The sequence below is a fragment of the Tasmannia lanceolata genome, unplaced genomic scaffold, assembly GCF_043159265.1.
Source record: "Tasmannia lanceolata isolate RefF3 unplaced genomic scaffold, GAP_Taslan_0.1 ptg000025l, whole genome shotgun sequence".
NCBI lineage: Eukaryota > Viridiplantae > Streptophyta > Magnoliopsida > Canellales > Winteraceae > Tasmannia > Tasmannia lanceolata.
The window spans coordinates 9,163,242-9,306,188 of NW_027518702.1; the positions used below are offsets into that span (position 1 = coordinate 9,163,242).

At 38.2% G+C, this 142,947-nt stretch overlaps 9 protein-coding genes and 1 long non-coding RNA gene across 14 annotated transcripts; 7 read left to right on the top strand and 3 right to left on the bottom strand.

The window, feature by feature from the left end:
* Nucleotides 1-591: 591 nt before the first annotated feature.
* On the bottom strand, nucleotides 592-2,920 carry LOC143858156 (aspartyl protease family protein At5g10770-like). The gene is made up of 3 exons (XM_077368792.1): nucleotides 2,776-2,920; nucleotides 1,476-2,387; nucleotides 592-1,166 (listed from the first exon to the last, which is right to left on the bottom strand). Exons 1-3 carry the CDS (start codon nucleotides 2,918-2,920, stop codon nucleotides 802-804), a joined length of 1,422 nt encoding a protein of 473 aa, XP_077224907.1. The 3' UTR covers nucleotides 592-801.
* Nucleotides 2,921-20,822: 17,902 nt separating this feature from the next.
* On the top strand, nucleotides 20,823-27,377 carry LOC143857531 (transcription factor bHLH47-like). Of its 4 annotated transcripts, none has more exons than XM_077367987.1 (5): nucleotides 20,823-20,901; nucleotides 24,038-24,155; nucleotides 25,085-25,182; nucleotides 25,901-26,028; nucleotides 26,498-27,377. In XM_077367987.1, the coding sequence occupies exons 2-5, from the start codon at nucleotides 24,088-24,090 to the stop codon at nucleotides 26,975-26,977; spliced, it is 774 nt and encodes a 257-aa protein (XP_077224102.1). In that variant the 5' UTR covers nucleotides 20,823-20,901; nucleotides 24,038-24,087; the 3' UTR covers nucleotides 26,978-27,377. The 4 variants fall into 4 exon arrangements, with proteins under 4 accessions (XP_077224102.1, XP_077224103.1, XP_077224101.1 ...); XM_077367988.1 differs by having other exon boundaries at nucleotides 20,866-21,005; XM_077367986.1 differs by having other exon boundaries at nucleotides 20,893-21,005; nucleotides 23,964-24,155.
* A 2,343-nt stretch (nucleotides 27,378-29,720) lies between these two features.
* On the top strand, nucleotides 29,721-38,245 carry LOC143857532 (HVA22-like protein a). The gene is made up of 6 exons (XM_077367990.1): nucleotides 29,721-29,857; nucleotides 30,491-30,517; nucleotides 30,697-30,819; nucleotides 36,625-36,868; nucleotides 37,981-38,066; nucleotides 38,171-38,245. The coding sequence occupies exons 1-5, from the start codon at nucleotides 29,802-29,804 to the stop codon at nucleotides 38,050-38,052; spliced, it is 522 nt and encodes a 173-aa protein (XP_077224105.1). The 5' UTR covers nucleotides 29,721-29,801; the 3' UTR covers nucleotides 38,053-38,066; nucleotides 38,171-38,245.
* Nucleotides 38,246-41,442: 3,197 nt separating this feature from the next.
* Nucleotides 41,443-70,727, top strand: LOC143857480 (PH, RCC1 and FYVE domains-containing protein 1-like). Its single transcript, XM_077367899.1, has 10 exons — nucleotides 41,443-41,601; nucleotides 43,894-44,022; nucleotides 49,298-49,384; nucleotides 52,979-53,068; nucleotides 55,068-55,148; nucleotides 55,336-55,530; nucleotides 55,965-58,070; nucleotides 59,879-60,025; nucleotides 66,315-66,595; nucleotides 70,222-70,727. Exons 2-10 carry the CDS (start codon nucleotides 43,975-43,977, stop codon nucleotides 70,373-70,375), a joined length of 3,189 nt encoding a protein of 1,062 aa, XP_077224014.1. The 5' UTR covers nucleotides 41,443-41,601; nucleotides 43,894-43,974; the 3' UTR covers nucleotides 70,376-70,727.
* Nucleotides 70,728-71,491: 764 nt separating this feature from the next.
* Nucleotides 71,492-73,829, top strand: LOC143857982 (uncharacterized). Its single transcript, XR_013238824.1, has 2 exons — nucleotides 71,492-71,952; nucleotides 73,672-73,829. It is a non-coding gene; the product is annotated as an uncharacterized LOC143857982 (long non-coding RNA).
* A 4,462-nt stretch (nucleotides 73,830-78,291) lies between these two features.
* LOC143857685 (protein RMD5 homolog) lies at nucleotides 78,292-93,846 on the bottom strand. 2 transcript variants are annotated; one of them, XM_077368121.1, is made up of 4 exons: nucleotides 93,687-93,841; nucleotides 80,660-80,753; nucleotides 79,131-79,938; nucleotides 78,292-78,869 (listed from the first exon to the last, which is right to left on the bottom strand). In XM_077368121.1, the coding sequence occupies exons 3-4, from the start codon at nucleotides 79,905-79,907 to the stop codon at nucleotides 78,489-78,491; spliced, it is 1,158 nt and encodes a 385-aa protein (XP_077224236.1). In that variant the 5' UTR covers nucleotides 79,908-79,938; nucleotides 80,660-80,753; nucleotides 93,687-93,841; the 3' UTR covers nucleotides 78,292-78,488. The 2 variants fall into 2 exon arrangements, with proteins under 2 accessions (XP_077224236.1, XP_077224235.1); XM_077368120.1 differs by lacking the exon at nucleotides 80,660-80,753 and having other exon boundaries at nucleotides 93,687-93,846.
* A 1,958-nt stretch (nucleotides 93,847-95,804) lies between these two features.
* LOC143858329 (Cyclophilin-like peptidyl-prolyl cis-trans isomerase family protein) lies at nucleotides 95,805-106,325 on the top strand. The gene is made up of 8 exons (XM_077368984.1): nucleotides 95,805-96,019; nucleotides 97,884-97,997; nucleotides 98,112-98,260; nucleotides 102,205-102,277; nucleotides 102,395-102,484; nucleotides 103,388-103,427; nucleotides 105,932-106,014; nucleotides 106,110-106,325. The coding sequence occupies exons 1-8, from the start codon at nucleotides 95,918-95,920 to the stop codon at nucleotides 106,128-106,130; spliced, it is 672 nt and encodes a 223-aa protein (XP_077225099.1). The 5' UTR covers nucleotides 95,805-95,917; the 3' UTR covers nucleotides 106,131-106,325.
* On the bottom strand, nucleotides 106,273-108,748 carry LOC143858328 (tubulin alpha chain). The gene is made up of 4 exons (XM_077368983.1): nucleotides 108,595-108,748; nucleotides 108,055-108,289; nucleotides 107,323-107,693; nucleotides 106,273-107,117 (listed from the first exon to the last, which is right to left on the bottom strand). The coding sequence occupies exons 1-4, from the start codon at nucleotides 108,685-108,687 to the stop codon at nucleotides 106,464-106,466; spliced, it is 1,353 nt and encodes a 450-aa protein (XP_077225098.1). The 5' UTR covers nucleotides 108,688-108,748; the 3' UTR covers nucleotides 106,273-106,463.
* A 4,025-nt stretch (nucleotides 108,749-112,773) lies between these two features.
* LOC143857726 (binding partner of ACD11 1-like) lies at nucleotides 112,774-126,908 on the top strand. Its single transcript, XM_077368184.1, has 4 exons — nucleotides 112,774-112,951; nucleotides 113,642-113,717; nucleotides 123,488-123,601; nucleotides 126,336-126,908. The coding sequence occupies exons 1-4, from the start codon at nucleotides 112,836-112,838 to the stop codon at nucleotides 126,759-126,761; spliced, it is 732 nt and encodes a 243-aa protein (XP_077224299.1). The 5' UTR covers nucleotides 112,774-112,835; the 3' UTR covers nucleotides 126,762-126,908.
* A 7,386-nt stretch (nucleotides 126,909-134,294) lies between these two features.
* LOC143857882 (homeobox-leucine zipper protein ATHB-13-like) lies at nucleotides 134,295-136,652 on the top strand. Its single transcript, XM_077368409.1, has 3 exons — nucleotides 134,295-134,534; nucleotides 134,879-135,255; nucleotides 136,006-136,652. The coding sequence occupies exons 1-3, from the start codon at nucleotides 134,411-134,413 to the stop codon at nucleotides 136,345-136,347; spliced, it is 843 nt and encodes a 280-aa protein (XP_077224524.1). The 5' UTR covers nucleotides 134,295-134,410; the 3' UTR covers nucleotides 136,348-136,652.
* The last annotated feature ends 6,295 nt before the right edge of the window (nucleotides 136,653-142,947 follow it).

A 142,947-nucleotide genomic window follows, 5' to 3' on the forward strand; every position in this document is an offset into this window, starting at 1 on the left:
GGTCGGCCCAAAGTGGGACCACATGTGCCACGTGTTTGCCAAGTGGGCCACACGTGCGGGGGAGTGTTAAAGTATAAAAGATATATAACGCCTTTCTACAACAGCTTAAGCTTTTGGAGAAGTTGGTAAGTTAACAATCTTCAATTTCGGTCCATGCCTTGCGTAAAACAAACATTCTTACACATATTCCAAACATTAGTATCACAAATGATATTAAAGATCATATTGCGTTTGGGGTCATCAAATATGACTGAGAAAGAGACCAAGCTTGAACTCTTGGGCTAACAATATTACAGTGTTAGTAGGTTTGAAATTTTCCTTGAAAACAGGGAAATTTTTTTATCTTGGGAAAAAAATTAGTTTATCAAATGCTTGAAATTCATTTTCCATTGAAAAAATGTTTATACATCCAAACAACCCATGGTAGCTTTTTTTGTTCAATGAAAAAAAAATGTTTATGCATCCAAACAATCCCGCTAGCTTCTTTTTTTGTCAGAAGGCATATAAACTAATAGGGGGGATCATAAATATATTTATTTCTTGTTACGCTTTGTTTTTCTTTTTGTCAAAACATATATACTAAGAGGGGGAATCCATAAGCATATTCATTCCTTATTACGACTCATATCTTCTCACCGAGAGGAGGGCATACATAAGAATATATTATTACATTTTACTACTCTCTTATCTTCCCCGAGAGGGGGGAATGCATAAGAATATTTAATACATATTACGACTATCGTTTTCCTTAATATTTTTTATACGCAAAAGTAATATTTCTTTCTTCCTTCCTTTCTTTCTTTAGGTGCAACCCGCAACCCCGAATCCGACCTTGTCGCTTGCCAAGTCGTAAACAACTTGGAGTGTTTGTTGCTGATGGTTCCCAAAGATGGCCAGGTCACTTGCATCGCTGTTTCCGGCAAAGGCCAGGCAGGCCTGTGATGCACTGCGAATGAAAAAAATTCCCAATAGTGGCACGTCCACGTCCACATTTCCCCCAAAATGTAACACAACCTTGGGGACAATGATTATATCTTGTTGGCTGAAGTCATAACACGTGTCAAATAGGGAGAATGCTGGAGCCATCGTGTAGTTGGACATGGATTCCCGAAAAGCTGATCGGAGGGCAACATAGGCTGACATTGGCAGCTGAGTGATGACCGTACCTGTTGAGGTATATATAAATGATTAACTAACATCAACTTATAATATAAGCTTTTCAAGGAGTAATTGGTTGTTTCACTTGGTATCAGAGCAATTGCCTCACGGCACGTCCTGTGCCGAAAACCCATGCAACAACTCCTTGATATTAAAGAGGAGCCACATGTGCCTCATATTGCTGTCAGCCCCTCAAAAAGAGGGCCACAAGTGAGGGGATAGGGGTGTTGACGTATAAATGATTAAATAACACAAACTCTTTAACAACTTAAGCTTTAATTTTGGAGGACTAGTACTAATTAGTTGTTTGGCAGTACCAGAATCGATGATGGTTCCGGGAGAGGCAAACGTGGACGGGTCGATATTCAATTGTTGTCCACGGACGCTTATTCCGAGCATCTGGAGGAAGTAGAAGGAGGGCGAGTTGGGGTCTGTCAATAGCGGTGTGAATTTCACGGAGGTGGTATCGCCGGACCCAAACTTGAGATATCCTCCGTTGGAACTGGACGTTGGGGGGAGACAGTAAGAGAAAACTCTACCATATTCTTTAGCTGTCTGAGAAATTAAAGAGAGTGCGTTTCGCCCGAGCCCCAGCAAGCCGGCTATTCTGCCGAAAAGACCTTTATTTGATTGGCCGCAACCGAATGCAAAATTTGTGAACACGTCGGAGGTTGTTAAAGCCAGGGTGTCGCGGGCAAAGTAGCCCATAGAAAAGGAGTTGTCAACGTAGATGCTGGTGTAAACACAAGTAGAGGTGGAGGCATCGCAGATGGTTGAGTGTCCAGTGGCAGAACGGAGTAGGGAGCAGTCTTGAGAGGAGCATGATATGTTGAGATAAGTAGATGATTTTGATGGGTCAAAAATGGGGTCTTGTTGAGGGTAGCATTGGCTCGCGCCCGCGCAGGGCTGGCACTGAACCCAATTGAGGTTGCTACCGGTGTCGAAGACCACGGTCAAGTCACTTTTAGGTGTGCCCAGTCCGATGGTCACCACGTAGTTGAAAGTTTCGACCAGGGTTCCTAGATGAGCGGGGAGTGTAGTGGTCTTGGTGTCCTCCACTTGGTGGAATTGTGCCTTGAATCGGGATTGGAGCGAGTTGACTCGGGATTGATCTTGGCTCAGGATTTCGCCGAGAGTGGGTGGCTTTCCATGATGGCCCAAGGGTGAGCAAGGTCCGTAACGGTGGTCTAGTTTCAGCACCCCTTTTTTATTCTCATGATGATTGGAACCTGTGATAATTAATGAACACACGAAAATTAATTAGCTTCTGTCTTATCTCTCCATATCGTATGTTGTTTCGAAAGAGGAAAAATAAAAGTTTATTGGATGATTTTAGCATGGTAAAAAAATAAAGAGAAATGATATGAGCACAGCCATGTTTTGGTATTTTCACTACTTCGTCTCGCCTTTTAGTATTTAAGGAGCCGTCAAATTGTTATTACGGTTCCAAAAAGCGAAAAATACAAGCTGGGTTTGTGCAATTATTAAAACATTATTGTGCTGATATCATTCCCAAAATAAAAGTCACTCTTTAATGTAATTAATTATTAAAGCATCAGGGAGAGTGAAGAAAAACTAAGAATAATAAAATCAAAAGTGGAGAGTGTGTATCTTAACCTTTGGGCGTGGAACAGCGAAGAGGAGGTAGCAAAAAGGTGACTTTGATGACGTGAAAATAGCTCTCAGACTCGGCTCCAAATCCAAAGGGAAAGAGAAGGTAAGTGGAGAGCAAAAAGAAGAGAAGGGGTGAATGGGTAGCCATTAGATGAGGGCCGTGATACAAACATTGCTTTCTACGTGTATTTATAGAGAGAGAGAGTGTGTGTAAATGCAATGAAATGCAATGACTAAAACAAAGTTTCGGTCCCTCTCAAGTCAAGGGCGTGTGAGTGTGACAAGGAAATTGAATACGCAAAGAAAAATATGCAGGTCGTGAACCCCACTTTCGCAGAAAGGCTCTTGTGGACTAGGGACAATCACATGACTTGGTCTTCAAAGAAGTGACTAAAAACAGGGAAAAATATGTATCCACTATCCAGTATTCTAAGAAGATAATAGAAACCAAAAACTTAGCAGGAGTTTTCCATGCATACTGCTCGGATGCTGGGAAGGCAAGGGTGCTGCGATAGTGAGAGCAATGACTAGCGATAGCGAGGGTGAGAGCAATGACTAGCAATAGCGAGGGTGAGAGCAATGACTAGCGATAGCGAGGGTGCGAGCAATGACTAGCGATAGCGAGGGTGAGAGCAATGACTAGCAATAGTGAGGGTGAGAGCAATGACTAAAAATAGGGAAAAATATGTATCCACTATCCAGTATTCTAAGAAGATAATAGAAACCAAAAACTTAGCAGGAGTTTTCCATGCATACTGCTCGGATGCTGGGAAGGCAAGGGTGCTGCGATAGTGAGAGCAATGACTAGCAATAGCAAGGGTGAGAGCAATGACCAGCGATAGCGAGGGTGAGAGCAATGACTAGCAATAGCGAGGGTGAGAACAATGACTAGCGATAGCGAGGGTGAGAGCAATGACTAGCGATAGCGAGGGTGCGAGCAATGACTAGCGATAGCGAGGGTGAGAGCAATGACTAGCAATAGCGAGGGTGAGAGCAATGACTAGGGACAGAAAACTAATTAATGTCAATTGAGTAGATGGGTGAAGGTTACCGATAGGAAGATGAGATGTTCGTTCCACAAATGGGTAGGGGATACTTACATGGGAAGGAAGAGGAGATTTATTTCGAAATGGAGATTTCGTTCAATAAAGATGGAAACCGGTAACTACTAAAAGAATATGACTATTTTGACGAGAATACCCCCACTTAACATTGATGTTGTAATGATTTTGAGGGTATTTCTGTAAGATGATTTCGGATCGTGACTGTCCGTAAGGACTTTCGCAGCATGCCTAGATCTGATCCAAAAAATTTTGGATCATATGATTGGGAATCCAAAATATGCCCATGGACCCTCTTGGTATGCTTATATCCCGTTCATTAAAGTTCAGATTCGGATGGTCCATCCGACCGTCTGGATCCATTGACACCCGTAGATAAATATAGGGTGTGCTCAAAAAATAAGCTCCATAGATCATCCTAATCCTTTGATTTGTGAAGGCAAAAAGTGGACAGATTTGTGAAGGTTTATACTCGTTCAACTTTGCCACCACAAATCGAAGGGTTGGGATGATCCTATGGAGCTGGTTTTTTTAGCACACCCTATTGATGTGATGTGAGGGCCCATCATGAATGCTTTGGATCACCCAGACAATGTGGCCCCCAAATTATTTTAAGCCCACAGACGTTGATAAGTTATCTACTTCGGGGAGTGGGAACTCTCCTCTCTCTCACCCTCTCTCACCCTCTCTCTCTCTCTCTCTCTAGTAAGAAACCCCGTGCGATGCACGGGTAAAAAAAACAGAAGCCCTAAAAACTTAAACTTAAATAGCCTGATTGCATATGTGGAAGGAAAGATAAAAAATACCATAAGAGGTAAATAGAACTGGCAGAGAGATCCAAAGAAGCGGCAAGCCTGTTGGGAAATGAAATTAAAATGTAGATGGCAATGTTTCATAACTAATATAAACAACCTTTCTAGTATGACTCCTCTCAACAGCTTATTGGTAAGACAGATGTGAGGAAAATAGAAAGACCAAGCATGAAAAGAACCTCAACCACAATATAGTACTATCAATTGAAGAGGTGGATTTTGATATGGCCATTCCTAGCACAACCTAACTGATAAACAATTTGGATAATTTAATAGGTGGGCTCCACCTTGATAAACGAAGGACCCCTACCCAAAATAACAAATGACAATTTACTATCCTTCTTTTCATTACAATGATGAATCCAAATCTTAACCCATAAAGTGGTATTAGAACACCACAAAAACAATGAATTCTACATGGAGACAATAATGAACCTCAATTCTACGATACATGGGCAAAAAAAGAAAGTTTGGCTTAAAATTGTTTTAAAGGCAGAAATATGCATTCGTTAAAAATATTAAGTTTGGAGATGCAGTTTTTGCCTCAAAACATGTGAAAAAAGAGCAATAGCTCTTATAAATTTATATTTAAAAATGGACATGAAAATGGAGGAAAGAATAACAAATTCATTTTCAAAAGAGGAAGGAATAACAAATTCAGTTTCGTAAGCATAAACATAATGAAAATCGAGCAAAATCCCAACTTCTAAGCCAACAAATCAAAGCCAGACTATCAACAGAAAGTTCAAGTGGTGAACATTGTCTCTTGTTCTTAAGTGATGAAATAAGATGAAACCTCAATTTCCCATTCTACTCCACCCAAGCAACTGTCATTCTTTGCAAGTAGACCTCTCCAACTGCAACTCACGCCCGCAAGCTCAACAACAAAATTATTCATGTGGAACCTATGAAAAAGCAACTATGGAAAGATTAGCAGATTTCCTTTCTTTATCAAAAAGTAGAAATGCTACTAAGGAAGCATTAGAAGATTTTATTTCTTTATCAAAAAGTAGAAATTTTGAATAAGTAACTCCTATGATCCAAATTTCAAAATACATACCATTTAGGACAAATGCGACAATGATCCAAAGGAAATGTTGTTTTGCTGATAATGATCCATATAGTTGGTTATTCAAGCAGAATAAAGAGATCATTAACCTTGGTATTGTGGGTTGAACAAATGAGACTCCACAAACACCCCTTGTTCGGTCTAAGCTGTACCCACTTGGAGGGTAAAGCCAGCTCCTAAAGAATGGCCAACAACACATACATTGGAGGTTCCTAATCTATCAACAGCCAAATTTAGTGCCTTTAAAGCTACATTATATCTGACAGATTTGCAAACCCTACTTGGTAAAATGTTTGGGCTATCCTGTATGCAAACACGCATTTGCAAACAAGCATTACATTGACAGTGATTGAATGTGCATTACATTTTTGTACTGTTCATGTAATAGTAAATAAATTACCATCTCCTTCTCATAAACATATCTATTTGGGTATGAAAGAAACAAACAGGATTGACATAGTAACATCTGCAACATGGATTCATGACAAACAAATCTGAGTATACTTACTCAAGGAGTCACCTTCTTAGAAGTTCTCCATAGAGTAGCAACCTGCCCTCGCCATTCTTGGATTCAAATGTGTACACTTTCGTATCTTGTTACAACTCCGATACAGACGCATAATCCAGTGCAGAGATATTGTTGGGTATATATGGACAGCTTGTATTATGTAATATGTGTACACTTAGATGTGACCCTAAGCTAACCTAGGGTGAAATTTGGGATCTTACCTCATTGAGTTGATGGGGTTTTGCACAAAATTGGAAGATTTAGGGTCCGGTCAAAATGGGGTGTCTACACATGCACCCAATCCGTAATTTTGCAAAGCAAAAACGTTCACATTTTTTTATTACAAAAGCATAAAGGAGGGGGTATGATTGAAATTATGTGGCTTTAATGGGTGCCTTTGTTAAAAAGCATAAAGGAGGGGGTAGGATTGAAAATATGTGGGTTGAATGACTGTCTTTGTTAAAAAAAGTAAAAAAAAAAGTGATGTGTAATTCTATTAGAATTTTGGGAGAAATTCAAAAAATTCTCTAATTTTCTCTTATGCTATTAAAAAATCCCGTGCGATGCACGGGCGATGTTGTTCCTCTTAAGGTGTTCGGAATTCGTTAATATTTTGAAAGGTGTCCTGAATCCGTAGTATTATGTAATATGTGAACATAAATATGTAGTATTATATAACATATGCACCCAATCCGTAATTTTGCAAAGGTTAAAATAGGCATGAACGAGGAGGGTGGGCATGAAGTAAAAAACCCCGTGCGATGCACGGGCCGACAAAGAACTGTATGGACCACATCATAGGTTGATCCAAACCGTCCATGTGATGGAACACAACAGAAATAGGCTGTGCCCGTAACATCATTTCCATAGGCTGATCCTAGCCCTCCAATCTATGGTTTCCATAAGATAAATAGGCATGAAGGAGGGGGGGGTAGGATTGAAATTATGTGGCTTTAATGGATGCCTTTGTTAAAAAGCATAAAGGAGGGGGTAGGATTGAAAATATGAGGGTTGAATATATGAGAAAAGTGTAGGTACACACTCCTGTAGCTAACTTAGCTACACTGCCGGCTTAAAATACAGTGGGGCCCACATTGTTTGGGTGATGCTGTGGACCCCGATCCTGAGGATTGTGAGGGAATGAGTCCCTAACACCCTCTGGATCATCCACACGTGAATGAGAGCTCTACCAAGGAACTCTCGAAACGGATGCCACCCTCATAGCAAAACACGAGTGGCGATACAAACTAGATACCTCCTGATCCAAGGATAAATCCCCAAACCTAGACGTACCTGAAATAAACTCAGAGTCGCCATCCATGGATAGGCCATGGAACCCCAAAAATCAAATGCTCTGTGCAATGGATAACCAGAAATATATATGGGCTCGTGCCTGATTACGAATGGAGAAGGTCCGAAGAGCACCCCCAACGTCCGAGTGCAAGTGTTTGCACAAAATTATACCGCAAGCGCACGAGTCAATCGTAGCTACGGGTCGATCATAGGGAAGAGCTATTAAACCTCTTAACTTATGCAAAGTGAACAATTATCCAAATATTACTACTAATTATCTACTGATTATCTAATCTAGATGATTAAATTAAAGCCAATTTACTAGTCTAACAATTTTCCAATTTATAGAAACAACTTCTCTAATCTAAGGGAAACCTATTTAAGCAATTTAACTACTAATTTTTTTTATAAAATAAATTAAAGGACTGATTTGATTGAGAATTTTAACCACTAATTTAGTCACTAATCTAACACAATAATTATTTAATTTAATGAAAAACTTAAAGAACTATCTAGGTGCAAAGTTGTAAAACTATTAGAATGTTGCCTAAAATTCAAATAAAAAGTCTTAGGGATAGAATCCACCATAGGTTAGATAAAAATTATTAGTTTGTATATATAGATTCGCTTCGATCTCAATCTTGAATTAGATTGACTTGTATAGATGATCAATCCGATCAATAAAAAATCCAATCAATGGATGAGATTTCCCATTAGTAATTGATCAAGTACACAAATAATTTTCAATATCTATACAAGACTCTATAAATTCTCATCAACGGTCACATATACAAGAGATAATCAATGGCATATATGATCTATAATTCGAATTTACAACCCCTTGTATATTAAAATTATATTCACAAAATTGAATCTAGACCGTTAGATCACACAATCTAACAAATTTAATCTACCCTTAAGGCTTCATCTAAACCCTAAGATTAAAAATTTAGCTACTCATTATTTATTCAAAACACAAATAATAAAAGATTACCATGATCAATAATCTAAACTAAAAGAAATAAAAATAAACAATAATTCAAAAGAATAAGAATGCTTCCCCTTTAATTGAATTGTCCAAGTACAAGCATATTCCAAAAGAAAGAAAAGAAATTTTTGACCCTCCTCTTCAAAGCTCCTCTCCAATTCTTCTTGGATCGTTCATGATGATTGAGCCTTCTTGTGAATTTGAGTTCTTGGAATTGGTTGATGGTAGCCAAGGGAGAGAAAAAAAATTGAATTTCTTTAGTTAACTATCAAGAGGAGAGAAGAGAGAGAGCCCCCATAAATAGAAAACGTCCACCTCCTCTTGGTAATTGCCAACTTTCTTAATGCAAGTAGGAATCATCCACTTCCTTCTTATTTTGGCTCCTTTTGCTTTTGGAAACTCTCCACCAATAGGAAATAAGTGGATTGCTAAGAAGTAGGGGTGGATATTACTAAAAATAAGATTCCACATGTTTTTCCTAACCATAATAGTGTGGAAATAACGTCCAAAGAGGGGAGAAAACTGTATAATTTGGGCTCAAATTTGGTTTGGTTGGAAGTTACCAATTTTGATCCCTTTTTCTTCTCGGTTACAAAATATAATAAAAGTTGGGTGTACATATTACCAAATTTGATCCCCTTTTGCTTTCAACTCTAATGTTATACTGTGATTGATGAGTTGTAAGGGGGTGAATTCATCCATTCCACTCAACTTTTTCTGGTGCTTGTGAAACTACCATATTGTCCCTACTCTTCAAAATAATTAAACCCATCGCCATAATTATTTGCAAATGGCAAGACTACCCCTCCTTTATATTGTACACAAACACTTGATATTTCTCCTCTCATCTTCATCTCCAATAAACGATCCAAACCATTCAATTGACGGTCAACTTGTAAATTACTTGCACCACTAAACCGTCCCGTTGATATGATCTGAACTGTTAAATTTGCAGGCCTCGATATGAATTTTGATCTTACCAATGAGCGCACCTCTTGAATCCTTTTTGTGGGCTGATCTGGACTATTCAAAAGACGGTCAATAAATGTGAATTAATTTCCCCTCCAAGCCCATTTTCCATGGATTTTCTGAAAATAACCTGAAACATAAAAACAAGGGAAAATACCATCATAGCACCGCTTTAATTAAATAATATACATCCTTAAGTACCTAAAATTCACACATTAATATGTTCATCAGCAAGCACTTGGTCTCTTATGCCATTTTCATTAACTCCAAAGAATTTTGGGCAAAATCATGTGAGATGGGAACAAAATATCCCCGGAAAGACGTCTACCTAAGCATGCATGACCAGGGGATAAAATAATAAGCACACACAAAATAATATAAAAGATGTGTCACCTAATGACAACTAGGTTATGAGTGACATGCCTAACTAGTGTCTAAGTTTTGGTGGACGAACACATGCATACTACAACTACAGGTATAAGTCTGTACAGGAAAGTAAGAAAACTCATCAAAACATACAATAACACAACAAATCCTAAGACTCTAAACCATTTAGCCCGAGTCCTCGATGGTCTGGTATTCATCCAAAAAAGCCTACGTATCCCCGCCTCCGCAAGAATCAGAGCAACGTAGTTCTTCGCGCCTATTCTAAGCTATGATGCTTAAGACACCTAGACCTCTATCCTAGACTCTATCTAAAAGACCAGGCCAGTTATTAAAGTTTCTTGTACGATTATTTAAATTCCAGTGAATTGTGGATTTTAGGACACCCTATATGCCCTAACTAAATGCATATTAGCCCTAAGGTAATGCAAGTGGTTCCTACAACCTATGTGTAACTAGGCTGCGTTTCCTAAGGAAAATAAAGGGTGGACTAACGTATTCTGCTCTAGTCATCACTCGGCGATGTGGATCGCCGACTGACCGGACGGAGACGCTCCTATAACTCTAGGACAGACCCCTAACTCTAAAACAAGCACACAATAAACAACCTATCAAAAGAAACTCCTAACTCTAAAACTCTCTATCTAGGAGAAACTCCTAACTCTAGAGGAAGATCTTTTGAAAACAAGGTTTTAAAGGTTGCTTATTCAAAAAGATTTAAAAATGTTATTTACAAAAGTTTGGCTGGACTTGGGATATAAATCTCAAGTTGCACTACGTACCTCGTGGAAGAGGATCAAGCCAACGTAGTTCGGAACAAACTCTCCTAATTGCTACTTCCAAAACACTCAACACTTTAGATTTTTTTTAAGGTTTTCAAATGTTTTTTATGTTTTAAATTTCTAATATTTTTGAGTTTTAAGATATTCAATATTTTTGGGTTTTAAAGCTTTTCAAATGTTTTTGAAGCTTAAAGAGTTTTCACCCTTTTGGTCAAAGACCTAAGGGAATACACAAAGCAACACCCTAGGGCCAAACCCTAGGGTCAAATAGGAGAAACTCCTAAACTAAGTAAGCCAATTATCAAAGATAAAGAATTGATCTAAGATCCCAAAAGTCAAAGCTTTAATGGGACCGCTAGTCTTTAAAGAATAAAAGCGACGACAACACTAAGGAGAAACTCCCAGCTACTGATACTAAAGAAATGGCGCAAATGAGTTAGAGACTCTCTAATGACACTATTAAAAGGACGAATGAGTCAAAGACTCCCTCATAAAAATCCTTAAAAGGACAAAAGAGTCAAAGACTCTCTAATAACGCTATGAGTCAAAGACTCTCTAACACCCTATAAAGGAATACAAATAAGACATAGCATGTCTTTCAGATCAAAGAGAAGACAAACAAGGGGGTGTGAGACTGAGCTAGTCTCTTAAAAGTGGAACTCTCTAAATGAGACAAGGCTTGTCTCCAAATAGGGACTCCACAAATGAGGCAAGGCATGCCTCCTACGAGTACTCTCTACTAAGGCAACCTTCTCAAGGGTACGCTCTAAATGACTCTTTCATCGCTCAAGCAATGAAAAGGAGAAGCTACCATCTAAAAGATTAGAGAAGTTTCTAAATAAAAGAGGGGAAACCCTATTGGGACTGAGGAAGTCCCCTACAGATGGGTTTGGGCTACTGATGCCCAAAGCCTAAACGCATTTAAAAGGCTGGGCTAGCCTACTAAATGAAAGAGGGGAAAGCTACTTAGACTGAGCGAGTCCTCTAAGGATGGGCTTGGGCTAACGCCTTCATCGCCCCCAGAATTATGGAATAAAAATGTACCCAGGTTGTCATTTTTACCAGAATTCACGATTGTACACAATACTAATCAGGCTCTTATATTCCCAACACATACATATTCCAAAAACACATACTCACACACGCATAATTATACCATTACACTTACACATATAACTGTATTTACAAACACACATATAAGGTAACCTCACTCTATCTAGAGTCTTACTTTGAACTACTATAGCAGAATGTGCCCTGAATTCTGTGAACAAACGTGATAGAACATGCATTAGACCTTATGAACAAATACAAATGATCATGCCTCGGATTCTTGTAGACGAATGCAGCTGGACATGCTTTGAATTCCATAAACAAATGTAACCGAGCATATTCAGAATTTTTATGTACATGTGTGTCAGAACATTACTGATCTAACAAGAAAAATATCCTCAATCAATGATAACATTACACCAATTATATAGCCATGACTACAGTGATTCTTCTTATCTTCCATTCATCAGCACAATCAACTTAGGAATCAACTTGTGTTATCCAAATAATTGACCGTACTATTCATTTAATCATACAGGTATCAAAATCGCAAGGAATCTAAAAGTGAAGGTTTTGAATTCCACAAAGCTTGCTCCGTTTGGATGCCAGAATATTTTTGGTTCTTGGGACTTTTGTGGAATTTCCGCAGGAAACCCACGTTTGGTTGCTAGTTATATAGTGGGCAAAAAAGAATCCCACAAACCAAAATAACCCCGCACGAAACCCAAAGCTGGAAAAAAAATCCCAAGAACCAAAATAATCCCACACGAAATCCGAGGAACCAAAATAACCAAAAGAAGAACTTTTTTCTTCCCAACAGTTCAAGCAACCAAACAAAGGGATTTTTATTTTACCGGGATTTTTTTTTTCCCACCATAGTCCGGTCAACCAAACATGGGATTTTTATTTTACTGGGATACTTCCAGGGAGTTTTTTTTCCCACCAATCTTCCAGTAAGTTTTTTGTTCCACAAAAGTCCCAAGAACCAAAATAATTCTGGCATCCAAACGGAGCAAAGAGAAGGATATTTCAAAAATGCAAATGAGCACCTCCCATTTGTTTAAACAAACGAATCACAGACAGACTAATATAATGCCAAGAATTTGTGAGTGAGGAAACTGTAGACAACCAAAATTAGTTTCATGTTTCAAAACCACCTACTTATAATCTGCAAAAATGAAAAATCATGATAATACATCATCCAACAGATTCTCTCCAGGAAGAAATCACACAAATCTTATAGAACTTTCATCCCTTCACAAACAAGATTAAGATCCCCATATTGTCAAATGAGCATTATTAAAGAAGTAAAACAGGTAATATACCTCAGTAAAAAAAATCTTGAAATGAAAGGTTTGAAAATGAGGTACTGAATTGATTTTTAAAAGCCAGACCACATACCCTAATATTAAGAAGAGTGAGAATCAGCACGGTAAGAAAAGAAAAAATACCTTGAATGTGAAAAGATGAGAATAAAGGTTTGAATAAAAGATTAGAGATGAAGCCAGACCTCAACCCTCCTTCTCCTTCTCCTTCTTCTTCTGCTGCGATCGATCGATCGGATGATGTGGATATGACGATTGTAGCCGTGGATTTGCCGGAATTTGCAAAGGATTTGGGATTACTAGAGAGTACAGGTCGTTGAAAACAAATGGGTTAGGGGTATATGAGTTATGGAGAAATGAAGTGGGTTTCTAATTGGATCTAAGGGATGATGGCTAAAAATGGAGAAGAGGGGGTTTGGGTTGAAGGAGGTGGCTGCTGTGATTGAGGGTGATGGCTGAAATGAAGATGAGATTTGAAATGGGTTTGGGTTTTGGGGAGGTGGAGATGATGATGGGAAGGTTGTAAATGGTAGAGGTGGGTTTGTTGGGTTGATTTGGACAGGGGTAGTGGTTCGGTTAGGGTAGATGGTGGAGATGGGTTAGTGGAAAAAAGGGGTAAATGAATAAGAAGATAGTGGCGGGATGGTAGCTGAGATGGAGGTGGCTGGCCGGAATTGTAGAGGAGGTAAGGGATGTGGAAGTGAGGTGTATAAAGAAGGGGATGAGGTCAAATTTCAGGCTAGGGTTAATAAAATGGGTTAGAGATGGTGATGAAAATAGGGGAATGGCAGGTTGAATAGGGGTGGTAAAGGGGTTCGATCAGATTTAACGGCGGCCGGCAGGAATCCGATGGGTTCGAAGGGAAGAAAATGAAAGGGGTTTGGATCTTGGGTCTTAGAGAAAGAAAAGAAAAATGGAGAAGGGTTTAGGGTTAGACGAGATGATGGTGGTATGGAGATGAAGGAGGAGGGTGATGGTCGGAGAAGGTTCGGGTTGGCCGGAGTTGGGGTTGAAAATGGGTTTGATGATGAAGCTTTGGGTCGATTCTAATGGTGGAGAGGTCAAGGAAGATGAGAGACAGACGAAATGGGTTTGGATATTAGGGGTGGTGAGGGTGGGTGATGGCCGGCCGGAGGGATGAAGAAGGTGACCGGAGATGGGGTATTGGTGGAGGTGGTGGTCGGCTGGGTTTTGGGGTTAACAAAACAAAGGGTTTGAAACTTGGGTTTTAGAGTAGAGGAGAAAAAAAAAATGAAGAAGAAGGAGATGGGGCGGGGGGGGGGGGGGGTCGGAGATCTGGTGGTCACCGGCCGGCAAACGACCGGAGAAGATGATTTCTCAAAAACCTCTTCCTCTTCTCTCTGTTTTTTTTTTTTTTTTTTGCTTTTCCTTAGAAAATGAGCTCCTCCCTCGCCTCAGCCGAATGAAATCCCTTTTTAAGGGAAATGATACATTTACGCCCCTCCTTTTAAATTTGAGGACAGCCCTCTCAACATGATTTCAAACATTGCTGCACAAAAGGGGGTGCCCCAGGTAGGTCAAGGGATAAAAGGAGAAATATATATTTGCCCCTCCCTTGCATTGCCTTAGACAGCCCCCCATGGAGTGTTTCTCACTTCCATTTTTCTAAACAAAGGTGGTCTTGGGTAATAGCGAGGGGGAAATATTATGGAAAATATCTCCTCAAAATTTGATCTCAACCCTCCAAATCTCCTTTATGCTCAATGGTGAGGATTGAAGGCTTTTTAACCACCTAGGAAGCCTCCTAAGATGCCTTCCTAACTAATCCATATCCCTTAACCTCCCTTAAGCTAGATTAGGTTCTAAACATTACTTGAAAAAAAAAAGAATCTTTCTTATTTATAGAATTGCCCAGCTCCTAGATAATGCACCCCTCAATTATGATGTACACTAATCTGTGTACCTACATATCCTCCCGGACAGCCCAAAATGGCGAATTTGAACTGGCTTTTCAGATTCCAGCACAGCCCCTTTTCTGGCTAAATCGCCACTCTTCTGAACTTGCACCACGACACTATCTTAGCTTGTTTGCTAGGAGAATGCGCACGGATCTTGACGAAATTTTGCAGGGACCCCGGTGGAATCCTAACTTATCCTAGGATGAAGATTGGGACCCTAATGGATTGATTTGACATGGTTTTGATTAACACTAACAGGTTTAGGGTTCGGTCAAAATAGGGTGTCTACAGATGCAAACCATTCATTTGATGGGCCCTCACATAGATAGGGTGTGCCCAAAAAATCAGCTCCATAGGATCATCCCAACCCTAGGATTTGTGGAGGCAAATATGGACGTGTAAAAACCTTCACAAATCTGTGCATTTTTTCCTCCACAGTTTGAAGGGTTGGGATGATCCTATGGAGCTGATTTTTTGGGCACACCCTATCAATGTAAGGGCCTATCAAATGAATGGTTTGGATTACCCAAACAATGTGGGCCCACTGTATTTTAAGCGGGCGATGTAGCTAAGTTAGCTACACGAGTGTGTAGCTTCACTTTCCTCTCTCTCTCTCTCTCTCTATATATATATATATATATATATATATATATGAGAAAAGTGTTGGTGTGCTTAAGTATTTAAAACGTTTTCTGTATGTGGGACCCAAACATTTAGCGCAATAGGAAATGTTTTAAAAACTTAAGCGCACCAACACTTTGTTTGGGTGATCCAAACAATTCATTTGAATGGTCCTCACATAGGTAGAGTGTCCACAAAAAATCAGATCCATAGTGGAGGTAAAATGGACGTGTATAAACCTTCACAAATTAGTCCATTTTTTGCCTCCATAGTTTGAATGGTTAGGAATGTCCTATGGATCTGATTTTTTGTGGACACCCTATCTATGTGAGGACGATTCAAATGAATTGTTTGGATCACCCAAACAATGTGGGCCCCCACTGTATTTTAAGGTAGTGCGTAGGTAACTTACCTACACAAGTGTGTAGGAAATGTTATATATATATATAAGACCTAGGCAATATACACCAAAGATGTGAACATAATTGGCCTTTATTTTGGTTATGCTTAATTCCAAAATGTAAATAAAGATGAATTTACAGAAAAATCGAAAATAAGCGGTTCGGTTCGATCCTGTTTGAAATCATATGTTATAAACCCAAAGAGGGTACTGCAACTGATTCCAAGTAGGCCCCCAAAAATCTAACGGAAGAGACAGTACTGAAATGTAAAAGAAAGGCAGTGGGATTTATATCATAAGTTCTGAGGGCAATTTGAGCACGACCAGTCTTTATGATGTCACCACCTCGTACCTTACTTTGTAAAGGAAATTACAGAAAGCTGTAAATTGCAGAAAAGTAAAAGAAAGGCAGAGAGGTTTATATTATAAGACCTGAGCAATATACACGAGGGATCTTATAACGTCACTGCCTCGTACCGTTGGCGAAACTAACAAACCTTTCTCAAAATCCCCAGCCTGTGGTATCCGGTTTTTTCCCGTGCTGCGTAGGACAACAGGGGATCACCACATCGGGTTTTTATGGGAGTGTTATTTTATCTGCGCTACTTACGAACTCGGGACTGTGATCCTGACTTCGCAAGATAGAGAAACTCAGAGTCGCCACTTAGTTAGGGCCTAGGACCAATGTCTATTCTTCCAAGGAAATGAGTAACGACTCGAATTTCGTTGGAAGAATAGTAATCAGGGGTTCCTTTGCTCTGGGCCTAGAACCTTATATTTTACTCTGTTTGCTTAAGGCACGGTCCTTACAGATATCTGGGTAAGGATTGGGCTGTGTTGGGCCCTTTTTGTGTATTTGAGCATCTTTCGTGCGGTTGGATCATATTGAAGTGGCCCACTTTGGGGGACATTGGAGTGGGAATCTCTCTCTAGGATGTGGGCCCACGGGCCATCTAGTGTCCAAAGGGGCCAAGAGATGGACATATTTTGTAATATTTCTTCATTGGGGAAGCAATGATATTGGCACCCATGTATGGGTGAGTTGAACGTGTTTGTTGCATTGGGTCAAGAAGTACATGATCATGCAAGGGCTTCTTTGGCCAATTTCATCATGGACCTGAAATGATAGTGGCACCCGGTGTGTCCATCCATGGGCAGCACTCTCTTGGTTATTCTCTAAAGAAGGGGGTCGAATTGATAAAGACACTCATATGTTTTGGGGTAGGTGTAATTAGGCTATAAGTAACAAATGGTGAAGGATGAGAGTATTATGCAAATTTTCTACTATGTTTCTTTGATAACCAAGAACATCACACAGCTAGTGAAGTTGTGCATGTTGGTGAGGGGAGTGAATAGAACAGTGTGTTCTTTCTCCTCTTGCAACCGGTGCAGTGAGCATCATCTACTTCCCATGTGAGCAAAGTGCTGTGAGCATCCTCATCTCCAAACACTACCCAATCATTCTCCCCATCATCTCCACCATTCCCTTCACATCCCCCTCCACCTTATTTGTTTGTATCAGTCCAATTGCTACTAAGAATGACAGATGATCAATGCATTCCCAATGTATGTTATTTCATGTATTTTGATGTGAAACTGTATAAATATCAATCATGGAATGTGCTGATATTATGTGAGCATTAAATCAATGTGACATTGTCCATGTATTTTGTAATTTTCCAAGCAACATTGAGTTTAATGGATATGGGAATCAAATAACCTAAGGTGGCCAACATACCCCTCTCCATTCCAACTGTGAAAAGGGCCATTACATAGTGGGACATCCCGTGCGATGCACCGGTGCGAGAAAAATAAATAATTCATAAAAAGATGTGTTAAAAATATTTAAAAAAAGGGGGGAATGCATTCATAAAATGATGTAGGTGAAACAAAAGAACACCGAAAAAATAAAAAAAGCATGTGATTGCAGGAAAAACTTTTCAGATAATTTCTTTAAGGCTCTGTTCATTTGTTTTCTAGCTGCAGGAAAAGAAAAGAAAGGAAAAGAATCTAACGTGGAAAACTGGAAAAGAAAGGAAAAGAAATTGTGAGAAGATTCCTTTTGTGAGAAAATTCCGTTGTTCACTTGGCCAGGAAAGGAAAAGAAAGTATGTAGGCAAAGTGGTTTTCTCAGCAAAGTGATTTTCCCATCCTTTTGGTGAGAATATTTAGAAGGAAAGTGCAAGAAAGTTGGTTTTCCACGTCATTATTTATATTTTCTACCTGTGTAATTCAGCTTTCCCGAGAAAACAAGTGAACGGCGGAAAATGTCAAATCATGTCCAATCACGGGAAAATTTGGCTTTCTTTCTTCTCCTTTCCTTTCTCAAGAAGGCAAATGAACAGAGCCCAATGGAAAACTCCAAACCCTCCCTGTTTGGATTGGAGAAAATGTCTACAGATAGGAAACATTTTCCTCAGTTTTTTTCTCATTTTCATAATTTAGAAGAAAATGATGTGGATATGGATGATTTGGAGGGATAACATCATAAATTGTAGGTCTCTCTAATTTAAAGTGAAGGGGTGGCTATGTTCTTGGGAGCGGTAAACATGACATCTGACATTTGAAAACAAAAGTCATCAGAGTTTCTCCAATCAGGTGAATAAATATCACAACTGCAAATGATTAAACTTAATCATAAACTCTAAAAATAACACATGGCTACGAAAGAATGATCAACAAAAGGAAGATTGCAAATGAATAAACTTAATAATAAGCTGTTAAAAGTAAAGGCTGTGGATATAGCTTATTTAGTCGGATATCACAATAATTGAAGGTGTCTCTAATTTCAACTGGAATCATGTTGGTTCAGGTTATTTTCTTTCATGTATCATTAAAAAAATGGGAAATTGGAAATTTTTGAAAAAGTTTTATCTTTCCCAAACTGTTACAACAATCCAGACAGAAACACCAAAGTAAAGCAAGCTTTGGAGAATATTAGTAGACTTCAACTGAGCACACGTTGGAGAAAAGAAAGCATGACATAGCAAATCCCAAAGCCTCAAAAAAAAAAAAAAAACCACTACGAACCTCAGAAAATGCCAAAAAAAAAAAAAAAAAAGGCAGATTCAAAAATATTTAATAAATTGTAACATAAATACATGAATAGAGGTCAAGGCTTGCTGCTCTTAAAGGTGACCTGCTCTTAAAGGAAAAAGAAATAAAAACAGGGAGAAGGAAATAGAGGCTCGAATATAAAATACCCAATAGAAGTGTAGATCAGTTCAAAATTCTACCAAGATACCATAGAAATCCCGAAATTTCTTCCCAAACATTTGAACTGCGGAAATATTCTGCAAAAGAGGAAAGTATAATTAAGTGAGATTCAAGGTGTACCCGAAATGAGACTAAAACTCATATAAGTAAAATGTCTAGCAAGAAAATCAGGGAAGCTACAATCTGTACCGGAAAGATGTTTAAGATTCGAGGTGTACCCAACCAAAATGAGGCTAAGAGGGGCCCCAAACTTTCCTACGTTGATATTTTGCCTGCAAAAATAATGCCAAATCTTCCATTCTATCAAGAGTATTCAATATTTGAAAAAAAAATATATATTGCAAATTAATTTACAATATTCCTCGCATGAACTTTCACCCTTGCACTGTGACAATAGCTTTCTTGAAACATTTCAGTTCGCAAACTGATTAGAGAGAAAGAAGAAAAGATAAAGGAAGATCCTGCAATCCAAAGTGAGTTAGTCATGGTAAAATAACATGCATTTTCAAGTCATTGAGAATGAGTCACAACAATAATTCCATCTAGGGTATTCTTAAACTCTCATCAATGTCAAAGTTCGATGTGCCAAATGCTTCATCCTGTGGCTTCTAATAATCTAATTTATCCCCTAAAAAATCCAAACCGTTTAATCTGCAATACCCATATACCTCAACAAATTAAAAGACGTATAGATAAAGCATACATAAGACTACTAAAATAAATGAGTTCTTTTCTATTTGACTGATGGCTATGATAAACTCCAATTAGTACAAAATAGATTTTTTTTCCGAGGAAGACGGCTTGGCAAGCCAGGATAAAGGAGGAGGGTTGGCGTCAGGTTGGCAGCCGGCCGAAAAACTTTGCCACTCTTTACGATCTTCATGATTTTTTTTTGAGTCGACCCCAACTAGCTTGAGACAAAGGCTTTGTTGAGTTGAGTTGAGAAAGTATTTAAGTTGTGACCTAACAAATGAACGGTTTCGATCATCCGCCGAAGTGGGCCCCACCACTACTTTTTGAGAGAGATGGACTTTACTCCACACACCCGAAAAAAAAATTCACATTTATGCTCCGTTTGGTTGCTGGGTTTTTTTTGTGCCTGGGAGTTTTGTGGGAGAGTAAGTTAAATTTTGGTCCCATCCCATGTTTGGTTGCCTTTTAGCACTAGGTTTATTTTAATCCCACTCTTGTAATGATTACTTGTGGGGTGAATTTTTTAATCCCACTATTGTAATGATTGCCTTTTCATCCCATCCCAAGATAACCCCAGGAACAAAAATAAACTCAGGAACCAAAAATAAGCTTGAGATGAATTTTTTTTCTACCCAACAGTTCAAGCAACCAAACAAAGGTTTTTTTTTCTCCCACCATATCTCCCAGGATATTTTTTTCTCCCACATAACCAAACATGGGATTTTTATTTTACCAGGATACTTCCAGGACTTTTTTTTTTCCCACCTATCTCCCAGGGTATTTTTTTCTCCCACATAACTCCCGGGACCAAAAAAAACCCGGCAACCAAACAGAGCATTACTGGTGGGTACGATTTTCGTAATTCCACCAGAGAGATACGTGGAACTCTAGCCTTTTGACACGTGGCAGTAAAGTTCAGGCTTATCCAATCCTGTTGTTATAAAAAGGCGAGTGGCTTCCACACGCTCCCTCGTGCGAAAGAAGCGCTCTCCTGAGTCTGTCCTTTTGGTGGTCGCGCGAGAGGGAGAAATCAAAGAAGGTCATTTTCTTATTCGTCGTTTATCCATTTGTCTCTTTCTCATCTTATTTCTTCTTGTTTTGTTATGAAACCTCATATGCTGTAGCTTCCGAGTGTTTTTGAAGGTGATGCCCTAGTTTTCCTCTCTTTACATTTTGCAAACCCTAGATTTTTTCTCTCTATCTACGTATTGAATTTCGCATTTTCTTCTGATTCCATTGATTTGGATTATTTTCCTGGCAACTGTTTTGATTTCGATGTGTTTGGTGTTCTTGAGTTAAGATTAGGGTTTGTAGAATCTATTTACATTTTATAAACCCTAGATTTTTCTATCTATTTGCGTATTGAATTTATCATTTTCAGCTGATTCGCTTGATTTGGATGTTTTTCTTGGCAACTGTTTTGATTTCGATGTGTCTGGTGTTCTTGAGTTAAGATTAGGGTTTGTAGAATCTATTTACAATTTACAAACCCTAGATTTCCCAATCTATCTTCGTATTGAATTTCGCATTTTCTGCTGATTTGCTTGATTTGGATTATTTCCTGCCACCTGTTTTGATTTCGATGTGTTTGGTGTTCTTGAATTAAGATTAGGGTTTGTAGAATCTATTTACATTTTACAAACCCAAGAATTTTCTATCTATTTGCATATTGAATTTATCATTTTCAGCTGATTCGCTTGATTTGGATATTTTTACGGGCAACTGTTTTGATTTCGATGTGTCTGGTGTTCTTGAGTTAAGATTAGGGTTTGTAGATTCTATTTACAATTTACAAACCCTAGATTTCTCAATCTATCTACGTATTGAATTTCGCATTTTCTGCTGATTCCATTGATTTGGATTATTTTCCTGGCAACTGTTTTGATTTCGATGTGTTTGGTGTTCTTGAGTTAAGATTAGGGTTTGTAGAATCTATTTACATTTTACAAACCCTAGATTTTTCTATCTGTTTGCGTATTGAATTTATCATTTTCAGCTGATTCGCTTGATTTGGATGTTTTTGTTGGCAACTGTTTTGATTTCGATGTGTCTGGTGTTCTTGAGTTAAGGTTAGGGTTTGTAGAATCTATTTACAATTTACAAACCGTAGATTTCTCAATCTATCTTCGTATTGCATTTCGCATTTTCTGCTGATTAGCTTGATTTGGATTATTTCCTGCCACCTGTTTTGATTTCGATGTGTTTGGTGTTCTTGAATTAAGATTAGGGTTTGTAGAATCTATTTACATTTTACAAACCCTAGAATTTTCTATCTATTTGCGTATTGAATTTATCATTTTCAGCTGATTCGCTTGATTTGGATATTTTTACTGGCAACTGTTTTGATTTCGATGTGTCTGGTGTTCTTGAGTTAAGATTAGGGTTTGTAGAATCTATTTACAATTTACAAACCCTAGATTTCTCAATCTATCTACGTATTGAATTTCGCATTTTCTGCTGATTCCATTGATTTGGATTATTTTCCTGGCAACTGTTTTGATTTCGATGTGTTTGGTGTTCTTGAGTTAAGATTAGGGTTTGTAGAATCTATTTACATTTTACAAACCCTAGATTTTTCTATCTATTTGCGTATTGAATTTATCATTTTCAGCTGATTCGCTTGATTTGGATGTTTTTCTTGGCAACTGTTTTGATTTCGATGTGTCTGGTGTTCTTGAGTTAAGATTAGGGTTTGTAGAATCTATTTACAATTTACAAACCCTAGATTTCTCAATCTATCTTCGTATTGAATTTCGCATTTTCTGTTGATTTGCTTGATTTGGATTATTTCCTGCCACCTGTTTTGATTTCGATGTGTTTGGTGTTCTTGAATTAAGATTAGGGTTTGTAGAATCTATTTACATTTTACAAACCCTAGATTTTTCTATCTATTTGCGTATTGAATTTATCATTTTCAGCTGATTCGCTTGATTTGGATGTTTTTCTCGGCAACTGTTTTGATTTCGATGTGTCTGGTGTTCTTCAGTTAAGATTAGGGTTTATAGAATCTATTTACAATTTACAAACCCTAGATTTCTCAATCTATCTACGTATTGAATTTCGCATTTACTGCTGATTCCATTGATTTGGATTATTTTCCTGGCAACTGTTTTGATTTCGATGTGTTTGGTGTTCTTGAGTTAGGATTAGGGTTTGTAGAATCTATTTACATTTTACAAACCCTAGATTTTTCTATCTATTTGCGTATTGAATTTATCATTTTCAGCTGATTCGCTTGATTTGGATGTTTTTCTTGGCAACTGTTTTGATTTCGATGTGTCTGGTGTTCTTGAGTTAAGATTAGGGTTTGTAGAATCTATTTACAATTTACAAACCCTAGATTTCTCAATCTATCTTCATATTGAATTTCGCATTTTCTGCTGATTTGCTTGATTTGGATTATTTCCTGCCACCTGTTTTGATTTCGATGCGTTTTAGAGTTTGTAGAATGATTTTTTCTTATGTGTTTGCGGTTCTGGAACTTTGATTTTGTGTTTTTTGGGGATCCTTTTTTGTTTTTTTGTTTTTGTTTTTGTTTTTTTGGTAGTGTAAGGAGTTCTGTTGTAGATAATATTGAGGTCTAATTGTTCTTTGTTTGCGATTATAGCATCTGGGTGGGATTTTATGGGATGGTTTTTCTTTGATCGAAGAGGAAAAGGTAAAGAAGTATTTGAAATCCCACAATAATTTTCTCGGGGCACCTTTTCCCATTGGAGTATGTGCAGTTCTAGGAAGAATATTGCATTTGAAAATTCCAGTTTTTTGATAACTAGTGCAAGTGTGTAACTAAATGTAGGAATTTTGGCAATCCGTTTATTTCATAATTTATGAAATTTTATGGGGAAGTTTATTTTAAATTATTGTTTCCGGTTGTTGAAATGTCTATTGGAGGGAGGAATCAGCTTTCTTATTGGGAATGTTGCTGCTATGGTTTCCTCTTGTATCAGTTTTGAAGGATTGCGTTTGATTTAGTGTCTGAGAATATTTTGAAAGCTTTACCTTTGTTTGTTTGATTGCTGAGAAAGAAATGCTATTGTATTCCTTTCGTTTATTTGGGTGTCATGAAGAGAAGCCTGATTTTGTGTTGATGTCTTTTCTCAGGGTCCTCTTCTTGTATTTATAGCTGATTCGACTAACCAAGAGAAGCCTGATTTTGTGTTGATGTCTTTTCTCAGGGTCCTCTTCTTGTATTTATAGCTGATTCGAGTCATTCGACTAACCAAGCATGGTGCCAGAACTTCCCTCTACCATGACTAATGAGGCTAATGTGGTTGCTGAAAAATTGGAGAGCAGGTCAGTGACTAGAGATTAAAAATCTTTACATGGTAAAGTCTATGTTTTAGACAGTGACAGGGTTCAATATTAGGAAAGAAAACTGTATACTTTATTACCCTTTCAATATTAGGAAAGAAAGCTGTTTACTTTATTACGTTGCTTACCAATGCTTTGAAGATTGAATTACATCATAAAATTCTAAGGGTGCTGAATGTAATCAAGTTGAAAATTTGATCACCAGCTGTGGTTCTTTTTCAAATTTCTTAGAAAATCGGAAGAATATAAACAATGCTCAATATCAGGAAAAAACTAACACAAAACACTATATGGGCTGATCTAATTTAGATTATCCCCATATCCAATCATTTTCGTATTACATTCTCATATCCACATCTAGATAACATCGTAATAAAAGAGCTGGACCGACTTATCACAGCAGCCTTCTCACTATGCCAAAATAATGTTTTTTTAAATGGTTCCAAAACAATGGTTATGGACCAAAATAATGGTTATGGACCATTTTTGTCTGGTGTTGGATAAATTCAAACCTTGTGATGGACACAGTGGCACTGGAGTTTTAGGGTCTTATTTGCAAATACAGACCAATGTTGATGGCAAAGAGACCCATAATCTATATTCATGTCAAGTGGCTCACCTACACTTGCAATTGATCAGAAGACTCAGAACTGGTTCATCTCTGTGAAATTTTTTCAATGGTTACTATTCTTGTTTGGGGAAAACCCATGGCTCTACCTCCTCGACACTTCTAGATGTTGTCACACTCCTTAGTGTGAAAATTTTAAGCCTTTCCGGTTTTTTTATCATGATCATTTTTCTGGTAGAATTACTATTAGGGTTTTGAGTATCCTTTGCAGATACTTGTAGTATGTGTAAGCCTAATGCTGTTCTCTGATTGATTCCTAGTCTGAAAGCTTTTCATGGTGCAGGTCTTTCCCAAATAAAAAGAACCCAGGGAAGGCTGAGAGGGAGAAGCTGAAACGTGACCATTTGAATGATCTCTTCCTTGAGCTAGGCCATGCCCTTGGTAACTTTTGCTTTTCTTCAATACCTTATGTTGTCATCTTCCTCTGATAATTTAGTTGCACTTGAAGCTTGTTCTTGACAAATTTTTCGGTCCAAACTGAAAAAAAAAAACTTACAAATTGCTTGGTTCAAACTGAAAAAAATGGCACACCTTTAGGAAATGACTAACTTATATTTGTGTTATGAACTTAGTAAATCAGAAGTATTGTCAATATGTTGCCAAATTTAGTCTTTCTGACAGTTTAAAGGCCCTCTTACAAATTAATTACAATGTCTGGTTCTGTATTGCTCTTTAAACATTTGGGGTTGTCTTTCTTTCTTCTCAAAATGGACATCTATTTCATTGATGAAATCTTGGGCTACTTTGAGGAGTTCCTTAGGAGGATTTAAAAGATCACCAATTAAATCATGGATTAACTAGAATTATGGAGGTTTCTTTAACGGTTCATAGAGATGTGGGTATTCTAGCAAGCCGGAGGGTGTATCTGGAGTTCTAGACTAGATTTGGCAGTTCTTTTGCACATTTCTTCTTCTTCTTCTTTTTCTTTCAGTAAAGTTTTCATCGCTGGTAAAGAAAATAAAACAGGCATCTATTTGACGGATGCATATTTTGTTCTTCCCAAAAAACCAATATCTTTATGCTATTCATATTTTGTTTCCGTTTGAAAGAAAAAAGAGAGTTTATTTTATTATCTAATTTCAATGCATCTATTTTACAGAACCAGCTCGGCAAAATCGTGGCAAGGCCTCTATATTGGTTGACGCCGCTCGAATACTACAGAATCTTCTCGCACAAGTGGAATGTCTCAAAAAGGAAAATGTAGCTCTGTTGTCTGAATCTCACTACGTAAGTTTCTCAAACCCAGATGCTGCCATTCAAGAAAAAAAACCCAAATGCTTTTTCTTACCTATTTATTCTTGTTTTCTTATAAGTTTCCCAAACCCAGATTCTTTTTCTTCCCTATTTATTCTTATTTTCTTATTACACTTGCACAAGAGGGCGAGCCTTGGCGCAACGGTAAGGTTGCTCCATTGTGACCTGGGTGGTCACAGGTTCGAGTCACGGAAACAGCCTCTCTGCAAAGCAGGGGCAAAGCAGGGGTACGGCTGCGTACATCTAGCCCTCTCTAGACCTCGCAATGGCGGGAGCCTCGTGCACTGGGCCTCCCTTTTTTCTTATTACGCTTGCACACAATTATGGAAGTGGATTCTGCATAAACCTTTTCTACTAGAGGCTGTGTACTTTTGAAATGATTTTCATTAAGTTCTCAACCCATATATTGTACATGTTTGGTTGTTCTAACTGTTGGAAACAGGTGACCGTCGAGAAGAACGAGCTGAGAGACGAGAATATCGTCCTAGAAGGGGAGATTGGGAAGTTGAAACATGAGTTACTTGAGAGAACACAGTCTGCTCCCGCATGGAGTAACAACACAGATTTATCTACTTCCCAAATGAAACATGCCAACTTAGCTCCATCTTTGCCAGAAGATTTGCATGCGCTGCCTAGTGTAGACCATGTGTTGCACCCACAACCCATGGTTGGGCCTGTGATCGTTATCCCACTTCATCAGGAACTCTCCTCGCCGGCTCTACCTAACCCTTCCTCGCATGTGAGCAGACCCCACGCCCGGTATCCCACCCCCTCGGATTCATGGCCGTTGAAGCTTCTCCACAAGCAGCTTCTAAATACAAGTGAGGAAGTTCAGCTTAGTAGTAGTAGGACCAACAATAGTGGGGAAGAAGGGTCAGGTGATGTGGAAACCAGTCATGGTATGCTTGATAATGAAGAGTAATAATACACTGTGTACATTCTCATTGATCTTCCCATATCAACGAAGAGTAATACAGTGTGTACAGTCACTGATCTTCCCATATCTTCTAAGGAGCTGTAGATCTGAAAACATGTCATGGTTCATGATATCAAAGGGTGTCATTTCATGGCTTGAATCTTGTATTCATAGTTAGAGTAACACACCTGAGCTTTCTCGTGACTCGTTGAGTCAACCCAGATCAGCCATATGCTGAGTCAGCCTCAGTGTAATAGCTAGGCTTGTCAACTCTAGTCTGAGTTGGCTTTGACTCGGTTGAATCACAATCATATACTACTGAGTCGGACAGTTTTTTGTTCTTCACAGAGACTCCTTGCTCACATTCAACAACAGAAAGTAAACATTAGTCGGTGTTTGATGCATGCATTTAGCTCGGGCTAACATTAGTGGATGTGAGATATTATGATTTTCTGCTGCTGTGAGTTTGAGGCCATAGGATTAAAGCAAGCGTCAAAAGCACATTTGTGGAGTGTCACTTCGTATGATTAAAATGAAGACTGAAGTTAAAAGAAGTGTCACCTCGTATGAATTAAAAATGAATAAGACAAATTCAGCCATGATATGTGCCTCTCCTTTCTTTTGAAAAAGAGGGGCAGCAAAATTGGCTGTGTAAAATTGCGTAGAGACTACGCTATCAGGTATTGGACATGCCCTTAGTCACCAAAACTGGCTGTGTAAAGTTGCCTAGAGACTAAGTTATCTGGTATGGGACATGCCCTTAGTACTCTCTCTCTCTCTCTCTCTCTCTCTCTCTCTCTCTCCTGCTTTTGATAATTTTATCTTAGATAAACCACAAGAATGGCTACTATGACCTTCTTTACTTAGCAAGCCTATCCAAGGATACAGTAAAATCCGGCTTGCTATCCATAGATAAACTGCCCAGTTGTGGAGATGAGATGGCCCATAAGAACCACACTATATCGTGAGATTTTATATGGTGTAAGCTGCCTGTATTCAGCCTTTTTTCAAAACTAGTTCAGTCCCGAGCGATGCACGGGGCAAAGAAAAATTAGTATTCTAAAAAACTATCTATAACCCTCTCTCTATCTGCGGAATTGCAAATTTTTTTTTAAAATTTCGTGTGTATCTATTCATAGAAGTCCAATAGGCATTACTCTCCATAAATATAGCGTGTATCTAATCCATACACACAACTTCTATGTATCGTCTCTTTTAAGAGAGAAAAATATACATGCGAGTTCTGTGTATAGACCCTTAATTTTAGGTGATATTTTCATTCCTTGATTTTAGCCTCTTTTTTTTTCAAATCCAAAATAAGAAACGTATTTTACTATTTTAGGAGATTTAATTTGTAGAGAGATATTATTTTAATCAATCCTTGATTTTTGGTGATTTTTTCATTCCTTGATTTTAGCCTTTTTTTTTCAAATCCAAAATAAGAAGCGTATTTTATTATTTTAAGAGATTTAATCTATAGAGATATATTATTTTAATCAATCCTTGATTTTTGGTGATTTTTTCATTCCTTTATTTTAAGCGTTTAAAATTCTAGGTCCCACATCCACTTAACACGTTTTTAAATTTCGTTATTAAGGTTAGGTGTGATAGAGGAATACGTGTGAAACGGTGTGCCACATCCTCTTAATGCGTTATTAAATTTCGGAATGAAGTGGGGTGACACATGGCGCAGCCTCAGCTTCTCACATTCAGCTTTACTTACATAAGGTGATACAAACCATCCATTTGATGGGCAGAAGGTAAATAGGCTGTACCCAAGAAATCATTTCCATAGGATGTTCCTAGCCCTCCGATCCAAAGAGAAACTGCATATTATGAGAATCTCTATAATTCATAGACTTGGGATCATCCTATGGAAATGATTTTTGGGGCACAACCTTTACCTTCTTGCCTATCAAATGGACAGTTTGGATCAACTTTTGGGGTAAGCCGGAGTACGTTTTTGAAAAATGCTGTCATGCTGGTCTACACGGGTTTAACCTTCTCTGTTTTTTTAGGGAAGACTGCTAGAAACCCCCAAGATATAAACGAATCTACTGGAATCCTCCCAAAATCTTCATAATTACCAATAGTACATTTAACAACTATTAATTATTTCTTTTACCCATTTTACCCTTAGTTGTAGAAAACTTAGAAATCCCTAAAATATCTCACTTCAACAATAAAGGCAACCTCTGCAGTATAAGATTTTATATGGTGTAATCCGGTTTGGTTATTTTTCAAAAAAGTACTCGGTGCCACGGATGATACAAACCGTCCATTTGATGGGCACTCCGTAGGATGATCCAAACCGTGGATTTGATGGGCCATAACGTAAATAGGTTGTGGCCCCAAAAATCATTTCCATAGGATCATCCCAACCCTATGATCTATAGAGGAATTGCATATTATGGAAACCTATATAGATCAGAGGGTTTGGATTTTCCTATGAAAATGATTTTTGGGCCTCATTCAATTCAAGTTGTGGCCCATCAAATCGACGGTTTGGATCATCATAGAGTGTGCCCATCAACTCCTAAATATCACGCAGCTTTGTTTGAAAGAAGAAAAGAAAAGATATGCCTCGTGAGGAAATATGGGACAGTATGAGGATGTTTGTGTAAATAGCTATAGCTCAAGGAAGGTTCTGAAAGTTATGACCATTCGTCTATGTTTTTCTGCTTTTTGCGTCCCTTTGTGCTCTGCATTCTTCTTACAATCCTTCACATTACTGAAAAACCCATCCGAAAATCAGAAGAGACTGAAAAAACAGAGAAATTCCCAAAATTTCTCTAAGTAGGAAAAATCAGAAAGATAAGATATAAACGTGATGGGGTCTGGATCTTTTCTTAAGGTGTTAGTTCAGAACTTTGATGTTCTAGCCGGGTATGAATTCTACATGTCAGAATAAGAAAGAAAATATTAAATTGAATACATATCAAGTTCTTCTATTTTTTTCCTTTCTTTCTTTTTTCTCTCTTTTTGTATTTATTTGGAAATTTGAGTTTCAGGTTATTTGGGGCTGAACCCTTGATGGGTCCTTTTTCTTTTTTATGTCAGACGATTTTTTGCGTAGAGATATGCAACTGTAGATCAAATGCATCTCAAATTCCTTTTTTTTTTTTTTTTGGCTTTCTTTTTATATTTATTTGGAAATTTCAGTTGCATATGATTTGGGGCAGAATCCTTGATGGGTTCTTTTCCTTTTTTATGTTAGTCAAATTTTTGTGTTGTGATATGAAACTGTAAAGAAAAAAGTTAAATTGAATGCATCTCAAATTCCTTTTATTCTTTTTCTCTTTTTCTTTCTTTTTGTATTTATTTGAAAATTTGAGTTTCAGATGATTTGGGGCTCAACCCTTGATGGGTTCTGATGTTGGTTGAATATTTGTGTTTTTTAGGATGATGGTTACAAGAATGTTTCACTGTTTCTGCTGTTTTTATTCCTCTTCTCTGATCTATTTTTGTTTCATTATTTTTTGTTTGTTTTAATTTCTTTTTCCTAATTTTTATTTGCAGGCCTTTGGTAACTCTGGTGTATCCTCTGTAAGTAGATTTCCTTTTATGGTTCTGTAATAAGCTGCTGAAAGCTTTCTTTTGTGTATTTTTGATTTCATAATTTGTGATGTTATGATATGGGCGTTCAGCATTTGAATTTTATTTTCACATTTCTAGTTTGAGAACAAAAGTGAAAATTAGGGTTTATGTTTTTTGGGTGTGAACAGATATGCTTCAGTTAGGGCAATTGAAACTAAATCGAGCCTCGATGATCAGCAATGGCTTACGTATTGGGTTCTGTATTCTTTGATCACACTCTTCGAGCTTACATTCGCGAAAGTCATCGAATGGTAAATTCGAATTCCAAAATTTCCATTATTTTGTTGGATGTTTTACTTGAAGCCAATACTGAATTATTGATACTTTTGGTTTCGTATTCGGAATTTGATGAAGTGCTATTGATTGAGAAAATAGTGCAAAATGCAGTTCCATACCTTAGGGTTGCTTTTATTGTTTCTTAAAAAAAATACATGGGCATTTTTACATTTAGGAGACATGAACATCATGGTTACTGAATTCACGCTGACATTTGACAAAGCTCATTTTGCTAAATTTAAGCCAAAGGAGATTGGCTGATGTCAGTATGCTGACATTTTATCGTTAAGGGCATGTTTGGCTACCCTGGATTTTTTTTTTCATGATAAACTAGGGTCTCCAAGTTGTGAGAGAGGGGTAGGGCGGGTGAAGTTGCTAAAAACCAGGAAACTAGTCTCTTCAAGTGGTGAGAAGTGGCCAAAAATCAGGAAACAAAAAACTCTATTCAAACTCTTGCCCGGAGGTCAGGATTGAAACTACATACTTACCTTACCTTACAGAAAAAAAATACAATGTCTAATGGATGTAATCTCATGTCGCAAAAGTTTTCATCAAGATGCTGTTGGTTGTTATGTCTTCAGAAACCATATTAGCTTGTATAATGTTTATGAGAGACTGAAGAAGGATTACTTGTGAAGGATATAAAAAATAAAGAATAAAAAAAAAAAAATAGACAATGATGCCAAAGACTAAATTGTTCTAACTTGTCAAAATCATCCACATTATCAATAATGTTCTCCCCCACGAATTTTTGTTCCCTAATATCGATCAATCGATCAAACAAATCTGCTATCAAGTTTTTAGAATCTGGTATGGCTTTGTCTGCCAAAATGTGAAAATACTGGGTTTGAACTTTTCCTCCATAACATGAAGCTGAGGAGTGTCATATTTGATTTTTTTGTACTGCTAGATTGGAGGTTTTTTTATTTGAAAGATATAGAAGCCTGTAATTGGAGAATCTATCACATGAATTGTTAGTGAATTAATTTGATGTAAGACCATTCTTCTCTTGATTTTCCCACTCATGATGAATATTTTTCAAATGTTGCTATTTTTTGGTGCCTGGGAATTTTTCACAAGGACATTGTGGTCTTTTCTTGGCAATTTGTTGGTAGCTCAGGGAAATCCTTTATTTTTTTGTAGTTTTTCAAAAATGCCAGTGTTTTGAGTGCCCAAAGAAAAGGGCACCTTGCTCATCCAGGAGTAGGTTCATGAATACTCATTGGTTGCATTCAGTTTCATTTTTCTAATTTTCCTTTCTTTTCATCTTTCACAAGAAAATTGTGGTCTATTCTGATTGCTAAAGAAAAAGGTGTTTTGATAACCGTTATAATGAATATACATTGGTTGCATTTCTATAGTATTGGCTTATTTCATGTTCCAAAAAAGTTTGCCCTTCCATTGGCCAGCATGTGTTTTTATTCTTCAGAATGTTGGAGGAAAATGGAAAAAGAATCTAGCTTAGCGGAATTTGCGAAGAAAAATAAAGTGAAGAGCACATCTTTAACCTCTAGAACGCCTATCCACAAGGGATATAGGGCAACTCACACAGTTCAAGAGAAAGATAGTAGTTTCGTTTTGGGTTACAAATATATATTAGATAAGTGATGCAGGACAATACCTAATTTAGGGAAAATCCTACACTCCTAGTGGGATTAAGACTTTAGGACAATTTAGGGCTTACGCGGAAAACTAAAAGAACACTTAACAACTTACCTAGGGCCGAATTAACGCCTAATTAATCTATGGGCAGCAGCAATAATGAGACTTAAATAGCATAAATAATTGTAAAGATTGTAATTATGCATGAACTAAACCTTATACAAATCAACCAATAGGTAAAGCTCTTTCTGGTGAATTGTTAATGACAAAATTAAGCCTAAATTATGTTTTGCGCATGCATCCAATTAAAATAACAAAAAGCTAATGTAAATACCAATGAAATAGATGTAAGACAAGCATGAAAATAATAATATCCAATGAAGAAAACAAAAAACAAAGTCCAGCAGCAGTAAAAGGCTCAAAACGGTCCAGTTTTGGGCTGTAAGGGTATTTTGGTAATTTGGTAGATCTGGGATTTTAGTTTAATACTGTTGTCCAAATCTTAGGTTAAGGTTTATAAGGTAAAAAAAAAGGTTAATCTAGGGGTTAGGCTTTGATTAGATGGTAGGTTTAGGGTATGGATCTTTAAAAAGGGTTTCCGGGCTTGAAAATGGTGCGAATTTTCAATTAGCTGCAAAAGGGGTTTAAAATTAGGGTTCTTGGGTGATTAGGCTGAGGTTTAATCATAAAAATAATTCCTTAAAATCTCATAACAAGATCTTGGAGAACAAGGGAGATCTATGGATTTTGGGTTTTCTAGTTTTAGGGTTCAAAAGCAAAGAGAATAGAAAATCTGATTTACGAACCTTGTTTGTGTTGATTTGATTGAAGAAATAGAAAATAGAAGAGAATAGATGAGAGGAGATGAGAGAAGAATGACTCCAAGCCACCAAGAGGAGAAGAGAAGAAGAAGTTCAAGCCACAATAGCTCTCACAAAAAATTCTCAATTCTTTCAAAAGTCTTTTACAATACTTTCATAAGATGTATTTATAAGAAAAGAAACCCTAGAAGATAACCTAAAATTAAAAACTAATCTCAACCATTTATCTAAACTAAAACAAAGCTAAATAAAGATAAAAACTTACCTAAAATAGTAATCCCGTAATAGACCTATACCATTTCCTAAAAACACTCATAACTTGCTCAAAACACATCCAAAGCATGTGATGGACCCGTTAGATAGGTAATTGAAAAACCTTTCTAATAATACCAAAAACATGCCAAACGAATGAAATTTGATGCCTAAAAAGTAGGCTACAAATAAAATGACGAAAATAGAAAGTAAATAAAAAAAAAGGCGACAGTGTCCGTAACCCATGCTAGAGTCCCCGTCATCAGTCTCGTCCACGTCTACGTTTGTAAACCTTGAATCCACGCCCATTGTTGATATCCGCATCAATAAGACTTACAGACTCCCCAATCCTTACAATTGACACTCATCTCCATCACGGAATGCCTATATTTTACTGCAGCCTAAATAGGAACCACCAACTCCGGGGTAGCTGAAACTAAACTTCGATAGCACAAGTCTTGGAAACCCTAGACTCGCTGGTATTAGAGGATTGCTGAGGACAGCTGATAGAGGTCTGATTGCTTACTCGACTTTGATCGGTGTAAAAGACTGTTGAGATGGGGATGCATGCACTCGTTCATGGTATTAGACTGATGGACCAATTAAAGAGGGATCGACTTACTAATGAGGGTGACTCCCTCAATTTGATTAGGTGGTTGAGAGATGATGTCGGACACCCATAGAGATTAGACGATGCTATTGAGAAGATCCAGGAGACCCTAGAGGGCCATTGCATACCTAGAGGACCGTTGCATATAGCATCGACAAGTGTAACGATCCGTCAATTCGGATTCATACACTGGCACGAGCTGGGTCTCAAGGAGACAACTATTTTTGCTTAGCTAGCCCCTTTGATTTTTATTCTTGCCTTCAGATTGTTAGGATCCACCTTTGTTAGCTTTTGCCAAAACTCCCCTTTGTTCTTCCCCTCTTTCCTGTATTATTTTGTTTTACTTGACGATCTCGGTCATTGGGTTTACCCTTTTCTTTAATAATTGTTTTTACCATTATAAAAACATACAATTGGGTCGTAATAATGATTTTTACCAAAAATAGTAAAAAATCTAAAAATGGTCCAAAGATGTTTGACTCTAAATCTATGATTTAGCTGACACTTTGAATTTATTGCTGGCACACGTGTCATGTCGAGTAGGGCTGCAACTCGGGTCGGGCGAGTCGGGTTTTGGAGAACCCAACCCTACCCGAGAAATATCTCGGGTCGGGTTTTTTTTTCAGAAAACCCACGATTCCCAAACCCGGCCCTACCCATGATAAATCTCGGGTTGGGTCGGGTCGGGTCGGGTTTTTTCACGTTAACGCAATTTTTTAAGGAAAATTCTTATTTGGCAAGGCAACTCAACTCATAGAAGCAGAAATTACACTCACATTACACTTAAATCAAACAATGATGTAATTACACTCACATTACACTTGAATCAAACAATGCCGTAATCAAACAATGTTGTAATTACAATCAAACAATGCTGAATCAAACACTTGAATCAACTCAACTCATAGAAGCAGAAATTACACTCACATACAATAACAGTGGGTGTGTGGGTTTTCACTTTTAACTTTTAACTAACAATAGAAAAAAAATGTACATACTATAACTTATGTAACTCGGGTCGAGTTGGGTCGGGCTCCTTCAAACCCGGCTCGACCCGAGATTCATGCGGGCTTTTGAATGCTCAACCCGGCTCGACCCGAAACCCATGAAACCTGAACCCAGCCCAGGTTATTTTCGGGTCGGGTCGATGCGGGTCGGGTAAAACCCGGCTCGAGTTGCAGCCCTAATGTCGAGTTGACACTGACACGCATATGTACTGCTAGTTGCCAGAAGTGTCAGACTTAATGTGGGCATGTCAACATGTTTTTGTACCATGTCAAGTGTGACGTTCTACTTTATTATTGAATATTGTGCTTACCTCTTATATTATTAACTCTTATCTTATTATAAACTCCTTTTTGCTCTTCTTTAACTAATATTTGTTGTTGTCTCCCCCCTCCTAAACCTAAAACCCTAAAGAAACTCTTATTCTAAAATTCTAATCATTGTATCCTACTGGTCTCCCATTCTCGTTGTATATTGGAGACGGAAGAGAACTAGGTTAGATTGATGAATTGCTTTGTTATTTGATTATCTCATGTTTGTTTTAGGTTATATTTGCTTAATCTTAAGATTTATTAATTTGTTAAATGAACCCTATATTTATATTGTTGCAAATTATGATAGTAAACAGTAATTTTATCTGTATGTACGTGTATGGGCATGCCCCCATTTCTAAATTTTTAGGGGTTGTCGTGTCAGACACCTCGTTTCCGTGTCAACACGCAACACACTAATCCATGTCCACAAATCATAGCTCTAAGTACTAAAAGAAGACTTCCCTAAAAGGAACGGAATCAAAATCTTCAAAATTGGCTAAGAATGGAATTCGACAACAATAAAAAAAAAAATGAACAAGCAACATATCCACATCTTTCAAGCTTATTTCATGATGATATGGCACATGACCCGTCATAGTCGGGTCAATCATTGTGGATCTCGCCGATACAACTCCAATCAGTATATTCTAAGCTCTGATCCAATTATCGGGTCAAAAGTTATGCTTGTTTGTAGTTTTGACTCTTTGTACTGCCTTTTGATCTTTGCTCATTTTGGAACTCTTTAGTGACTTGTTCTACATAATTGTCTCCCACTTGAAGAAAACTCAGCCTTGAGATGTATCTCTAGATAAATTGGCTTGTCAGGTGGATGGTACAAACAATTCCATTTGGTGAGATATTCATGTCTTCTGGAAGTTCAATGGAATTGTCATTGATTTTCTTGATATAAGCATTGTTCTATGTCAGAATCAGTTTTGAATTAGTATGAATTGGTTTTGGTTGGTTCATTTTCTATAGAAATCCCTTAGTTTTACCACCCCTCACTAAAAATAGTAGTCCTTCATTTCTTGATATGTTGCTAAACTTCCACAAAATCCATAATGTTTTTGCTAATGTTCTTGGCTATTCTGAATACACAGTGATTGCTGCCAATTATTTCCAAACCATCCTTTAGTTTCATCAATTTAGGTACTGAGCTTCTTGTGTATGCTACAGGTTTCCTTTCTGGCCTTTTGCAAGGCTCATTTTTACTTGCTGGCTGGTCTTACCTTACTTCAGTGGTGCTGCGTACGTTTATAAGCATTTTGTTAGGCCATGCTTTGTGAACTCACAAACAGGCAACATTTGGTACGTCCCTCGAGAGAAGGATGCCTTCAATCGGCCAGATGATGTTCTAGTTTCTGCAGAGAAATTCATTGAAGAAAATGGGCCAGAAGCACTTGAGAAACTTATCGGCAAGGTATGCATTATGCAAATATAATTTCGATTTACATGGTTCTATTATGCATTTCTCAGAAATCATTCATAAAAAAATTTGCATTTCTCAGAGTGCTAAGATGAGTCCAATTTCTATTTACATGGTTCTATTATACGTATCTCAGAGTGCTAAGATGACTTAAGAATATGATTTTTGAGTGAGAAGATGTAAGGAGGACCTTGAAAATCGATATGTACATACCCCTGTACTTTTTGGGGCTGTTCTCCATGGGAATAGCACGCCTGGGTTTATTTTATCCTTGGATAGGCTTGCTACCCTCTGTTGACGTTGAGAACAACCCCAGTGGGTATGGTTTAATACCAATCCCGGGGGTTTATTTAAAATAAATATATCCAAGAAGGGTAGCCAATCCCTCGAACAACTTATTTGAACTTTTTTATCCCTGTGAAGAACAGCCTCTTTGAGGCTGCCTGCCATGGGGATGGCAAGCTGGGGTTTACTTTATCCTTGGATAGATTTGCCATCCTCTGTTCATGTCAAACTTTGTTCTTGGATAAAATATTACCAGAACAAAATTGGTGAATTTTGTTCAAGCATGATAGCCAATATCAGGATAAACTTATCCAAGCTTGATAACCGATATCAGGAATAGCTTATCAAAGATTGCTTTCCACTTGGTGAACAGCCCCTTTAGAATCCGTCACAAATATCTCCAATATTTTCAAAGTATGGTGATTCTGTCGCGATATTTTGATAAAACGACAAAATGCTGAAATAATATTGAGATTTTAAAAAATTTAGTGACATTTTTTTACCATTCACTGTGAAAAATATTGCAATAATATCACAATATTTTAACATAAACGATATGCTTTTATATATTTTTAAATAATTTTATTTTTATCATTTTTTTCTTGATATAAACCTGAAAAATTAAAAATAAAAATTTATCCCAAGATTTTCCCTTGTCGAGGATATTCCCAGGACGATATCTGTGACTTAGTTTAGAATTAAGAGTTCATTGTTATACGTACTTCCTACATTGGAATCTTTGTTAGTTGCATATAGTTGGCGCCACTCCTACACTATGTCATGCACTTGAACTGTATTTACATGCTTTGTTGTTTTTGCAGGCTGGAAAGGAAATGAAATCCAAACGTACTAGCACTAGGACTAGTACTCGTACCTATGACGAGGATCACTAGCACTCGTACCTAGGGTGAGGCAAAACAAAGCTTTTTTGTGTTTGTTGCAGAGTTTCTATTTCTGAGAATATGAAATTTGACCCCTCCCACTTTTCTTTTGCTGCCTATAATTTTGCAGTCTTATTCATAGACAATTATCCTGCACTCCCATCATTTGTGTACTCCCTTCTTGGTGATGCAAAAAGTTTTGGAGTTGAGCAAATCCATGGAAGTGAAGAATCGCTCACAGGTCGACTCTGCAGTTCTAAGACTTCATGAAGTTTTGGTAACAGCTGTCTATAGTTTCTGTTGATACTTTGATATGCTATCCTGTTGCTTGATATTATCTTTGTAGTACTAAAATATAGAAATATGTTTGTTCCAGATGGTTGATATACAGTCCATTAACTTAGGTTACAATGTTATATTCACTCATGTAATTATAATGCAATGTCTCTCTCCTTTTATCTCCATGCAAAGTTGGTCACAAGACGCATAATCTTCCGTCAATGTTCGAGCTTTTTTTTTAACCCGGAATTTATTTAGGAACCCGGGGCGAAAGTTACAAGAGGACATAGAACCCTTTTTCTAACACAACAAGATACAAGAAAAAAAGAAAAGAAAAATACCACATAGAACCCTTTTTGTTTCCTTTACAAAGAAACAAAAATAATGTTTATTTAGTGCGAATATAAACTTTGGGTCAAGCTCCATTCTTATTGTTTATCACTCAGTTGCACAACCTATATTTGTCATAACTCAACCAATGAAAGAAGTTTAATATCAAGAGAGGGGGAGGATCTATCAAAAGGGAGAGAGTGTAGATATCAGCCTCCAACAAAAGTAGGGCTCTCCATGAAGATAGTCTTAATTGTTAGTATTGCTATGGTTGGCAAAAAATAGCCCTTGGAAGGGCAATGGGTACTCGTATGACCAAGGAAAGAACACAGAAACAAATGGACAGAAGTATCACTTTTCCTAGACATAAAGCAAAAAGAGGGCATATAAATTTTTCCACACAAATTTAAGGCATAACAAAGAAGGCACCCCGTTCCTTGTTTTTTTCATTAATGGGCCCATTGAATGGAGAAATGAGACCCCTATATCTCTGCTCATTGGCTCATTGCACACATGGATATGTTGAAATATGAAATATGGAAGACTTGAAATACGGATGATATGAATGGTGTAAACAAGCATTCTTCAACGGCGTGCAACCATATCCTAATATTCATCACATCAAACAATTTTCATTAATGAAAGATGTAAATCTATTGGAAAATAAAAAAAAAGACTCGTGTCGGATTAAATTATTCTTAATTTAACTGAAAAACTAAATAAAATAGATCCTTTGTCTTCGTCTTAGGTTGATGGATCTTCTCAATTGAAGATCTATATGGATCTTCTCAATTGAAGATCTATATTTTACAATGGTATTGAAAAATGCAAAGGGGAGTGATAAAATCGACCCCCATATATCTTAATCGGAGTTTTTATATGGTGCTCGACCGTCAAAACGGTGCCCCCCACTTTTTAAGAGGCTGCTGTTGGATCAAAAATCAAGGGGGTACTTTTGAAGTACCACTTCACGGGACTTGACGGCCGGGATCATATAATTTCTCTCTTAATCGACCCCCTATGTCTACCTTCTCTCTTTAGGAGAGAGAAAGAGGCATAGGGGTCTATTTAAGATATTTGGGGCTTGATTTATCTCTTAAAGGTTTGATAACTAGACTTGGGCAACATGCCCAACCCAACTGGTTCAACCTGATTTCCACTCGGGTTGGGCTTTGAAAAAGCCAACCCTATTTAATTTCGGATTGGGTTAGGATTGAGGCATTGGGCAATCCAACCCAACCTGACCCTCAAGAAATTATATGTTGAATAGGGCATACAAAACTCGTAGTCATCAACTCATCATTCTACCCTTGTTATTTGATCTAACATTAGCACACTTTTTAACATGCTGCTGTTGGATCAAATATCAAGGGCAGTACTTCTGTTGTACCACAAATAAGAATATTGAGCAGTTTTAACTCTTAGGTTTAGTGTTTTGTTTTGTCTATCCTTAGTTTTCAGATCTCCCTCTCTCATGTGTTTCCGAGTTAGGGATGGCATCTTGTACCCATGAATGTCATATCTTTCTCTTATCTAAGAAACCGGTAGGGGTCTCCACCAAACCCAGCTTAACCATAAAAAAAAAGTTGAGTTAGGGTTGGGAGATTTAGAGGTGGTTGGGTTAGGATTGACCCTCCTTGACCCAAGGCTCGAGTTAGGGTTGAGGGAATGATCTATGGTTGGAATCAACCTAACTAGAGGGGGGCTGCCTCTCTACAAAGTTGTAGGACTTGGCTTGAACCCCTTATCAATCTTATTCCCCTCTTTATCCTTAATCAACAAGGAGTTTAATGAAGTCATTATTGTCATCCATTGAGAGAGAGAGAGAGAGAGAGATTTTTGGGGCACAATTTATGTTGTGGCCCAACAAATGAAGATTATCCTATGAAGTGGGTCTTACAGTACCTTTTGAAGTGGGTCTAAAATCTCCCACTTATTATGTCCCTTGAAAAGGAGGGGATATTTCACTTGTATATAATATAATAAGAGATTTGCTAGCGTCCATCATAGATGGTCTGTTGCATGTCATGTCAGCTGAGCCACCTCATGAATGAAGACAAAAGCTGTTGTAAAGTGAGCCTATGTGGCTGGTCTGGTCTGACATGCAACAGACCATCTGCTATTGACGCTATGCGATTGACGCTAGCAAATCCCCATAAGTAGATGATATATACAATAAAACGAAGGGTCCATGTCAAGAAGAGAGTCTCCCACAATCCAAACACTCTGAGCTTGCACGGAAAATTCTAGCAATCCAAACAGGGCCAATACATTTCTAGAAATGATATCAGGACAATCATGTTTTAATAATTGCACTACCTCTTCTTATCTTTTATTATTATTAAAAGAGCTGTAAAAGTTTATTACAGTTCCCAAGAAGCTCTCATAAGAGAATTGAAAAATAAAAGACAAGCTGATTTTGAGTAATTATGAAAACATGGTTGTGGTGATATCAATTTCTATATTTTTCATGTACATTTTTGACATTTTGCGAAGGGTAGATCCGTCATTCAAGTTAATTCAAAACGACGCATTTCGGTTGCTACGTGGAACGCACCAGGAAAAATGGATTTGGTGACGTCAAATCACGTTAACAGGAGGGCGCATAATCCTACGTTAGGGGTGAAAAAATCAGTTGCCTTTTATTTTTCAATTCCGCTTTTTTCCCCAAGAAATTGAATTTGGCGCTGTTCTCTTGGTTTCACGCGAAACCCAAAAATCAGATATGGAAATTTTGCAAGATGACGTGGAAAGTCTTACTTTCCCGCATATTCTGGATTTCATTTCCGACCAAAGTTGCGAGATTTCGTTTATTTTATCAAAGGAGAGGAAAAAAAGTCGGGCTTCTTTTTTTTGGACCCCACGCGAGGAAGAAGAAACCTAGGCCCAACCCTCGGAAGTTCGTCTTCTCCGGCAAGACTACTCTTCTCCGGCGAGACTACCCAAAGCAAGGTACCTCTCCTTCGCCTCTCTCCCTCTCTCTCTCAGTCTCTATCCTTTTTTTTTCATTATTTTTTTTCATTTCTGCAAATGAGGTTTCGGAAATGGGTCTCCATCTTCAGATTTTTACGGTTTCTCGTCAAATGGGTCTCCATCTTCTAATGGGGTTTCAGAAATGGGTTTGGAGAAATCGGTTTGATAAATGGGTTTGCAAAAAACTTCTTCGATCTTGTGAAATGGGTTGCAGAAACCCTGTTCGATCTTTTTATTGGGTTACAGAAAACCTCTCCTAACTTGCGTTTTTAGGGTTGCAAAACCTATTCTCATTTTTCGTATTTAGGGTTTCAAAACCTATTCTCATTTTTCGTATTTAGGGTTTCAACAACTCTCTTTGATCTTCACATTGATCTTAAGTATGTGCTGGAACCCATTTTTGGGGCTGCAAAAACCCTTTCTTTATTGATATTGATCTTCCATTTTTAGGGTTGCAAAGAAAATGGGTTTTTAGGTTTTGAAGCATGTCTTGATAAAAAGCTGGGTCTGCAAAAAAAAAAAAAAAAAGGGTTTCAGATTTTGTAGTGTTTGTTTTGGCTATGTTACAATAGGATTTGGATTTGATGGGGTTTCATGTCTTCTTTGGCTTTCCTTTTTTTGGGGTTTTTCGAGTTTCCCCTTTTATCTATTGCATTTGGGTTTGAGATCTTGGGGTTTTGGAAGGTTTTTTTTTTTTTTTTTTGGGTTTTTTCTTGCAATTGGGGTTTTTGGAGTATATTTTTGGTGGTTGAATGAATTATTGATGGTTGTGGGTGTATATTTTGGACTATATTCTTGGGAAGTGAACAGGCACGAGAAACCTTTTCTCTGGATTTCTCAGGTTTTCCTGCGCAAGTGAACAGCCGGAGGATTCCTTTTCCAGCACAGTTTCTTTTCCTTTCCTTTCCTTTTTGCCACGTCAGATTCCTTTCCTTTCCTTTCCCGAGAAAACAAGTGAACGGACCCAAAAGAAAACAAACTGTTAAAAGGGCGAAAAGAAAGAGAAAGCTAAAAGAAAGGATAGGCGCACGTTAAACCCCCCAAAACCTGCAATTTCATTTTCCCCTTTCTCTCGAAGCACGTTTATTCGCTTTTTTCCATCCCCGCTACAAAAGATTCTCAAAACATTTGCAATTTTAATCAGCGAATCCGATTTTAAGACATTTCAATTGATTCTCTTCCTCGATCCGAGCTAAACAAACTCAAATTCATTGAAAATGACCGAATATCGACGGATCTTTCTTAGGTTCTTGAAATGGAGGTAATTTTTTTCGGCATTGCCCTAATTTGATGGTATCTAGGGTTTTAGATGGTGCTTTGAGGTTTAATTTGCGAGAATTCAAGAGATTCGAAGGGTTTGTATGGCATTTTTGCGATTTTAGGGTTTGTACCGAGCGTGTTAAGGTAATCTTTTTCGGCATTGCCCGAATTTGATGGTATCTAGGGTTTTAGATTGCGCTTTAAGAGAATTCAAGAGGTTTGAAGGGTTTGTAGCCGAGTCCATTTCAAAAAAATAAATAAATTAGGGTTTGTGCCAAAGTGTCTTAGCTAGTTTGGAGCTGATAATTTGTTTACGCGGTGATGAAGGGGAGATGGAAGCGATTTTCTTTCATTTGAGTTTCGACATTTCTCGTTCTCATTTATAATCGATATTAGAATGCATGTATTTCGTGTTTGTGATCGATACGGATTCTATTTTGGGGTTTTAATGCTTAATGATTTGAATTACTGTGTGTTGTGGAGGAAAGAGAGGATTTGAATTACATTGTGGAGTTGTGGAAAGAGAGGAATTCGCAGCGAGTTAGACCGTAACTGCTAGCATTTTTTTTTGTTTTGGAGATTAGGTTTCCCCAACCAAGCCACTAGGATTTTATGGGGCAGATGTGGACATCGTCTTGTAAATATCAGAGTCTTTTGTACCAGCCAATTGTGTTTTATTCCATATGGCTCTGTTCACTTGCCTTCTTGAGAAAGGAAAGGAGAAGAAAGTAAGCCAAATTTTCCCGTGATTGGACAGGATTTGACATTTTCCGCTGTTCACTTGTTTTCTCGGGAAAGCATAATTACACAGGTGGAAAATATAAATAATGACGTGGAAAACGAACTTTCTTGCACTTTCCCTCTAAATTTTCTCACAAAAAGGGTGAGAAAATCACTTTCCTGAGAAAACCACTTTGCCTGCATACTTTCTTTTCCTTTCTCGGCCAAGTGAACAACGGAATTTTCTCACAAAATGAATTTTCTCACAGCTTCTTTTCCTTTCTTTTCCAGTTTTCCACGTCAGATTCTTTTCCTGCTGCTAGAAAACAAGTGAACAGAGCCTATGGGGGAGTACTTGATTTTGTGACATAAATGACGGATCTCTCGAGGAGTGGTCCCGTCGAGAGGGATGTCGAGCAGGTAAACTTTCTTAACCAATAATTTGGCTGCTTTTTTTTGTTTTGTTTGAATGACACTTGTGATTTTATGGTATGTGTTTGTTCTTTGGTAGATTAATTTCGGGAATATGTGTTTATTTCGGCCTGGCTTGCACTTATTCAATGCTGATAGGTTCCAACTTATTCTTTTCCTTGGGCATTAAAGTAAATAAGCTTGCTTGACACTGAGATGATCTATCCTTAATTGTGGTTATGCTATTTATGGCATGAGATGCACTTTATAGTCGGGGATCGGCTGGGAGATTCTCACCTAGTAATTTTGATCAACTTGGGACATTTTTAGAAATTTAAGACGGGGAAGAGTAAAAATAGCACATTGAATGAGCACCACTTATGTCTGTAGTTCCAAGTTGGTTCTTTGCGGCCAATGCTGGCGAGTCAAGTTGGGTGAGTTTCTATTTTGATGCACCTATTGTAGTCCATGCCACCCCCTATGCGCCTGTGGATCAGCTTAGGTTCAGCACCTTATGGTTTAACTGCATATGCTATATTCAGTCTGGGTGTTTGCCCATTATTTTATGTGGTTGCCCACACTTATCGAAGGGCGGAAATAACTGACCCTAGGTTGTAAAAATCCCCTTTACTCTGCTCGGGGGGGGGCTTACGGTTTCACCCCTCTCCTAAACACAAATCTTTGCAATCTTGTAATATATCGTATTGTAATTGTGTCAATTTCCTTTTGAGCTATTTTTAGAAGGAATTGTGTTCATTATTGTAGTTTTCAGGTATTATGCAGCGTTTTCGATCTGAATCGAAGAATACGAAAAGAAGGAAAAATAAATAGAAGTTGCTAACCGATAACTCGAAATCCAATTATGAAAGATTTCGCTGCAATCAATAGAGTAATAATAAGTAATACAATTATTTCTAACTATCCATTATTTCTAATCCCAGTCAGTATTTCATTATCTTGATGTATATTTAGTTTGCACTTTTATAATCAGATATCTTTCCATGTAGTTCCTTTTATGGTATGAAAAATAAGAAAGTCTATCCAAAATTTAAGAAGCTTAAAATTTGTGACATATCTTCTCAATTTGCATGATGTTAATGGGTGCAACATGAGAATGATATGAAGTACATCAAATGTACCTTGAAAGTCAAGGTGCCAGCCATGGGTGTAGAAACCATTTTCATGTTTTTCAGGGGAAGTGCTATGTTTAAATAGTTGTCCATGAGGGGCAAAAGAGAAATGGAATGGGGCTAAGTAGGCACAAACAACAGCTCAAACCAAAATAATTCTTGCTAGAAAAAGTTTTAAGTGACAATCTAAGCTTCAAACCAAAATAATTCTTGGTAGAATTTTTTTTAAGTGACAATCTAATTTTTGATTATAGAGTTGGACTTGCTGCAGGTTCATACTTAGAATGCCTTTACATTTGTTCTTCATTTAGTTCTTGGAGAGACATAATCAATTGATGGAGTTGGGATGCCTTTGGACGGAATCGGTGGAGTGAATGAATCCCTTCAGGACTATGCGAAATTTCTGCAGAATTGAGGCTAGAGAAACTCCTCTGACAGAGGATTTAATCTGTAATCTATATTCTCTGTTATTTTGCTGTTCGACTCGCTGCGTTTGTCCAGTCTGATTACCTTCTTCAATGATTGTGGTTGTCACGACTTTGTGGCTTCTCCCTCTACCTTTCATCATTTGGTAAGAAAGTCCATATGCGGATACAGGATCAGAGATACAAATTGGAATTTTTTAAGCTCCTTCCAGAAACAAGATGTAGATAAATAAAAAGCAGAAAGCGTAACCATTTAACTTAGAAAAAGAAATTAATAATATATTGAATATAGTATCTCACGATTTCAAAAAAATGATATATTGAATATAGTATCTACAAGTCACATGCTCAAATTTGTAAATTGGAAATGGCAGCGTGGCACTAACAAACAAGAGGCATGTTATTTAATTTGACGCGAGGATCATATATTTGAAGCACAATAATAAATTCAACAAACAGAAGTATCCATGAAGTAATCTGCTTCGAGTCTTACTACTTGGTATTGTATCGAGTCAAACATGATACATTAGGCTTACATAGGTAGCCGAGTATCATAGTCCACAACAGCCAGGGGCACTTGAGTGGATTGCCTTTGTCATTGTCTGGCATCATTCGGCGCCCATCACAATCATGCCTCCATTGGCATTCATTGTGATCCATGGTGGCCAATATGACAACTATATTAAGATGGCTGAATGAGGATCAATTACTTAATTGTACTTTCTTTCTTCATTGTTATCTTTGTGAGTTTGACAATGGTTAACTAGCTAGGGGAATTGATGAGGTGTGAGATGCGCCTTGCCTTGGTATGTTCTTCATGTGTTGCTTGTCGAGGTGAATGTCATGGCAGTGGTGCAATGTCTGGTGAAGTGGATGAGATGCATTGGAATCTTTGTTGATTATCTTTCTTTGACATGGGAAGGCACAATGAATAATGAAAGGAGATTTAGATAAGTTATCATACTTTTGGAAGTCCTTACAAAGTGTGTTCGAGTATGGATGAAGGCACAATGTACTTTACAACATGTGATGTGGGGAAATGAAGTATTGATGCAAAGGGAAAGAGGGGCGTGATGATGCCAAAATCCGGATCTGGGCGTCGGACGAGCGCTATCGGCAAAACCAGCAGCTTAGGTTGGTAGAGCTCCTATTCATGGGTGCCTGCGCTCAGAAAACAACGTTAGAAGGGCCCCGGAGTGGGGACTCGGGGGCACCCTCCGACGCTCAAGTCAGGTATCGATATCACAGATATCTAAGCAAGACTAATAGAGATAAACATGCTTATGGGGGGAAGAAGAGTGTCCTTTTACCGTTGAGCAAGGGGGTGCCTTTTATAGGCTTAGAGTTCTTACACCATGTGTTGGTGTATAAGCCATGTGTCCTTGTGCATGGCAAGTTTTTAGCATGTTTGCCACTTGTCGTAGTGCTTGCCATGCATTAGCATGTATGCCATGTGTCTAAAGTAAAAGGGGAATTTATTTAGTTTTCCCCCAACACTTGTCTTTATATTTTTCTTGATCATAATTCGATTCCTTTGGTATAAGGGTGACACGTGGCGGGCTCTAACGGTCCTACCGTATTTTCTCCCTATCATAATACCCCCTACTCCTTTGGTCCATTAAATGGACCAAGGGAGTAAGTTCCTTTGTCCGGTCAAAGAATTTAGTGACGAGGGTATTAATGGGAATCTGGGAAGGCGAAGAGGCGTGCTGCTACATTCGACAGTCCTTTCTCGATGGGCCTTTTCTCCATCTAAGTGGAATAACCGTAGGGTGACCGGACCATTGTCCTGAGGTCCGAGCCTTTTTTTGCTCGACTGGGCTCTTTTTTCATCTAAGTGGAATGGTAGTAGTAAGGCCGGACCCTTGTGCTGGGTTCTGAGCCTTTCCCACCGTACTTGGTATTTTCCATCTGGTGGAATTGTAGTGGCCCTGCCGGACCCTTGTGCTGGGTTCTGAGCCTTTCCTACCATACTTGGTATTTTCCATCTGGTGGAATTGTAGTGGTAATGCCGGGCCCTTGTGCTAGGTTCCGAGCTTTTCCCACCGTACTTGGTATTTTCCATCTGGTGGAACTGTAGTAGTGATGCCGGACCCTTGTCCTGAGGTCCGAGCCTTTTTTGCTCGACCGGTCTCTTTTTCCATCTAAGTGGAATGGTAGTAGGGTGGCTGGACCTTTGCCTTGAGGTCCGAGCCATTTTTGCTCAACTAGGCTCTTTTTCCATCTAGTGGAATCGTAGTAGTAAGGCCGGACCCTTTTGCTAGGTTCCGAGCCTTTTCCCACTGTACTTGGCATTTTCCATCTGGTGGAATTATAGTGGCCTTGCCGGACCCTTGTGTTGGGTTTTGAGTCCTTCCCACCGTACTTGGCATTTTCCATCTGGTGGAGTTGTAGTGGCCTTGCCGGACCCTTGTGTTGGGTATTGAGCCTTTCTCACCGTACTTGGCATTTTCCATCTGGTGGAGTTGTAGTGGCCTTGCCGGACCCTTGTGTTGGGTTTTGAGCCTTTCTCACCGTACTTGGCATTTTCCATCTGGTGGAATTGTAGTGGCCCTGCCGGACCCTTGTGCTGGGTTCTGAGCCTTTCCCACCGTACTTGGTATTTTCCATCTGGTGGAATTGTAGTGGCCCTGCCGGACCCTTGTGCTGGGTTCTGAGCCTTTCCCACCGTACTTGGTATTTTCCATCTGGTGGAATTGTAGTGGCCCTGCCGGACCCTTGTGCTGGGTTCTGAGCCTTTCCCACCGTACTTGGTATTTTCCATCTGGTGGAATTGTAGTGGCCTTGCCGGACCCTTGTGATGTGTCCCGAGCCTTTTCCCACTGTACTTGGTATTTTCCATCTGGTGGAATTGTATGCCGGACCCTTGTGAGGGGTCCCGAGCCTTTCCCCACTGTACTTGGTATTTTCCATCCGGTGGAATTGTATGCCGGACCCTTTGCTTGGTTTCCCATCCCCGGACCCTTCCTTTTCATTAGGTGGGGAGGAGTTGAAACTGGGCCAGCGCGGGCAATTTGAAGTCCGAGCCCTTCCTTTGATTAGGTGGCGAGGATCTGCTACACTACTGTAACAGTAACTTGCTACAATATATTACTTCATTTTATTTTGTTGATTAGTTTATGCATTAAATTCATACTAAATCAAATTAATTTCTGCTGGAATTATATTTTTCCTGCATCATTAGGTAACCTTCGCACTCAATAGGGTGATCACACATTCATTTACTTCACTTGGTTTCTCATCTCTGGATTGGTAGTTTTGTGTCCTCTCCATTCTGGCTTTTCATTATGTTTACAGTCTGTTGGCATCTCAAGAGTTTTCTAATATTTTCATGTTTTTACACTTATGATATCAGCTTGTAGAAGATATGATAGTTTATAACATTATTGAAAAACTCCATTTAAAAAGAAAAAAAACATTATTGAAAAACTACCTAGTCAATTATCGGCTCCCTGGTATCGGCTCGGTTTTGGTCCTATTAAGTCTGTCAAAAAGTCCTTTGGCTCACTCGAATCAAGAAAAACTTGTCACGTCGATCATTGGCTTGCCCAAGTCGACTTGGATTTAACTTCGTCAAGTCTCTCTGCGAGTTCTAGTTTTTAACACTTGTTTATAAGTAATAGAGCTTCTCTAAAGGAGTGCTTGTCATTGAAGGTCCAAGCTGTGTGTTTTGAATGCTGTTTCCAAGGGGCATATGTAAATTGCTGATATAATTTCTTCGATGTGCAGGCCATTACAGCTCTTAAGAAAGGGGCGTATCTACTAAAGTATGGGCGCAGAGGGAAGCCTAAGTTCTGCCCATTTAGGCTTTCTAATGTAAGTACCCTTGTTCCTATACTAGTACAAAGATACCTTTTACTTTTATTTCTGAATATTTTCCTTTACCTTTACGAAGATACCTTTTACTTTTATTTCTGAATATTTTCCTTTACCCTTGCACCTATACTAGTTACGAAGATACCTTTATTTTTATTTCTGAATATTTTCCTTTCAAATTCTTCTCCCTCACGGTTTGCATGGTGAGTTGTGAATATTTAAGTTACTTAAGACTTAAGAGAAGGTTGCTCATTTTTATGAGGCTTACTCTGGTGGAGGGGGTGATTTCTTGCATGTTATCTGGTGTTCCGTATCGAAATTCATAGAACATTTCAAAGAAGCCCATATAAAATTAGTTAGCATCATTTTTCATAGTTATTTCCATGAACACAGAGCTAGTTGAGAAGATCTAATTACGAAAAAAAATGCTTCATCTCTTATATATATGAGGAAATGGTTTGTGAGCATCTGCTCAGATAAGCTTATCTGAGCAGAGCTCACAAACCGGGGGGGGGGGGGGGGGGGGGGTTGCACATTATTTGGATGATCCAAAGCATTCATTTGATAGGCCCTCATATAGAGATAGGGTGTGCCCAAAAAATCAGCTCCATGGGATCATCCTAACCCTTCAAACTGTGGAGGCAAAATATGTACAAATTTGTGAAGGTTTATACACGTCCATTTTTTAACTCCGCAAATCGTAGGGGGTGGGCGGGGATCCAAGTAATGTGCCCCCCCCCACCCCCCCCAATGGTTTGTGAGCTCTGCTCAGATGAGCTTATCTGAGCAGCTGCTCACAAACCATTTCCTCTTTGTGTGTGTTTGTGTGTTTGATATTTCTAAGTCCTATTATTCTTTAATTATCTCAGAAGAAAGGATACAATTTATTGATAGCCTATCAAAAGTAAAATAGGAAGATCTAATTTTTTTTTTTTTTTGAAATGGGGGAAGATCTAATGCTTGAACGTGTTCTGCATGAGAACAAGCTGGGGCAATTATCTTGTCACAATAATTGGGATCACCCTGATTCGAAAGTGAAAAAAATGACCACATCTGTGTTCAGGAAGGGTCTTAATAAAATAACTTACACTTCCTACTCGACTAGAGTTTTTGAGTTAAAGAACATTAAAAACAAAAAAATGAAGGTGAAAGTTTAAGATCATTAAAAACATAATTTTGAAGGTGAAAGCATGCACAAGCTGGTTAAATTAAGAATCAGAAACAAGTGACGATGAACCTCAGCAGGGATACCAGCAGGCTAGTCATGACTGTAACTTACCATGGCTTATATTTGTCTCGATTTAAAAGTAGTTTAAGGGAGTAATGAAGGAAGGAGACAAGGAGTTGAGAAAAGATAAGAGGAGAGGGTGAGACAGAGAGAGATGTTTGCTTAGGATTCAAATGATCCCTAGCCCCTTCATATTATAATGATGAAAATAGATAAAGAAAAAAAAAAGCACTCAAGGGCAATACAAACATATTTAACCCACTAATGACAAAAAGGGTTATTATACAACACACAATACGCCCGCTCAAATTGGAGTAAAGATGTTGATCGTGCCCGCCTTGACTCGAATCACTTGAAGAAACAAAGGGCTCAAGGTTGAAGAGATCTGCCAATTAGTGGGAAGATGGAATGAATAGAGTAGAGATGATGTTGGCACAAACCTTCTCTCGCATGAAATGAATGTCAAACTCGATATGCTTCATATGCTCATAAAGTACAAAATCAGAAGCAATATGGATGGGGACATGGTTGTAACAATGAAGAGAACTAAGAAAATCAGAGGGAGAATCAAGTTCTGACACGAAGACCATAACAACATAATCTCACAGGTGCCATGGGCCATGAACCTAGTAACCAGAGATAACAAGGTGTCCATTCAATGAGTATCAAATTGAGGACTTAGGATAGAGGATAGGATCTCCCTCCCTACCTCTCCCTGGCTGGACAGGTTCTCTGCATGGTCCTGAGGCTTGGGGAGTGCCTATGATGGTGCCAACTCCTCTAGTGTCCAATATCCAGACATGACGACTGGTAACGCCACTAAGTCCTTTGCTGCCACTATCATCAACCAAAGTTTTCTTCTTAAGGCTTCCTACAGAGTGAAGAAACCTTCTCGAATGGCAGGAGGGAAAGTAGTCGTACTTCAGGGAGGAAGAAATTACTTGGGGAATGGTACCTTTCCGTCTATCCCTAGTAGCCAAGTTCTATTATGGGCACACACACCTTCATGAGTTGAAATAACATATCATTTCCTCCCCTCATTTTTTTTGAATGATACATTTCCTCCCCTCTCTTGCTTGAAGATTTTGTGATCACCTCTTTGGACCAGAGACATATGCTCCTCATGCTTAGCAACAAAAACAGATTTTTTTTATTTGTCTGGCTTAAAGACTGCATGGACCATTGTTTTTTTTTATTTTTTTATTTTTAAAGATGCCTCGTTATTATGAATCGAGAGACGAAACATGGAAGAACAAGCCTACAATCAAAAGTTTGAGGTTTTCAAAAGAACGATTATATAAGTTGGACTACCATAAGTTCTTGGCTCTTGAAGATGTAATCTCGAGGGCAAATTTCCTACAAACCTGGGGGACTGATGCAAGCAAACTTCATGAAAAAAGTCCATATTTCAGCAAAGATGATTCAAGAGAAGAGGGTCGATTGATATCCAAAAGTAGGCGGGAAAATGACCAATATATTATGCTAACATCAATAGTGTGCCCCACAGTCACATTGCCCTGTTCGTCTTGAAAGTTTAAGTAGGTTTCGATGGTCCTTGTTAGAAGAATACCTCAATAGAGCTTTTAGGTCGGAACTTGGACTGCACTTTCTATTTTTTATTTTAGTTGCTTTAAAATAGACACTGTGCTTTATATGCTTGCCAAAGAACACACCTTTCTTTGAATCTGATTTAGCCAGTCTATTTTTATATATGCACACTTTCTATTTTTATTTTACCTGCTAAAAAATAACCCAACTTTACCAAGTCATATTTCCTAATAATCTTGCCTATTTTGAAATTCTGACATTGTGGTCTGTTGATTACCGTGAATTTTTCTTTATACATATCACAAATACAAAAAACAATAATATTAAATCTTCTTTATACACATCACAAATAAAAAAATAATATTTCATTTTATTAGTAAATGAACTCTAAACCCTTCGTAAGCTTTTTCTACAATGTTCCCAAGCCCTCCCACTTCTCGGCATTTTCAAACCTTATGATTGCAATGAGCCTTTTATTTCTCTTAAAGGAGATTGGTCAAGCAAGTCAAGGAAATGCCTCTCTGCGCCTAATCATATTTATTGTGATGTAGTCAAACAAAGGAACTACCAGATATCAAAACCTGAGAACTGTAATTCAATCAAGCAATTAGATACTTGAAATTTTCTTATTTCAAAGTTGTAACCATAACATGCCTCCACATGTAATAAGCTTTGACATGTGTTGTTGTTGTTGTTATTGTTATTTTACATGTTTATACTTAAAAATATAATTTAATATGAGTTCCTTCTTATTTTGGTGTTAACTTTGAACCTGAGATCAAATTCCTACCTCAACTTCATTTGTTTTTACTTTTCAGGATGAGTCTGTATTGATATGGTACTCTGGCAAAGACGAGAAACAACTTAAACTCAGTCATGTATCGAAAATTATACCTGGACAGCGCACTGTAAGTTCATGTGATTCATATTGTTCTTTTTTTCAATTAAAATTTTACTTTCATGTAAACAACTTAATTGATTCCTATTATTAAAATAAAAATTTTGGTGCCTATATTTTTGAAAAAAGTGAAGCCGAGAAGGGAAGACAAAATGTGACATTGTTACACCTTTTGCCTATGATGTAGTACTGGTTTTTTATATGTATCTTGCAGGTTTGAAATGTCCCTTCATTCTTGTCCTCTTTATTGTCTGCAATCGGATCTCTTAGACTCCCTTTTGAATTTAACTGGATAGTTTCCTTTTGTTTCATTTAAAAAAAAATCTTTTGTTCTTTTGATTGTAATTGGGTTGCTTTTATGGTATGAAAACTGACAGAAGCTATCATTAACCACCTGATAGTGCACATAAACCCTTTCCTTAAGGATGTGGATTATGAAATTCAGCTCGTGATTGAATTCAAACCTACATAAATATACCTCTATGTATTGTCCTATGGTATCGATTACCTCATCAATGAGGGAAATCCAATAAAGGGTATCAAACTTGAAAACATTGTAGTTGTATTGGTTGTAGCTTATGAGATATGAGAAAGTTTGATTTAAGTGAGAATATAAAATGTGTAACTAACGAGATATGAGAAGGGTTGATTCACGTAAGAACATAAAGTGATGAACTTTTAATACGAACTATATACTCTTTGAGAATGGATCAAGAGGAAATGCTAGATTTAGGATGGCCAGGAGGAACTGAAAGTTCTAATCAAATATCATATACCTGCATTGTTATTATTATTATTATTTTCTGGTGACAGTTGTTTAATAGGTGTGTTATGAGTAGGAAAGTGGTGGAAGATTTTAACCATCTTTCCATTCACTGTAAACCCTTTCCTTAAAATATTGGTCCAGTGCACTTGGTGCTTTGATATAATATTGGGTTCCTGATTCAATGAGTAATCTCTTCTTGGGAATGGCCACTGTTTGCCTCCCAAATCGTTTCCAGGCTCCGTGGTCAACTCTCCTTCCTGATTAGAGCCTCTGTTATTATCATTTTTTCCATCTGACCAATTGTCTTTCTCCCTAAAATCCATACAATCGATCCATCCATGGAGGATGGAATCGACAAACTTTCCGGACAATTTCCATTTGTATAGATCTGTACTCTCGCCTGCTTATACCCTCTCTCAGATTTGCACGAAAAATCCAAGGATTTCACCATGCCAATCTTGCTCCCAACCCTTCTAAAATTATCCTCACCGCAAGCTTGAGGGGGGCATTCCATAGAAATTCCACCACTCAGCTATTTCCCCAACCGGAAATTTTGATGTCCATGGTTATTACTGATGCAGATAGTAGGCCAAATAAGTGGCATATTTGCCCATTAGTATTTATAATTCCATGTTATTTAGTTTAGGGCTTTTATTTTCCATGGAATTTTAGTTCAATTGCCTATATATAGGCCTCATGTATTAGATTTTTTAAGTTTTGATTAATAAAGATTGATTGGCTTCTCCCCTCTACAGGTTTCTTCTCCTCCCTCTAATTTCCTCTCTTTTTCTCCCCTCTAATTATTCCCTTCTCCCACTTCTAGTTCTACTCTTCTTCTTCTCTTCTACTTCTAATCTTCTCTTCTTTTTCTTCTTTCTCCTCTTTCTTCTATTTTCTTGCCGGTCCTACATCACTAAACTCTAAAAAAGGGGAATTGGTTGCTTTGATCCATATACTTTTAGCTCTTAGAATACTTCCCCAGATGGAAGTAGAATCAAAACCTCCAGCACATCCATTTTATAAATAGCCAGTACCTCCTTGGATCCACTTCTCTTTCTAAGCAACTCATTCATGATTATAATGTTTATTATCTTTTGAACCGATATGTGCTTTGCTATTTAATATTCAATAGAAATTCTATTCTATTTCATCAATATTTTTCTCCGTATATCTCAGTACTCATTCTTGAGGCTGAGATATGAGATATGAGGAAGGGCATGATATAAGTGCTCTCATCTTTCAGGCAATATTTCAGCGGTACCCACGACCAGAGAAGGAATACCAATCATTTTCTCTTATGTACAGTGATAGATCTTTGGATCTGGTGAGTGTTTCTTTTGGTGGTCATTTCTCTTACGAAAAAATTGTTTTTTTGGCTTGATACTTGGAGATATTCTGAACCCTAAATTAATATTGTTTCTGGCATTTCTGTCATTACTTCATCTCCTTATAATAGCTTTGTATATGTTTCTACAAATTATAAATATATATTGTTTATATCTCTATGACAGATATGCAAGGATAAAGATGAAGCAGAAGTCTGGTTTGTTGCTCTAAAGGCACTGATTTCACGTGGTAACTACCAGAGATGGAGACTCGAGACAAGAAGTGATAGAGCTTCCTCTGAAACAAATAGTCCAAGTACATTTACTCGAAGAAACTCCCCTTTTAGTTCTCCCTTTGGAAGCAGTGATACCTCCCACAAGGTATGTTTGTTGTGATGTTCCTTCAACTTATGTAAAAAAATGTCCCATATTTTCAAAATATCGCGTTTTTATTTGCGACATTTTGATAAAATGACAAAATCCCGAAATAATCCTAAGATTTTAAAAATATAGCTGTATTTTCATTTTTATCATAAAATATCGTGATAATATCATGATGTTATCCTGATATTTTTCCTGATATTTTTATTTTATATATTTTTTAAATTTATATCTTTATATATTTTTAAATAATTTTATTTTTATCATTTTTCCCGATATAAGCCCAAAAAAAATATTAAAAAAAAAAAATCTCGAGATTTTCCCTTGCTGAGAAATTTCCGAGAATGATATTTGTGACATAGCCTCCAACTTCATTTGTCTGTGGAGTGCTTCTTAAATTAAATTTCTCCTTTCCCTTGTTTCGGTTATCCCAGGATCCCGGAGACATACGAAGGATTCATGTTCCACATGAGAGTCCACATAATGGATTGGCGAAGGCATTTTCTGATGTGATACTATATACCGCAGTCCCTAAAGGCTCCATTCCATCAGATTCAACTGGTAATTCTGTCAACTCACTTTCGTCTGGAGGTGGGGATAATGGTCGCGGCTCCACAGCCGATGCTTTTCGGGTTAGTCTATCTAGTGCTGTAAGCTCATCAAGCCAGGGATCATGTCACGAAGATTTTGATGCATTAGGCGATGTTTTCATCTGGGGAGAAGGCACAGGTGACGGGGTCCTTGGTGGTGGTATATACAAAGTTGGAAGGTCACCCTCTACCAAGATGGATGTGCTTCTACCAAAAGCACTGGAATCCACAGTGGTACTTGATGTCCATCATGTAGCATGTGGGACCAGACATGCTGTGTTGGTCACCAAACAAGGCGAGGTCTTTAGTTGGGGAGAGGAGTCAGGGGGCAGGCTAGGGCATGGAATAGAAGCTGATGTGACCCACCCAAAGCTTGTTGAGGCTCTCAGTGGCATGAACATTGAACTTGTGGCATGTGGGGAGTACCATACATGTGCTGTTACACTATCTGGGGATTTTTATACGTGGGGTGATGGCACTCACAACTCGGGTCTTCTAGGGCATGGAAGTGAGGTTAGTTACTGGATTCCTAAAAAGGTAACTGGTCTGATGGAAGGTATACATGTGTCATCAGTCTCTTGTGGACCTTGGCATACAGCTGTTGTAACATCTGCTGGTCAGTTGTTTACATTTGGTGATGGAGTTTTTGGTGCTCTAGGGCATGGGGATCATAGAAGCTCAAGCATGCCAAGAGAAGTGGAATCCCTAAAAGGATTACGAACAATGCGGGCAGCTTGTGGTGTCTGGCACACGGCCGCAGTTGTTGAAATTATGGATGGGTCTACTGGTTCGAGCATTCCATCAGGAAAGCTCTTCACTTGGGGTGATGGGGATAAAGGACGACTCGGACATGGTGATAATGAACCTAGACTTGTTCCGGAGTGTGTGGCGGCTTTGGTTGAACCGAGCTTTTGTCAAGTAGCCTGTGGGCATAACATTACAATTGCTCTTACAACCACCGGACGGGTGTATACGATGGGGAGTACCGTATATGGACAGTTGGGAAACCCGGAAGCTGATGGAAAGGCACCCACTTGTATTGAAGGCAAAATTCAAAATAGTTTTGTAGAAGAGATAGCTTGTGGTTCTTATCATGTCGCAGTTTTGACTTCAAGAACTGAAGTTTACACTTGGGGAAAGGGGGCAAACGGCCGATTAGGGCATGGAGACAATGATGATAGAACCACTCCAACCCTTGTTGAAGCTTTGAAGGACAAACAAGTCAAGAGTGTTGTGTGTGGTTCAAATTTCACTGCTGTTATCTGTCTTCATAAATGGGTTTCTACTGCCGATCAATCCATATGCTCTGGTTGCCGTAATCCATTTGGTTTCAGGAGAAAACGCCATAACTGTTATAATTGTGGGCTAGTCTTTTGCAAAGCATGTAGCAGCCGAAAATCTATAAAAGCCTCTTTGGCTCCAAACATTAACAAGCCTTATCGTGTTTGTGATGATTGTTATTGTAAACTTAAGAAGGTCATAGAGGCTGGATCGACTTCTCGACTAGTCAAGAACCGAATTGGAGGTACAAATCAGAATTCCGGTGACGAGGCTCTTGATTCTAAGTTGCATGGACAACTCTCCAGGCTCTCTTCAGTTGAGTCATTCAAGCATGTTGAAAGTAGATTCTCTAGGCGCAATAGGAAATCAGAATCAAATAACAACCACATTTCTCCCATTCTCAATGGAAGTTCTCATTGGGGAAGCTTTTACTCATCAAGATCTTCAAATTTCATTTTTGGATCGTCAAAGAAAATATGTTCTGCTTCCGTTCCTGGCTCAAGAATGGCTTCTCGAGCAACATCTCCCATCTCAAGAAGACCCAGTCCACCTCGTTCGACAACACCAACTCCAACTTTAGCTGGCCTAACATATCCTGATATCGTTGTCGACAATTCAAAGCCGACAAATGACAATCTAAGCCAAGAAGTTATTAAATTGAGAGCACAGGTTAGTGATTATTAAATACAAGGATAGGAAATTTACATTGCTCAGTTCATTTTCAAACATTACCTTTAACTTACATTTATCTTCATTATATGGTTGATTTACTGGTTTTGGAAATACTGATGACGGGGTAAATGAAATTTGATTCACGGTAATTTAATGAACTAGTAGCTTTCATCTGTGGATGTTCCCAAAGAATAAATGCTGTGTTACATGCCATTGCATATAATTACTTCTTGCTATCTAGACCTTAAACAAAAATTCTTTGATGACGAAGCAAAAGCAAATAAAACAAGTGAAATAGAGAGTATCCAACGAAAAATAATCAGAAACAAGCAGAAAAGATACAGGCGAGATTGGAATTACACCAATCGGAAATCAGTGCTGAAATAGCTCCTCTCCAATCAACCCAAATCAATCCCTTCCCTTCATCTAACATCACTAAATCATCAGGTGTCCCAAAAATGAAAGTGCCGAACCTTATATACCTCCTAAACTCAATCTAGAAAGTAAATTTAGTATTCATGACTTTTCTTGGATGGGCCCCCCAAAACCAACCTAAACACATCCTAAAATCAATTAAAAATTACCAAGATTCCTCAGAAATCAAAATAAATCACCCCACGAATTGTCATCACAACCGAAGTCCTGATGGCTTCTAAAATATGAAAAAAATATACGGGGCCATCATGTTTCGGTTGTACTCTTTAGACTATTAAGGAGACCTCACAAAAACTAACTCTAACTGACCTCTAAATTCGTGGAAAGAAATGCCCATAATCACTAGAAAAATAACAATGGAGCTCCCCAAGCCCCATTTTGCAGGGACAAGTGAGGCCCACAGGTATATTTAAAAAAAAAAAAAATAGAAAATAGAAAATAAAGAAAAGTGAGGCCCACAGGACGTCATTGCAGCGTCCTATTTTTCTATTAGATTTGAACCATTGACCCAATATTATGCAGCTGGGGGTCATCAATATTGAGCAAAATTCTCAATCCACACTCTTGGGTTCTTCTGAAGGAAGCTATTCTTCTTTACTCCCTGTTTTGGAGCACCTGATTGTTCACAATTTTCTAGTATCTATTTAACTTGATGAACTGGCCACAATGTAATATTTAATGTTCCATTAATAGAGACATAGCTGAAGGTTTGATCCTTACGTATCTAGAGGTGCTGAATTTTGAAGTGTCAATACTAATTTTCCTACATTCTTTATCCCAAAAACCATGGACAAAAATAAATGTAGGCCCATCTGCCAATCAAATTTTCTGGTACAAATTTTCTTGACTAAAATCAAAGATAACTTTGCAAATTTGAATGATACCACCCCCCAGGCTCACTTGTGGAAAATTGGACATAAATTTGATATTCCATATCTTCTACAAGACCACATGGAAGAGGTATATTGACCCAATACTTGATATTCCATATCTTCTACGAGACCACATGGAAGATGTATATTTACCCAATACTTTTTTACTGCGTGTTTAGGTATCAATTTTGGCCCAGATCAGTTGCCCTGTCTTTGCATAGGATGAATTTTCCATTTGAGTACATAATTCAAACTTAATGCTGAGTTCAGTCTCTTGTTGGATTTGGAGATGGCTGTCCATTTTTATCGATCGACTTTTTTTTGTCGTTTGCCCCTTAATCAATTATCTCAAACCCTAGACATGCTCGAGCTGCAAAGAACCGTCACCATAAATCACCACACAACTTGTGTAATGACTAGTTCGACCATTTGACTTATTAAATAGTTAAATTGGTGAAGGCTGGTAGCAAAGATATTGACTGGAATTTTGGTCTACAGGTAGAGGATCTTACCCGTAAATCTCAACTACTAGAAGCTGAGCTGGAGAGAACATCTAGGCAATTGAAGGAGGCCACTTCAGTAGCAGGGGAGGAAACTGCAAAATGCAAGGCTGCAAAGGAAGTAATTAAGTCTCTTAATGCACAGGTGACACTTTCCTCATTCAAGGCTTGCAAGCTATATTATGCCTTGTGGATTTTTTTTTTCATGTGCAAACTGAATTTGCATAGTTACCTTGTTCTAGTACTAATGACTTGTAGAAGTGTTTTTTTTTTTCCTTCCAAATTGCTCTGGTAACGACGTAAGAAGCAAAATCCATCTAGAATATATTATTCCATGTAGTTTGGAATTGGAATGTTTTGACCTTAGGAGCAAGGAGTAAAGGTGGACGGGGTCCACCGGGACGGGTACCAGTTATAGAGGAGGCAATCTCCACATTTAGTAGGAGCATACGAAGTATATATAATATGTATGTGGATTTTTGTATGTTTGTATGACTCTAGGCAGGTATGGATGAAGAACCATGAAATGACATTTCCTGCTCAATCAGAAATTTTGTTTGATAACATATATAATGTTTTATCTAAAATTTTTATTTGTGATGTGGATGTATGTCTACATGGAACACATAAATTATGAACACATAAATTATGTAATGTAGCGTACACATAATACATGCGGTTGATGGTATTACCGTATCAAAAATCAGGACTTCCACCATTTCATTTTGTTTGTCTTATATGCATAAAAAATAAAAGTCTGTCAACTAAGACGAGCTGGCATGAGTGGAAGTGTATAAATTTTCAGGTTACATGATCAGCATCTTAGTCTTGGTGTGGATTGATGCCTTGGACTATTTCTTCATATGAACTGTTGCTGTGAGTGGACTGTCAAACTATGGTGCAATTATCATGTGGACTGCAAACTCCGTGTCAATTGTTGACCAGGCTTCCGTGGACTTAGGAGCTGGTTTGTGGATTTCTTTGCAAAGTTCTCCTGTTTATCGGTCAAGGGTTTAAGAATATCATTTGGTTCGTGAGCAGAAGTGATCTAGTAGAGGACGTGTCGTTGGCAGAAGATGTGACCATGAGTTAGGGGGATGCCGTGACAGTAGTAGATGACTTGTAAAATATTGTGGATGTTTCAAACTTCATGCGAATTGTTGTGGTTCAGGAATCTTATAGAAGAGATTGTGTTTTTACCATTGACAAGTACATTCAAGCGGATTATCGCTTTGTTCATGAGAATACAAGCAAGCTAATGCCTAGTCCATGTGTTGTCAGAAGGTGATGCGAATCTAGCTCTGATATCAAATTGATGCAAACCTAAGGTTCACATGTTGTTTTATGGACTTTTGCACCTTATATTCTCACAACAGAATAAGCAAGTGGAATCAAAAGACAATTAGGTTTTGATAAAGATTCAAAGCTTTTGAATTCTTGCACCAATAGAAATCAAATCAGCCAAGAGAGTTCCATACGTTAGATGATAAACCGGGGAAATCACCTTACTCTTCAATAATGTTGATTTAAGATCTAGGGTTGCAGAGATTGAGATTGAGAAGAAGAACAACAAGAGAACGTATACGAGAGAAAGAGAGAATCGTTAGTTACTTCTCTCCCTTCACAATTTATTATTTATATGAATACATACATATAAAATGACAGTAATACCCTTATATGTCTAACAAATAATAATCGGATGTGCAATCGTGTCTGACAGTAAATCAGATCTATAAAATAAACTACCTAACTATGGCCCAAAGAAATCTAGGAGGGGTAATTGAATAACGGTAGGGATATGTGTAGGGTATAGGGTTAAGGGAGAATGAGGGTAGGCTTAAAGGATAAATATTGGTAGGCTGTTAAAAAAATAAAAATGTAGGAAAATCTGTATTTAGAATGTGTGCATGGCCTCGGCCTTGGTCATCTAGATGTCGGTGACCTCCAATAGAAGAAAGAGATATAGCTAGAGATATGAGGGACTAATCTCTGCTAAGACAAGGAGAGATGAAGAAAAGAGGGATCGATTTATAAACCCAATCAGGAAGGGTGAAAAGAGTGGAAAAAGAGGAAACAATTTATAAATCCATGATCTCTCACTTTCTCTCTAGTGCAACAAATACCATGATCCTAGGTTTACAATAGGGACATGTTTCTCGCTAGTGAAGATTTCTTTGATTTATTCAACTTTTCAAAATCAGGATGATTGAGATAGTTGGCAAATTAAAAAATTGAAGTCTGTTCGTAGATGCTATGAAGCTATTTCGAGTCAGTACATTAACTCTCGAAGTCGGTTATGCTCGTTATTCATTTTAGCGAGGAGGAAGGGTTGTACTAGAGATTTGGGTTGTAGGAAAAAGTCACTTTCTAATGGCTATTTGGGTCTTCCCTTGTGTATTCGTCAACTAGCCATAGATATGGCGGATCCATAGAAGCACGAAGTGGGGGCAGGGGCGGGGGGCGGGCGTGGGTGCAGGGGATCGAGAGTGGGGAACACCGTGGGAGCGTTAATGAATATTTTTATCAAATGTCCTTCAAAATTCAAGTACATAAAAATAGTAATTTTTAACTATCTTCATATAAATCTTTCAAAATTTAAGTACATCAAAAGTAGTAATTTCTAACCGTCTTCATTTTCATGCTCCTTTTCCACATGCCTTCTAAAGATTTGCCTCTGTGCTTGCTTCAATGAAGTACTTTGAACAGTTGGAGGAGTTTGATGCAAGTAAGTTGGTGAGGGAGTTACTAAAGGAGTACTAGAAGCCGGTTGGGAGTGGTTTCCATCTCTTCGGGATCGCACTCCCTAGAAGCTCCTTCCTAAGAAGCGCCGGATCGAGGTTCTGAGTCGGAAATTGCACCCCAAGGGAAGATTCCTGCTTCTAAGGTCGGATTAGGTAATTGACAGAGTTGAGAGGAAACTTGCACCTTAGAAGAAGAGCATGCTATCTGTTGGCGGGGGATCACCATTCTTGCCAACCTCCTTATGTACTACATGTTTGTGTTTCATTGCCCTAATCTCAGTCATTAAAAGATTGGATCAGTTCAAAATGTACTTCTTATGCAGCGGCATGGAGGAAAGAAGAAAATCCCATCGAGTAAGATTATAGGAAGTGTGTTGGCCTAAAGTGTCAGGAGGGATATACATTCGAAAGCTTAAAGCTGTATATAATGATTTATATGAAAAATGGGTTTTAAGGTTTGGGGTGGAGACTTTGATCTTATGGAGATCGGTTGTTAATGACAAATATGGATCGACACAGAGGATGGAAAGACAATACATTGTGGAGGGATATTATGAAATATCATTTTATTTCCAAAACGGATTTCAATTTTGAATTGGATGTGGGAGGAGAATCAATTTTGGTTGAATCATTAGTGCTGTCCAAATGCCCTTATCATGGACTTTCGTGATTTGACTAGGATTGCATGTGGCAAGAATGCATTCATTAGTGGCTACTTCACTAGATTAAACAGAAATTGTAATGGAATATTCACTAGATCAAACAGAAGAACCGTGTAATGGAACATTCAGTTTGGCAGACACTTTTTTGGTAGAGAGATTGACAGAGTTGGGATGCTTTTGAGTGGAATTATTTCTGCTTATATTTGGAATAATAGCAACCTATGTTACATGGATTCTTCTTAATGGGCAAAGAATCCGTGTCGGACACGTCTCGGATTCCAACACTTTAGGATTCACAAAATCATTTGTAGGTCTTTTTAATTGTTTTCGTTCTGAATACTGCTACCACAACCTTACAATTACTGCATATTTTAAGTTTTATCCATCCTAATAGTTAGTTTTTTATACCTGTTAAAAAAATATAAGTTTTTTATATTTTTGTATGATAATAAAACATTGTATGTATTCAACCTACTGAAAATTTTAATATATTATTTATTATAATTAAAATTTCAGAATTAATTAAAATATTTTGGTGTATCTACGAATTTTTCTTAATGAGGTTTGCCGAATCCGACACTCGATACCCATGTTGGATTCTGACACTCAACATAGATGGCAATGCTAGAAAAATTTGGGTCTTGAAAAGTTTTCGGTGCAATCCTTCTTTTAACTCTCCCCCCTTGCCAACTCTACCTCTTCTGCTAGATTCATGTTGAATATTCTAACGCCTCAGGATTAGTGTCTTGATTGTGGACCATCTTGGTAGTGAACACCGCCTAATTGTTGACCACTGTGTGCTTTGTGTGGTGGATGTGGAGTCAGTGGGTTATATCTTCATTTATTCCCGAGTGGCTAGAGAGGTTTGGCACTTTATTCTGAATCTATTTCAGATTGCTTGGACAATTTTGCGTCATATTGTAGATCTCTTTGATCATTGGCCCTTGGCCTCTTGAATGGCAAGGAAACATATTTATCTAGGGATTGGCATTAGCAACGGTTTTGTGGATCTTGTGGATAGAAAGAAATAATAGAGTGTTTGAAGGGGATCAAAGAAAGCATGGGAAATTCAACAATAGGTTCCTCTCATTATTGCACAATTGGCAGAGGTCCTCCTCGAGTTCTAGGGGTACTCTTCATTTGCAATAAAGTGGTTTTGGGATGAGATTCGTCTTTTCAGATTCGTGGTTGATAAGCCTTCTCCTAGGTGACTCCCCTACCGTGTGGGTTCATTAAACTAAATTTGGTGCATAGGAATTCTGGGCCTATTGGGGATTAATGTGCAGCGCAGATGGGAAAGTTTGTATGCCTTTTTTTTTGTCCCAATAGGTTACATGCCTCCAACATGGCGGTTGTTTTCACTCTTCTGACAGGGATTCACAATGTTGGCCAGAAGCTCCTTGACTTCCTCATTGTGGAAGGGTACTCGATGAATGGTATTAGATGGATGAAGGTGCAAGCTTTCCGTGGTGATTTACTGACGCAATTGAGGTTAAGGATAGAATTGAGGGTCATTCAGTGGTGTTCCAGCACGAGTGGCATTCAGCTTACTCAGTTGAGGTTATGCGGGAGGGGCTTATGTATTTTCTCGGTGTTTATTTGACCATCTCAGCTGCCTTGTTTTTCTTTTTCTTTTTTTAACTTGATGATTAAAAAATCTTGCCACTCAAATTAAAAAAAAACAATCAGGACTACTGAACCAGAAAGCTGATGTATTTTCTCAGTGTTTATTTGACCATCTCAGCTGCCTTGTTTTTCTTTTTTCTTTTAACTTGATGTTTAAAAAATCTTGCCGCTCAAAAAAAAAAAAAAAACAATCAGGACTACTGAACCAGAAAGCTGATTAGTTAGGTCAAAGGATCAGGTCTCCTAACTAGACTGGACCACACAGTTCAATGAAAAATTTGTTTACGACAATAATCAGGGATACTTAAGGTTGGATTATCTGTCTTTTATTGATCCAACTTTTTACAAAACACGAGGGTCCCAGAACAACGAAGCTGTCCACTTTGGTCATATCGACCCTATAGCTGGAAGGGAGCAGACCAGTTCAACACTGAGTTATTTAGGTCAACAGTAGGGAGTACTTAGGGGCCGTTTGGATACACGGATTTTAGAATCCGGGATTTCTTCAAAATTGTAGCTAAGAGACAAGAGAAGAAGTGGGCCAGCCATCGTTTTTGACTTCTTGCCCTTCTTCCCGTCAGCAAGAGAGTTGCAGATCCTCCCATATTTCCAGGTTTTAGAAATCTCAGGATGCAGGAGAGATTTTTAAAACCTGAATTTCTCACCTATAATCCAAGAAACGCTGTCAGGAGTGGTCAGGACAACATACAACAGCTTGATCATGAACCCTTTACACTTTATTCAAACTAAAAACCTGGATTCTAAAATCCGCGTATCCAAATGGCCCCTTAATGTTTGGTGAATTTTCTCCGATTTTGTCAACTTTCTAGAAAACAGAATGGTCAGCCAGCACGCCCACCAGTTTGATCAGACTGATCCTAGCTGGACTGGACCAGACCTGTTAAAAAAGAAAATTGGATAGCTCAAAGATCACAGTTAAAAAAAAGGCAGCCGGCGCACGAGGCTCCCACCATTGCGGGGTTTGGGGAGGGCTAGATGTAAACTGCAAAGGGCGGCCTAGCTCAAAGATCACAGTTATCTTGAAAAAAAGGTATAGTCAATAAAAAATGCAAAATTCGTCATTTCAGGCCTCATTATATCACCTAAATTTGCAGTTGTGGATGTTTTGAGGTCCTTTCATTTAGAATAAAAATCATTGGACTTTTTTTTTGTGCATTTAGTGATATTTTTCTCTTGTTTTCTTACCTGTATCAAATATTATTCAATTCTTTTTCTTTTTAGCATATTGAAAAGAAAGCAAAAGAGCCATTCAAAAAAAAGAAGCAAAAGAAACCAGAAATGTCTCTCATCTCATTTGTTTCTATCTTTCTAGTTCCAACTTTCATGCACCAAATGCTATGGAGGCACCTTATCTAATACCAGTTTATGGTTTGAGTTGTGGCAGTTAAAGGATATGGCTGAAAGAGTTCCTGGAGGATCTAGGCTCAACAGCAAATCAGGTTCCATTGCCAACATTCTGGGCCTCCCTTCAAGTGACAACCATCTGAGCAGCCTAACGGTTCATGAAACTGAGTCCAATGGCCACTTGAGTAATGCAATTTTCTACAATGGAACCAAAACACAAGCCGACGAGTCAGAGTGGGTAGAGCAAGAAGAACCAGGAGTGTACATAACTCTTTCATCCTTGCCTGGAGGTGAGAAAGACCTCAAGCGGGTCCGGTTCAGGTATGAGCACAGTATCTCTTATTCATGGTTTGAAATTTCGGTTTCAGTTTCAGTTTCAGTTTCGGTTTCGGCTTCGGCCTCAGCTGAAAACTAAATTTCGGTATTTCGGCCGAAATTTAAAACCATGCTCTTATTTCATTATTGATATTTTCACAAGATGTTGCATAACTCCCATATTCTTCAAGAATGGCAAGTCACATCATTCTGTTGACACATAAAAGAGAATGTTGCAAGCTAATTGCTTTTTACTTACAAGAAGAGGTCTCAGGGGGAAAAAAAAAGCTCGTTATTTGTTTGACTAATCAGGAAAACAAACTGAATACCACACACTTTTTTCACACAGATCAGAAGTTACAGAATGTTAGCTAAAAGTTAAAACTACTATTATGTCCAAGATATCTTGGGTTAGTGTTTTGAATTTCTTCACTAATGACAAGCTTTTATAACTTAAAAAGGAAAAACACTTTTGCTGTAATGAGCAACTGTTTGAAATATTATCAGTTATATCATTTCTAAGTGAAAATCTGTCATTATTGGTAGCCCGGGTATGTGTTAAGGTACTTTCATTTTTGGACATTTACTTTTTTTTAAGGCCATGTTTTTCTTAATTCACTGACTTGTGTAGTTGCATTTTCTTTTTCTTTTTTTTGAAAAAAAATAATTATTCATTGAGCAACCAAAGGGGGAAAAAAGATAATAAAAAAAAGAAAAAGAAAAAAAAATTAAAACAGCAATCCAAGATACCCATCCCCAAACCACCCTCTACCCCTTTTATCATAATTCATAACAAATTGAAATGTTCACACCTCTATCTCTCACCAGCCTATAAGGGTTCAGGAAAGCTTGGCATGGAGGAGCGGGACTTAACTACTTACTTCCCAAAGTTTTATTACCTACCCCAAGTCCAATCCGAGGCGGATACTCCTCTTGCTTGATACACCAATTGCGAAGCACCCGAGCCTCTGCTCTGCCTACCAATCTAGCATCCCATCGGTCCCACCCGTCCACGTATTTTTTCCAACCTCTCCATACATCCCTCTGCTCCCCAAATCTCCAAAACCATTTCCTGAGCAACAATTTGTTTATTAAAATAATGTTTCCCAAACCCTGACCACTTCCTTTTTTTGTCTCTCATAACTCTTTCCATCTTACCTAATGCTTCAACTTTTGTGGTTTTGTCTACTCCTTTTCCTTTCCACAAGATTTTTTTTTGAAAGGTCTTTCCACAAGAAATCTCTAATCTCTTCACCACCGCTTTAGAAATGGATGATAGAGACATTATATGGGTGAATTTGATAAAACAGCTTTGACCAAGATTCAGATGACCAGCAAAAGATAGGAAACTCCCACCGTTCTCCATTATTTTACGGATCCTCAACAATGTGTGGGATGCTGTACACCTGCCTTAACACTGCTGACACTCCTCTCAATCCTGTTAAGGCCAACGTCAGTTTCAGGTTATCAATCTCGTGTCTTGATAAGTCCATTCTTAATTAAGCACCTCGACCTTATTTTATTGTTTTGTTTCAAATGTAAACCTTATTTTTATCAATTGATGACTATGATCTGCCGACAATCTTACTGAATTGCCAGTAGCACTCGTACTACTGCACTTGCAATGAGACAAATGTAAAAACTTTCGAAGATTTGAGGACATTAGCTGCTCATATTGTAGACTTTGACTACCTTTTTTTTGAAAAGTTAACTTTGACTTTGACTACTTTTTCATCCATTGGAAGTTAACTTTCTTCATATCAGGCTTGAATCTGATAGAAATATGTTGTTTAAGGCTTATAAAAAGGTTTCTAAAAACACAAGAGGCACTTTTTTGTACGTGGTCACACTTCTCAGACCTTAATATTATATTTTTTTTAACCCGAAATATGTCTAGGGACACAAGCAAGCACCTTAAAATTTTACTGAAGAAGTTAAAACTTACAAGAGGGGGAAGACCCGCCTTACCTCAAAACCCATAGCTATGTTGGAATTACTTACATTGAATACTTTGGAGACCCAAGACATCACATGTTAAAGTACCTCTAGCTTTATTCGGAAGATCCCTCCATTGTCTAAATGTATTGTTAGATCTCATATCACAGGCATAGTTGGCCAAAAGGTCGGCAACTTGATGGCCTCTCTATATTGATGAGACATCTTCGTCTTCAACTCAAGGATGAGAATATGAAGTTCCTGCCAGATGAATTTGATGGACCAAGGGGGTTTTCATTGTCTCTGAGCTTATCAATCAACACTTTGCCATTAGCCTCAATCCATATATTTTCCACACCAAGTGCTTTAGAATACCTAAGACCATCAAGCATGTTTCTAGCTTCTGCCTGCAAGTTAGTAGCAACTTTTTAATATTGAGAAAAAGCAAAAATCATCTTGCCGATGTGATATATCAGAACACCTCAACCACCCGAAGTGCCAGGGTTTCCCTTAGATGCCCCATCCATATTTAGATTGAGCTCGTCTCTTTTAGCTTTTATCCACTTGACTTGAAGCATCCTTATTGGTTTAGTCGGCTTAGGAAAAGTATTGATTTTATTGAGGGCGCAGGTTTCCCAACTGGTGCAATCTGAGGATGAATGCAATCTGAGGATGAAAAGAAAGTCTTTGCTAGCAAGTTTCCTCATGTCATGGCGTCCTTTATAATGGCATTAATAGGTCTGCCTTTGCCTTCCATTCTTCTTTTACATCTTTTCCTCCATATCCTCCACACTATAATAGATGGAATAACTTTTAGAACAAAACCAAAAGTTGATTTACTTTTACTCTTTGCTATTTCAAACCATTGGACAAGTCTGGCAATAATAGTTTGATTTTGGATCAACAGAACCTCCATAAAGAAAGCGAAGTGCCCCACATAATAGCTGCCACCTCACTATCAACAAACACATGATCCGTAGTCTCTTCTCTGGGCATTGAACAACAGCTACACATGGATGAAATGGGGATCTGAATGTCTTTCAGCCTACAATCAATTTTCATATAAAACATCCTATTTGAACGAAAGGTCGTTCCAAATATAATGCGGCCATCGTTTTAGTGGCATTGCTAATACCAGGTGGAATATTATTCCCCACCTCACCTAGGTTCCATCCACCATTTTCGTTAATCACCTCTTTGACTTGGAGCTTCACATTTAATTCATTACAATTATAGGCATAGTTAATAATGGGGTCATTACCAAACCACCTATCAGTCCAGAAAGCAATCTACCTTTCCCAACGACGTGTTGCCTCAATGATCTTTCCCTACAATTTTCAGCTTTCTATGGAGAAGAAAACCAAAAAAAAAAAAAAAATGTCTTCTCAACGCCGACCTAGAATTTGAAACTGCATTTTAGTTGACTTTGTAACCTGTCTTCTGTTTTCTTAATTTGACTTGAGGAGTAAACTGAGAACTTGCTTATTTCACAAAAGATCCAATGAATTCATTGGGTTTTCTAATTATCTTAGAGTCGAGTTTGGAAGATTGAATAGAATGAAGAGTTACAAATCTCACAGTAAAATTTTTAAAAATTCCCTTAGCTACACCTCTTTTTACAGTTCTGTTACATCAGCATTGATTTATTATATCATTCAAAAAAAGCAGTTATTCAGTATATTTTATTTGTTTTGCAGTCGGAAACGGTTCAGTGAAAAACAAGCGGAGAAATGGTGGGCTGAAAATAAAGTGAGGGTATATGAGAAATACAGCATTCGGACATCAGAAAAATCCATCGCCGGCTCTCCTGCATCTGAAGGAAAGGAGGAAGAAAAGGAGAACGTGGAGTGACATTACCGCCATAAGCAAACCTCCTCCGGGACCCGAAAATGTAAATCCTTTTTTGCTCATCCATTGAGGCCCGCTGCCATTAAAGGATCTCCGGGTCGGAAAGCAGCAGATCAAGAAGGAAAGAAAGTGAGTAGAAGGGAATTCTCCTGAGGAATGTGTAACATCTGTCCCCATAGAATTTGAAATTGTGCAGTTGGTCTTTTTCTTCTTTGAAATTGTATTAGTTCTCACCTATTTTTTTCTTCTTCTTTCTTCTCCTCTCATTTTTCTATTGTAATAGAGTTACTGTCTTTGAAAGAAATCCACAGGAAATTTTGCTCAATTTTCCCATTAACAGAAGTATTGACAGGCACATCTGGACTGTATGCATTCCATTTTTAACTGAATGTTTTTATTTTTTCACAGGTTATGTGAAGATATGTTTATTTGTTCATGGGGCTGATATTTCCACCCCTGTTTTTATCAATGCCACCCCCCTTTTATTTGTTTCTTTTTCCAATATGCCAAGCACTCACACCCATCACCTAATTGAATCAAGGGGCCCACACCTAGTATCTAGGGATGGTATGGTAGTTAGTAATGGGCCCACCTAGTTTCGAGGGATATTATGGTAGTTAGGAATGGGGCCCACCTAGTTTCGTGGAATAGTACGGTAGTTACTAATTGGAGGGTCCCACATTTGATCGAAAGCATTCACCTAAAAAGCTCACCAACCACCGGATTGGAAAAAGACCAGAATACCCTTGAACTCAGCATTTGAATAAGCTAATTTCAAAGGGCATATCAGGCATTTGAAAAGCTGAGTTTTATTTTTCTTGATGTCCACGTAAATCTAGGGGCGTTTTCATGGCATTTATTTTCCCCGGAAAATGGTCTCACGCGATTCTGCAATTCGGTGACGTGGAAGAACAAATCTGCTGACGTGGACGGAACGGAGATCCGTTATTTCTTCTACTAAAACTCCAACTACTTGGACCGGTCCCAGTCTTGCCACGGGCCCACCAATTAACACGTGTTGACGGGATCCGTAGACACGTGTCTACATGCGGTTCAAAAGCCGTGAATTATAAGGAAACGGGGATCTCACCATCCTATATATATCAAGAGTCAAGACACACAGAAAGATAACCTCACTCCTTAATTGATATTGACACCCCCACACAAACCCAAACCCTAAATTTCCGATCGGATTTCAAAGATTTGCAGAATCATGACCTTGATTTCAGTTAAAGAATCCGAAAATCAGATCTCCTCTCCTGATTTTCATAAATTTACAGAGATCTCAGACATCGGATCGGCCATGGAAACAGACAATTTACAGAGATTTACAGACATCGGATCTCCGGTGAGGAGTGATGATCGGAGCTTAAAGGTCGTTCATATCCAGGTTTTGAAGATCAAAGAAGAAGATTCTCATCTTGGTGAAGATATTGGTGAAGGTTTGAGTACGAAAGATAAACTCTCTTTTCTTCATCTCAGCTCTCAGATGGATGCTTTGTTTTACTCGAGGCCGATCTTGCCTTCTTCTCCTCTTGGAAACAAGACCTCGATCAAGTCATTTCAGTGAAAAAAAAAAGGTTAGAATTCAATCGTTTTCTCTCTCCTCCAATTTATTTATTTATTTTGTGCTGATTTATTGATTTTTTCGGCGATCATGTTTGTTGCTTTAATTACTCTGTAAAATTTGTTAATCTTGTTTTTGTTTTATTTATTACGATTTCTTAAAGATTTAAAACTTCTAGAAAGAGTAAAAAAAAAAAAAAAAAATTTAAACTTCATGATCTATCTCCGCCTTCTTCTTTTTTTGATGGATTTCACTGTGCTTTCTTGAATTCATCACGGATCTTTTCTTTCTCTCGAATTTGCTCTGTAAAATTTTCTGATTTACGATTTTTCTGATCTTTTCTTTATCTCGAATTTGGTTCGTAAAAGTTTCGGATCTTATTACTTTTATTTTACATGTTACGATTTCTTGACGATCAAAACCTCTTAGAAAAAGAAAAATAGCATAAAAAACTTAAAAAACTGTTCCCTGTTTCGTTTTTTCATGTTGATTTTTCCTCCATTTTTTTAAAAAAATTTTCTATCTTCTAAATATTTTTCCCGGGAAATTCCTCCAAACAGAAATTTTCTCAAGTCTTTGGTAACCATCTGCCGTTTAACGATCTGTCCCGCCAAAATAACAGTTAGCCTTGAATTTTCAAACTACTCTCTTGTCCTTATAGTTTTTATTTTAGCACGTGTATCTATTGGCACTTACGCGTGTTTATATTGGCACCCGCTCTTTAAGGGAGATGATATTTTTCACCCCCTTGCAGTACGCATTCGCCCCCCCTGATAACGTGAACAGTGGGCAACTTTAATGCTTTTTGACGTCAAATCACGTTAAAAGTGGGGCGAATGCGTACTGCCGGGGGTGAAAATATCATCGCCCTTCTTTAATTTATGAGTTTTTTTTTAGGATGTGTGCGCCGCTTGAAGTCCATCAGTTTTCAAATGTACAGTCGGGCCTTGGAAATGATCCTAGCCAAAAAAGTCCACAGCGTATTTACGTTGTGGGCCAACAGATGAACGGTTTGGATCATTCTATGAAGTGGGGCCGCTTTATTTTTTGAAAAATATTGGACCTCACGCTCGAATAGCATATCATTTCTCGAGTTTTCAAAAAAGTACTGTATGCTTACAGATGATCCAAACCGTCCATTTGCTTTGCCCAAAAAATCATTTTCTGGATGATCCTAGGCCTCCAATCTATAGAAGAACTGCAGCATATCATGGAAACCTCTATAGATTGGACGGTTGGGGGTCTATTGGCTCGGGATGGGTTGGCATTTTCTCAGGTTGGGTTGGATTGAGTTAGGGTTGAGGCCTTGGGGACCCAACTTGAACCCGACCTCTGTCTTCTAATTTTATTATGTCTTCTAATTTTATAATGATTTTCTCAGGATTATGTTTTTCTTTCTTATATTTTTTCTGTTTGATCGTAGATTACCCGATCCCAACCCAATCCCAACCCGAACGCAGCCCGACCCAATTTGGAGGCGGTTGGGTTAGGGTTAGGGTTGATCATCCTCAACCCCGAACGCAGCCCGACCCAATTTGGAGGCGGTTGGATTAGGGTTAGGGTTGATCATCCTCAACCCGAGGCTCGGGTTAGGGTTGAGGGAATGCTATCTCGGGTTGGATTAGGGTTGGCCTCAACCCGACCTGAGTTGCACCCCTAGTAACGAGGGGGTGAACGAATGAATACGATTAGATTTATGTGACTCTCGTGTAATTTTGATATGTATTTTCAGGGGCGATGAGAGGAAAGCGTGTACATTGATCAGACACTTAAAATGGAATTTGTGGCATATTCTCTGGGCCTTCCTTGTTCTCATGAATCATGATCTGCAGCTACCTCATGTACATATTACCAACAAAGTAGTAGCCTTTTATTTCTCTCTCTTCTCTATCCCTATCACTCTCTATATTTTATTTAGGGCAGTGATAAACCGACCCCCCAAAATGATAAATCAACTCCCCCATGTGTCTTTCTCTCTCAGAGGAGAGAGAAAGACACATGGGGGAGTTGATTTATCATATTTGGGAGTCGATTTATCACTCCCCTTTATTTATTTATTTGTTTATGTTTGACGTGGCAACTTACGTGTCCGGAACACTGACAGAAATGTTATCGGGAGTGTTGACATGGCAAGTACGTGTCCAAAACGGTTGTAGAGAATTGTGTCGTCGCATTGGCTGACCCAGTCAGAGTCTGCCACCTGGTGGATTTTTTAGGCGGAAAAAAAAACACAGCAGAGGGGGCTGTCCTAAGATATATATATAGTAATAGGAGTGTGAACAATTCCAGGCGGATGCTTCGAAAGATCTAATGGCTGGCTTCCGTCCAAGACCGAGTGGGCCATGTTCCCCCTCCCTCCTTCAACCAATCAACAAAAGAACATTAAAAAAACCTAAAAAAATCAGGGCATTTTCTCCAGATTTTAGGGTTCCTTTCCCCTTCTCACAAAATTAGACCAATGGTTTTCTTTATGGTCAGTGAAATTATGAAATTGAGGTTTAATGTAACCCACCTGGGTCCAAGGGTGTAAACTGATTGAATTCGAATCGGATATGGCTATATCCAAATTCGATTACAGCATATACTATCCGGATTCGGATTCGACGGATATTTAATATCTATTACCGAATTCGATTCCAACGGATATTGTTCGAATTCGGATATTATCCGTATCCGTTTATCTGGTAAATTCGAACATTTTATTGCAGCACTTTATCTTTCTTCTCCTTCTTACTCCTCAGATGAATTTTTAAAACCCTAAAACTAGTCCTCTACCTTCTCTTATCAGAATTAACTCTCAAACCCTAAAATATATGAGATCCTCTTCTTCCTTTTAAAACAAATGCATAGAGAGAGAGAAGCGGTGGGGATGGATGATGGTGGTAGTAGTGGTATTTGAGTTTTTTCTTTTTGTTCTTTTGTTTTTTTGTTTTTGGAACGGGTTTGGGCTATTTTGAACATGGGAACTGGGAGTGTTGATAGTGGAAGATGAAGAGAAATAGTGATGGAGATGAGGATTGGGTTAGAGATGGAGGTGACTGGCGGTGATGGAGGTGGCCGTGAGAAGGTGGAGGGGGCGACCGTAGATTTTGGTGGGAGTTGGGAGCACTAAGGAATGCCGGAGATGGTGCCTCGACCTCCTCCTTTCTCTTCTCCCTTCTTCTCCTTGCAAACCTTAGAAGTTCCTTCTTTTAATTGCATTTTGGGTTTTTATATAACCATAAGTTGGAAAATTGATCCGAGCCGTCCATTTACCATTAATGACCTAGATGGCCTTTTTTCTTTAGAATTCTCTAGAAGCTATGCCATATTCTTTCAATCACCAACATCCATTTGTCTCCTTCGGCCCACATTTATTGCTTCATAAAGAAGCCATGTCAAACTCCAAGAATGCCTTTAAAATGAGAGATTACTCCATTTCCCACCCAAAACACTTTTTGTTTTGTTTTTATTTTTTTTTAAAAAAATCACTTTTCTTTTAGAAACAAAAGATAGTGTGTCATTACTAAAATAAATATTAATGATATTATTAATAATAAATAAAAATGATGTACTTCTGGGATTCGGATGTTAAACGGATCCACTAAGAGCTGTGCATCTCATAAACGGATTCGGATAATATCCGCTTGAAACAGATTCGGATAATATTCGCTTTAAACGAATTCGGATGCGAACGGTTATCGAATATCCATTTACACCCATACAAGTCCATAACTCTAATTGCTTTTAAGATATAGGAGGAATGGGAAAAAAATCCTAAAGTAGGGTAAGAGAAATTGAAATCCTAAAAATATGAAAGAAAATAAATTGTGGGAGACGAGTATGTGAGCTATGGATAGAAATTTGTTCAAAGGGTTAAAGTTTAAAGGGGAAAGGGTATATGGAAGTTGGTTGACATAGGTGAAGATGGTTGGTTAGGGATTGAGAAGGAAAGCTAATTGCTGTTATATATAAGAAGTGGGGTGTTAATATCAAAAGGAGGGTTAACGTTTCAATGGATCATATAAAGGATGGCTGTGGAGGGGGCAAGTTTTGGAGAAGATGGGGTTTCGGCTGAAAATTAAAGAGGTAGCTGCAAACTAGGAGATAATAACTAGGTGTGGCTGCAAACTAGGGATTTCTAGTGGATGATAACTAGGGTCGTTTAAGAAAGGATTGGGACTTAGGATTATGATGAAATATGAATGAATTATAGGGGGGTTAGGGTATAACTTCTGGCCTGTTCTTGGGATGAACAGGGTGGATCGGATTTGAGAGAAAAGTGGGTTGGAGATGGGCTGTTTGGAATGGAATATGTGACTGGTTTTCTGCAGGGTTTAATACGCCTAAAACTAAAGAAAAGGGGAAGGTCTGGGCTGGTTAAAGAGGGTAATGTGGGACTGTTTTGAAGCAGAATGCTCCTTTAGAAGGAATGAAATCCACTATCAATATCTCTAATCTCCTAAAAACTCTCAAAACAAATCCACTATCACTATCACTGTTCTAGAAAGCTTATCAACTCAAAAGACCCCAACGTTTTGTCACTATCCTTTCGTTATTCAAAGTTTGATTGAGGACCGTTGATCTCAGCAATCTGCTAATATGCACCTGCATCAACGTCCCACATTATTGAATGATCCAAACCATTCACCATGGATTTAAATTTCGGTTTCGCCCCAATTTCGGCCTTGGCGAAACCGAAATTTCAGCCGAAAACCAGTTAAAAAATAATTAATTAACCATCTCGGCCTAAATTTTGTAAAAATACTAATTTTTCTTTAAAAAAATTGAATTTCTCGAAATTTTGACCGAAATTTCAGAAATTTTAGCCAGAATTTAAAACTATGGTTGTCACATGGTATCAGAGCTATTGCCTCAGCAGGTATTGGGTTGAAAACCCAACCCAAAAGAAGGGACATGTGCATGAGTATGTCCAACCCAAAAAAGAGGAGCCACCCCGTGAAGGAAGTGTTTGATGTATAAATGATTAAATGACACCAACTATATACAGAGCTGTCTGATTTAAACCTTTATTTTGATTTACCTTGTAGATAGTATAAGTAGACACCAAAGAGGATACACACATTGGATTTGCCAGGAGCTTACCTTGTAGAATAGTGGTAAGTAAAGCATTCGATTTACCTTGAACTTAATTACCTCGTAGAATAGTAGTAGATAGTGTTTGGCTGTCAACCTAGTAGAGTAGTGGTAAGGGTTGTTATCACAGGTGGTCTATCTATAATTTTCCCTTACTAAAAGAGAGAGAGAGAGAGAGAGAGAGAGAGAGAGAGAGAATCCTTGCAAAATTCCCCCTTTTGTGGATTTTTGGCATGGATTTCATAGGGAGGGGACAAGGGCAATACATAAGACGCATTCATATTTCATAGATGATCAGTTTTTCTTATGATATGCCAACCTGCCAATAGACTATTCATAAGCTTTTAAAAAGGCCTCACCACCTACTATTGAAGGTATGCTAATTCTACACTTCATCCCTTTAAAAGAAAGGAAAAGAAAGGCATATGTCTTCTCGTTCAGCTCCCGTTTGTTTTAGATTTTGACAACCGATTTTGAGTCCAATAATCGGTCTTTTGGATTCACAATCGGTTTTGAAAATCGAAAACTAAGCGTGAAATTATTTGAGTTACAACTTGATCAATAACAGTGCATCATACTCTAGTTAGACATGGATGTCTTAGTGTAGCATTAATTTTAATTACATCAGAATTAGTACTTAATTAAGTTGTTTAGAACTTTGTTATGAGTGAACCTCTCACGAGTCTATTTTATATATACCAGAGGAACTCTGATATCATCTGACTGACCATAAGGAGATCTTCCTCACTAGAGATCAAGTCATCCAGAGCGTAGAAAATCCAATCCAGATGGATCATTTGTCATGACCTATCGAGCTAAGTTCCTAATCTTTTCTGTATTCTAGATTATTTGCATGGTTAGTTTAGATTACTCAGTAGATCTGAAACAATGAATTGGAGAGAGAGAGAGAGAGCATACACCATTTCGGTGGTGGGACCTCATTATCATGAGACATAACATAGGCTTTCTATTGGATTTGTTCTCCACGAGGATAGCAAACATGGGTTTACTTTATCCTAGGATATAGGCCTGCTATCTTCCGTTCACATCAAGAACAGCCCCAGTATATACTACACAAGCAGGGTAGCCAATCCTAAGGGTTAATTCAAGAAAAAATTACCCAACTGGGGTAGCCAATCCCATCTTATCCAAGGATTTCTATCCCCCGGAGAAAAACCATCTTCACTACACAGCCACCCTGTCCAACGCAAAATCGCTAACCCCTGCATTCCTTCTTACAAAACATGCATTTTCAGACTAGATACATGCCAAGATGAACCTTCAACATGACAAGAACTAGACCCATCTTTCCTGGTTGATACATACTTGTTTTATCAAACTTCATTCATATAGGCTTTCCCCACAAGAATCATAAAAGAATTTCTATTTACAAATACACATCACAGCCTTCTTTCAGAGATTCACTAAACAATCACAAACACATTTGGAACAATCAAACCTCCAACAGAATTATCAGAAGTACAACTGCCTACATTGCGAGACTGTAGTCTCGAGCGGGCAGTAGGGACACTTGAACGAACGGGTACCGCTCTTCGACAACTTCACTATAGACTGCTTACACAGTACATGCCCACATGGCATGAGCATAGGTGGGTTTTCTTCGCTCCCTTGATCTCGAGAAACAGGGCAAACAAAAATGGAATGAAACTCAAACTCTTTCCCCAAATCCATGGGCACTGGTAATTGCTTCATTGCTAGCCATTCTTGTTTCTTCGCAGCCATCACATTTGCCAGTTTCAGAAGAGTGGGCAACCCTTGAAAACCAGCGGCAATAGCCACACTCAATGGGCTTTCGTAAGATTGGCCCAAAAGACTGCAAAACTGCCTAGCCACCTGTTAAAAGTAAAAAAGATAAAATAATGCCATCTCTAACAGCTTAATCGTTTGGAGTAATTGGTTGTTTCACATGGTGTCAGAGCAATTTAAAAAATCGACACGTAAAGGCCAACCCAAAAAGAGGGGCCACATGTGCCACGTGTAGGCCAACCCTAAAAAGAGGGGCCACACATGAGGGGGAGAGTTAAAGTTTAAAAGATTAAATAACGCCATCTCTAACAGCTTAAGCTTTTGGAGTAATTGGTTGTTTCACATCACCTCTTCAGCTAGCCTCTCCCAATGGGTTGGAGACAGGAACTCAGCATATGGGGAATCGTCAAGCCGACCAATCCATAAAAGACACGCCATAAGCTTCTGAATCTCAGTCATGTGTGTTGAAGCAAATGGAGCAAGGTATGTTCTAACATAATTCAGTGCCTCATTTCGACTCCCCTTTTGCAATATCTCCACGAATTGCAACCGGTGAAGCTCAAGTTCGAGGGTCGAGCTGTTCTGCAAGAGCTGGTCCCGGTGGGTGGCTGTCCATTTAAGTGCAGGTTCGAGGTTCTTACATTTCATCGCCTCAAGTATTTGATACATCTCTAGGAATTGAGATTTAAGGGCAGTGGACTCTGATTCTTTAGCTTCGGTTACAAAGCACTCACCAAGATCAAACAGGCCTTGTCTGTAGAAATGGAGGGCTATGATCTGGTTCACTGTATGGATGTCAAAGTCGACATTTCTGTATGCCTTGGATATGTCTGGATTGAAAGATTTCTCAAGGACTTTAGCATACTTGCTCAGTGCAACGTTCAATTCCCTCTGTGAACCCTCGAGTTGATTCGTTGGGTTAATCTCATTCAGCTTAGTGTTGAGTTCAGTGAGAATGGACTTTTGATCAATGGGAGAGGCTGTGTCATGGGTTGACTGCATTTTTGCCAATGCGTGTTTGAGTTCTCGCCCGACTTGATCAATTACTTCTTGGGTTTTGGATGAAGATAACTTCTGCTTCTTAGAAACTCGGTCGAACGCATCTTTAATGGTGCCAAGCTCCATTTTAGAGTCGTCAGTTGAGTAGGTGGATTCTCTGCATAGGCAAAATCACTGGCCGTCACTATAGAATATTTATATTTGTAACAGATGTTAAAACAGAACTTCTAACTGGGGTTATGTCAGAGAATATACCAGTCTAGTAAAACTATATTACGTACTTATGTCGTCTTGCATTACGAGGTGCAATGCACAATGTTCCACAGTAAAGAGATGCTGAAGATTTAAAACAGACTGAAAATGAATTGTAAGAGAAAAAGGGGTTGATTCAGAGCTGCTGACCATAAAGTTGCATCAAAGTGAAAATAGGGAAAGATTTTTAGATAAATTAAATTGATAATTACCTGTATTTGAAAAGATAGAAGGAAAGTTTGAGGTGCGTTCATAGTGGGCTCTATCTAGATTTCTTGATAAATGCTTTTTCTAGGAATCAGGGTAAAGAGATTTATACTAAATGAAAATCTGGAAATGTAACGTACAATTCCTCTTCGGACATTTAAAAAGGTAGGTTATCCCAACTTATAACATAACTGATGCTGCTTAGTTGTTTCCTCTTAATTGTAAATTTAAACGAGGATTTTTCGTAAATGAAACTCTCCAAAAAAGCTTGATTGTCCCAAAATAATAGCTGTCACTAACGCATTGTGTGTCTTTCATATTTTCATAATTTCATTCCCATATCTCAATCAATAGCATAGTACATTCATTTTAACTGGAAAACAGGGATCATTGAGAAATTGCATATAACAATTATTTACCTTTCTAACTTTGAGACACTTAATTTGACTGCAGATGCAGTTTGAAATTATTAAATGTGTCAATTGCAGCTTTGAGGGTCCTGCTTTAGTTCAGCTTGCACCAGAGACAAAAAAAAATCACCACAAGAAAGTTCGGTTATGAACAGCAGACATGCATATGACTGACGAACAGGATTTTTTTTAATTAATTTCAGTAAATGTGCAACTATGATCAGTGGAAAAATAATAAATAATCACCCTAACATCTAAGTTATGACAAAAGCCAATCCAATATCTGAACTGACATTCCACAATAGTGGAAATATCAAACATAACAGTACAAATAGAACTGCTGAAAAGTCACAGTTGCGTGAGCTGGAAACAAGAATGTTCAAATCCACTACACCAAGCCGATTTGACACAAACAGAGACGGTAGAGCTGTCAAAGTCTGTTCCAAAGCTCTATCGAAACCTATTTGGGAGGTAAGCGATTGTGGAACTGTGCCTAAAGCTGAATCCCAAAATCATTGAGCATACGGCTCTCATTATAGTCTAAGGGGGGGTTAGTCGGGAGGGATTTCAGCGATCTTTGGCGGATTTGAAGAATCCGCTGTTAGTCGTAGGTGCCTTTTTTAGCGAACTCTCAAATGCGCCCTTAGTGGAAAGTTCGGCAAAACATGAACTTTCACCGCTGCGCGAACTTGAAGTCACGGGTTATATGTAAAAACCTTGCTTATAATGTTCACCTCATCGAGGTGAAACTTTAGAAAGTCCACACGTTTTCGTTTTCGCACAACCCGTCTCTCCAAAAAGAAGAACGAACCGTAATCTCAAGAACAAGGTATGATGCTCTCTCTCTCTCTCTCTCTCTCTCTCTCTCTCTCTCTCTCTCTGTAAAAAGAATAAACCTTAATCTCCCTCTCTCTCTCTCTCTAGAACAGGGTATGCTAATTTGCCTCTCTCTCTCTCTCTATCCCCCACTCTCTCTCTCTCGTTTTTCCTTCCTAATCTCATGAACCCTAATCTTACAGCTTGGTCATGGAAAAAAGAAAGGAAGAAAGGGATTTGTTGTGGTCTCCCCCTGCTCTGTCTTTCTTCCATCTCCTATTGTTTTTGCAATCTTGGGTTTGAGGGATTTACCATGCCTTTGTTTTTCCTATTTATTATGTTGTTTTTAAACTTTTTGCTCTACTCTTTTTTTATTCTTACTGTTCAGTTTTAATCTCAGGATCTTGAGTGCTCAAGGAAGGGATTTTTTTTTATCTCTGGATCTTGAATTTGCTTGTATCCATATATAATAGCCCAACTAGCTCAGTGAGTAGCCATTGTATGAACATGGAGAAGTCTCATGAGATTAATGGAGTATTGGTCACTATCAAGTTTCCATCTCAAGGGGTTTTCATAGCTAAAGAATACTTAGGATCAAGAAAGAGGGAAGAGAACCAGACATCCTATCCAACCTGGACCTTTACGAGACCATGTTGATTGGAACTCCTTAAATTACATACTAACTAGGATGGGTTAGGATGTGCACTGAAAGTAGTCATCAATTCCTATATACACTAGAAAACACATGTTTTAAGTCCGGACTGCAAGCAGACATCTATGTGTTTTTTAGTGTGCATTTTGCAGCAATTACTTCTGTCACTACAACTGCTAGCTTGGGATTTCTCCAATGTTTACAGCATTTTATTGCATTTAAATGTCAATAAAATGGGGAATAACTTCTTATCATGGAAACTTAGTATATGAACCATCTCTATCACCCAACAGCTGCACATGCTAATTGATGGGCCACTTCTTGGATGGGTCATAACCCGACCTGTATGCAAGAACTGATGAACATGGTAATGGGCAAAGATAAATAAAGGGTCTGTTGATGAGATGGTTAGGACCACTTGATTGTTTGTGATGGTTTTAAGGCTATCATGCATGCAAGAAGTGACCATTGATCCATCCGTTGGACTGTTTAACATGGTGCGTGCATAGATGTAGAGATGGTATATAGCTCAATATACACGTATGTGCACATCCTCAAAAACATCCCCATGATTTTCTTTGCAAGAAGATCTTTTTGTGAATATACATTTGTGCCACAATTACTTCTGTCACTTGAGTATCTCATTAGGTTAACAACATTTGAGTATTTGTTGCAAGCTGCAATGCCTAGTATCTCATCATATTAGCTCAAATGAGTTTCTCATGTCAATGCTATCTCTTGTAGAATGTGCTTTTTTCAATATGTTGATCATATTAGCTCTACTCTGAGTTTCTCAAGTAGAATGTGTTTCTTTCAATGTGTTTCTCATCATATTAGCTCAAATATGAGTTTCTCATGTCAATGCTATCTCTTGTAGAATGTATTTCTAGCAATGTGTTTCTCATCATATTAGCTCAAGTATGAGTTTCTCGTGTCAATTCTATCTCATGTAGAATGTGTTTCTTGCAACCTCCTAATTTCAAATTATCAAGATTCTAATAAACATTAATTTGTTTGTCTCTATTGGCATGCCAATTATGAATGCTTTTTCATTTTGTTAGTTGCAAGTGAAAAGACAACATCTCCCTATAAGCTAGAGAGAAGACATTATGTTTGTGAATTTGATTACCAATGAGCTTTCACTAGGAAAAGAGAGATAAAAGCTACCACACCAATGTTCACGCAATCAGATTCTGTACTGGGCAGTTGATTGTTTGTCTTAATTTGATGTGATAAGGGCTGCATTTGACCATAGAGTGGCAGCATTGGCAACTTATCTTTTTTGTTGAAACTATAAATTGTTATAAAGATTATATTCTCAAGATTCTAACAAATATCAATTTGTTTGTAGATGTCAAAGCCAGGAAGAGCCAAGGGTGCATACGAGCAATGGAGTGTTCAGGAATCTCGAGAACTACTGAGGATATTGGTGGATGAAGCCAATAAAGGAGCAAGGCAGACCGATGGGTCTTTTTCCAGGAATCTCGAGAACTACTGACATCTTTTTGTGGTTTTGTGGGGATGAAAGTTACTAATTTAGATTGATATCTTTTTGTGGTATTGTGGGGTTGAAAATTGGTTATCTAGACTGATTTGTTTTTGTGGTTTTGTGATACTGTGGGGATGAAAGTTACTTATTTAGACTGACATATTTTTGAGGTTTTGAGGGGATGAAGATACTAATTTAGACTGATATCTTTTTGCGGTTTTGTGGAGATGAAAGTTACTTATTGGATATTTTGGATTTATATGACAATTTATTTGCTTCTTCTTTTTTTAATATTATTATGTGGTAAAAGATGCTTTGGATTTTATGGATTGATAATGTGATTTTTCTTAATTTTGTTATATGTTAAATGTGGTAAAAGATACTTATTTTTTTGTTGAGTTGAGTTGAGTTAAATGTGGTAAAAGATACTTATTTTTTTGTTTATCGGATATTGTTCTTCAATTTATTCATGCAGACAAATTATGTGCAACTGCGTTGTAATCGTTATTTCTAAGTAAATGTGGCACCAACTATTTCAATGAAAATTTTCTAACCATTCAATCATAAATCTTGGAGAAATGCTTACCTAAATAGGCGGTTCAGATCCGACCTTGGAATGATCCAGCTATCCATTTGATAAGTCTTGCTTTGGGTCTCTTGTGGCCTCCATTGGAGATCCAGAGCAAGCCCTATTAAGTGGGCGGTTTAGATCGACGGTATAGTTGGCCAGATTTTGGGGCTATAGGAGATCCAAACCAAGCCCTATCAAGTGGACGGCTCAGATCAATCTAACAACTAACTTATTACTGGCTTAGACAGGAGAGCCTACCCTGTCCAAAGTGAAATGACTACTTTGGCCTTGCACTTTGTAGGACCCACTAATGCATAATATTACTTAGATATTTTAGTAGGGCCCACAAATCCATGGGATCATAGTAAAAATAGATTATTAAAAGTCAAGGACTTCAAATTCATGTATTGTTGATGACTAACGGGTGATTTCAATGTCTGCATGACTCTAAAAAGTCCCCGCTGGAGTCCCCAAAGTCCAAAGTGTCCGCATGTTAAAGTCCAAGTCCCCAAAGAGTCATGGACAATATGGAGAAGTCCGCACATTAATGTCCGCACGTTTAAATCCGGCACGACTAAACCCCCCTAAAACTTCTAAAGTGGATTGACAAATTAAAAGAATACTTCTTGGGTCCAAAAAAAGTGTTGTATGCCAAGGTTATTGATGGCAGTGTCTGAATTAGAAAAATTAGTCAGGCATGATAAACTCAAAATCCTTAATTCATTGGCCTGCGTAAAGATTGATACACAAGAAATAAAATGTTAAAAATATAAAGTAACTAAAATAACAGCAAAAAAAAAAGTACAATGATTTCTGGAATACCAAAACAAGTGGGTGGAAATACCATTTCTTAATTTAGTATAACGATTATCCATCAAACTTTATTATACTTCTTTTATTTTTGCATAACTTCCTTGTTATATATGCTGCATAACTTCTAAGCATTTATCGATCTGATTGTACGGAGATGGTATCGGCACTGGCAGTACATTCTTTATTTTACGCTTTTATCATTGGCTGTTACAATTCCTAAAGACCCGTCGACAATCAGTTAAAGAAATTTAAACAGAGAGAATTGCCAATATCAAGACAAGGGAGATCAGATGTCCTCTCCCTTATTTTATTGCAATTGTCATATAACTTTCAATTAGTTATCCATAATTCCATATTATTTAGTTATATCTTTAACATAATTTTTATCTCAAGTAAAAACATACATAACCTACAAAAATAATAATGATTGCATGACTAAGGTAATTGTGGAGGTGATTCCAAAAATCTAATTAGGTGGCTTTGTGGTTTGGTTGTTCCCCCGTGGAGATTCGCTTCCCTTTTTTATGAGAATTTTTATAGCGTGGCGGGGTCGTCTGTTGTCTTCAAACGCGTCAAAAGATCAGCTAATGATATTGCAAATAGGCTTGCCAAAGGCAGTGTGGGGAGACTGAACTACGAGTTGTTTGATTTCCTTCCCCCTTGACTGTGCTTTTTCCCTCTCCTTTTTTTTCTGTTATATTCCTCTTGTTCCAGTTTTTTCGGGTGGACCATCTCGCTCTTCCCCTTTTATTTAATGAAATTGCTACCATTATATACACACACACACACACACACACACACACACACACACACAGAGAGAGAGAGAGAGAGAGAGACTTGATGGGGAAAGGAGGAGGATGATTTAAAGTTTACAAGCGAAGAAAGAATCGTGGGAAGGAGGACTGATTTTTGCACGAGAGATGGATGTTCACACATGCTACATATACCACATGTGCTATGCCACATGCCATTGGCGTCCACTCTATGTTGATGTTTTTCTTTTAGTTGTTTTTTTATTTATTTTTTATTTTCGTCATTTTATTCATAGCCTACTTTTTAGGCATCAAATCTCATCCGTTTGGTGTGTTTTAGGTATTATTAGAAAGGTTTTTCAATAACCTATCTAATGGGCCCAAGATCACATGATTTGGATGTGATTTGAGCAAGTTATGAATGTTTTTAGGAAGTGATATAGGTCTATTACGGGATTATTATTTTAGGTAAGTTTTTAACTTTATTAGTTTGCTTTGGGTTAGATGAATAGTTAAGATTAGTTGCTTAGGTCTTAGGTTATCTTATATGTTTTCTTTTCTTATAAATACATCTCATGAAAGCAATGTAAGGGACTTTTCAATATTGAATAAGGAATTAAAGTTTTTGCAAAAGAAGCTATTGAAGCTTGGAACTTTTCTCTTCTCTCTTCTTGGTGGCTTGGAGCCATTCTTCTCAATCCTCTTTCATCTTCTCACTTCTATTCTCCTCTCAAATCAGCCATAAACAAGAAAGTCACTAGTTCAATTTTTTGTGTGTTCTTGAACCCTAAAATACAAAAACCCAAAATCCAAATATCTCCTACATCGAAGGACTTATTTTGGGATTAAACCTTAGCCAAAGCAATCAAAATTCATAGTTTTATAACCCTTTTCGAGGCCAATCAAATTTTCATACCTTTCAAGCCCCAAAACTTGCTTTTGGGAGATTGAAAGCGTAATTGGCCAACATAAGAGCTCCTTAAACCTGAAAATCCAATTTCTTTCATCATTTAAATCTATTACTTTTTAACCCACAGCAGTTTACCCAGAATTTTCAGATCTGTCCAAATTACCAAAACAGCCTTTTGGCCTAAATTGAGCCGATTTGATCCCATTTTGTTGATGCAAAAATTTATTATTGTTTTTCATCGGATTACTGCTGATTCCTCATCCTAAATAAGGTTTAATTCATAGGTTTTTTATACAGTTTTAATTATTCTACTTGGTTGCACGTTTAAAACCCCGTTTGAGCCTGATTTTGCCCTTAACTAGTTACCCGAAAGGTCTTCCAACTATTGAGTACTTTGTGCAAGGTTTATTTAATTGCTAATTGATATTTTCCCATCTCTTATTGCTGTTTTAAGCCTTGATATTGCTGCTGTCCTCAAAATAAATTCGAAATAAATCAACCTAAGTGGTTCCCGTAGGTGCCTTTAGCCTTTAGATTCAGCCCTAAGAGTTCCTATAGTCTTTAATCTCATTAGGAGTGTAGGATTTTCCCTAATTTAGGTATTGTCCTGGATCACACACATCTACTACAATATAGCGGGAGGAAAAAGAAATTTCTTTTCTTTTTATCTGGGATTTACACGTCAGCATTACTCTTTTACCATTAACCCCTTTGTTGATATCTAACATCTATCTCTATGAGAAATTATTTGAGGGTAAAATCGTAATCTACATACGAAAAGTACCGACACGGGTACCTGTCTATGACAATTACGGAAAAAAACTACCAAGAAGAGGTAAAGACATATGACAATGACGAAATAACTACTTTATATTACTCATGCAGGACACTTCCAAAATATTGACGGATTCCGGGCACCTGAAGAGGAACAACAATTATGGAAACCTCTATCGATTGGAGGGCTAGGATCAGCCTATATCGATTGGAGGGCTAGGATCAACCTATGGAAATGATTTTACGGGCACAACCGATTGATGTTGTGTTCCATCACATGGACGGTTTGGATCAACCTATAACCCTCTATAGATCGGAGGGTTCGGGTCAACCTACGAAAATTATTTTTGGGGCACAACCTATGTAGGCAATGGCCCATCTAATCGACGGTTTGGATCATCATATGGTACGGGCCATACCGTACATTTTAATAAAGTGAGGAGTGCGATCATCAAAATACGGTGAGTAGTGCCATTATAAAATATGGTAGTGAGGACATTAGCACTATAGATAATTTGAAACCATCGTTGTTACTTGGATGTTCCCACGCGGGTCGGGTTCAACCCGAATCCGACAGGTTCAACCCGAATTTGGGTTGGGTCGGGTTAAGCTTTTTCGCAGATCGAGTTGGGTTGGGTTGGGAAAAATCAACCTGAATTGGAAATCGGGTTGGGCTATCGAGCAACCCGACCCGACTAGAAACCCGAATTTGGGTTTCATCTGAAGAAGTTCTATATATGTGTTTTTCTTTTTCAACATTGAAATAGTCTCCACAGTCCACAATGGATGGTTTGGATAATCCTATGGTGCGGGCCATACCGTACTTTAATAAAGTGAGAAGTGTGATCATCAAAATATAGTAGTGCGGATAACATTTCCCTTTGTTAATTGTTAGTCCCTGTTTGGTTTGGATTTTGAGAGCCGATTGTGAGTTAAAAACTGATTATTGGTGACTCACTGTTGGTTCTCAAAATCCAAAACAACCCGGCTTGAGTTGAGGTGGTCAACAATTGGTACCATATCAAATCGGGTCAACCCGACCCAACCCAACCCAACCCGAATTGGAAATCGGGTTGGGTCGGGTTGAGGAAATTGCAAATCGGGTTGAACCCAGTCGGGTTGGAAATCGGGTTGGGTTGGAAAATATGGGTTCCTCGGGTTGGATCGGGTTGAGACCCAAGTTGCACCCCTAACGATGATGAAAAAACTACTTTTCCTTATTCACTATGTGCGGGTCAAGTTACGGAAAGTTTGATATTACGAATGCAGGACACCTGTAAAAATATTGACGAATTCTGGGCACCTTAAGAGGAACAACAATTATGGAAACCTCCATAGATTGGAGGGCTAGGATCAGCCTATGGAAATTATTTTACGGGCACAACCTATTTATGTTGTGTTCCATCACATGGATGGTTTAGATCAACCTATGATGTGGTCAGTACAATTCTTTGTCGGCCCTTTTTGCTAGTATACACATATAAGTACATATAACATGTCTACGTATGGAGATATCACCATGACAACATGTTATGATATTTGCATAAAGGCCATCAGTGTAAGTTAGATAATTAGTTATATACAAGGTATTGATATATGTGTAACCATGTAAAATTAAATAAGGGTGGCCCAGTGCACGAGGCCCCCGCCATTGCGGGGTCTGGGGAGGGCTAGATGTATGCAGCCTTACCCCTGCTTTGCAGAGAGGCTGTTCCCGTGACTCGAACCCGTGACCACCAGGTCACAATGGAGCAACCTTACCGTTGCGCTAAGGCTCGCCCTCAACCATGTAAAATTAAATTTGGTGATAAATGTTACCTTTAAATTTGCAACCCCATTTATAATTGTAGTTCCACATATAGTGGGGATGGAAAGTTCCGCACTCAGTTTTCGTACCTTGGCAAACTAATTGACGGTTCTATGTGTTTACATACTTTTCGTGATTGATTCATTATATACACTCTACATCATTTCTCTTATTCCCTTTCATGGATTTGATTTGTTTATGTAACTAGAGGATAAACTCAACTAAATGGGTGTTAAATTTCATTTAATGAAGAGGCGTCCTCAGGAGATGCTGAGGCAAAACAAGTGAAAGCCAAGATCAAGAAGATATGCGTACTGTTGAGAACAGTGCACACTACCTCAATCCGACTGGCTTGGCTCAAGAACTAGGAATCCCAGCTGGTAACTTTTTTCCTCACACATTCAGAAGAAGTGCGCAGTTAGCTTTGGAAAGCTTAGCTCCAAAGAGAGGCAATCCGAGATATTTGATTGGAAAACGCCCTTAACACAGAGGGTGGACAGAATTTGGTCCTTCAAGTGCTGATCGACATTTGAGACAATGATTTCATTGGGTTGATGTGCAGCCTAGTCCAGTCTTTAAATTTGCTCAAGCATCCAGCATTACCTATGGCACTAGTAAGATCGGCTGAGATAAAAATAAAGTTGTCAGCAAATAACTAATGGTAGATTGCCATATTGCCTCTACGAAATGGGGCTATTATCTTCTTGTTGGATGGAGATTCCTCAATGAATAAGGTGAATATTTTTCATAGCAATGCAGAATAGAAAGGAGGAGAGAAGGTCTCCTTGCCTCAAACCATTTCTGCTAGAGAAGTAGCCCTTGAGGGATCCATTAATCAAATGGAGAACTGAGTGCTAATGCATTGACTGATCAAGCTGCACCAAGTGGAATTGAAGCCTAGAAGTTGCATGAGCTTGAACAGGGGTTGTCTACAAACGCTGTCGAAAGCTTTCTTTATGTCAATCTTATGCAATACCCGATGAGGAGCTAGTACGATGGAAGCTGTGCATGATGTCATGAGATAACAGAATATTATCCACGATCTATCTACCTTTGCTGAAAGCAGATTGAACGGGGTGATAAGCTTGCTTAGGAGACCTTTGTCTCTATTGGTCAGAATTTTAAGTTAGCTTGTAAATGAAATTACGTAAAGAAATGGGCCTGAAAGAATTAAAGGATGTGTGGTGTGCAAGTTAGATATAGATAAAGCGTATGACAGGGTGGAATGGGGTTGTCTAAACTACCTCTTGAGTCAAATGGGATTTGGCAACAGATCGTGGGCTTGCATATGCAGTTGTGTAGTTGTGTCTCACCTGCATGGTGTTCCATTTTAATTAACGGATCCCCATTTGGCTTCTTCAAAACATCTCCACCAAGGAGATTCGTTGTCCCCTATTCTTTTCACCGTAGTGGTTGAGGCTTTGAGCATAATGATCGATAAATCAAAGAGAACCGACCTGATAGATGGCCTTAAGAGTGGGAGATCAGGAGATGCAAATCACTCACCTTCAATTTGTTGATGATACTCTTCTTTTCAGTCGCACAAGAACCTTAAGGCTGGCAACGATCAAACTTCAGTAAATCATAGATTATGGGTATTCACCTTAGAGAAGAGGAGAAACTAGCAAATTTGCCAGAATTCTTGGATGTGGAATTGAGAGCCTTCCTAATAAGAATTTGGGTCTCTTGTGTGGAGGCAACCCAAGCTGGGCCCTATGGTACACTATTTTAGAGAAGATTGAAAAACTTCTGTTAGCATCGAAAAAAAGATGGTCCCTAGAAGGAAGAATTGCCCTAATAAAAGTCATGCTTGCTAATCTCCCTATTTACTATTTGTCTCTTTGTAAGCACAATTTCGTTCGAAACTTTTCGTTCCACTATGATAGCCAAATTTTTATTAATAGTTAAAAATATGAAAAAAAATCAGAAATTGTTAAAAAAAACTAAAGAAATAATTAAATGAACCAAATATGTAGAAGATCCAACATTTACTTAAAGGAAAATCACTATCAGCGAGAATGACTATGTTGACACATGAGTTGACCAGTGCCTGACAAGATGAAAAAATTTTAGACACCAAATTATGAGATTTTTTACCGGACTTTTGGGACTGAATAATGTTTGGACACGGTAGAATTTATGAATTTTTAAAATTGGAAAAATACCATATCGCTTGGAATTTAAGATTTTGACCGGCCCGATTTTTGGAATTTTGTACTAGAACTCTGGAAAGTTGACTTTTTATCCTTTTAGAATTGAGTCTTGAAGCTGCTTTTAATAAATCCAAATGGGGGTCATTCCCTTATTTACATGTAAATCTTAACTAAAACCAGAACGAAATAAAATATACAAACATTCCGTTCCGGAATGAAATTTTCCATCCTTTCCCGATGAAACAAAATGAATTTTACCACTTAGGGTATCGCAGTAGAGTTTTGTATATTTCTTAACAAATCATCCATGTATGTACTTTAGGAATTCAACAGATTTCCCAAAAGTTCATATCTTCTTGGAAGTCCATACGATCATTGTGAACAATGTGTATTATTGTCTTACAGCCCTAAATTCTCAATATTGAAGGTAACTAGCGAAATTAATTAGAAGACTCCTCCATATGCAAAGTAGTGTTCATTCTCCTCTATAGATCCTTCAAAAAATTTCTCGTAGATTCTCCTTTTCATTGTAATTTTTTTCAAAGATGGGCTCTTACAAATTTCAAATATGTCAAGGGAGGTCTCCCATACCTTCAACAATCAGATTTGGTTGATTTGTCACACCTCGAAATCCAGTATCACTTACCATAGTGTAGGAACTAGATTTCCACTGCCTTTCAATTGATTGATGGATTGGTCTATAAGGTTTTTGGCTTATGTCAGCATAATTCCAATTTGATCTCTCATCAAGACTTGTACGTCTCAAGCCACTCTATCCATTCAATAGTCCGTGTATTTCATTTGTTGCATTGTAGCCTGAAAATCATAATATGTAGCAAATGTTGGATTGTTCCTTCGCCTACCACTTTGCTAGCACCGGGCAGAATTTCTAGCATAATTTCCAATTATGTGCAAGAAAATTATAGTCTCTGTTTTCTTTTGTTGAATGGCACTATTGAAGCACTCTTAATTCATTCGGATTAGGTTTACACAGTCAGTTTCTCTTCTGTCAATGATTATATGCAAAAGAGTACTTCTCTCCTCTTCCCTAGATTCTCTATGTGGTCTCCTAGAAGCATTGCAAACACAGTCATCACAGTCACATCATCAACTTTCACTATAGTCAGCAATCTACACTGAGCTTCGGCCTTTAAACTTCAACCACCTAAAACTAGGATTTGAAGCCAAACCCAAATCTGGTAAGAGTAATAAACTTGGCAGAAAAATCTCTCCCAATGATTGTTTCTATCAATCCATTGAGAGAAAACATCAGAGAAAAGACTCAGTTACAAGAAATCATGTAATTAATTATTCAGTCAAACATCAGTAAATAGGCTTCGCATAATAAGTTAGATACAGGAATGGTATATAGTCAAACATCAGTAAATAGGCCTAACATCAGTCAATAATAATAATCGATCAGATAAAAGGTGTTATTTCGACAGAAAACTAAACCAAGGGCATCGACTATTACGAATCAGTGACCGACAACAGAAAGAACATCTGAAACATGGCCATGAAATACCGTAAATCTAAATGTTAGCAAAAACAATATCAGAAAAATAGACATGCCCTTCTAACTGACAACCACCAAAACCTCCCAGAGGACCCAGACAGATATTCTGAGCTCCAAAACCAATAAAAAAACAATTCAAAATGGGACAGTGTGGGTTACTGCTATATATTTAAAGGCACTAATGCAAATTCACTTCGGCCGATTGGGTTGATCTGCATATCAACCATATCAATTACAAACTTGAAATCAAGAAATCAATCGTGTAAAAAATATCTGGAATATCAGTTGAAATTGAATTTTAAAAAAAACATATACTGATGATGTCTTAGGAAAAACCTTGCTGAGAATTTACAAACAGGGAAATAAATGAAAACTCAAAAACGAAGGTCAAGAAACACCTAAAAACATGTGGGTTTTGATGGATATTCAAGAGGAAATACCAATAATCAAAACTCCCAGATGCTGAATATGATGGAAACACCAAAGATTGAGACCCAACAATTTCTATCTCCAGAAGACAATAAACATGAAAGTTCAAATCGAAACAGGAAAAAAAAATGCTGAGGATTCGAATCAAAATTCCAATTAGTAAATCCAATCTCAAGGATAACTATCACAACAACAAAAATAAAAAAAAATCCATAAATTCTTCTTTCAGAGTTTGGATGCAGATTAGAGAGAAAATATCACATTAAAATCTGCAGTCCTACAAATCTTTGATTCAGTTTCAGTTTCATGAAGAAAATGAAATCGAATACATAAATAAGGGGCTCAGATCGATACCTTGAAATATTAGGGTTGGTAAAGAAACACAAAGCGTGATGCAGATCTATTCAGAGTATGGTTTGGAGAGAGAGGATTTTTTAGGGGTGGATTTGAGACAGAGGATTTGTGAAGGGGGGGATTTGGATTTGGGTTTCGAGAAAAGAGTTTGGGGTAAAACAAAATAAAAACGGGAGTCCGTTAGGGAAAATAAAGACAACAGTGCAAATGACTTATGATTTTTTTTTTTTTTTGGCATTTCTAGGGATTCAACATCTCTTCTTTGATGTCTTGGACACGTGTCACGAAATGAGATATTGTTTTTTCTTCCAACGCGGATTCCCGTTTTCCTAATCAACTCTCAATAATAAAAAAAGGCACTGCATTATCATTATGGGCATTTGATTTATTCGCTCCCCCTTTAGGATAATTCGCACCCCTGGTAACGTGAATCGGCGTCAACAGATCGCTTCCACTATGCCATATTTGCAAAAAAGCAGTCTTCTAGTTTGACAATTTTTGCAAATGATGTCATCACATTTGAGTGAATTTTTTCTTCGTAAAATGGCTAAAATATCCTTATAAGTAAAAGAAGTTGATGTAATTTGGGAAATGATAAAAGTAGGGGAGTGATAAATGGACTCCCAAATATGATAAATGGACTCCCCATGTGTCTTTCTCTCTCCTCTGGGTTAGAGAGAGAAAGAGGAGAGAGATAAACACATGGGGAGTCGATTTATCATTTTGGGGGGTCGATTTATCACTGCCCTAAAAGTATCACTTTTTTCTCTCTTCTCGGCCTTTGTTCGATTTAGGGACCGACCCCATCAAAACATGGGGTAAAATTTGGACCCCGCCTAATGAATGGGTCTGAGTAGAGTTGGATGGATCCAGCCTATGCATAGATTTGATATGCTAACACCCACCATCTCCACCCAAACCCGTGCATGTGGTGGGGCCCACCATTTTACAACCATGAGTTGGTCAAGTAAAAACTTTGATTTAATTTTGGAAAATGATAAAAGTATCCCTTTTTTTTCCCTCTCTTCTCGCCCTTTGTTCGATTTAGGGACCCACGCCATCAAAACATGGGGTAAATTTTGGACCCCGCCTAATGAATGGGTCTGAGTAGAGTTGGTTGGATCGAGCCTATGCATAGATTTGATATGCTAACACCCACCATCTCCACCCAAACCCGTGCATGTGGTGGGGCCCACCATTTTACAACCATGAGTGGGTCAAGTAAAAACTTTGATTTAATTTTGGGAAATGATAAAAGTATCCCTTTTTTTTCCCTCTCTTCTCGCCCTTTGTTCGATTTAGGGACCCACCCCATCAAAACATGGGGTAAAAATTGGGCCCCGACTAATGCATGTGTTTGAGTGGAGTTGGTGGGATCCAGCCTATGCATGGATTTGGGTGGAGATGGTGGACCCAGTCATGGTTGTAAAATGGTGGGCCCCACCACATGCATGGGTTTGGGTGGAGATGGTGGGTGTTAGCATATCAAATCCTGGCATGTAAAATGGTGGGTCACACCCATGCTTTGCTTGTGAGTAAAATGACATGTCTATATGTGCTTATAAGATGTTAGGCACAGCTTCCATTCAAACATAAAATAATTTTCCACGAAAAAAGTTTTCTAATAAAAAATTTCAATGGAAAGAAAGTGAATGAAGATATTGGGAAGTGATATATCCACCCCTTTTCTAGCTACCTACATTGTATCTATGACTGCCGAGGGGCTGATGTACATACACTGCAGTTTGATGTCCCATGTAAAAGAAAAGGGGTGAATTTATCATTTCCCTTAAAATGTAATATAGAGATTCATTAGTAAAAGGAAGGGAGACGATAAATTTTCACCCCTTTAACTTGGATTATGTGGCAGATTTCAACGCTATCTCACGTTCAAGGGGTGTGAATTATCCTATAGGGGGTGAGAATTTATCATTTCCCAAAATCTATCATGGGTAATTTGTTCACAAAAAGATGGCAATACTGAATTTGCAAAATTCACTCCAACGTGATGCTCTGGCAAATAAGGCAAAGGGGGATACTTCTTTTGCAAAAACCCCAATATTAAAAGACAAGATGAATCTGTGCAGTTATCAAAACATGGCTGTCTTAATATCATCACCCTTTTACATCCCAGAAACCAGATCAGCGCGTATCATCCCTTATTTTCGCGCGTTTACGGTCTCACTTCAGACGAGCAGAGTTCTAAAAAACCGCCGGAAAAACAAAGAAAAATGTCGAGAGTTTGGGCCTTGATCGTTGTCCTCTGTCTCGTGCTCGCTCGTGTATGCTACTCTCGAGATTCCGATCTCGGATCCGCGCGTGTAGTTTTCCAGGTCCTTTTTCTACGAATTCCTTTTCCTTTGTTTTCTGTTCTGGATTTCCCATTTGATCTCCTCTCATATTTGATTTGCTTCTGTTCATCTGATAATCTTTTTTTATTACTCGTTGCAGTTTCTATTTATGTTGAATTTTCCAGAAATCAATTGTTGTTTATGGATGTGAATTGATTTAACTAAGAAATTCTTGAAGATCAGTCTAAACCTAGAATCTGAATTCTAAAATGCTGATCTTTATGGCGGTTTATCTGTTTTTCTAGTTTATAATCTATAGATTTCTTAGGTTTTTTTTTTTTCTGATTAGAGCTCTTAAATTCATTAACTTTTACGTGAATTTGTTATAGATCGGGATGAATATTGTTGTAAAAGTGAAGATCCGTCTAAACCTAGAATCTGAATTCCAAAATGCTGATCTTTATGGCGGTTTATGTGCTTTTCTAGGGCATAATCTCTAGATTTCTTAGGTTTTTATTTTTATTTTCTGATTAGAGCTCTGAAATTCATTAAATTTTGCTTGAATGTGTTAGAGATTGGGATGAATGTTATTGTAAACGTGAAATCAAATAGTTAACCTTTTCGGCGCATGATATTCACATTTCTAGGGCAGAATCTCTAGATTTCTTAGTTTTTTTTTTTCTTTTTTTTTTCTTTCTTTTTTTCTTATTAGAGCTCTGAAATCCATTAATGTTTACTTGAATCTGTTAGAGATCGGGTTGAATATTATTGTAAAGGTGAAATCGAAAAGGTGAGAGTCGGATTCAATCCATATTTTGTCCACATTCTTTTCAATCGCTAAGAGGACTCTTTGAAGAATGGCATCCGGCTTGAGCTCCTAGATGGGCCCAAGTGGGGTGTTAACCGAGAATGAGACATGAATTATGCTATGGCTGTCCTGGATTAGTCCCCCAGTTGCAGCGACGTTTGCTTCTAGAGAAGCATCAGTGTTCAGCTTCATGGTGTTGGTCTCTGGAGGGGTCTAAGTGCAGAATTTGGTCTCTATAGTTGGCTTGAAGAGAGGGACACCAAAGTTTCATGCTGTGGTTCTTTATCTGCCGCTTGGGTTATCGTCCAGATCAAAATGAAGGGTTCTACTTTTGACAGTGGAGAGGATTTCCCTAAAAATTCCATGCTTTTGCAGTGGTTGCTGTTCATAGATTCTGTTGTTTCTCTCGAGTGGCAACAACAATGAGAATCACCTTTGGAGCATCAAAATGGAGCTTAGTTTCATGTCTTAGATTGTTGGAGAGAAGATGGAGAGGAGAAAAGTGAGTTGGAGAATCCTCCCCCTCACTTATGCATTTATATGAAGAGAGAAAAGTTACATATGACCACTATGCCCTTAGGCATATGCATACATCTAACATAGATGAAGTTGCATTCTGATGTGTGAAACAAGCAATTACTCCAAAAGCTTAAGCTCTTAGAGTTGGAGTTATTTAATCATTTATATTTTAACACTCCCCCTCACGTGTGGCCCCTCATTTTTGGGTTGGCTGTACATGTGGATTTTTAGTATCAAGGAGTTTTTGGGTTTTGACTTTTGAACCCAGGACCTGCAGTGTGGCATTAGCTCTGATACCACGTGAAACAACCAATTACTCCAAAAGCTTACGCTGTTAGAGTTGTTGTTATTTAATCATTTATACTTCAACATGAAGTACCCTATCGATCATATGAAGATGTATTCTATGGAAAAAAGAATAAATTGTGATGCATAACAAAGGAGGGAATTTGTGAATAAAATTATTGGTTTGGAACTGCTTAATAGTTTGAACAAATATGATTTGTCTATTGTGCACTAAATTATTATGCTTTGTAGATGATGATGTCTTTAAACGGGGATATTTTGTTTACCATGTAGACGAACTATGGAGACATTGAGTTTGGGTTTTTTCCCCATGTTGCCCCCAAAACCGTCGAGCACATTTTCAAACTCGTTCGTTTGGGCTGCTACAATACCAATCACTTCTTCCGGGTACTCATCGAAAGTCTGAAACCTTCTGAATTCTGTCATTGTACAGAAAATGAAACAAGTGTAAGCGTGCCATTTTCATATTTTTTCGATAATGTGGAATTTAACTGGTTGCAGGTTGACAAGGGTTTTGTTGCCCAAGTGGCCGATGTTGTAGGTGGAAGAACAGCTCCTATGAATGAAGAACAAAGGGAAGAAGCCGTAAAAACTGTTGTTGGTGAGTTTAGCAACGTCAAACATGTAAGGGGCATTCTTTCAATGGGGAGGTAACTTTTTATTCCATTTTCCCTAATTATTGGTCCCTCACCTTGATAAGTCTGTTTTTTTCCTATTGGTTTGGTAATACTAGATTTTTGTTCGAGATAAAATAAAGGAGTGGAGAAAATACATAATTAAGAACAAGAAGTGAAGCTAAGATAATGAATAAAGTGAAAACCCTGAAAATCCTGAAAGGTTACATATTGAAACCATTATTTCAGTAACACAACTTCATCTTCTAATAACAACCTTCTGATTGAAGCAGAAGGAAGATCCATGAGAGAGTCCTTGTGTAGGTTTGTTGGCTTAGGGCCTCTTTGGATACGTCTAAAAATTATTTGCATTAATCTTATTTGCTAATGGTTTTGAACTTAAATATCATTATCTGCAAATAATGGTTATTATAGTTTTCAAGTTGATATGATTAGTGGCTTCCAAAGAAGCCCTAATGTCCCATTTGCAAATAAGATTAAATTTAAATAATTTAATTTGAAATAAGGACCGATTTTGTGGGGGTGGCTCCAATCGAGGAGAAGATGAGAGAGCACCGCTTAAGATGGTTTGGACATATCCAACGTGGGCCTTTGGATGCTCCGGTGAGAAGAGGTGACTCGTGCCAAATTGAGGGAGTAAAAAGAGGTAGGGGTTAGACCGAAAATAACATGGGTAGAAACAGTGAGGAAAGACTTGATAGCTAGGAACATAACAGAGAACATAACCTTGGATAGGATACAATGGAAGAAAATGATCCACGTAGAAGAGCCCAACTAGAACCAGGATTAGAGCCGGGTAGATCCCTTTTACCTTCTTCATGAATTTTTTTCTAAAGGATTCATTTAGCCGACCCCAACTAGCTTGGGACAAAGGCTTTGTTGAGTTGAGTTGAGTTGAGAAGGACCGATTTTTGTGCCATCCAAAGAGCCCCTTAAACCCACAAACTTTCTCCCAATATGAGTTTGTGAGTATGTTACATGTACTGATGTACACCTGCTAGAGGAATCCTCGTCTATGTTTTCCCAGATTCTTTATCTCATTGGAAAAAAAAGTTGGATCCCTACCGTGACAATCATCTTTGCAATATGGCTCAAAGCAGTGGGCCGAAACTATGCCTTTTGACAGTCAATAACATTTTTTGTGCCATCCAAAGAGCCCCTTAAACCCACAAACTTTCTCCCAATATGAGTTTGTGAGTATGTTACATGTACTGATGTACACCTGCTAGAGGAATCCTCGTCTATGTTTGCCCAGATTCTTTATCTCATTGGAAAAAAAAATCGGATCCCTCCCGTGACAATCATTTTTGCAATATGGCTCAAAACGGTCGGCCGAAACTATGCCTTTTGACAGTCAATAACTTTGTCTACAGGAAGATCATATGTGATTTTTAATGAATCCTTACAGTGGTCCCTTTGGTTAGACATAATCATTGTTACTTTCAAACCTTGTACTCTTGATCCTTTTGATGATTTCGCAAACTAAAATTGGTACAGCGACTTGGCTTATAGATTACAACCTTCTGTTTCAATGGACTGTCCTTTTAGGTATACAAAGCTGAGAAAGTAAATATATGATATGGACTTCTCACAATAGGGTAACTTAAAATGTCTTTGATATACTCCCCCTCCATGAGCAGGTAGTCACTACGAAAAGATTTTTGCTGAAAATTTTTTCGTCAAAAAGCCAACAATGACATGAGACTGTACTCACTCTTATACCGGTTTCCTTGAAGAACCATTCACTAGCTTTTAGCCAAACCACACAAAACTTTGTTCTGGAAGGCCTCCCTCTCGTGTTTGGACTAGGATTGTTGAGATTGACAGCTAAACTTTGGCTGGAGATGGTGATATTGTAAGCTATATCATCATTCTCCATGCTAACATCACATTCACATGATTGTCATTGTTTTCCTACTGCCTAATGAATCCTACTCCATCATTCAAAAAAAAAAAAAAAAGAAAGAGTTAATATGCTCCGACCAAGGAATGTCAACATACCACTGAGCGTATATTTGCATGAAGGGTGAATGTAATCCTTTTCCTTTTTGTTGTTCACTTTAAGTAAATCAGATGTGAAAAAGAATTATTACAAGACAAAAATGAGCTGACCATTTTATGTTGCCGATAAATATTTTGTCTGAGTAAATAGCTAGTAGGCTAAATTGATGGCCTTCCAGAAGCTACGAACGGTGTGATGTAGAACCGGGAGAGAGAAATAGAAGAATAAGAGGAGAGAGGAAGAATAGAGAAGAAGAGTAGGAGAAGAAGAGAAGAGAAGAAGAAGAAGAATAGATGAAGAAGAGAGGAGAAGAAGAAGAATAGACGAAGAATTGGGGAAGACGAGAAGAGGAATAGAGAAAAGAGAATAAACCTGTAGAGGGGAGAAGTCAATCAATCTTTATCCATCCAAAAGTTAAAATCCCTAATACATGTGGCCTATACACAGGCAATGGAAATAAAATTCCATGGAAAATAAAAGCCCTAAACTAAAAACATGGAAATAAAATCCTAGAAACTAAAAACATGGAAATAAGAATCCTAGAAACTAAATAACATTGAAATAAATCCTAATGGACCAATATGCCTCTTATTGGGCCTACTATCTGCATCATTCTGCATCACGGTGCTTGATGGTTGATGGATTTTTAGAAAAAGAGTTGCAGACCCACATGTGCAAAGCTTTTGAACTTGCAGATACAATGTCGAGATCACCATAACAGTAACCTAGACTGGATCATATTGATATAACACTAACTTTGGATAGTGAGAGAAGTTAGGGAATCATTGAAGGTTGTTTCAGCTAGCACTTTCCCCTGCCCGATGTATTAACCGTGAAGCAGAAAGAATTGCTAGTGTCAGCAGTAAAATCTGGCTGACCTGAAATTGTTAGGACATCTTGAAATCATGTTTTCAGGTTTGACTTTTTCGTGAACAAGGGACAGAATACCACTAAAAAAAAGTGAACAATGGGACAGAAATTTATCAGTGTCTTTAACCATTGATTCTATTCTGATATTGTTTTTGAAAGTTCTATTGTGAGATTTTCATCTGCCAAAATCCCACAGCCTTCTCTTTTTAGTCACTTGTGATAAAGTTGGAAATTAGAAATGAAGCGCACCTTGACCGTCATTTTGATGATGTTATAGAGATTATAAGCTGGGAGAAGTCAGATCTGTTAAAAGGCTAAAGGGATGACTAAGCTTTAAAGATAAATTTTAAGCATTCGAAGAGGAAGTTTTGGAATCATGACCCAAATCAAGACCTATTAAAACTTAAGTTGAACCCTGCAAAAATTAATTTCAAGCATCATTTGCATGGTTTTAAATTTCAGCCGAAACATTTTATTTTGGCCGAAATATTTCGATTTCAGATGTTACCGAAATGAAATCCACTTGGATTTGGAAAAATACCAGATTTTGCCCGAATTTATGGGATTTCATTAATGTTTCGGTCGAATATGAGATACATGCAAATTTTCAGATTAAAGGAGAGAGGAAAGTTTCAGTCGAAATGTCGACATTTCGACTGAAACCCTGTCATAAATCAACTTCACTTACAGAAAAGAGAAGAAGAATGAGATTCCTTTAAGATATTTCGAAGAAAATGACAAAAAATAAAAATAAAAACCAATGGTGAAGAATCTTACCTGGATTTCGGTTTGATTTCATACCAAAATGTTTCTGTGGTTTTACAAGATTTCGGCCGAAATTTCGTACCGTAACCGAAATGTTTCCATTTCACTGATGACTGAAATCGAAACCAAAATTTAAAACCTTGATCATTTGGACTTGTACCAATGTGTGCTCACTCTTGGATAACCATGAGTTTAAATATGCCTGGTAAGTTGTAGGTCCTACCTGCCTGAGCCTTCGTGTGAATCCATGTACCCATTGTGTTAAATCTTTAACTTGGTTGATTTGTTCTACATCAAATTTTTGTCTTGATTTTTGGTGTAGATTCTCAGATCCAAACAGTGCATCATCCTCATTTTCAATCCTTCTAGGTGATGCATCTCACCTCGACGGCCAGGTATTGTTCACCTGCTATCATTTCATTGCAATCGAGGATTTCAGACCTATTTCCTGTTTTTCTTCTTCTTTTATTTATCTTTTTAGTAATTAATTTGACACGCATTTGTCACTTCAGTATGCAATATTTGGGAAAGTTACTAAAGGTGATGAAACATTAAGAAAGCTTGAGCAAGTCCCTACTCGCCAAGAAGGGATTTTCGTAATGGTATACTTTTCCTATGCTCCTGGACAGTTTATTTCCTTATTAATATAGTAAATTGCTATTTTCTGTCAAGGACTGATGTATTGGTCTCACCTTTGCGCAATAAATGTGACACACTTAACAATCCAGACCATTGGTCAACACTAAATTCAGTCGATGAGCCTAATTCTCTGATCTGCGACTGCAAATGGTCAGATCTAGTGTGAAAATTAGCACCACCCACATTGAAATGGTAAGGTCCACTAATGCAAGTTTGGGAGTGTACCCATGGTGGGGCCCACAATTTGGAGTCTGGACAATATCGATTAACCTGTGCATGTGTCACATGTATTATAAACTCAAGATTACTATGTTTTGGGCATGTCTTATACATGTGATTATGAGAATCAGGAAAACCAAAGCCAAACCTTTTTCTGACCCCTCCCCTTCGTTCATGTACGCATTGATTAACTTCTTATGTAGTTCCATTTTTCTACAATAGAATAGACAGAGACTTGAATATTTATATGTTAAAATATAGAGGTTATTTCACCTCCATCGCGACTAAGTCCATCGCCCCGAAATCAGCCTTTCACTCGTTTGTGAAGGGCTGAGATTAAAAAAAAACATGCCTTTTGAAACTTTTCCTAAAATATAAACTAAATAGTATTTGTAAATAATGCAAATATATGGAGCGACAGATATGTTGGTATTCGTACAGTTGTCATGCACCTTATTATTGTCCATGCCCAATTCATACTTTGTGTAGAATTAGAATGATTATTCTAGTCTCTTATGGCTTGAAATTCTGTTTCTTTATTTGAATGCTTCAATTGTGCTTGACAATGTGCATAATGTAGAAGTTAAATTACGCTTTGACATAGCTATGCTTGGTGGGCTCTGATTGAGTGATGTTTTATTTTTCAGCCCACTGAACGCATCAGTATTCTGTCAACCTACTTCTATGGTGAGAATCAAGCAACCTATGAATCTTGGTTTCTTGTGTGTATGCGTGTTTGTGTGCGTCATTCTCTTAGTGCATGGAAAATCAAATAACCAAATGAATTATATCTGCTGAACTCTGCTAGCATTCATCTATCTTTGCCTAGTAAGACAGAGCAGTGCAAGGTCTGGAGAGAAGCTCTACTTTCCAGAAGAATTAGGGGAGCCTTCTCAAAATAGGTCTTCAGGTCCATCAAACTAGGTCCACTGATTCAGTTGTTCAAGACCAGATATGAACTTTTCTAAATGCAACATTTTGTTTTGCCTTAAATGTTTTGATAGATTAGGGATGCTTTTAAAACGAAGGGCCCCACTTTAAGTACATGGCCATGTTTTCCATATTGAATGTTCAAGCATATGAGCATTCGTATTGCTTGACATCTGTCCAGGACCGAGGAAGCAGCAACCAGATGATATGCTGTGAATCAACCAAATATTTTTTTCAGCTTTGTTATTATGTTTTTATGTCCAACTTTTCACCAAACTCCATGCTTTCCACCAAAGCATGTGCCCAAGTTTTCCCTTGTTCATATGCTGATGTAGAGAGACCCTGCAGCCCAAAATCTTTATTTTTGGTAGAAAATAAAGGAAATCTATTGAAATAGTATAATTGGAAATCTATTGAAATAGTGTAATTTGATAGAGCCCCTCGTTCAAGTTTCCACCAAAACCCATGCTTTTCATGTCCAAGCTCACCCTTTGTTCATACGCCCTGCCTATCTAGGAGACATTGCAGCCCAAATCTATATTTGGTAGAAAATAAATGAACTCTGTTGAAATATTATAATTTAATGAAGAAAAATGATATGGGAACTGAGCAGTCTGAGCATATAACCGGCATGGTACATGACAACCCAAATCTGCCATTTGTACAGAAAAATTGCCTTTTTGGTGAGTTTCTCGGTTTAAGTTAAACCAAGGAAAAATTGTCTCTCAAGTTGTCGTTGCAATAACCAATTTGTTTTGTTTCCTGCCTGGTCATAACTCTTTAATAAAAGGGGCTAAATTTCAAGTTTCCCCCAAATTCCATGCTTTTTATGCCCAAGTTTCCCCTTGTGCTCGTTTGCCTTACTTTCCGGCCCAAAATCTATATTTTTTGTAGAAAATAAAAGGACTTGTTCATATATGCCTTCCCTAACAGAGAGACCTTACATCCCAAAATCTATATTTTTGGTCAAAAATGAAGGAACATGTTCTTATGCCCTGCCTAACAGAGACCTTACAGCCCCAAATCCATGCTTTTCTTGTCCAGGTTTTCCCTCGTCTCACATGTGCTACCTTATCTGGAGTCCTTGCAGTCCAAAATCTGTATTTTTGGTACAAAACGAAAGAACTTCCTCGTATGCCCTGCCTCAGAGAGACCTTATATAGCCCAAAGTCTATTTTTGGTAGAAAGTAAAGGAACTTGTTCATATGCCCTGCCTATCAGAGAGACCTTACAGCCCAAAATCTGTATTTTCGGTAGAGAGTAAAGGAACTTGTTCATATGCCCTGCCAATCAGAGAGACCTTACAGCCCGAAATCTGTATTTTTGGTAGAGGATACAGTAACTTGTTCATATGCCCTGCCCTATCAGATATTTTTGGTACAAAACGAAGGACCTTCCTTGCTCATATGCCCTGCCTAGCTGAGAGACCTTACAGCCCAAAATCTGTATTTTTGGTAGAAAGTAATGGAACTTGTTCATTTGCCCCTGCCTATCTACCACAGAGACCTTACAGCTCGAAATCTGTATTTTTGGTAGCAAGTAATGGGAACTTGTTCATATGCCCTGCCTACTGCTTGCTTTCTCATGCCAGCCCGTCCACGAATTTGCCAGGGAATTAAATGAATGAGACAAAATTCCTATGCGGCTTGCTTTCTCATGGCAACAGCCACCCAAATTCCTATGAGACAAAATTCCTATGCCCTGCCTATTTCATAGACCTACCGCCCAAAATCTGTATTTTTGGTAGAGAATAAAGGAACTTGTTCATATTGCCCTGCCCTATGAGAGAAACAACCTTGCAAGCCCAAAATTTTGTACTTTTTGTTAGAAATGAATAATTTAATTATTTTTATAAAAAGAGAATTTTATTTAAGTTTTATTGAAATAATGGAATTTGCTAGGGACCCTCGCAGAGGGCATTTCGAGGATCAGCTGGGAGAGCACAGCCCACCTCAGTTGAATTAAATGCATGAGACAAAATATGAGCCTATTTGCTTGCTTTCTCATGCCAGCCCCCCGTCCACGAATTCGCCAGAGAATTAAATGAATGAGGAATTAAATTCCTATGCAGCTTGCTTTCTCATGGCAACAGCCACACAGAACATTAATTTAGTTTGATTCCTATGCCCCTGCCTAAATTTAGTTTGATAGATTTGCAGTTATATTTTCTTTTAATAGATTTGCAGTTATATTTTCTGTTGAATTTTTACTTTACCAGCATCTCTCTCAGAACATTAATTTAGTTTGATTGCTTTCACTAGATTCACAGGTGGAAACGTGTGAACATGAGAGGTTTGTGCTGAAAAGAAGACTTGCACAATCAGTGATAGAAATCGAAAGACAAGTGAGTGAATTAATTTATATTTCGTGCCAAATGAATACAAATATGAGGTCACAAAAAACCAGTTTCTGAGCAGTGAGTTTTTTTTTTTTTTGCAGAGGATGAAATGCTTCCCATAGGAAGAAATTCCTAAGGTGTATGTAAAGTGGGATGCTATATAATTTTATTAGCAAAGACTTTTTTTGATGTTATGACATTTTCCATAGGATTTTATTAACAAATTTAAATGGATTCATGCTCAAGCAGAAAATTGTAAAATCATTGAAGCAACAAACATCTGTACTGAAGTTTTCCTTAAGTAGGAGAGTTCTCTAGATATGTTCTAGAAACAAAATAAGAAACAAAGCCATCTACCTACTATATAAACCTACTAATTAGCTTTCGGTCTAGACCAATGAGTCTTTTGGTTACAAATCCATAAAACAGAAACCAGAACTTGCCATCTCTAACTTTTAGTACTCGTCTCCTTCATCGTCCTCTCCTTCAACTGACTCCAACCCTACTTCCTCATAGTCCTTCTCAAGTGCCGCCAAGTCCTCCCGAGCTTCAGAAAATTCTCCTTCCTCCATTCCCTCACCAACATACCAGTGAACAAATGCACGCTTCGCGTACATGAGATCAAACTTATGATCAATCCTCGAGAAAACCTCAGCAACGCTAGTAGAGTTAGAAATCATACACACCGCCCTCTGAACCTTAGCCAAATCCCCTCCTGGAACCACAGTAGGTGGCTGATAGTTGATTCCACATTTAAATCCAGTCGGGCACCAGTCCACAAACTGGATTGTCCTCTTCGTCTTTATAGTCGCCACTGCGGCATTCACATCCTTTGGGACTACATCACCTCTATACATCAAACAACAAGCCATGTATTTCCCATGGCGAGGATCACATTTTGCCATCATGGATGACGGCTCAAACGCACTGTTAGTGATTTCTGCCACTGAAAGTTGCTCATGATATGCTTTCTCTGCAGATATCACCGGAGCATAAGAAGAAAGCATGAAGTGAATTCGTGGGTATGGAACCAGGTTAGTCTGAAACTCAGTGACATCCACATTTAGGGCTCCATCAAAACGTAATGATGCTGTCAACGAGGAAATAACCTGCAAAGAAGCACAACACATCAAACTTTAGCCCATAAAACCTAAGTCACAAATGAGAAAAGTGTTGGTGCGCTGAAGGAAACGTTTTAAACACTTGATGGTGCGCTGTCAGCGCACCATCGCTTTTCTCATTTTGAACATAAAACAAACCAAAAATAAGATGTGGAATGATCAATTGAGGAATTAGATCGAGTTTTCACATTACCTGTGATACCAGCCTGTTGAGATTGGTATAAGTTGGCCTTTCAATGTCTAGTGATCTTCGGCAGATATCGTAAATGGCCTCATTATCAAGGAGAACAGCTACATCTGTGTGCTCCAAAAGAGAGTGAGTTGATAGAACACTGTTGTAGGGCTCAACAACAGAAGTTGAGACTTGTGGAGATGGGTAAACTGTGAACCCAAGCTTAGATTTCTTTCCATAGTCTACCGATAATCTTTCCAACAGTAGAGATCCAAGCCCAGAACCAGTTCCACCGCCCACGGCATGGAAAACCAGGAACCCTTGTAAACCAGTACAGTTGTCTGCTAGTTTCCGGATGCGGTCCAGACACAGATCCACAATCTCTTTCCCAACTGTTACACAAACCACAAAACCCAAGTGAAAAAATAGGCCTTTTCAATAACAGAACAAAGAACCCATGTGAAAAAGATGACTTTTCAAGAACAGAACCAAGAACCCATGTGAAAAAAGAGGCCATTTCAAGAACAGAACCAAGAACCGATGTGAAAAAGAGGCCTTTTCAAGAACATAACCAAGAACCCATGTGAAAAAGAGGCCTTTTCAATAACAGAGCCAAGAATCCATGTGAAAAAGAGGCCTTTTCAATAACAGAGCCGAAAGAATCCATGTGAAAAAGAGGCCTTTTCAAGAACAGAACCATGTTTTTCTTTTCTTTTCTTTGGAAAAAAAAAAAAAAGGGTTTAGGAGTCTTACTTGTGTAATGGCCTCTAGCGAAGTTGTTTGCAGCGTCTTCTTTGCCGCTGATCAGTTGTTCAGGGTGGAACAATTGACGGTATGTTCCAGTCCGCACTTCATCAATCACAGTAGGTTCCAGATCCAAGAAAACAGCACGAGGTACGTGTTTTCCTGCTCCGGTTTCGCTGAAAAACGTGTTGAATGCATCGTCACCCCCGCCAACCGTTTTGTCGCCAGGCATTTGGCCATCAGGCTACAAGATAAATCAGAGATATTTGAGTAAAGAACCAAAATCTAGACAGGAAAACCCAAGAATGTACATCACTGGATTAAGAAAAGAAAGGGTTGCTCATCCCAAAAAGAAAAAAAGAAAGAAGAAAGGGTTGCGCAAATATCAAAACAGATCAGGGAAAAAGCATGGAAACCTCCCATTCAAAGTGAAACAAAGTTTCAACAAGAAAGAAAAGGATGCTTGAAAATACAGGAGGATGGAAAAAACTTCATCATCAATTTGACCCAAAACAAAGAATAAAAGAGTAGTGTAGTTTTCTCATTCACCTGGATGCCATGTTCTAGGCAGTAAAGCTCCCAACAGGCATTTCCAACTTGGATTCCGGCCTGGCCAATGTGGATGGAGATGCACTCTCTCATTTTTTTTCTTTCACAGAGAGAGAGAGAGAGAGAGAGAGAGAGAGAGAGAGAGAGGGGTAAGCAAAAGGCCTTTGGAAAGAGAAAAGGAGCAGGATACAGGATAGGGAGAAGTGGCAGGGAAAAGGGGGTGGGTCTTATAAATAGAAGGTCGTGCACATAGCCGTTAGAAACAGACAACACTTTAATCGGTTTGGATTTTTGAAACTTGAATCGAGGTGCATCCAGCTGGCGGTGACCGTTTGAAATTTGAAATTCGAATTTAGTGGGTACCTATTTGCACGTGTTTTTAAAAAAATGTAAATTGGGCCCACATGATTGAATACTCAAAAGTCAAAAACCATTCAGTTGTTTGGGTCCTTCAATAGAGGTTTTTGTAAGATGAGCATAACCTTCTTATTTGAATGATCTGAAGAGGTTTTTGTAATCTGTCATCTCTTATTAGATCTAAGGGCGTGGATAATTCTATGATGAGTGGAGAGACTCTTGCAACCCTTGATTAAGTGGAGAGGATTTTTGATGCACACCGGACGCAGCTCACAACATTGCCTTGTGGTGGCCCACAATATCAATGGTATATATTATCTTGTACTCCGGTCGTAAGCCCGTATAGTCTTGTATTTTTCCAAAAATATTCAACGGCTTACACCAGAAGATGATCCAAACCGTTCATTTGATGGGCCACGATATAAATAGGTTGTGCCCAAAAAATCATTTCCATAGATTGATCCTAGCCCTCTGATCTAAGGAGGAACTGTATATTATGGAAATTACATGGTTTAGATCAACTATTGTGCCGAAATCATATAGAGCAGGAATTTGATGGAAAAGTTTGGAAAGGAAAATATTTATAGAATTTATTACCATTTTTTACTTACAAAAACAAGATAACTTGAACAAACCCTAATCAATTTTTACTTAGACGGACCTTTAATTTATGATAATATCCTTCTAAATTAACCATGATCATATCATTTCCTTATAAATTGTGGGAAGAACAAAATTTCCCAGGAAAAGGTTTTTCATCAAAAATATTTTTCATGCAATCAAAATAGGGCCTCAGGCAATGTTATAAATTTTGGTTTGGGTTTTGGTGGGAAAGGAAACGAAAATATTTCGGTTTTGGTGGAGATTTTGTAAACGGGCAATGCTATTTTCACCCCCGCTAGAGTAGGCATTCGCGCCCCTTATAACGTAAACAGTGGGCAACTTTAATGCTTTTTGACGTCAAATAAAGAGGTACAACATAAAGAAGTATAAGAAAGTACAATGACCAATCTCCCCTCTAAGGGCCTAAACTCTATGCCTATACCACTCAAGAGTTACTGGTATTATTGGTCTCATGCCGATCTAACATCTCATACATAAGATTCGGTCACTATGCTGTGCAGTTCAACGATGTCGCCTACCGAATATCATTCTTTATATTAATGAAACGAAATGAAGTGCAAATAATATCTTTTCATTTTTTTTTTGTTTTTCCGACCATTTCAGTCAAAATTTGGGAATTTCGGTCAAATTTAAGTCCAATTTTAGGAATTTTAATAAAAAATTTTGAGAAACAATGACATGAAAGGAAATCTTGTAGATTTCATTTCGGTGAGGATGAAAATGAAAACATTTCGATCATTTCGGAAAAAATTTGAAACCTTGGCCTAAGGTTAAGCCGGGTTCCTTCCACTTAAGGAACTTCACACCCAAACATCAGAATTAGTGAAAAACAGATCAAATGTCGCACCTTATAAGAAATCCTTAAATTTGAGAGTACTGAGAGAAAAATGATAGACACAATTAATCTGCTACTCCCAATTTGTAGATGGGACCATGTCTTAGAAAAATCAAAGTCTCTATCGGATAGACGGGCCCGATAAGTGAATGATTTGGACAGTGTAACAGGCGGCTCGTAGTGTATTTTCTGTAGAACAGGACAAAAAAGTTTTCATAGATTTTTTTTTTTCATTTATATGACTATGGTCTATGGGTTATCTAAAGAGATATCATTATTAATTGAAGGCCACTTGTAAATAAAAAACTTGAACTATCGGAAAAGCATCCAGGAAAAGTTTTTCTTACCAAACTTTTCAAAAGTTCCTGCAATCTTAAAGGCGGCCTTGATTAGATATATGGGAAAGAAAATTATGGAAAATAATATTTTTCTTGGAAAATTATCTTATAGTCCTAAATACACTTAGAGGGGGTGGACAAGGAAGAAAAGGGGGCGAATATATCAGTACCCTTTAAAAAACCAGTTTTTCTTGATAAAACCCTATCTCTCTCTCTCTCTCTCTCTCTCTGAATTGAAGGTATGAATAAATATTTGTGACTCATTGAATTCTCGTTTCAAATTCTGTAATTTCAGTTCTTGGAAGTTCCATGAGATCATCCAATTTATATCTTTTTATTTTCTAGGCTACTTTTTTTTTAGTTTTCTTTATTGTTTTGCATAAGATGATTGATTATTCTATGATCAGTAGTCGTTTAATGGGTATTTTACCCTGTTTCCTCTGTTTTATGGTTTTCTCATCAGAAATATTAAATGGGTATTTTGTACCTGGTTGGTTTGCAAAACTTGCGAGTGTAAATGAGTTGACTTTATGAAAAAATGGGATTGTTGAATTGAAAGGTATCTGATTTTGTTGTTTTTTGTTAGAATATGTTAGATTTGTGAGATTAGATTTGATTAAGGTGTTAGATTAAAGAAACCATAGTTGCCGGAAACTCCTTGGGCAGGTGGGAAACCTGTTTCCCCTAAAATGCGTTTCTCGCGGGTGGGGAACCCCCTGTTTCCCCTAAAACGCGTTTCTTGCGTTTCAGAATCGTTTCCGAAACATGATAAATTTTTTTTTATAGAAATGTTTCCGAAATGCATGGTAAATATATGAGAAGCTTATGTAAATCATGTGTGAAATGCGTGATAAACGTATGCAACACTCGTAGAAAACGCTTGTGAAACGTGTAGGAAACATGTGTGGAACTTACGAAAATCATTTTGGAAAAAACACATAAATAATTGTGGAATAGATATTAAAAAATAAAACAATAGCATATATTGTAATAAAAATAAAAATAAGAAAAATTCAAATAGAAATTTGAAATTACAAAATTTAAATCTGCAAAACCACATATTTCGTGATTTACGCTTCTAATGCGTTTCCTAAGAGGTATCTCGTACGATTTTCTATCATTTTCTCGTTTCTCGCTTTCCCAATATTTTTTTCATGCGTTCCCGTTTCCCTAATTCATTTCCCACCCCGGTAACTATGGATTAAACAACTATGCTAAATGGGCTAATTAAGGTAATCAGGTTAGATTTGTATGTTTCTATCTTTATCTCTTTCCACACTCAATGCTTATGTAATTAGGTTAGATTAGTATGTTTCCATCTTTATCCCTTTCCACAATCAATGCTTATCTTTCTAGTTAGGGTAATTAGGTTAGATTAGTATGTTGCTATCTTTATATCTCTTTCCACAATCCATGCTTATCTTTCTAATTACGCCATTTAGCCTAGTTGCTTAATTCAGCACCTTAATCAAATCTCAACAAATCTAACCTCACAAAATCTAACATTTTTATTCAGAAAAAATACTTTTTCCCCTTATTTTAAGTCTTTTTGTGTTTTGTCTACTTTATCTACCTGTTTATTAATTCATTGTCTGCCCTAATGCTTCCCTTGTATGGAAATACTGATTTTTCTCTCTAATGTTGGGTATTGTGGTGTGTAATTCAGTTGGTATATATATCCAAAAGACAGGATTGAAACAGTCAACTAAAGACAGGGTTCTTGCATTGATGTACCTATCCTTAATGAAAACAATAATAAGAGCAAAACCAGTCTTTGCAGAAGTGTGGAGTTTAAGCTCTTTTGACCTCCTTTGGCGACTTTTAGCAAAAAGTCCAAAATGTGTTTTAAAGTACTTTGCAGTGGAAGTTATGCATTAACTAAAGTTGCAGAATGATACTGTTGTTTATCTCAATTTCTGATGTTCCTTTAAACCTTCCATAGTATTCCATTATTCTATTGATGTTATTGTAATTCCCCATATTCCCTTTTCTTCAGAAAGAACAAAATAATCCCCATGTCATATTTCTCCTTGATTATTATTGTATCAGGTGAAAAATAACAATCAGGCTCTAATTCATGCGAGATCATGAGCGTAAGTGGGCATACAGTAGAGGTTACCAATCTATCTCCTAATGCAACAGAGAAGGATGTTCACGATTTCTTTGCTTTTTCTGGTGCTATTGATTACATCGAATTCATCAGGTAATTTGGTGAATCTCTTACAATGTTTTATTGATTGAAACCTTCTTTGAAGAAAGGAATTGCTTATATTTTATCTGTTGCAGTTTTTCAAATTATTAGAAATTTATTACCTAGGCTTGGGTGGGGAATTTTGGCAATAAATGGTACACATACTTAACTAAAATAGGCTTGCAGATTTGTTATCTGTGATGAGAGGGTACATTTGTGAATAAATGGTAAAACTAATGTTAAAACTAAGGTAGCAAATATAAAATTTAATGTGTGGGGACATTTTTGAAATAAAATGCTCAATAGGCTTACAAGGTTGCAATGTAGTGAGTGGATTCATTCTTGTTGTAAAGGGTTCAAGTAACATAAGGTTGCTATATCTTCAATCTAATGGCTTGGCAGATTTTGGAAATGAATGGATAAATTGGGTTACAACTTTCTAACCTATCGGGTTTCGGGTTTATATATAAACAGCTAGTGCGATTTAGGTAGCTGTTATTGAATGGCATCGATATCTTGGTTACATGGGTACCAATGAATTGGTATTATACATATCATAGTATGAATACAATTTCAAGTAATTATTTACTTGTTATTAGAATATAGATATTATAAAACCAATTCAATAGCAATGATCATATATTTTTATTGTTGTATATTGTTTCTAGTGTTCTTGTAAGCTGACATGTTTGTTAGAAACAGAAATGGAGAGTATGCCTGTACCGCTTATGTAACATTCAAGGAACATCATGCCTTGGAAACTGCTGTCTTGCTCAGTGTAAGTTTTCTATGAACTCTTCTTGTAACGAAAGTGGGTTGACTCTTTTTAAGTTCATTTGGTTTCTTGAAGTTGACTTTGGGTTCTAATGATGCAATACCAATGATCTTTGGTTTCTTGAAGTTGACTTTGCACTTTCTTTTTTATGAGCAGTAGAATCCACATGGTTTGGAATTGCATCTAATGGGATACATATCAGCATCTACTAGGATTGATAGCCTATTAACAAAGCTAAAAATCAATGGTAGCAATAAAGTTACTCTTAACACTTTAATTGGGTACAATTACCAGTTTTTCTGCAAAACTAGGGTTCCCAGGATGACTTCTGGTAATTTATGGGTTCTAGATCAATAAAAACAGCAACATGTATTCCCAAATTAGCATAAGCAAAACATAAATAACCAAGCTGAACAATTGTTTTCAAAGAAATTCTAATCTTTAGAGTTCAACCATCAAAATAAATTAATTCATCCAAGCATGTTCCATGCAATAATCCCCAAAAGAAATTGGCTATCTAATGAATAAAAATCAGATCTCAATCAAATCTATCCTAGAAAATCAAATCTATTAAGAAAATACCTAATAATGGCCCAAACAATACTAATGGAGTAAAGAAGTAATAGGGGATCTTTGGATCTAGTATGTTAGTAAATGACAAGGGTTGGGAATGATTAAGGTAAAGGGGTAAAGATTGGTGGGAAAGATTTTAACAGGAAAGTTAATGGCTCGGCCGAAAGGAACGAGATTATGACATTACCACCTCGTACCTTACTTTTAAAGGAAATTACAGGTTGCGCAAAATAGAATTGTTAGGATCTGTTTTGGGGCGGCATGCCGAGCTCTATGCCTTGGTCTTCGTATGCAGGACATGAGATATCTAAGAAGAGAGAGAGAGAGAGAGAGAGAGAGAGAGAGAGAGAGAGAGAGAGAGAGAGAGGCTGGCTGATCACGGCCAAAGCAAGAGAGAGGAAGAGTAGTGGATAAACAAGATCAAGAGAGTGAAAAGAAAGGGGTAAAGGGGGGCAGTCACGGCCAAAGCAAGAGAGAGGAAGAGTAGTGGATAAACAAGATCAAGAGAGTGAAAAGAAAGGGGTAAAGGGGGGCAGCTTATAAACCAAACTGTAAGGGTGAGTGGAAGGAGGAAGGAAAAGAAAGGGGGACGAGGGAGGGAAGGAAGGGAAGGAAGAAAGAGAAAGAGGAAAAGAGATGGAGGGAGAATGGGGGTGGCTCACCTAGCCGCGAGGGGGAAAGGGAAGGTGATACAAAATGCGTGGCATTGAAGTTGTCTTTTCTTTTTTATTTTCTATGTTCGTCATTTTATTTGTAGTATTTTTTTGGGGCATCATAACTTGTCCATTTAGCTTGATTTTGGTATTTTTAGAAAGGTTTTTCAATTACCTATCTAAAGAGCGCAAGATTATGCGATTTGGATTTGATTTGGCTAAGTTATAGGCATTTTACGGATATGGTATAGGTATATTACAGGATTACTATTTTAGGAATATTTTAGTCATGTTTCTACTTTTTATTTATGTTGCTTTAGTTAGAAGATTGAGAATAATGGCTAGGAAAGTATTTAGGATTGCTATTCTTAGGTTTTGGCTCTCTATATAATGTAATGGCATGAAGAAAGAAAGAAACAGATTGAATAAAGTTTAGTTTTGGGACATCACTTGTAAAGAGAGCGTTGGCTCTTTCAAGTGGGTGACGCGCTCCTTTCACGTGTTATATTTGAGTTTTTCTCCAAACCGTGGCATGGGTTTTCAAAACCCCACGAGTTATTTTTGTCGCTTCTTATGTTGATCTTTATCTTGTGTTGCCGCTCGACACGCTCCCTACGTCAGAAGGGGAGAAGAGGGGAGAGGGAAGATAGGAGAGAGGGGAGCTTGCTCCACGGAAAGGGAGGAGGAGGAGGAGGGGTGGGGGTTGTTAGGTTTTTACATCGAGAGGAGATTAAGTAATGGGCCATATGATTTAGGCCAATTGGATAAAAGAATAATTTTAAAGGCTTAGGTGAGTTTCAAAGGGTTTAAGTGGTGAAATATTGGAGAAATTATTGAGATTTTAATGTTTATTTAAGTGAGTTTTGGGGATTTAGGTGTTGGGCCATGGGAGCAACCAATAAGATTTATAGTTTTAAATGAATTGGGTTTAGGAGGCTTTAAGTGGGCTTGAGTTTAGATCTAAAATAGTGGACCATGGGTAGTAATCAAATAAAGTGGGCCATAATTTGATGTCCGCCACATCGAGGAGTACTAAAACATAAAAGAGAAGTCTAAACAAACCATAAATTAAACAAAAGCACCACTTCATCTCTTCGTGAAAAAACTAATCATAATGATAGATCTTATTAGTTCCTCCATCTGGGAGGAACTTGACTCGGTGCTAAGTTGTTGCAATTCTACCCCATCCAACTACGAACAATATGAGAACTTCCTCGCCAAGGTCCCACAAGCGTAATCTTTGATAGGCCTCCTTCATCCGAAGGTCAATGACGAAACTCCGCAAGATAAAGAATCCATAATGGCAGGCTGGGGCAAGCCTCTGAGGTATGGATAATGACAGGCTCCAATCATGAACCGATCACATCGAATGAGTATCATCACTGGATCCCCCATGTTGTAAAAGTGATCTCTCTGAAGCTTATTAGCGATCACCCCGTTCCTCACTATACTTAACTGCAAGCTCTGTAACATCTCTTGATGTAGTAGACAAAAGTATCGACCTCGAAATTGCGTCTCCCAAGAGAGAGCGTAAGGGCACGATCTAAGAGGTGCGGAATGTGATGGCCACAAATGATCTCAAAGGAATGTGTAATGGAACTATTGTATGTAAACTCTGTTATGGGTAGACTGAAGTTCCATTGATGATGTTCCTCCCTATCAAAGCATTTCAAAAAATTCCCAAAGCGGTGATTGATCACTTCTGTTCGTCCATCTGATCAGCAGTAGTATTTGCTTTCAAATTGAAATATAAACCTTATTTTGCTCCAAAAAATCCTCCAAAAAATGACTCGGGAATAACCTAGGTACACAATTCGATGTGAAATGCGACATCTTAGAAAAACAATCAATAATAACAACGATGGACTCTGCTATCCTAGCAACAATCCTGAATAAAGATAGATCACACAAACTATCCCCACGTGGTCTCCATCAAGTTTGGTTTCATTGTGCTCACCCTCACGAGGTTGTTCATCTGTCCCCTCATGTGAAACACTTATATCATGGGGACTATTTTTTATTTCTAGGTCAATCTTATCATCATCAGCTACTGATTCTGCTAGCTTAAATTGAGGATTGAAAGTACTATGTGGACAATCAGACGATATGTGTCCCGATTCACCACACTTGGAACATTTGAAGGTAGGACTGTGTGGTTTGGGTGAGGCTTCATTCAATGTCCTGTTGCCTTGCATTGCATAGGTGGGTAGGCTGGGAGTATATTCCTGTTTGTTAATGTGTTTCAAGGAAACTCTAATCTCAACTAACATATGAGTACTATTCCAATGTAGGTTGAGAGCACTTTTACCAGGCCCCTCTAGGCTGGATTCATCCTTGTTGTTGACTTGAACGTGTGTGATCGATGTGCATGGCAATCCTATAGACTCGGGAGATGTGCTTGGACACCCTAAAAGAAAATGGATGGGAGTAAGATGACTAGGAAAGTGACTCCTAATTGATTTGAAGTGGACTCTAAGATCTAGGACGACGCTAAGAAACTCAGCTACTATCTAAAGATCCTGTAAAAGATAAAAATCAATGAACCTAAACTCTAATGGGAATTTAACCGAAGATCTAGTGGGTGCTAGATGATCTGCCTAAGGCCTACTACTAAGAAAGACTCTATCAATAATATTATTGAAAAGTGTTCAAAGGGATGGAATTCTATAAGGGGCCTGAGGACTGTGATACCAAATTAGTGCAAACCTATTGTTTGTAAGATGACTTATGGGAGTTTCGGACCATAAAAAAGGTTCTAGTTTGTATCTTTAAAAAAAATAAAAATAAAGGTTCTAGTTCGATAAAAACAACAACATGCATTCCAAATTAGCATATACAAAACATAAATAATCAAATAAGATCTCAGTTATATCTATCCTAGAAAAATAGATCTATTGAATGGACCGACATTTCATTCCCCTTGGTCGTAGATGGTCGTTCAATTTGGATTTAAATGGACTGGGTCTCATGAAAACGGTACATTTGGCTGGCCGTTCGGGTGTCTCGGTCATACAAAGAAAAGAAAATTTCCATTCTCATCACCTACCATTCATTACCAAAGGAAGAAATAGAATCGAATAATCTACAATCTTTCCTTTCCGTTGATTCTCCCCACCAACCAAGCTGCACTTCCTTCTAACAAGTGGCTGAGAGTAAGCAAGCTACCTTGGCCTCTTGGTAGGAGGTTCGCTGCCCCCTCCTTTCCGATCGAGCCGCTGTAAGATACCCATGGTTTTAAATTTCGTCCGAAATCCGAAATTCGGTTGAGACCGAAACCGAAATTTCAAAAAATTGATTTTTTAAAAATATATTATAATTCTGAAATTTCGGCCGAAATTTCGAAATTAATGAAATATTACTTTTTTTTTTAATACAGGATTTCGGCCGAAATTTTGATTTCGGCGAGTGTCGAATCGAAACCGAAATTTAAATCCATGACTGTACCTGAACCCGAGGCTTCCCTCGATCCAGACGATTCAAGAGATAGCTTTGGTATGGTCCTGCCGATTTGGTATGTCCTCTCCGACCCAATCCCAAAACTTAGAACAACCGGCTTGTTTTGGGTAGCGGAATGGGGAGAGGGGACGTCATTCCTATTCTCTCTTCTTTAGGCACGAGCAGGAACATCAAAATCTCAGACCGAATACATATACATGACATAATGACATAATAGAATACGTGATCTGATATGATTGGCTGCCTTCAGAAATAGTTCACTTTTTTTCACACCATCCAAGTTCTTGTGTGTAGTGTGTGGGGCTTTGATATTAGATGAACTCCCGAACGATCGTAGTGCGACCGCTCATATTTTATCAAATCAATCAGCATATCTCACTTCCCTTACCCTGTACCATAGCTGAATTTTTTTTTTTTTTTTGGGGGGTCTAGTAGGGTAATAAAGTGACAGGGGTTGGGAGTGATTAAGGTAAAGGAGTAAAGGTTTGTGGGAATGATTTCAGGAGGGGAAATCATGCGAAAGGGTGAACAAAATAGAGGTGATATGATCCATATCATGGGTGCAGTTCCGGGCTCTATGCTTTGGTCGTTGTGATCCAGGAGGTATCAAAGAAGTGAAAGAGAGAGCTAGAGTATGGGAGAATGAGGGGCTGACCACAGCAAAAGCAGGAGAGATAGAGAAGAGGGAGGAAACACGATAAAAAGAGTGAAGAGAAAGGAGTAAAAGGGGGCAGCTTATAACATAACTGTGAGGGTGAGTGGAAAGAAAAGTAGGGAGGGAAAAGAAAGAGGAGAAGGAATAGAGGGAAAAAAAGAGAGAGGAGGAGAGGAGATGGAAGGAGAAAGGGGTTGGCTCACCTACCCATGAGGGGGAAAGAGAAGCGGAGAAGACGGAAGAGAGGAGAGAGGGGAGCTTGCTCCACACAAGGGGAGGGGGTATTTTGTCGAAATCCAAAACTAGGGTTTAGGGTGGGGGTTTTTAGGTTTTATATGGAGATGAGTTTAGGTTAAGCGGGGGGGGGCATAGGATTTTGGCCATTATGATAAAAGGATGAGTCTTTCAAGGCTTAGGTGAGTTTTAAAGGGTTTAAATGGTGGGCCATTAGAGCAGCCAATGAGGTTATAAGGTTTCTTTAAGTGAGCTTTGAAGATTTAAGTGGTAGGCCATGGGAGCAACCAATGAGGTTTAAGTGAATTGGGTTTATGAGGCTTTAAGTGGGCTTGAGCTTAGATCTAGGATAGTGTGGCATGGGTCATAGTCACATATAGTAGGCCATATTTGTTGATTGGCTCTCCACTGCCATTCTTTCTACCTCACAACATTTAAAACTTTTCCGTGCTTGTTGATTGGCTCTCCACTGCCATTCTTTGAATCTTTTATCTTCCCAAACATTATATATATATATATATATATATATATATATATATATATATAGAGAGAGAGAGAGAGAGAGAGAGAGAGAGAGAGAGAGAAGGGTTCCCGCACTCGAGCGCATATAGCTTATCTGCACTCGAGTGCTAGAAACAGGGGTGGGGCCACATTTTTTTTTTGTGGGGGTGGGGGGTGGAGGGGGGGGTGATCCTAAGCATTCATTTGACAGGCCCCACCATGGATGGGGGTGGGTGTACCAAAAATCAGCTCTATTGGACCATCTTAGGGTGTTCATTTGTGGGGGAGAAAATGGACAGTTACTGTTTGTCCACATATCTGCCCATTTTTCACCCCACAAATGGACACCCTATGGTGATCCAATGGCGCTGATTTTTGGTGGACACCCTACCCATGAAAGGGCCCATCAAATGAATGCTTTGGATCCCCCCCAATGTGGCCCACCCCTGTTTCTGTGCTCGAGCGCAGAAACCCTTTTCTCATATATATATATATATATATATATATATATATATATGAGGGAAGTGATTGTGAGCGGTCCCTCATAGAAGGTTATATGAGGTGACTACTAAAATCATGGTGGGCCCACATTTTTTGGGTGATCTGGACTGGTCATTTGATAGGCCCTAACATAGATAGGGGGTGCCAAAAAAATCAGCTCCATAGGATCATCCCAACCCTTCAAACTGTGGAGGTGAAAGAGGGGAAAATGGACAGGTAAGTGGGCAAATTTATACCCGCCCATTTTTCCCCTCTTTCACCTCCACAGTTCGAAGGGTTGGGATGATCCTATGGAGCTGATTTTTTGGGCACCCCCTATCTATGTCAGGGCCTATCAAATGACCGGTTCAGATCACCCCAAAAATGTGGGCCCACCATGTTTTTAGCGGTCACCTCATATATATATATATATATATATATATGAGTTAAGTGAAGCTGCACATATGTGTAGCTAACTTAGCTACATCGACGGCTTAAAATACAGTGGGCCCACATTGTTTGGGTGATCCAAACCATTCATTTGATAGGCCCTCACATTGATAGGGTGTGCCCAAACAATCAGCTCCATTGGATGATCCCAACCCTTCAAACTGTGGAGAAAAAAATGGACAGATTTGTGAAGGTTTTTACACGTCCATTTTTGCCTCCACAAATCGTAGGGTTAGGATGATCCTATGGAGTTGATTTTTTGGGCACACCCTATCTATGTGAGGGCCCATCAAATGAATGGTTTGCTTCACCGAAACAATGTGGGGCCTACTGTATTTTAAGCCATCCGTGTAGCTAAGTTAGCTACACGTATGTGTAGCTACACTTTTCTCTCTCTCTCTCTCTCTATATATATATATATATATATATCTTCTATTATAAAGAGGAAGAGAAGATATATATATATCTTCTCTCTCTCTCTCTATATATATATATATATAAAGAAAAGAGAAGGTACTCCCTGGAGTCGATAACTTATCTACTCCCTACCTTAAAATAACAGTTGGGGCCACATTGTTTGGGTGATCCAAAGCATTCATTTGATGGGCCCTCACATAGATATGGTGTGCCCAAAAAATCAGCTCGATAGGATCATCCTAACCCTATGAACTGTGGAGGCAAAAAATGGACAGATTTGTACAGGCTTATACACGTCCATTTTTGCCTCCACAGTTCATATGGTTAGGATGATCTTATCGAGCTGATTTTTTGGGCACACCCTATCTATGTGAGGGCCCATCAAATGAATGCTTTGGATCACCCTAACAATGTGGCCCCAACTGTTATTTTAAGGTAGGGAGTAGATAAGTTATCTACTTCAGGGAGTACCTTCTCTTTTCTCATATATATATATATATATATATATATATATATATATATATAGAGAGAGAGAGAGAGAGAGAGAGAGAGAGAGAGAGAGAGAGAGAGAGGAAAGTGTTTCTAGTCCGGCCGACTAGAGATCAATCTCTAGTCCACCACCAAAAACACATGAGTCCCACATATTTTGTGGTGATCTAAAGCATTCATTTGACAGGCCTCATCATAGATAGGATGTCCACAAAAATTCAGCTTCATAGGATCTTCTTAACCCTTCGATTTGTGGAGTTAAAAAATGGACAGGTTTGTGGCGGTTTATAGCCGTCCATTTTAAGCTCCACAAATCATAGGGTTGGGATGATCCTATGAAGCTAATTTCTTGTGGACACCGTCTCTATGTCAGGGCCCATCAAATGAATGCTTTGCATCACCCAAATAAGGTGGGACTCATGTGTTTTTGGTGGTGGACTAGAGAATGATCTCTAGTCGGCCGGACTAGAAACACTTTCCTCATATATATATATATATATATATATATATATATATATATATATATATATATGAGAAAACTGTTGGTGCGCTTAAGCTCACCATTTTTTTGGTGCGCTTATGTTGTTATAACGCCTCCCATTCGTTTAAATGTTTGGGTCCCGCTTAAGCGCACCAATGGGAGGCGTTATAACAACTTAAGCGCACCAAAAAATGGTGCGCTTAAGCTCACCAACAGTTCTCTCTCTCTCTCTCTCTCTCTCTCTCTATATATATATATATATATATATATATATATATATATATATATATATATATATAGGGATTTGCTAGGGTCCATCGCAAAAGGCATTTCACGGCTGGTCTGTCGCATGTCAGACCAGCCAACTAGTGAATGGAGACAACATCTTTTGTCTCCATTCACGAGGTGGGTGGTCTGACATGCGACGGACCAGCCGCGAAATGCCCTTTGCGATGGACACTAGCATTTATTTATGAGTAAGTAGTTCCTGCGCTCGAGCTCAGATAGCTTATCTGCGCTCGAGTGCAAGAAATAAGGGTGGGCCCACATTTTTTGGGTGATCCTAAGCATTCATTTGAAAGGCCCCATCATGGATGGGGTGTGTACTAAAACTCAGCTCCATTGGATCATCTTAGGGTGTCCATTTGTGGGTGAGAAAATGGACAGATACTGTTTGTCCACAAATCTGCCCATTTTTCACCCCACAGATGGAAGGGTTAGGTTGATCCAATGGAGCTGATTTTTGGTACACACCCCATACATGATGGGGCCTTTCAAATGAATGGTTAGGATCACCCAAAAATGTGGGCCCACCATGTTTCCTACACTCAGCGCAGATAAGCTTATCTGCGCTTGAGTGCAGGAACTGTTCTCTCTCTCTCTCTCTCTCTCTCTCTCTCTATATATATATATATATATATATATATATATATATATATATATATTCTACACACAAGTGTAGATAAGTTATCTACACACTAGCTTAAAATACAATGGAGGGCATATTGTTTGGGTGATCCAAACCATTCATTTGATTGGCCCTCACATAGATAGGGTGTCCACAAAAAATCAGCTCCATAGGATCATCCCAACCCTACGATTTGTGGAGGTAAAATGGATGTGTATAAACCTTCACAAATCTGTCCATTTTTTGTCTCCATGGTTCGAAGGGTTAGGATGATCCTATGAAGCTGATTTTTTGGGCACACCCTATCTATGTGAGGGCCCATCAAATGAATGCTTTGGATCACCCAAACAATGTGGGCCCCCACTGTATTTTAAGCTAGTGTGTAGATAACTTATCTACACTAGTGTGTAGAAACCGTTTTCTCATATATATATGTTACATCATATTCCCTCATGTTTTCAAATTTGATTTTGTCAGGGAGCTACAATTGTAGATCAACGTGTGTGCATAACACGCTGGGGGCAGAATGAAGATGCTTCTGATTTTTGGGGCAGGACTTCATGGAAGATTGAAGAAGAACCTGATTCAATGGTATGCATCTTTACTCATTGTTATAACGAGAAAGATTTAATTAATCTACTGAAAGAAAAGGACTTATTGGAAGGAGAAGCCGGCCAAAACCCAGTGCAACATTATATAAACAATACAAAATTAGGAAGTGCAACCACATTTCTGTCAGCAGCTTCCCTTGGTATAGTTTCTTCATACTCCCCCTGCTGGCATGCTTACGAAAATAAAAAATTAGCAATAAATGGAACTTAGATACCAGGAAATGATGAATACAAATCTCATGAATTTATCAATGGATCAGAAGTTGTTCCCTTTATTTGCTTTTATCATCCTTGCATTTGTATTTTAGACCTGTGTAGAGGTCGCATGATAGTTTAGGGGACTGCTACTACATGAAATGTAACCTTGCTTCCATGTTATAGAAAAATCTTTAAATGAGAGTATTTCACTATGTCCTCTAAGAAAGTAGAGTAGACATTAAAATATAATTTGTTTGTAGAGAAAAGAGGCTAACCGTTGGGTTTTTCCATCAGAATATGAATTCTATCTCAGTTGGAAGGTGCTTTATGTTGGAATCAAGAGATTGTGGGTTCAAGCCCATTTCACTAACATAAAAAGAAAAAGAATATGAACCCGCGAAACTGTGTATATGTCTTGGATCAGACAACTCATTAAACCATGTTTTTCACCTTCCACACTGAAACTCACACAAAACTTGTTCATGAATATTGGTATGCATATGCTTCTGTAGTTTAGTATATATGCATATAATGAATGCAATTTTTATTATTTGTATACTGCTTTAGTATGTGTGTCTGCATTGAATGAATGCATTATGGATTGTTTGTAAACAATTATGTAACAGTTCCTTGGAAAAAATGAAAGTTCAGAGGGCCATTTGGGTGTGCAATCAGTTGAATTTTGGGTGCAATTTGTGTGGACTTTCTATCTAAAGGAATTTCAAATTATAGATGCAGATTTTTTTTTGAATGGAAAGTGGGCGCACAAATTGCACCAAAAATCCAATTAGATTGCACTCATACTACTAGTGGCGGATCCAGGATCCAGGATTTGTGCATGGGGGGGGGGGGGGGGGGGGGCAAGCTTATACAGGCGGTTAGGCCTTCAAATTTTAAAGGGGGCCGGGCCCAATTGAGTGGGCCTATTAAGGATTTGGCCCAACTCAACAGGGGCAACTGCCCCCCTTATGCTACATGTAGCTCCGCCCCTGCATACTAGTCTAAATGAACCTCAAAACTGTCAAAAGACCACCCTTAAAACCCAACTAGATCCAGTTGAAATTTTCAACAGTTAATCGCTGTTTAAAATTCAAAATGAGTTTATTTGATTTGAAAATGCTGTGGGCTTTTTTATTATTGTTTGATTTCTGAAGCCCAAATTGTACTCACCTGTTTCTATCAAGGCAGTGGAAAATAATGCGTTTTGCATTGCAGACTACCAGAAGCGTCTATGTTAATGTTCAGAAAGAATTAAAGAAAGTTCCCATTGAGTGCCCAAATGCCTGCATTTCTTTGAAGAGCACCTTATTATTGAAGTACCATTGAAACATAATATAGAGATTTCATTTGAAAATGCTTGACGTGTGTTTTTTCATGCAATGGAAGGGTGCTACCTCTGAAGTGGAAGCTTGACTCAGGAGTTCTATGCGACCGTAAAATCCCTACCGAGTTGAAGGGAAAGTTTTATTAGACAGCTGTGAGGTCAGCCATACTGTACGGAAATGCGAATAAGATGAGTGTAACGGAAATGCGAATGCTTCGATGGAGGTGCTGGTACACAAGGCTAGATAGAATTAAAAATGAAGACACTCGTAAAAAGGTGGGGGTGGCACCAATTGAGGAGAAGATGAGAGAGCACCGCTTAAGATGGTTTGGACATATCCAACGTAGGCCTTTGGATGCTCCAGTGAGAAGAAGTGACTTGTGCCAAGTTGATGGAGTAATTTTATGTAGGGGTAGACCGAAAACGACTTGGGTAGAAACAGTGAGGAAAGACTTGATGGTAGGAACATAACAAAGAACATGGCCTTGGATAGGAGAGCATGGAAGAAAATGATCCACGTAGACGAACCCAACTAGGGTCAGGATTAGACTTAGTCTATTTGAGCCGGGTAGATTCCTTTCACCTTCGTCATGAAATTTTTCTAAAGGATTCATTTAGCCAACCCCAACTAGTTTGGGATAAAGGCTTTGTTGACTTGAGTTGAGTTGAGATTCCTCAGCATTTTATATATTTCTTGGGCTAATCAGCTCAGTTTTTGCAATTATCCACATAATAACCTAATGTTTACGAGAAAGTTATATCCAATTTTGTGTCAAAGAACAAGGAAAACTCTGTTTGCTTTTCCACGAATGAGGCATTATTCAGTCTTAGAGATATCAGAGGCGTTCCATCCATACTGAATAATCAATGAAAGCGTATGCCATGTGGAGTTCATTAGTTTTGTTGGTTTCCTTCTTAAGAGTTTATTGTTTTGGGGACTTCTATATTAGTTATTTGATTGCATTTGTTTCCTTTTTTAACTCTCTATTTAGGAGAGATATGTTGGTTGAATTAGGCATGGCAAATTTTCTTTCAAGCTTTGGCATAGGAGGCTGGGTATCCTCGAAGAAACCATCAGAATCGTATTACATACTGAATAATCACATAAACTCTTCTTTTTGTGTTTTTCATTGATTGTATAGCGGGGACCCTGAAAAACCATTCATTTTGAAACCTCTTATCATCTGAACAGGCCTCAGGTGGGAGCAATTTCATATCTACGCCCAGAGAGGCAGTCTCAGTAGCACAGGAAGTAGTTAAAACCATGCTATCCAAGGGATACGTGCTAGGCAAAGATGCATTCAGCAAGGCCAAAGCTTTTGATGAAACTCATCAAGTCTCAGCCAGTGCAGCCGCCAGAGTCGCCGAACTGAGCAAGAGGGCTGGACTTACAGATAAAATCAATGCGGGGGTGGGTGCAGTCAAGTCTATAGATGAACAATATAATGTATTAGAGACAACCAAATCAGCAGTATTTGCGACAGGGAGAACAGCCTCAGCGGCTGCAAACTCTGTGGTCAACAGTAGTTATTTCTCGGCCGGAGCTCTTTGGGTGTCTGATGCTCTCACTAGAGCTGCCAAGGCAACAGCTGATTTAGCTACTCATGGTAACAAGTGACGTGTATAGTAGGCTCAGATTAGAGACTGCTTATATATTCCATAGGCAATGGTATATGAATATCTATAGAAGGTGTATATGTTGAATATCTATAGAAGGTGTACATGTTTTTTGCAATAATCAAATACCCTTATCTATTTTTTGTTAGCACAATCTTGGATGAGAGTCTTGATCCATTTGAACTCCTTGAGGTCTGGGAAGTCACAGGAAGCTAATTACAGGAAATTGATGTCTTAGGGGTTTTGTTTGGCATTTGGGTGCCACATCAGCAAAACTCGCTTGTTTGGTTGCAGATATAGCATTGGAATCTCTGGAGGCTACCGGGGATGACTCCTGATGAATCATTTCTTGTCTGGTGATGTGTTACCCTTGTCTCCTCCCTACAAAATCCAAGCAAAAATCATGGAAAATGTGTTTTTTTTTTGCTTGGATTTCACAGGAATGGTGCTTTTCTCTCCTCCCTCTTCACTCTCTTCTTTCTCTGTGTTGGACACCCCCTATCGCTGCTTTACGAGGTTGACAACCAAACACTACTTCCCACTGTACTACATGGTAAGTCCCGATAAATCCAAGGATTTTTTTTCTTGCCTGTTGAAAACTTACACCACTACTATACGAGGTAAATACTTGCAACCAAACATAAAAACGATTTTCAGCAATGCTGACTAGACTCAGATATGGTCTTGGTAGATTCTCTGAAAAACTTTTGAATTAGCTGATTCTTTTCTCAAATTTGGAGTTTAGACTCTACTTGGAGCCCAAAAACTGAATAAACTCTGCCGATTTTCACTTGGTGGATCTTTTCATCTTGTTTACAACCAAGGTGCACTCCCTTCATTTTCATGTATTGGATATTATTTTCCTCTACTTACAACATGCAAAGTTTTCAGCTGATTTGGGTAGTCATGATTAGAAGGAAACTGTAGAGCAGTCTTACATACTAAGATGCTGCTCTTACTCTTCTTGATGCTGTGTATCTATATTCCAGTGTGGATAATTGAATTATGCAAATGAGTTTTTTATGATTTCCCTGTATTCTCACAGATAGTTTCACTTTTTCATGCTAGTGCAAATAATTTTTGTGGGTTTTTTTTTTGTCTTGAAGAATAGTACTTAAGGCGGCCATTCTCATAGTAATAATTATCTTTGATCTATTGCTTTTGAGACTGTGGATATAGAGTTGTCTCCACTATTCACTTTGGTTGTTTTACCACATAATTCTGTTCTGGAGCTGTTGGAACACATTAGGCTAGGCCCTTTAAACCTGTCCCATGCCATGTTGGGTCCCACCTAGTCCCATACATAGGTGGGCTCACTCAGGACCATAACAACTATACCTTAATTCACATTGCTATATCCCTACTCTCATGACCAATGCAAACTACATCTTTAATCTATGACTGATAAGCTACACTAGAAGACTCTCTCGAGGTGTTTTTTTGTTGGGAGACAACTTTTGGGTTGTGAGAGAGTATTGCTAAAGTAGGCTAGCTGATCTTTTTATTCCATGATTTCTGGTGGATTTTGTCCTCAAGGGAGAAATACCTACCAAAAAAAAACCCTTGATTTGTTCTTTGAGGCTGTAAATAACATGGGAAAAAAAATTCCTATGTACTTCAAAGAAAAGGTATCTTTGGTAGAAGAGTTGTTATGTGGTGAATTTATGAGAAAAATAGTAGCAGGGTCTGCATTTTTGGGTGATCTAAACCATTCAAAAGCTAGGCCATGACATAGATATGTAGGTAGGCTGTATCCTAAAAACCTTCTCCATAGGATGATCCTAACCCTCCAATTTATGGAGGCTTAAAATGGACTAAACATTATAGAAACCTCCACAGATCAGATAATTGGGATTATACAATAGAGAAGATTTTTGGGATACATTGGGGCCCAACTTTTCAATGGTTTAGATCACCCAATAATGCTGGCCCTACTAGTTTTATTTTTCTATACTCCTCTTTTCTCATTCATGGAAGGTGGTTTTGTTTTAATACTTTTTTGGAGTGTAATAAAAACATTTTTGACAGAAAAAATTTTCTTGAATTTTTGGCTTCCTCCTAAATGATAAGGCTATAGTTAATTTAAAGGGATATTATCATAAATTGAAAGCCCCTCTAAGTTGAATAGGTCAAGATATCGTTTTCATGGGTTAAAAAAGTTGGAACTCTTAGAAATATTTTCTCTTTCCAAACTTTTCCAAATTCCTGCAATCCAAGCCTTAGTTCTTGTATAAAAAAGGGACTGTAAAATTAAAAGGAAAAAAGACTAGGGAATGTTTGGCAACTATGAAAAATTATTCCATGGAAAATTTCGTAGTCCCAGATTGTAAAAGATGAGCTAAGCAAGGAGGGGAGAGAATTGACAAGGCACAAGTGGAGAGAACATGAGGAATCAATGTAAAACAGTGAAAAATAATGCACTACTTAAAATTAAGCCCCCCTCGGCATTACGAATTCGCGCCCATTTTAATGTGATTTGATGTCAAAACGCATTATAGTTGCCCACTGTTCACGTTCTAAGGGGGCGAAAGCGTACTGCAGAGGGGGTGAAAATCTCATTTCCCGTTTTATTTTTGCATCATCTCCTCATCCATGCCCTCTTAATTCTGTCTCCCAGCCGCCTGGCATCTCCCACAACTTGATAAACAAATATTCCATGAAAAAGAAACTTGATGGCTGCCAAACATGGCTTAGTCTTTTTAATATGAACTGTATAATTGCTAGTTTTGGGGTATCCAAGGAGGCTCATAGGTTTCTAAATATTTATTTTTTCTATTTATTGTTAGTATTGTATTTTTTCCACCGGCCTACACTCCCTACATGAGAGAGAGAGAGAGAGAGAGAGAGTTCATGTAGTCACATGGTATATGCATCACTGTCGCATAGCAGAAGCATGAGGGTGTGTGATGGGGAAGATTCACTCTGGCTTTCTTTATTTGCAATGAACAACTAGCAACAACATGGATCCACCACATTTCAATGGGGGCACACTAAAATTTCTACCTGATTAAAGCATTTGAGAGTTGGGCTTTATTTTTTTGGCTAAGACTAAAGCAGGATAGAACACTAAAATTTCCACCTAATAAAAGCATTTGAGATTTGTTTTTCTTTCTTTCTTTTTCCGGGCTAAGACTAAAGAAGGTTAGAAGGAGAGACCACCATAGGAAGTATGTGGGACATGATTCCCTTTCATACTTCCCAAACAGACGAAAGCAACAATCATTTCTACATCAGAAGATATGACATCTCAACAAATCCATATGCTTCCAAAAACACTCCCCATGCATGCTGAAGTGAAACCTCAACATAGATGAGCCTGGCTCCATCATTGTCCTTTCATTAGGGTTTGGTGGGTCCACACCATTTCATTTAGGGTCCATTTGGATGCTGGGAGAGGAACGGGAAAGAAAAGGATGGAAATGACTGGAATTACTAGGGACTCTCACACCATTTCATTAAACCATTGACTCTCACATACTATCAAACCCCTTTTAATATATTTCTAAAGAGTAGGTTTTTTCAAAAGAAGTCTTCTGCTTTGCTTTATTTGCAAAAAGACTTTTCTAGTTTGACAATTTACAAATAGAGTCATCGCATTTGAGGGAATTTTACAATTCAGGTCATCCCATAAATTTGTGACCAAAATACCCATGGTAGATTTTTTTTTACTTGTAAAAATACTAAGATGTCCGTATATGCGAAAGGATGAAAATTACCAATTAAAAAGAGCAAAATACCTGTGATGGTCTCTCATCAAAGCATGATGTGTAAAATAGTGGGGCCCACCCTATGCAAAAGCCCGGGTGGATATCGTGGAACCTACACCATCAAAACATGAGGTAAAATGGTGTCACCCACCCGATGCATGGGTTTGAGTTGAACCATCAAAAGTTCAAAACATAAATGACCCCACCCCCATCAAAACATGAAGTGCAAAATGGTGGGGCCCAGACTATGCATGGTTTTGAGTTGAGTTGGTGGGACCCACCCTATCGAAATCGCTGACTATCACGAGTATTTTGGTCTTTTATAAGGCAATTTTCATCTTTTCACACACACAAATGGACATTCTGGTCTTTTTACTAGTAAAAAAAATTTACCATGGCCATTTTGGTCACAAAATTATGGCATGACCGGATTTTGCAAACTTCTTTCAAATATGATGACTCTATTTGCAAAATCCCTAACTAGAAGAATCCTTTCACAAAGTAGAAGTTTTCTTTTTCAAGAGATTTTATATGGTGTAAGGCCTTACGACAATAAGGTAGGGGTACCGCCTTTGATATTTGATCCAACACCAGCTCACTTTTTGAGCTTTCTGAGGAGCTGCAGTTGGATCAAATGTCAAGGGTGGTGGTACTTCCACCTTACAAAGGCCTTATTGTCATAAGGCCTTAAACCATATAATTTCTCCTTTTTCAAAACTTCCTTTTTAAATTGCTCTCCTGTAACCAAAGTTGCCAAGACTTCCTAAAAGAATACAAAAGCCTCATTGTATGCCATATAGAAGAATACCTAAGGCCCTGTTTAGATTGAAAGAAAAACATTTCTGATGGAAAATTTTTCTTGGGAATTTTTTCTCTTCCCACAATTTAGAGGGTTTGGTTAATTTAGAGGGATATTATTACAAAGGGATTTGCCAGGGAATTTCGCAGAAAGGCATTTCGTGACTGGCAGTTGCATGAGAGAGCAGCCACACAGGCTCGCTATTCATTTAATTCAGCTGAGGTGGCTGCTTTCTCATGACAGCCAGCCGCGAAATGCCTTTCTGCGAAAGTCCCTAGAAATCCCTATTACAATTTTAAGGTCACTCTAAGTAAAAATTGAATATGGTAGTTCAAGTTATGCTGTTTTGGGTGTAAAAAAAGTATGAAAATTAGATATATTTTTTTCTTTCCAAACTTTTCCAAAATATTCCTGCAAACATCAGGGTTAAAATCAAGGGGTCTATATTTTCCAAAGGAAATCCTGTTTTGGAAGTGTTTTCCCTTTTTTTTTAATCTTTTACATTGGGTGTTACAATTCTACAAGAGAATTTATATGATGGGTGGCCGTGAAGTCTAAAAAAGTCGGTATGGCCCACTTTTTTTATGATCATATTCAGATCAGATCAGATCGGAGGGTTAGGATCATCCTATGGAAATGATTTTTTTTATGAACGTTTTGGATCATAAAAAAAAGTAGGCCGTACTTACTTTTTTAGACTTCACGTGTTTTCACGGCCACCCATCCTATAAATTTCTTCCATTTAAAAGAATAAGTTGTGTAAGACTTCAAGAAGCAAACTAATAAAAAAATAGATATGAAAAACAAAAGAAACAAGAAAGCAAAGCAACTTGTTTGTGTTACTGGAAGAGGGTCCTAGAAAATTTTGATATTTTCACAAAAAAAATTGATATTTTGATATTTTCACAAAAAAAAAAAAATGGGAAATGAATTCAACACAAACATGTTCTAATACAAGACGCTCATGTTTCTTGTCTTTTATACTTAAAGAGCTGTAAAAGGGTTTTCAGCACTTACGTGACAATTAAATGCTAAAAGAGAAGATGCATGAGCGCATGTATCAAAACATAGTTGTGCTGAAATCATTTCCCAAAAAAAAAAAGGGCGATGATATTTTCACTACCCTGTAGTAAGCATTCGCACCCCTTATGCTTTGTTTGGTTGCTTGTTTTGGGGGGGATTGTAGGAGTTTCAAATGCATGAGATCTCCCAAAGATCTCCCCAAAGCATGTTTGGTTGTCATTTACACCTTTGACCACTAGACAACTTCTAGACATCATTATTGGTTTTTATCCTAGGTGGCGCCTACGTGGCGGAGATGTTCCCCCCCATAATCTTCTCCCATTTTTTCACCAAAATGGAGAAATTTGTTGGAGGAATTAGGAGAAATTATTGTCTTATTCTTTTCTCTCTTACTTTTCTCTCTCTTCCACCTATATTTTGATAATAACACCCTACATCTTCCGCTAATTTCCTCGAGCAACCAAACACTACTCGCAAATCTCCCTCCTAATATTCTCCACATCTTCCATTCTCTTCCGTTCTTGTCTAATTCCCTGACTTATTTTTATTCTATTCTCCCAGCCATCTACAAGCAACCAAACAGAGCAATTATAATGTGAACAGTGGGCAACTTTAATGCTTTTTGACGTCAAATCACGTTAGATGGCGAGCGGATGTGTGGGGGAGTGAAAATATCTTTGCCCAGAAAAATAGAAAAAAGGGTGTTACATTTCCCAAAAAGCTCTGACAAGCCAATAAAGAAGAAAAGGCAACTGGGTTTGTGCAAAAATGGTTGAGCTATAACATTTCCATGGTTAAATTGAATGTGGAGAGGTAAAAAATGCACAGAGAAAAAGAGAGAGAGAGAGAGAGAGAGAGAGAGAGAGAGAGAGAGAGAGAGGGCACTGGGGTGTGGCAGGGAGCATTGGCATCAGAGATAAGGCAAAAAGACAAAAACCCAGCTTGAGATGGTTAGGATTTTTCGCCCATTTCTGTGGATAATGGATGAGGAAGAACCTTTTTCACAATAGCTGTATGTGGGTTGGGTAGCAAGCCCTGCAACCCATAGGACCCATCCCTAGATTCCTCTCTCTCTCTCTTTCTCTCTCTCTCTCAAGCCTAAAATATGACCCATTTCTCTATCCGTCTCTCTAGAAAAGCCTAAAATATGACCCATTTCTCAAGTCACTCTCACTAAAGAAGAATAGCCTCTCTCTCTCTCTAAGTTACAACCAACTCTTGTTCAGTAATACGCTTTTCACTAAAACAGGCTAACCATATAAATAAGAACTCTTTCTCAAATAACTCTCATGAAACCCCCTCTTTCTCTCTCCTTCTCTGCTGAAGCCTAAATTATGACCGATTTATCTCTATCTAGAAAAGCCTAAAATATGACCCATCTCTCTCTCTCTCTCTCTAGAAAAGCCTACAATATGGGTCCCATTTCTCTTTTATAACAAGCAGCTAATAGAAATAACCCACTAAAGAAGCATAAAATATAACCAATTTACTCACTAAAGAAGCATAAAATATAACCAATTTCTCTTTCCTATCTCTCATATAAAGTAGATTACCCACCTCTATCACCACAGTAAATAACCCACTTCTCTCCTCAAGAGACCTTCCTCTAGGAAACATTGGAAGTAACCAAAAAGAAGTTCTGCCACAGTCTCATGCCAATAGAAATATGAAAAATTACCCAAAATTTTCTCTTATGAAACAATTTGTCCATCTCTTTACAAAAGACTATAACCAAAGAAATAACCCACCTTTCTTAAAAAATAAAGCCCACATCTTACTAGAAATGGAAACTATGGTTTTTGGATGTATGGGGAAAAAATTTCAGGATCTAGTTGGTTTGCAATTTTCCTTGAAAACAAGGAGAATATTTTATATTGTAAAAAAATCCAATAAAATCAAGTTTACCAAACACTGGGAATTCATTTCCAAGGAAAAACAATTCTTGGAAAGTTTTTTCCATCCTTTTCCACATTTCACTATGATATATTACATCTCGTCCAGTCTCCCTCGCACTCTAAATCTCTCTCCATCCCTCATATCTTTTCCATCTCCCCCTCCTTTCCCTTTCACCATGTCAGTTGATCACAAAAGCCTGTTGTTTTGCTGACAAAAGTCTCAGCAATGACCTGCAATGGGATGGCATTTTTCCCTACTAATTTCATGTTGCAAACTCCTCATGAAGAAGACCACCTTCCCATTTCTCTCAATCCAATCCTTCCCTTATTCACACCTCATGATTTTCATGGTCACTCCTCTTTCTCCTCTCTTCTATCATCTTTTTGAATAAAAAATCAACACAAGTACATTCCAAGTCATTTAATTTTCATTAATTTTATTGGGTTTCTTATATCTTTTCCCTCATGCAAGTCTAGCATAATTGTTCTTCATTTTACTGGGTTTCTCATATTATTTTCGATAAAAAGTCAACACAAAGTATAATCAAAGTCATTTAATTTTCCTTCATTTTATTGGGTTTCTCATAGTTTTTCCTTATGCAGGTCTAGCATAATTGTTCTTCATTTTAGTACATTTTAAGTCATTTAATTTTCCTTCATTTTATTGGGTTTCTCTTTTTGTTTTCTTATGTAGGTGTTGCATCATTGCTAGGCAAAAGATCCATGTCATTTTCGGGCATACACGCCTGCGAAGAGATGAATGGAGATGAGGATTTATCTGATGATTGTTCACAGGCTGGTGAGAGGAAGAGGAGGTTAAACATGGAACAAGTTAAGACATTGGAGAAGAATTTTGAGTTGGGGAATAAGTTAGAGCCTGAGAGGAAAATTCAATTGGCTAGAGCACTTGGTTTGCAACCAAGACAAATTGCTATTTGGTTTCAAAACAGGAGAGCAAGGTGGAAGACAAAGCAACTTGAGAAAGACTATGATTTGTTAAAAAGGAAATTTGAAGCAATTAAGGCAGACAATGATGTCCTTGATTCTCAAAACAAGAAACTCCAAGCAGAGGTATAATTAGAATTCCCCATGCAATTTGTCTTGAATCTGTTGAAATGATTGTCCTTTTTTTTTCTGAAAGAACTTAGGCCCTGTTTGAATTGCAAGAAAAACATTTCTGATGGAAATTATTTCTAGGATTTTTTTTTTCTTTTTCACAAACTTAGAGGAAAATAATGTGATTATGGTTAAGTTAGAGGGATATCATCATAAATTGAAGGTCCCTCTAAAAATTGAAAAGATTGGTCAAGTTATCTTTATTGGTGTGTTAAAAAAGTAGGGACATATTTTTCCTTTTCCAACTTTTTGGGTTTTTTGGGTAGCAAAGAGCTAACAAAATTTTTCATGGGACTGCATCTTTTGAAATGATGAGAAAGATCTTGGTTTGTTGACTTTATAGGTAGATCATTGCTTTTGGGAATATGCCTCTTGGTTTCACAGATCAAAGTTTTTAAGAAATAAAACATTTTTTCCCTTCCTGTCATGTTGCTTTCTGAAAAATTGATAAATTATGTTTTAGAAGAAAGGAACCTTTTAATTTTCTAAATGACAGTAGATCAGGGAGTGGCCTCTCTTATCTTGATTCATTAACTGGATTGGGAGAATTAAAATTTTAGACAAGGGAAATGGCATTCTTTTTGTTAGATCCTACCAATGAAATGCATAGAAATTTTTTTAATCTGTTGATTGAAAACATCCTTGTGTTGAATTGGGTTTTCTCATAATTCATTCTTATCTTGTTTGGGTAATCCAAAAATGCAGATCTTGACATTAAAGAGCAGAGAAACATCAGAACCAATCAATCTTAATAAAGAAACTGAGGGTTCTTGCAGTAATAGAAGTGATAACAGTTCTGACATCAACTTGGACATCTCAAGAAATTCAACAATTGATAGCCCTTTATCTTCCCATCCAAACATACCCCGTTTCCCATCAATCAAGCCAACAAATGTGTCTCAATTTCTACAAAACTCTTCAAGATCAGACCTCCAATGCCCGAAAATCGAGCATTCCGTCCAAGATGAGAGCTTCTGCAACATGTTCAATGGCATAGAGGATCAACCTGGCCTCTGGCCATGGTCAGAACACCACCATTTTCATTGAATAAATTCAATTATTTGCTCGTACTGTTACACGATCACAACCGGGTTCGTGGTTTACTGTGTGCTCATCAGAATTGAGATGAAAATTAGGCTAAATTTGCTCAATTAGCTGGAATTTAAGTACTTAAATTTCAGTTTGGCATAAGTGTTTGTGAGGGAATAAAGGGTATGTGCATTGTATTAAACCATATGTACCTTGACTTACCCTCCTGAATCTATTCTCATATACTACACCTTCCCTATATGTGTTTGTGAGATGTTGTTAGGCTGGATTATAAAATGGATTTAGTTAAATAGTTGATTTTCTGGCTGGGTTCACACTACGGTAGGCCATGAAATAAAGGGATTCTGTCCTCACTTTTTTTTTTTTGGGTGAATTGATGTCCTTATGCTGCTTAAAGAAAAAAAAAATTTACGTGTTTGAGAGAAAGTTCTTATGATTGTAGGCTCTTCAACAATCATTAATAAAGCTTAAATGATGAAGAGAATCTACTCGATTTTGATGAAGTAGATGACCCAAATGCATAGAGAGAGAGAGAGAGAGAGAGAGAGAGAGAGAGAGAGAGAGAGAGAGAGAGAGAGCTTGGAAATGGTCACTCTCCCATGAGAGGAGTTGGGTACTCTGTATTGCTCACAAAGTAATGCATTCAAGACAAGCCAACAAGTGACCCACTGTCACCCAAATCCAATACAGCCACTATAGTTCAAAGGTTAAAGCTACAATCTCTCTCCACTATTATGATGCAAGTAAGAAAACAACCCTTAGACTGTCTCTTGAGATCATGTGTGCTCTCTCTTCTCTTGCTTGTTTTTGAGTTTTGATTTTAAGGGCGGCATGTCGTTAGTTTATTCTGCTTCTTAGACTTTGTGGAAAGGATGGGGTGTGCCCTTGTTCCTTTTCTTGTATCATCTTTCTTTAATTAATATTCTGGTAGGGGTCCGCCTAACCCAAGCTTACGGATCAAAAAGAAAAACAACAACCCTTAACCATGTATATATTCTAAACAAGAAAGCAACACACTCTAGGTAGGGTCCAACCCTTACCTACCAAAAGACACTAGCTCTTATTCTTCTCCAAGCTAGAAGGCCAAGTGACTCTCTAACATAAGATAGATGCATTGTGTTCCCAATAAGAAAACTACTCTGCATACCATGGATGGCAGCCAATGTGCTCCAAACATTCTCTCTCTATTCTTCTCACACACACACACAAAAAAAAGGGCGATGATATTTTCACTCCCTCTGCATTTCGCATTCACCCCACTTATAACGTGAACAGTGGCCAACTTTAACACCTTTTGAAGTCAAATCACGTTAAAAGGGAAGCGAATGTGTACTTCAGGGGGAGTGAAAATGTCATTGCCCAAAAAAAAAATCTAAAAATGCCTAATTGTTAGAATAAACTTCAATCTTAAGTGCGTACCTCTGGCCATGATGAACAAATTGTGATGTTGTGCGATGAATGCAATCCGATCATTGATGATGCTCCCAATGAATTCTGTTTGCTGGCTATTGGAAGGATCTTCAAATCTAACCAACTATGGATGCTCAGATTAATGCAATGGAATATTGGAATCTCGGGCTTGGCCTTGGTCATGGGCCAGTCAAAGAAAACCCTAAATCACTCTTAAATGCCATAATGTGTATCACTTCCACAAAGCAACCACTTTATTTATAATTGGATATTAGGATTAGGCCTCCTCATACACCATCTCTTTTTCTAATAATGGACTGACGCAGGGGCGGATAGCGGAAGCGGAAGCTTTGATGTAAATTAATGTAGGGTAGGCGCCTTCCGAAATCATCCAATCTTAAGGTCCTGGACGATCTTAGTATGGCTCCGACGATCTTGACTGTTGATCTTGTGATCGTGCGAGATGCACCTGCGTCATAGACCTTATTAGGGGTTAACCTTTTAGAAAACGACTAATTCTAATTAACGAAGAGGGGCAATGTGGGCCACCAAAGTGGAAAACATTTCCTTTCCAAAAGTCTCACACTTGGTGAAGGCGCATGTAGATGGGTATTGGCGGTATGACAGAAGTACTGCCCTTGATATTGGCGGTATGTTGTTGGATCAAATATCAAGGGCGGTTACCTATCAAAAAAATAATATCAAGGGCAGTTATGCTGATGTAGCTAACTTAGCTACACCGCCGGCTTAAAATACAATGGGCCCACATTGTTTTGGTGATCCAAACCATTCATTTGATAGGTCCTCACATTGATAGGGTGTGCCTAAAAAATCAGCTAGGTAGGATCATCCCAACCCTTCAAACTGTGGAGGCAAAAATGGATCACCAAAACAATGTGGGCCCATTGTATTTTAAGCCAGCGGTGTAGCTTCACTTTCCTCTCTCTCTCTCTCTCTCTCTCTATATATATATATATATATATATATATATATATATATATATATATATATATATATATATATATATATATATATATATATATATCAAGGGCGGTACCTATCTAGATGCGCATTCACCATATAAAATCTCATGGACAAGACTCTTGGGTTTTAGGAATTTAAAATAATAATAATACTGACTATGACCATACATTCCAAAAACAGTCCTTTGGTCCAAACCTTTTAGGGAATAGCTTCTGTTCATGTAAAGAGTCTCAAGTTCATAAATCATTGGCTTCAACTTCTAGGTTTCATGGATGAAATTGATTTCCCCTGAGGCGCCGTTTCTTTCGACATAAAAATGGACGTAAAATTTGTTTTATGTTGTAAAAATGAACATAAAACAAATCTTACATCCATTTTTACGTCAAAAGAAATGGAGCCTAATGAACAATTTATGTGGTGCTTTCCTTATGAGGAGGTCTAACTTTATTTTGTCCTCTTGGACTGTTGCTGCTCGAATTCGGCACAAGTCGATCGAAGGGTCCTCCTTGGGTGTAGCAGGGGCGGAAGACTGGTCGGCAAGGCTATCTGCACGCAAGGGAAGGTTAGGAACAGATGAGCCTTAGTTTATATTATCTAGTCTGGTACTAGCACGCTATATTATCTAGTCGTTGCATGGCCATGGTATGATCAGAACTGGCACATTATACTGCCCAAGGAAATTCGAAGCGATGGGAGATTGGGCAGCGAGGTAGTGCATGGCTTCTGGATGCTATATGGGCTAGAGGTCCCATGCTTGATGAGGAGCTGAGTCCCTATTGAAGATCCGCTTCTTTCATGCCATGTGGCGGTGTCTGAGTTGGGGGGTTGCTCCGGGTCCCAAGGCACATGGCGCCACGCAGTTGGGGCTGGATTTTATCCCTAACATGGACAAATCATGTTTCATAGTACCTTTTATGTATGTGCACTTTATTGAAAGACAAGAATAAGAATTATCGAACCACATTCGCATAACATCAATAAAAAAAAATTCAATGGTGTTTTAGTATCACAATCAAACACTAAATGATCTAATCAACCCATGCACTTCACTCAAAGTTGTGCATTGAGTAGGGCCCACCATTTTACTTCATGTTTTGATGGGGTGGGTTCCACATTCTCTACCCAAGCCCATGCATAGGTTGAGGTCCACCAAACTTTTATCATTCTTTGTAACAATCACATGATAGAGAATTAGACATGTGTTTGGCAGGATGAGTCATAAACACATATTTTGGAGGCTTAGGCATTAAGTGTTGTTGTTTAAGAAATAATGTGCCTTCTCCTCCTTATAGATAGACTAACAAATGGGTGCCTGGATGTTTTGTAGTTTAATTAAGCATAGTTATTAGTTTATTAGATTATCATACATTGGAATAAAAATTTTGCTAGACACGATGAAGATTCTGCTATAATTAAATTTAAGAGAACATGGAGATGGAACGTGATTATCGCGCACTTAGTTGTCTAAGAGAGGGGTGTAAATGTCACATGAACAGGTGATTCTGTCAACGGCTAATTTTTTGGGTTATTTTACGACTAATCAAAAGTAACCATTAAAAAAAATGACTAATCTAAAGTACAGATTTAAGAAGGCATCAATGACTAAAACCCATCATTTTTTGGTTTTTTCTTTTCTCTTTTTCCTTTTTGGTCTTTAGCTAGAAGGGTGATAGCTTTTAGACTTGGTGTTAATCGTGGGAAATGATAAATCCGCCCCCTTGATTTTAACTCTGGACAATCCCCTAGTGTAAAAGAGTCTAGAGGGGACAGTCCCAAGTATAAAAAGGGCGAATAAATCACTTATCTTAATCGTATACGCTTCAAGGCTCTTCTCTAGTGTGGGTCTTCATACTCGTGGCACATGTAGCCCCTCTTTTGGGTTAGCCATACACATGAATTTTTAATATCTAGATCGACCCGGGATGGGTAGAAAAAGAAGAATTAATTTTTCTTTGTTTGGTAAAAAAAAGAAGCTCGTTTTTGTGAAAATAGGAAGAGGAGAGGAAGCGGATTGACGATGTTTTTGTTTTTTTGACCTGGGAGACCAATAACATGCTATCAAAAGTATCAAAAGTTGCACGGACTTTTTTGCTATTTTTTTAGTAGCTCTAATACGATGTGAAATTATTGATTGATTTCCACTAATCTTTGCGCGCCTTACAACTAGCCTTAATGAGTGTTTAAATAGAACACTTGATGATGCTGAAATCTAGTTAGCGGTTGCTAGAGCTCCAATATGCAATTAACCTGCACTGACAGACAAAGCGTTAGGGGTCTCGGAGTTGTGGGTCCGGGAGACGACTCCAACGTTCAAGTCAGAAATCGGCACAAGTAGAACAAAGCGAATAGGTAGGAGATGAATGGTAACTCTTGCTAGAGGTTAGGGAATGTATACCTTGGACCTTGGAGCGTGGGAGTCTTTTATAGAGGAGGAGCCCACAATTATTTTGGAAACTTACCTCAATAGGAGTCTTTCCTTATTGGACGATTTCCTTGGAGATAAGTATCCAGCTTCCTCATGAGAACTGGTTTCTGTTCGAGCATCTTGTAGGAGAATTGCCATCCTTGGGTAGGACTTTCCTTTATGGTGCTTACCTTCTTGGGGATGTTGCTATTCCGGAGATAGAGAGGAGAATCCTCATGGGATTCTACTTTTGAGAGGCAAGTTCGGTTTCAAATGTAGGGGGTAATGCCACGTGTCAAACATCTACGGGAGGTGTCGATTTTACCCCCAACAACACTCAAAGGAATAAAGATAGAGAGATCAATGGAAGGTGATAAGAATAGAAATCATGACTGCTAAATCTAGCTTAGTTGTTTAATCTATCCAAAATACCTAATCTACCATATCCAGTGGTAAGATAGGCTGATATCTGATCTGCTATAATAATGGCCAAGGTGACTCATTGTTATTCCATGAAGCACATAGAAGTGTAGCCATGTTTGTGTTTTGTCAGACTTGGCATCTTCTTACTTTTCTCATGCCTATGAGAGTCCTTGTTGATGAGAAGCAAGAGAAGCCAAACTTGGACCCACCTTTTTTTTCCTGGTAGTACTGAACCTCCGACCTTGAGGTTGAAGAACAAAGTCTTGACCATTGAGCTAGAGGTTCAATCCCCTCTAGGGCCCACCTACATGATGTCATTGGATGGCCCCAAGGGCCAACAGATACGTTTACACTCCGGATTCAAACACGTACATATAACAACCATTTAATCGTAGAATTTGAATCTTGATCGCTACTCAAGTTTTCACAACTGTCTATTTGCAAGCCACTAATGGGTCACCTGGGATCATCTTACGATACCATTTATTGCAATATCATCTCTATGTGTGTAATCAGGACCGTTAATCTGGTGGACCATTGTTATCCAACTCACGTGCCTAACGAGTAGGGCTGGCAACGGGGAGGGTCGGGGCCGGATGTTGGGGTCCCCTACTCCTTCCCCTCTGCGGGGAATTTTCCCCCTCCCTTTCCCCTCCCCACTGTGGGGATGGTGGGGAATCCCCCTCCCCTCCCGGGAGTATCCAATCCCCATCCCCTCTCCTTCCCTGCCCCACATTCTTCGGGGACAATCACTTTACTTTCTCACTTCACTTTGTTAAATGTTAGGTTTAAAACTAAAGATTTGCTAGGGACAATCACTTCAGGCATGTTGCGGCTTTGCTGTTGCATGTGAGAGTAGCCACACAACCCACATAGGCTAAGATTTTGTCTTATTCATTTTATTAACATGGGGACAAAGGTGGTTGCTCTCAGATTCATTTAATTGATCAATAGTCCCCAGCAGATCCCTAATTCCCAATCCCACTTGCCAAAAAAGTACTGTACGTGCCACACCATAGGAAGATCCAAACCGTCCATTTGATGGGCACACGATACTACCATAGGCATAGGATGATCCAAACCTTCCACTTGATGGGCACATTGTAGGATAATCCAAACTGTCCATTTGATGGGCCACAACGTAAATAGGTTGTGGCCCAAAAATCATTTCCATAGGATAATCCCAACCCTCTGATCTATAGAGGAATTGCATATTATGGTACCTTCTATAGATCGGAGGGTTGCAATCATCCTATGGAAATGATTTTTGGGCTACAATCTATTTACGTTGTGGCCCATCAAATGGACGGTTTGGATGATCTATGGTGTGACCTGTAAAGTACTTTTAAATTGTAGCCTATCAAATGGACGGTTTG

Excerpts from the sequence above, each read along its gene's own strand:
- LOC143858156 (XM_077368792.1), bottom strand. The coding sequence starts at position 2,920 with ATGGCTACCCATTCACCCCTTCTCTTCTTTTTGCTCTCCACTTACCTT. Across the intron at positions 2,388-2,775 it reads TCGCTGTTCCACGCCCAAAG|GTTCCAATCATCATGAGAAT; the intron begins GTTAAGATACAC and ends TAATTATCACAG. Across the intron at positions 1,167-1,475 it reads CGGAACCATCATCGATTCTG|GTACGGTCATCACTCAGCTG; the intron begins GTACTGCCAAAC and ends ATACCTCAACAG.
- LOC143857726 (XM_077368184.1), top strand. The coding sequence starts at position 112,836 with ATGAGCGTAAGTGGGCATACAGTAGAGGTTACCAATCTATCTCCTAAT. Across the intron at positions 112,952-113,641 it reads GATTACATCGAATTCATCAG|AAATGGAGAGTATGCCTGTA; the intron begins GTAATTTGGTGA and ends TGTTAGAAACAG. Across the intron at positions 113,718-123,487 it reads AAACTGCTGTCTTGCTCAGT|GGAGCTACAATTGTAGATCA; the intron begins GTAAGTTTTCTA and ends TGATTTTGTCAG.
- LOC143857531 (XM_077367987.1), top strand. The coding sequence starts at position 24,088 with ATGGTGCCAGAACTTCCCTCTACCATGACTAATGAGGCTAATGTGGTT. Across the intron at positions 24,156-25,084 it reads GCTGAAAAATTGGAGAGCAG|GTCTTTCCCAAATAAAAAGA; the intron begins GTCAGTGACTAG and ends TTCATGGTGCAG. Across the intron at positions 26,029-26,497 it reads TGTTGTCTGAATCTCACTAC|GTGACCGTCGAGAAGAACGA; the intron begins GTAAGTTTCTCA and ends TGTTGGAAACAG.
- LOC143858329 (XM_077368984.1), top strand. The coding sequence starts at position 95,918 with ATGTCGAGAGTTTGGGCCTTGATCGTTGTCCTCTGTCTCGTGCTCGCT. Across the intron at positions 97,998-98,111 it reads ATACCAATCACTTCTTCCGG|GTTGACAAGGGTTTTGTTGC; the intron begins GTACTCATCGAA and ends AACTGGTTGCAG. Across the intron at positions 102,485-103,387 it reads AAGAAGGGATTTTCGTAATG|CCCACTGAACGCATCAGTAT; the intron begins GTATACTTTTCC and ends TTTATTTTTCAG.
- LOC143858328 (XM_077368983.1), bottom strand. The coding sequence starts at position 108,687 with ATGAGAGAGTGCATCTCCATCCACATTGGCCAGGCCGGAATCCAAGTT. Across the intron at positions 108,290-108,594 it reads GCCTAGAACATGGCATCCAG|CCTGATGGCCAAATGCCTGG; the intron begins GTGAATGAGAAA and ends TTTATCTTGTAG. Across the intron at positions 107,118-107,322 it reads TCAACAGGCTGGTATCACAG|GTTATTTCCTCGTTGACAGC; the intron begins GTAATGTGAAAA and ends GCTTCTTTGCAG.
- LOC143857685 (XM_077368120.1), bottom strand. The coding sequence starts at position 79,907 with ATGGAGCTTGGCACCATTAAAGATGCGTTCGACCGAGTTTCTAAGAAG. Across the intron at positions 78,870-79,130 it reads GGGAGAGGCTAGCTGAAGAG|GTGGCTAGGCAGTTTTGCAG; the intron begins GTGATGTGAAAC and ends TACTTTTAACAG.
- LOC143857480 (XM_077367899.1), top strand. The coding sequence starts at position 43,975 with ATGACGGATCTCTCGAGGAGTGGTCCCGTCGAGAGGGATGTCGAGCAG. Across the intron at positions 49,385-52,978 it reads GCCCATTTAGGCTTTCTAAT|GATGAGTCTGTATTGATATG; the intron begins GTAAGTACCCTT and ends TTTACTTTTCAG. Across the intron at positions 55,149-55,335 it reads GTGATAGATCTTTGGATCTG|ATATGCAAGGATAAAGATGA; the intron begins GTGAGTGTTTCT and ends TCTCTATGACAG.
- LOC143857882 (XM_077368409.1), top strand. The coding sequence starts at position 134,411 with ATGACCTGCAATGGGATGGCATTTTTCCCTACTAATTTCATGTTGCAA. Across the intron at positions 134,535-134,878 it reads CACACCTCATGATTTTCATG|GTGTTGCATCATTGCTAGGC; the intron begins GTCACTCCTCTT and ends TTTCTTATGTAG. Across the intron at positions 135,256-136,005 it reads ACAAGAAACTCCAAGCAGAG|ATCTTGACATTAAAGAGCAG; the intron begins GTATAATTAGAA and ends CCAAAAATGCAG.
- LOC143857532 (XM_077367990.1), top strand. The coding sequence starts at position 29,802 with ATGGGGTCTGGATCTTTTCTTAAGGTGTTAGTTCAGAACTTTGATGTT. Across the intron at positions 30,820-36,624 it reads TTCGCGAAAGTCATCGAATG|GTTTCCTTTCTGGCCTTTTG; the intron begins GTAAATTCGAAT and ends TGTATGCTACAG. Across the intron at positions 36,869-37,980 it reads TTGAGAAACTTATCGGCAAG|GCTGGAAAGGAAATGAAATC; the intron begins GTATGCATTATG and ends TTGTTTTTGCAG.